At 36.9% G+C, this 144179-nt stretch overlaps 1 protein-coding gene across 3 annotated transcripts, besides 3 other annotated features; it reads left to right on the top strand.

Moving 5' to 3' along the window:
• Positions 1547-2261: an enhancer, noted in NCBI's record as "OCT4-NANOG hESC enhancer chr4:142546083-142546797 (GRCh37/hg19 assembly coordinates)". NCBI's record gives its function as "activates a minimal SCP1, AML or CMV promoter by ChIP-STARR-seq in primed H9 embryonic stem cells {active_cell/tissue: H9 hESC(primed)}" and the evidence as "EXISTENCE:reporter gene assay evidence [ECO:0000049][PMID:30033119]".
• Positions 13113-13202: an enhancer, noted in NCBI's record as "active region_21938". NCBI's record gives its function as "activates an Ori minimal core promoter by ATAC-STARR-seq in GM12878 lymphoblastoid cells {active_cell/tissue: GM12878}" and the evidence as "EXISTENCE:reporter gene assay evidence [ECO:0000049][PMID:35858748]".
• Positions 13200-110604, top strand: IL15 (interleukin 15). Of its 3 annotated transcripts, NM_172175.3 has the most exons (10): positions 13200-13365; positions 32803-32924; positions 65439-65652; positions 95995-96093; positions 97086-97183; positions 97676-97794; positions 98541-98625; positions 104557-104601; positions 106464-106601; positions 109355-110604. In NM_172175.3, the coding sequence occupies exons 6-10, from the start codon at positions 97766-97768 to the stop codon at positions 109463-109465; spliced, it is 408 nt and encodes a 135-aa protein (NP_751915.1). In that variant the 5' UTR covers positions 13200-13365; positions 32803-32924; positions 65439-65652; positions 95995-96093; positions 97086-97183; positions 97676-97765; the 3' UTR covers positions 109466-110604. The 3 variants fall into 3 exon arrangements, 2 of the variants coding, with proteins under 2 accessions (NP_751915.1, NP_000576.1); NR_037840.3 differs by lacking the exons at positions 65439-65652; positions 97676-97794 and having other exon boundaries at positions 13200-13841; positions 95983-96093; NM_000585.5 differs by lacking the exons at positions 65439-65652; positions 97676-97794 and having other exon boundaries at positions 95983-96093.
• Positions 84160-84660: an enhancer, noted in NCBI's record as "H3K4me1 hESC enhancer chr4:142628696-142629196 (GRCh37/hg19 assembly coordinates)". NCBI's record gives its function as "activates a minimal SCP1, AML or CMV promoter by ChIP-STARR-seq in primed H9 embryonic stem cells {active_cell/tissue: H9 hESC(primed)}" and the evidence as "EXISTENCE:reporter gene assay evidence [ECO:0000049][PMID:30033119]".

Below are 144179 nucleotides of genomic sequence, written 5' to 3' on the forward strand. Positions count from 1 at the left end.
TAATGCAAAGTAATTCCCAGTACCCTCAAAAGTAAAAAATATGTAATGCAGTACAAAAAGAGAGAAGAGGTTTTTTTTTGTTTTGTTTTTTGTTTTTTTGCTTTTTCTATGACCTCAGTGGAAATCTGCTTGCTTATAACTCTTGGTATCCTGTGAGGAAAAACAGATTTCTGGTAAGTAGAGGAGTGTAGCTGCCCACTGCTCCCGCCGCCTCCTTTCCTCCCCACCTACCCCCCACCCCCAAGGGATCCCAAGCTGTCAGAAATTCCTTTCTTCTTTCTAGGTCCCTCATGGGGTAAAGGTGGCAAGAGGAAGGAGAGACAGGGAGAAGTAAAAGGAAGAAATGGAACTTAGTTGACTGAGAAAAAAAAAGATCCAAGGAGAGAAAAAAAGCATAAAGAAAAAAAGCATACACACACACACACACACACACACACACACACACACACACTGGATATTTGCTATTAATTAAGCTGACCTTTAACCCTAGAGCTCTTTAAAAAAATTCTTTTAAATCTGTTACTATCATATATTAGCTGGGACAAACAGCTGATACTTCAAAAGTAGCACAAATATCAAACCAGCAAGGACTTGATGTTAGAACCAAACCTAGGCTGTTAGGGTGAAAAGGGCAAATCTTAGCTGTTGAACTACAACATGAGGTGGCTGCCATTGCTCTTTCAGTTTAGGCTTGGCTAGCAAAAAGTGGCCTTGTTGGGTACATGAAGCCCCCCATGTAGTCAAATTTTTTAATTTTTCTTTTTGATGTACTTTTTTTTCCCCCTTCCCCCTGCCTTTGTTTTGCAGCTGTGGGAATTTCAACCAATTTAGAGGCCTTGTTCCCCATAATTTGAGACTTTCCTTCAGATTTGACCAAACCTGATAGAGTTGGTCAAACCCAATGAAAGGAGGGCCGAAACAACAAAAGGCAACAATAAAAACAGGTACAGGCAAATAACAAATTTAAAGAAAATAAGCAAATGATCACACAATGTATACAATTACTGAACACTCTAAAAGTGAGGAAAAATTAAGACTCACTGATTGTCAACCTAAACCTTTAGTCATTAAGCAGAAATTTCAAGCCCAAGTCCCAACTCAGCAACTTATCTAGGAATGGGACACAGGCTGAAGACTGCTCTCTACAATCTTAGAAGCAGGAAAAAGACTCAAACTTGCCTTCCTTGGTGGAAGCAAGTGGAAACTCCAGAAAAAAAAGTTAAACTGCTCGTCTTTGTCACGGAAGCAAGGAAATTTGCCTTCCTTATTGGAAGAGAGCAAAACTCCAGAAAAGGAGGGTTGTTTGTTTGTTTGTTTGTTTTTCTGTACAGCAAAATGAACCTTAGATTTCACTCCAAATTTGAGAGATTCTCTGGAGTGGGGAAGCTCTTTCACCTCAGCAGATTGTCCTCATGGTTTGAGCAATAAAGAGCCCAAGCTGGTAACAAGCACTGAGAGAAGATTTGTGAAAAGTCAGGGCACCTCCACCCTGGGTCCCTTCCATTGATCACCAATTTGTAAACCAAAAGGTATCTGAGACAGGTCTCAAGTTAGAGATTTATTTTGCCAAAGTTAAGGATCGTGACCTGTGACGCAGTCTCAGAAGGTGCTGAGAACATGTGCGCAAGGTGGATCAGTTACAGCTTGATTTCATTCATTTTAGGGAGTCTCCCAACTTGAATAGATGACTCTCTCAACCTAGGGGATTTCAAAGAAATCTGAAAAACTAGTTTAGACCATGATGGGAAAGGGGATTGGACATGCCTCATTATACCCGCTTCCTTTTGGAGTCTAGATAAAAGTGACCAATCATTAACATTACAATAGAGATCCTAAGATTGTTTCCATGACAATGGAGAGCAGTTTAACTCCTTTCTGGAGTTATCACTTACTTCCGTTGAGGAAGGCAAATTTGAGTTTTTTTCTTGCATCTAAGATTGTAGAGAGCAGTCTTCAGCCTGTGCCCCATTCCTAGACAAGTTGCTGAGTTGGGGGTTTGGCTACTCCAACCTGACTCTGGTATAATGTCAAATGACAGATAATGGGCCCTGAAGGAAATAAAAGTATTTTATCCCAAAATATACTTACTCGACATATTTTTTAATAGCCCTGAAAAGCTATCTTTGGTGGGGGAATTTACATTTTTTAGAGAATCTTCTTACTTAAGGAGTTCTTTCCAAAGAGTCTGATACCTTTTAATGTCCAGTAAAAGACATGCACATCTATCTCTCTGACACCTGCTACTTGGAATCTTCATCTACCTGACAAGAATCTTGGCCTCCATAATCCCCTACTTATCTTAATTCAAGCTGACTTCATTTCTTTATGGAAAGCTTGAGTTTTCCAATGAATTGCCAACCAAGAAATCTTTAAATCCACCTATGACCTGGAAGCTCCCTGCTTCAAAATGTCTCATCTTTCCAGGCCAAACCTATGTATACCTCAGATTTACTGATTTATGTCTTCGCCTGTAACTTCTGTCTCCCTAAAATGTATAAAATCAAGCTGTAACCATACTGCTTTGCCCACATGTTCAGGACTTCCTGAGGTTTTATCACAGGTCATCATCCTTAACCCTGGCAAAATAAACTTCTAAATCAATTAAGACAGACCTCAGATACATTGTGGTTTACAATATAAATGTAAACAAGCATATATTTTAAAAAGAAGACCTTTCTATGTGTGGTGAGATGTGCAAATAAAATACCAAGGCTTTCAACACAACGTATATACCTCATAGTTCATTATTTTTGTATGAATGAAAGGATGTTCAAATACCATGCATGACTATTTCCAACACCTTTGCAATTTTCACTGTTTGAGCATTAAAGTAAACTTTGCAAACATAAGATTTTCCTTGCCTGCTCAATAATCTCATTTCTTATTCATGTTTCAAATAGAACAAAACTGCCAAACCTTACCTTTGAAAGCCATTTTTCAGAGAAATTGCCTTTCAATATTGTGTGAGCTTCTGAGTTTATGCAATCAATAATAAACCTTTAAATGCTTTCTTGGAATATATAACACATTTTCTTGTTGTTTTGGATAAGAACCCAAATATTATATTACATTCACCTAAAATTTCTTTGCTCTTTCAGCTGCATGAGAATGGTTACTTCTGTGGTGTATTTTATTAATATACTATTTATTGACAACTCTTTCTTACACTGGACCAATGCTGGTTTTTGATTAGTTCATATTGGGGATATATTGAAACTTAATCTTTATTGTCTCTTTTAATTTAATATGTACAGCTGAAAAACTTTAGTGTTATCCCCGTCACTTGTCAAGGTATCTGTTCTGCATTCTGCCATTACTTGGATTTTTCATTAGGTAAGAATCACCTTATTTCCCTATGCTCCAGTTCCTCTCAAAATAAATTGAAATATAGTAAGTTTCTTTGTAGGACTTTTAGGACTAAGAACTCTTCCTGGCAATGTGTTTTAGACCACTTTAATGAGTGTGACCTTAAGTTTAAATTTTCAGATTCTCCAGCTGAATTTTATATGAGGATATCTTGATTGGAATAAAAAGTAAATAAAAGTGTAAACACCTATTCATACAGCACGTTAATTAAATTGTACAGCTATTATAGAATGCTGTTTTAAAGAATATTTACTGCTATTGAGAAATGTTTATAACTCCCCAACATTAGAAGCATTATAGTAAAATTTAAGTGCATCAAATACAGCACATTCCATGGCAAAAATAACTATTTGGCTGTTCTGGCTCTTTGCCCCTAAATTAGCCTTGATAATAAAGTTTATTCCAAAAGAAAAAAAATGTGTCTTCACTAGCACTTTGTAAGTGTGTTTTCTGCAATACAAGTTCTATAAAAGATTAATTGGTGTTCTGTTAAAGGGTTCTAACGCCAATAAGTTTGAGAAATAAATCAAATAAGATCAAACAGGATTTTAAAATTACATGAGACCCCAAAACTTTTAATGTATTGGTAGTCATTTTGGACCTTAAAGAGGGTAAAACAGTTTATACTGTGATGAAACCCAGTTATGTCATCTTTTTCTTTCTTTCATCATCAGTACATTTTGTGTTCTGTCCAAGAAATATTTGCCTACTCCAAGATTGTGAAAATTTTCTCCTATGCTTTTTTTTAAGAAGTTTTATCATTTTTAGCTTTTGTATTTAGATCTCTCAACCATTTTTAGTTAACTTTAAGTATGATGTAAGCTGGGAAATTTAGAGTATTTTTTCCACCAACACATCCAGTTGTTTTTACATCATTTGTTGATAAGATTATTCTTTCATTCTCTTACTTAGGCACAATTGTCAAAATCAATTGGCCATATGTGTGTGGGTTTATTTCTGGCCTCTCTAGTCCGTTCTATTGATTTGTCTATCTTTATGCCATGAATATACTTGATTATTAAAGCTTCATATTAAGTCTTGATATCTGGTAGTACAGGTCTTACAACTTTATTCTTTTTCAAATGTATTTGCCTCTGCTAGGTTCCTCATTTGCATTTCACTTTTAGTATCCCTTCATCAAGTTGTACAAGAAAGCCTGCTGCGATTGCATTGAATCTATAGATATCTTTGGGAAGAACTGACATCTTTACAGCATTAAATTTTCTAATTCATAGACATGGTATATCTCTCCAAGAATTTATGAGGGGTTGGCAAACATTTTCCGTAAAGAGCAAAGCAGTAAGTATTTTAAGTTTTGCTAAATTATTTGGTCTCTCTTGCAACTTCTCAATTGCAAAAGCAGCCATAGCCATATGTAAACAAATGAGTATAGATGTATTCTAAAAACAAAAGCAGAGCATGAACAGCAGGCCATAGTTTACCAACCTCTAATTTATGTCATCTTCAGTTTCTCTCACCAATACCATAGTAGTCCCTCCTTATCTGTGGAGCATACATTCCAAGACCTCTGGTGGATGCCATAACTGCAGATAGTACCAAACCCTGCATATATTATGTTTCTTCTTATATATACCTATCTAAGATTAAAGCTTAATTACAAATTAGGCATAGTAAGAGCTTAACAATAATAACTAATAATAAAATAGCAAAATTACAACAATATGCTGTAATAAAAGTTATGTGAATGTGTTCTCTCTCAAAATATCTTATTGTACTGTACTCACATATTTTAAACTGTGGTTCAGCTCGAGTAACAGAAACCTTGGAAAGCAAAACCACCAATAAGGCAGAGGACTACTGTATTTTGTAGTTTCAGTGTACATGATGTCAACTTTATGCTTAAGTATTCTGTATTGGATGCTTTTGTAAATTGTAGTTTTTAAATTTTAATTTCTTATTATTAATGGCTTAAATAAGAAATTATCATTGATGTTTACATATTTATCTTGTATCCTGGGACACTACTAAATTCACTTATCATTCCAGAAATTTTTGGTAGGTTCCTCATAAATTTGTTGTCTGCAAATATAGACAGTTTACCTATTTCTTCCCAATATTAGTTATTTATTTAAATATTTATTTATTTTTGTTACTCTTCATTGTCTAGGATACCCAGTTCCAGTTGAATAGGAGTGATGAGAGGAGACATCTTTGCGTATAGCTAACTTTGGAGAAAGCATTAATCTTTCTCTAAAAATAAGGTGTTAGCTGTAGACTTTAGGTGGATGCCTTTTATCAGGTTGAGGGAGTTTCCTTCTATTTCTATTTTGCTGAAGTGTTCTATCATGGCTGAACACTAAATTTTTTCGGATGGTTTTCTTCTTTATTCAAATAATATGGAAAATTACATTGACTGACTTTCAAATGTTAAATCAGCTACACATTGCATGGAAGATCTCTAGCTGCTCTTGTTCCTTATTATACATTTTTGGATTAGATTTGCTAATATTTTGTTAAGAAGTTTTGTGCAATGTTTAGAAAAGATGTAACTATATCTGCAGATTTATTTTCTTGTAATATCTTTGGTTTTGGCAGAATAACTCTGGACTTCTACAGTAAGTTAGAAAGTGTTTTTCTCCTATGTTTCCTTAAAGAATTTGTGTATGATTGGTATTATTAATATTTTTTCTTTAATTGTTTAATGAAATTTGCCATTGAAACCATCTGGTCCTGGAGTTTCCTTTGTGGGAAGGATTTTAATTATAAATTTAATTTCTAAAATAGACATAGATCAGTTTAAACTTTTTTTATGTGAGCTTTCATAAATTGTGGCTTTCAAGTTTGTCCTTTTTTATCAAGTTGTCAAATTTATTGCCATAAGGCTGTTTTTAATATTCCTTATTATCCTTTGATGTGTACAGTATATTAGTAATGTCTGCTGCTTCAATGCTCATGCTGGTAATTTATATTTTCTCTCTTTTTTCTTAATCAATTAGCTAAAAACAATTTAGCTAAAGATTTACTAATTGTATTGATCTTTTCAAATAAGTAACTTGTTTTCTTTCCTTTTCTTCTTCCATTACAGCTCTTGTTTCCTTTAATTTACTTTGTGTATATTTTTCTTTTTCTAAAGGTAGGAGCTTATTCTATTGATTTTGATCTTTTTGTTTGTCATACGAGTATTTATAACTATAAATTTCTAAAAGCCGTTAGCTGCGTCACTCAAATATTGGTATGTTTTGTTTTCGTTATCATTCAGTTCAAAGTATTTTATAGTTTCTTCTGTGATTTCTTCTTTGATCTGTTGTTTATTTAGATAAAGACTTGTTGTTTATCTTGGAAACTTGTCAGAACATACCTTAGGAAATTGTTAAGCACTGTTCTTGCTTACATTTAGGGTATAAGGCATGCTTAGAATATAAAGTATGAGTAGAGAATAGACTCAGGATTGAATCTATGTATATACACAATCTGTATTCCCCCACAGGTTATAGCAGATTTGATTTCATTTCAGAGAGTTATTGAGATCCAAGATGGTGTCACGTCGGAGGGAGTGGCATAAATGTGAAGGAGAAAGTTTCAGTATCAGAACAGACATGATGCTACAGGTCAGGAGAGCCTTTAGTTGAGGACATCAAGCTTGACGCATAATAAAAACTTATAAATGTGACAAAGCCAAAAAGCACACAAGTCTCAAATAAATAAAATAAGTAATCACGAAGAACTGCCATAATATGACTCTGCTATATAATTAGAGAATATTTAGCAAAAAATTATAGGATGTATGTTAAATATAAACAATGCAAAAGAGAGTAGCTTATTGGTATGGCAAAATTTATTGATGTGTTAAATAGATGGTAAGTTTGTAACCTGAAACACATGTTAAAGGTAGAATAAATGAAATATATACTAGAATGAACAAGCATATTACTTATAATAGAAAAGGATAGAAAGTTGTAGTTATGATCATGCCCTTTTCATGCAGGCATTTTTAGATATAATCTTTAAGTTGGCTATTATTGGTGACATCCAACATGGTCCCATTCTAACCTATTCACATGTTTTGTGTTCATGAGGTGTAGATAAAACCCATAGTTGTTTAGGAGGCTAATTGAAAAAGAATTTTGCTCCTATGTCTGTCTGATATGGTTTGGAGTTTTGTCCCCTTTGAATCTCATGTTGAAATGTAATCCCCAGTGTTGGAGATGGGTCCTGGTGGGAAGTCATGAAAGTCAAAGGGAAACCTTGGGGTCGTGAGGGTGGTTCCCTTATGAATGGCTTGGTGCCCTCCCCATGGTAATAAGTGAGTTCTCCAGAGTTCACATGAGATCTGGTTGTCTAAAGAGCCTGGCACTTCCTCTTTCCTCTCTCTTGCTCCTGCTCTCACCATGTGACATTCCTGCTCCCACTTCACCTTCTGCCATGAGTAAAAGCTCCCTGAGGCCTCCCCAAGAGCTGAGTAGAGGCCTTTGCCATGCTTCCTGTACAGCCTGCAGAACTATGAGCCAATTAAACTTCTTTTCTTTATAAATTATCCAGTCTTAGGTATTCCTTTATGGAAATGAAAACAGACTAACACACTCTCTGGGAGAGTGTGTGTTTTGGCCCTAGGTAACTTCCGTCTGTGCATTCCATTCTTATTCAAACCTCAGCCTTGGTCCCTGTCACCACAGCATCAGCAGAGAAGGTTGACATGGCAGAGACTGAGAAACATAGGGAGGGAGATAGCTGTGTTTATGTGAAGATTATATAATTCAGGATTTGGGTAGTGAGATCCTTTCACACAATTGTACCCTACACTTTGTGTTAACCTGGTACCCCATTTTTTTACATCTCATTGTGTGTTTTAAATTCATTTAATATACCATGTTATTTGGGCATCTTTATTTGGTCTGCAAGTTTTTCTATTCTGAGACTTTTAGGGTAGTAACTGGAGGCTACCATTTCATCAAGGTAATTTCCCACACAACCATAATAACAAAATCAATGATATTTTAGCCAGTGATCAGAACCCTATATTGATACTTTAACCAGTAATTAGAACTAATTTTAATATATATTATGAAGAAATTTTAGTTGACAATTTAATGAAAAGTGATTGTAGGATTAAACACACATAAACCACAGAATGAAGTTACACAAATATACAAATTATCAAATCATTTCATGATAATGGAAAGAGCTTTTTTACATACATACATATATACACACATACATACACACATATCTATAAGTTTCTAGATTTTGATTCTAGCAAGTATTTAAACTATGAAACAAGAGGGTTTTTTTTAACCAAGATTAATATAACAAATATTTATTGAAGGCCAACTATTTGCTAGCCATAGAGTCAAAACCAATGCCAGTTTAACTTTGTTAACATAAACCTATTATTGGTATTGACTTGATTTACACTTTTTGTAAAGGTTATTATGTGTTGTAAAAAATGCGTGAATTTTAATCATAGAACAAATTCAAGGAATATGTATTTGCCATGTTTTAGCCAATATATGTGAAGAGAAGTAAAATTCCTTTTTACAATTTGTCATTAAAATAAATGCTGACAAGATCCATTACATACATTTATAATATACTCTCAGATTATAAATCTAAATAGGTTTATTAATGTTTTGTAACTAGATTTTAATTGTTAAGGTCAACATTAAATGACTGTTCAGAATAGTACTGGTAGCATATGAACTTGTCACTTTTTTCTACTTAAGCCCCTTCCGCCCTACATTAAGTACCAATGCATTTAAGATAACATGTACTTTTAAATATATTAAAAATTAAGTATGTTATTGTGATGGTTAACATTGAGTGTCAACTTGATTGAATTGAAAGAAGCAAAGTATTACCCTTCGGTGTGTCTGTGAGGGTGTTGACAAAGGAGATTAACATTTGAGTTAGTGAACAGAGAGAGGCAGACCCACCCTTAATGTGTAGGCACCATCTAAATAGCTGCCAGCACAGCTAGAATAAAGTAGGCAGAAAAACAAGCAAGGTTTATACTTGCTCAGTTTTCCAGCCTTCATCTTTCTCCCGTGCTGGATGCTTCTTGCCCTCAAACATCAGACTCGAAGTTCTTCAGCTTTTGGACTCTTGGACTTACATCAGTGGTTTGCCAGTGACTCTCAGGCCTTAGGCCACAGGCTGAAGGCTGCACTGTTGTCTTCCCTACTTCTGAGGTTTTGGGACTTAGACTGATCCACCACAGGCTTCCTTGCTCCTTAGTTTGCAGACGGCCTGTCATGGAATATTACCTTGCGATCATGAGTCAATTCTCCTTAATAAACTCCCTTTCATATATACATATATTTTATTAGTTCTGTCCCCCTAGAGAACCCTGACTAATACAGTTATTATTGTTCTTAATCTCCAGCTTGAAACTAGACATCTTTTCTCCTTGTTTGTCATGGGTACACTCTGACATTTCAGTTCAAAGTCACCCATCTCTATCAGAATCTGCCAGCTCCTAGTTCCTCTGTTTCAAACCTGCAGCAATGTTCTGCCAGCATTTTGTCAGTCACTTTATTCAAATAACTTATGTTAGTAGCAGGGCTGCAATATCTATTGCAGTTTCATTACAGAAACTTAAGATGAGAAAGCAGAAATTCAAGGAAAACTGAAAAGTTTCCTGCCTGGTGGTGACTAAAGTTACCCTGAAGCAAACAAAATTGGACTAAGACATACTGTCTGGGGGTCCACGCTTCTTTCCTTATGAATTCAGTTTTAGAAACAGTGGAGAATGGCTGCCAATTTAAAGGCACCAGAGAGTAGGAATGTGTATTCAAGCCAGACTGTCTGAGTTCAAATCCTTGCTGGGTCAGTCAATTTCCATGTGATCTTAGGCAAGCTGTATAATTCTTTGGGCCTTGGTTTTCCCATTTGTAAAATGGAGATAATAATAGTTTATATCTCATAGCTTTGCTGTGAGGATTTAATAAGTTAACATTTGTGTTTAGCACAGCACTGGAGAAATAGCAGATTGGAGGAACTACAGAAGTCCTAACTAATACTGTTGTGGTTCTGAAAAAGCAGCAACTTGAGGAGCTCTTGAAAACCTAAATAGTATTTAAGGCCAAGAGTATCTGTCTATTGTCAGGATCACCAGAAAAAAATGTGAGAAGCAACTTCGAGGTAATGCTGCATTTCAGCATGCTTTACCCCGAATGGAAATGTAGAGAACCCAGGCAGGCCATGTTTTCCAAAGAGCAGGGGATCAACTTGTTCTTGATGGGAGGTTTAAATCTTAGTAAAACCATAAATAAGGCCACAGTCATGGACTTTGAACACTAAATCAGATGAAATAACTTGTAACTTCTTCCATGTAATCACAAAAGCTAGAAAATAAATTATTAGTAATTTATTTTAAAGATGATTGCCCAATTGACATTGTTTTTGAAAAAAGATATTAAAAATTTATTAAACTATAATTTTATTGTTAATTATTTGAATTCAGGAAGATTATTATGGTCACTTCTATGAGATTTAGTTAATCTCCACTTCTTTCTACCCTGTAATTTTATTAGTTATCTTAAGACAGTTTCAAATTATTTCATCAATCTTCATCTTTGCTTTTAATTTATGCAGCAGAATTTACTTGTTCATTGGTATGAGTAATTTTCAATATTTTGCCAAACAGCCTGTGGCAACTGAAAACACAAGTTGCATACATTAGACTTTTCTTTTTGAGTGCAATGCAACAAAAACAAATTATGTTGCAAACCCAACTTCATTGAACTGCAGGCACTCATAACTAATTAAAAATACTTTTAAAACATCTGTATTTATGAAAACAAATTTGACCAACATATTTGGGAGGCAAATAGTAGAGCAAAGCATATCTTATGACTATAATAATTTTTAGTTGTACTTTACTGTTATTTATGTTTTTTATCTCCCTACTCTGACAAAATGCTTTATATATCATTTAGTCCATCTTGTTCTAGAACCTACTATAGTTGAAACCCAATAAACAGTTGTAGACCAATTTTCTTACTGTTATATACTCAGATTATGCCTTAAGTTCACCCTACAAGTAAACTTTCCGTCAATTTCATAGTGTTGTGAAAACTCTCTAGTAGCTCAGAACGTTCTTGGTGGTCTCAATATATTAAAAGTATGCAGTCAGATACTGATGGCCCTGAGTCCTGCAGACAGCTAACAAAGCTGAAGCCCACAGGCTAGTGAGCACCAGCTGAGAGCACTTTCTATAGAGTTTGTGGGCAGTCCAAGAGAGACAGGATCTGAGATGTGATGATATGTCCTCTGGCAGCAGCAATATCTGATATTGAGCTCTGCTAGGTGGTGCTGAGCGTGGACACCTGCTTCCTTCACCGGCTGCAGAGAACACAGTATCCATTAAAGGAGCTGAAAGAGGTGCTAGAGGAGTTTACATGGCAGGAGTCCAGGAAGCTCTGCAACAGTCCAAAATGAGGTTGGGACACATGATACACTTGTTCATCCCTATTCTCTATCTTCACACATATGCATATCAGTCCTTCCGTGGCTGCTATATTCTTGTGGTGAGATCCAAACCAGCTGCAGTCTTGCTCTCCCAGTGCATGCTCATTCTGCAAATCAGAGCTTCAATGTATTGCTATGAAAAATTCTGACTGGTCTTGAAATCCATTGACACCATCACAAGAAAATTCAACATGACATCGTCATGAACAGAAATGGATGATGGCTTCATATTCTTAAATATAATTTCCAACTATGGTGAAATTTTGAATGGTTGTAAAAACTGTTTTTGCATTTTTATACCTCACTTATTTTGTTAATGGAGACTATCTAGAGTTTGATGTAATTCTCATCAAAAAGTCCATCAGTAATTATTTCAAATATAAAACTGATATCAAAAAATTGAGTTAATGAAAATAAACTCAAATTTTTCATAAAAATATGAAATTATATTATACGGAACTTTATGTACATGGAAAGTGAATAATTTCTATTATTTTTCTATTTGATATTTATCATATTTATGTAATTAAAAACATAATTAAATTTTAAACTAAATTAAACTGCGCTCCAGGAAGACATCATTTTCTCTGAACCATGACTCTGAAAATTTGGAAAGCACCGTACAAGAGGGATTTTCAGTGATTCACAAGAGTGCAAGATTCTGCAAAGTACTTTCAAAACTAAGCGTGAGATCTTTGCTACTGCCTTTATGGCATGCAAATCACTCAGCCTCAACTCAGTTCCTTCCTCCAATGTAAAAATACTACAAGAACAACATCTCACGCTTCCATCAAATGGGACCATGTGTGATATTTTACACTGGACTACACAATAGGCTGGAAAAGTGATCCGCAGAGAGGCTCATTGCTCTAAGTTCACTCCCTGTACCAACTGTCTTGCACAAAGCTGCCACCCGGGTGTCTTCTTCCAACATTTCCCCTAGTTGGACTTCAAAGTTTCCTTCTTGCAGCCTGTGCGGGGACCAAGAGGCCGGTCTAGAGTAGCCGCCCAGCATCCAGATCCGACATCCTTTTCCCTTTCCTCAGGAAGACTTGGATGCGCGCCAGCCCAGCCCGGGTCTCCAGGTTCAGCTGCGGAAGCTTCCCACATGGTGCCCGTCGCTTGGGATGCGGCTATCCTTGTGCCTTCTCTGCAGGTGTCCCGGCAGGTAGAGGAGGAGACCGGTGGCTGGTGTTCCTGCAGGGCGGGGCTGGGGCTCCTCGATGTCCTTGCGCTTGCCCTGCAAGTTCTGCGCCCCAGGCCCCGGCAGGGACGGAAACAGGCCGGGAAGCAGTGACACCTGGGGCAGTCAGTCATCCAGGAGCCGCCGCCACCCGCCCCACCCCCAGTCTCCGCGGGAGGTGTTTGTCTTCGCCTATGCTCCCGGCTCTTTCTCTTTCACTTTTCTTTTCGCCAGGGGTTGGGACTCCGGGTGGCAGGCGCCCGGGGGAATCCCAGCTGACTCGCTCACTGCCTTCGAAGTCCGGCGCCCCCCGGGAGGGAACTGGGTGGCCGCACCCTCCCGGCTGCGGTGGCTGTCGCCCCCCACCCTGCAGCCAGGACTCGATGGAGGTACAGAGCTCGGCTTCTTTGCCTTGGGAGGGGAGTGGTGGTGGTTGAAAGGGCGATGGAATTTTCCCCGAAAGCCTACGCCCAGGGCCCCTCCCAGCTCCAGCGTTACCCTCCGGTCTATCCTACTGGCCGAGCTGCCCCGCCTTCTCATGGGGAAAACTTAGCCGCAACTTCAATTTTTGGTTTTTCCTTTAATGACACTTCTGAGGCTCTCCTAGCCATCCTCCCGCTTCCGGAGGAGCGCAGATCGCAGGTCCCTTTGCCCCTGGCGTGCGACTCCCTACTGCGCTGCGCTCTTACGGCGTTCCAGGCTGCTGGCTAGCGCAAGGCGGGCCGGGCACCCCGCGCTCCGCTGGGAGGGTGAGGGACGCGCGTCTGGCGGCCCCAGCCAAGCTGCGGGTTTCTGAGAAGACGCTGTCCCGCAGCCCTGAGGGCTGAGTTCTGCACCCAGTCAAGCTCAGGAAGGCCAAGAAAAGGTACCGCAGCTCCCCACTTCCTAACTGCTCCCGTCCCAAACTCATTGTGGGCCGGTGCAGATGTCTGTGCGTGCGCGTCTATCCCTACCTTTGCAAAATCAAATTATCGCCCTCTTCTTTGCTTGCACACGTCTTCTGGGAGAGAAATTTGCAGGAATGGTCAGTGCTTGGCAGTCAGGCCTGGGTCTGTATTGGTTCCAACTCTGCGCCAGCCAGTTATCTCTTAGAGAAGCGATAGTGTATCTAGAATGTCGAAGGAACTTGGAAAAAATACGAGCGAATTTCACTGAAATAAAATCATTATTCAAGGTGGCTTTTAAATGAAAATCCAGCCAATTTTTTCAAGTGTTATTAAGACCGCATGTAGCAAGGGTATATAGTTCATTTGACTTTATGTAATTCCATGCATTAAAAACTATGTTGACTTCAAAGTATGTCTAAACCAAACTAATTCTTAAATGATGCTTACAACAGATTCTTAAATAGGATGAGTCAGCAATTTCAAAACTGGAAGTAAAGTGGTGGTCACCAGCTAGTTTCCATTATATATTTTTAAACTACTATCTAATATTATGATACTGGTGGTGGCCAACTAAGTGGACGTCATCCTTATCTTGTCAGTGTGGTGAAAGAGGCCATATTAGCTAGGCTGAATTTTTGCTCAGGTATTACAGAATAAACTGGTGATTATGCATCCTGCCATGTAGAGGTTATAAGGTGAACCATTCTACTGAAAGCATCAAGATACAATACACTTTTGGAAGGCCGAGGCGAGAGGATAGCTTGAGACCAGGAGTTCCAGTTTATAGTGAGCTATATGATCTGCCACTGCACTCCAGCCTGTCAAAAAATAAATAAATGAATAAAAAAGATATAATACAGGTTAAATTTTTAAACTCCTGTTGTTTTCGTGTGAAGTAATGTGGCCAACAGAGCAAGGAAATACATGGGAAGGAACATAAAGACATATAAAGAGAAGAACTGAAAATACAGCAAAAGCCATTTAGATTTAAAAAGTGAAGAAAAAGCTAGTTTTGCTTAAAGTTAACAAGTATCATAGAGATCTTAAGGTTTGTTATGATTGTCTTAGTTTCGGGTCCTTATTCGTGTAAAATTCTCACAGAATTTTAGTCAATCAGAAAAGTCTCTCCTGCAGTATCATCTGCTTTGCAACAGTGACAGAGAAGGGTCAGTTGACCATTGGTCTGGAACTTCTGATAGGCAGGGTGTTCCCATACTTTTGGTTTCACTGTTCCTTGCTGATTTGGAGTGGCAACTCCAGAACCTGATTGGAAGCTATAGTTCTGGTTGGAATTTTCCTGCAGACTACTGGTGATTAAAATGATGCTCTTTTGTTTTAATCCATGAAATTAATGTAGCCAATGTCAACAGCTATATTGCAAGGCACAATGTTTATAAATTTCCTTGGGGGATGGAGAAAACAGTGGTTTAAGGTTTATCGAAATAGATTTTGGAAGTGGAAGGTTTTAAAGCCTACGGGATACTCCATCTCAGATTTGCTGCCTCTGATGAATTTCAGGACAGCTAGAAGAGCAGCCCTGAAATGCTGGGTACATGTGGATTTTTCTCAGGAAAATATCCGTAACTTTGATCAGCTTTTTAAATGGGTCTCTGACCCAAAAGAGTTTTAAATCTTTTGAAAATATAGACTACTGTCCTTTTCCCCTCATCTCTCCTGGAGTTTAATGTTGAGTTCTGCTCATTGTGTTAACTATTTTTCTGAAGGTTAGCTGATCATAATACAGAGTTCTGTCTTCAGACCTATAACTTAAGTTATGAGAAACAGTATGAATAATAACTAACATTGTTGAGTTCTTATTATGTATCAGACATTGTTCTAAGGATGTATTTTTTAAAAACATCGTAATAAACTTATGTGGTAGGCAATATATTTTACAGCTGAGGAAATTATCAAGGTCACAGAGCTAGAAAGTGGTAGAGTTGGAATTCCAACTGAGACAAGTTTAAGACTGGTGGTATTTATGGAGGATGGTATTATTTGCATACAAATATTTCGTACAATTTGACAGTGATAATCCCTACTTATTTTCAGGCAGCGTTGTAATGGTAGAATGCCGGTTTTAAAGTAATGTTTGTATGGTACTTGTGCAATTGACATTATTATATATTTAAAGATTATCTTTATAATCAAATAATATTCATTTGAGTGTCAAATATGTGTTTGGTATATTGGAGAAATTTCCTTTATGGTCCCTGAATGAAAACATTTGTCTAATCTGCATCACTTTCTGCTGAAAGAGCCTGACAAATAGTAGGCAAATGTGGATTGATCTAGATATCTGTCTCTGCCTATCTATGTATCCCTTCTTCCATACAACTAGAAGTCTGGGATTCATGGAGAGGTCAGAGAAGAAGAGTTTCCCATAATATCCCAACTGGAGATGATATAGTTAACTATTTGGGACATCCTCTCTTCAGAAGGCATTATGGTAGAAGGTTTGGCAAGAAGCCACTTCTTTTGCTCGATATTAGCTCTTTGATTTACTTACCCGTTGATTACAGTAACTGCATGAGACTACTGACACTGAACATTGCTTAAATACTTGCTGCTGTCCTATAGGAATGGGTTGGATGGAAAAATTCCATAGAGGAGTTGAAGGAAAAATTGTTATTTTAGTGAGTACTGGAATGCACTAACACCTATTTGATGGTAAATTTCACTAATTAAATACTATCAACTATATGTCTATATGTGTGCATATATGACTATATGTGTATATATACTGTGTATGTGCATATATGTGTGTGTATGTATATATTGTACTGTACTATTTGTTAACAGCTGTGGGCAGACAAGGTTTACTTTTTACTCAGCTTCCAGACTGTATTGAATATATAAACATAAGAAGCTAAGAAATCTTGACAGAAAGCCTGAAGGACAAATTATTGTTATTAACAGTGCCATTCCAGTAGGAACCTAATGTGAATTTGAAAGTTTCAAAGAGGAAGCCTCTGCTATGTTTCAGCCACCATACTGGCACTTCATCTGTATGTCCTCATTGAATTTGAATAACCATTGCATTTTTATCCTGAATTTACAAAGAAAAAAAAAAAAAGACATGCAGAGTTTTGCTTGCATTAGGACACAACTAGGTAAGACAGACACTCCACTGAGATTTATCTTGATTCTAATGTTAATGCTCCTTTTCGGATATCATATGCATTCTCTTCTAAGAAAACTCAGGTGTTCAGTGTACTGACAACTAAAATGCTGCTATCCTTACCTTGAAATAGACCCTGGTCACCATTTGGGGTGATTTAATGCTATTTATGAATTTGCCTATGTCAAAGAATATTGCCCTTTTTTAAACAAACAAAAAAAAAAGTTGTTTAGTGCTGGAGTCAGAAAGAGGAGAAAAAGAGGCTCTTTAATCTCAGTTTAGTTCAATAATATTATTTGTCCACATTTCACATCCAGAGCCAGGGTATTTGTATGCATTTATTTTATAGTGTTTCATCCCACTGCAGGGGCAGAAGACTCTATGTAGACCGTATAAAAATGGATTTTTAAAAAGTCTGCATGTAATACACAGTTGTTTCTTCTCTAAATGCTAATAGTTCCTCCAAGTGCTGACAGGGTGCAGACAAAATCAGGAAAGTGACAAATTATTTTGTGAAATGAGGGAATTGAAACTGAAAATGGTTGTAGAACAGGAAAATATGATGGTTGTAAGGTTGATGGCGGTGGTGGTGGGGGTAAGCTCTGCTTATCATTGTGACACACGAAAGGAGCCCAGAGAGGGTCTTTGGTCCCTTATATCACTGAATGCTACTTCTCCTTCCTGGGTATTTTGCTTATGTGCCTTCTAATAGAAATCTGACAAAGTAGTCCTTGCACACTGTTAGCACTGACCTCTAAAATTATCAAATGATTTTTTCTTAATTGAACATTTTACTGTTAAAGATTTTCTATTTTCCTGACTCATCTGCAACAAAAATAAGTACATAAAACTTGATTTTTTATTTGAAGGATTTTCGTTGTGAAAATTATTCTAGCTTATGTTATTTAAAACACTATCATTATAAAATTAATCAAAGGAACCATTAATTTTTGATAAGTGATTATTAAGCATAAAACTAAAACATATATACCCAAAGGATTATAAATCATGCTGCTGTAAAGACACATGTTTATTGCAGCACTATTCACAATAGCAAAGACTTGGAACCAACCCAAATGTCCATCAATGTTAGACTGAATTAAGAAAATGTGGCACATATACACCATAGAATACTATGCAGCCATAAAAAAGGATGAGTTCATGTCCTTTGTAGGGACGTGGATGAAGCTGGAAACCATCATTCTCAGCAAACTATTGCAAGGACAAAAAACCAAACACCGCATGTTCTCACTCATAGGTGGGAATTGAACAATGAGAACACCTGGACACAGGAAGGGGAACATCACACACCGGGGCCTGTCATGGGGTGGGGGGAGGGGGGAGGGATAGCATTAGGAGATATACCTAATGTAAATGACGAGTTAATGGGTGCAGCACACCAACATGGCGCATGTATACATATGTAACAAACCTGCACGTTGTGCACATGTACCCTAGAACTTAAAGTATAATTTAAAAAAAAAAAAGCCGCAATGTGGTTTTCGAGCTTCTAGAAACTTAGAAAGGTGCTAAGTGCTAAGGAAATTTCTTGCATCAGTGCTTTGAATGTAAATTATTTTTGTTGAAAAGTGTGAATATCGCTACGTTTTGTGGAGTTTTGAAAACAAAACCTGTATTGGAGAATAATAATAATAATAATAAATAATAACGTGCTCTTGAAAAAAAAACTAAAACAATATTGGAAATATATATCATACAACTAGATATGTCAATGCTTTGATTAAAGATGTCTCTTATATCAACTTTTCAAATTGCCCCTTTATTTGGCACCCTGGTGAGGCAAGGCACATGTTAAGATTCTGGATAGGGAGAGATAGGCATTTTTTTCCTAAAGTGGGAGAAGGGTAATTATGAAAGAGGAAGTGAGGAAGGAGAACTTGCCAGAAATCTGCCTGCTTTGGGCACACATCAGGCATATCTCTGGTAAAAGGGGCTCCTATGGAAGTAACGGATCTTGAAATTGGTTCCTTTAGAACCGTCTATGTCCACAAAGCCCTGGGAAAGTTGTAGGGTATGCCAGAGGTGCGTGTTGTTCAGTTGGGATATATAGTTCAGCCTTCTTTCCCACACCCTCCCTTTGGCTTCTGGATTACCATGGGTTACTGTGCTTAAAGCAAAGTACAGGGAGTAGGATGGGGAGCAGTAAAGAGCCTGGGCTAGCTTCTGTAGAGGTTTCCCACTGGGGACTAGTGCGAAATAAGCTCTAGTAGGGCTTGGATAGCCTCTGCAGTGCAGTCTCCTCTTCTAGCCTCAGCTGCAGTCACCTTGCCTCAGTGTCCAGACACACTTGCCATTCTTTGTCAGCCTTCATGGGTCCTGCTCAAAATGTTAACCCTCTATAACTTTTTCTGTCCCCACCTACTGCCCAGGCAGAATTATTTTCTCCCTTACATGAATTCATTTGGTGCTGTCTACATTCCCTTATAACAGCTTTAATGTCTGTAAACTCATTTTTATGTGTCTGACTCTACACTTACATTTTGAGTAAGGGCAATGTGCTCCATGTGCTTAGCAGAGGGTTGGTCAGAGTCTATTTGTATTGACTTCAGCATGAGTCAATCATCTTTCAAGTGTTTGACAGCTAAGCAAACAACTGTAAAAGAGGTAGGAAACATAAGTAATATAGCAAAACAATGTTGGAATACTGTAATAAAAATAGTATTTTAGGGAAATTAGTTTGAGGTAGAATTTATTGAAGAAAAGACAATTAGAGATAAGGAAACCAGCTAGAAATTCATCACAGTTAATTCAGGAGTGTAGTTTCATTCTCATTATCTGCTCAAGGACATAACTCTAGTAATTCATTCTTTCTCTCCATCACCATTTTTTTCTCTGTCTCTTATGGGTCTTTCCCAATACCATGTAGCCATGCTATAACTTCTGCCATTTTTAAAAAAGACTCATGTTTTTCTCCTCATGTTTCTGCTCACTTCTATATCTGCTTTTTTCTGCCCACATTTTACAGGAAAACTTACAACCTTAACTATATTCTCTGTTTCCAGTTTTCCTCTCTCCTTTCTCTCCTGAACCAGCCAGGCTGTCATCTCCACTGCTCCACTAGAAATACACTTGTCAAAGGTACCACGAACATCCCTTTTATTAAATCCAGTAGTTAGTTATTGGGTCCCTTCCTATGTACCCTTTCAGCAGGACCTGAGAGTTCTTCATGTGGCTTCCAAGCCACTCCCCTTCTCCTTATTTTCCTTTTACCATACCAGCAACAATTTCAGTCTCCTTTTACCTTACCAGCAACAATTTCAGTCTCTGTCTAGTTCCTAATTTCCCTAACATGTAAATATAGCTGTCTGAGGGCTCAGTCCTTAGGCCTGTTCTCTATCTGTACTCTCTGTCTTGGTGATCTCATCTAGTGTCATGGTTTTTAATCCCTTCTTACATTGATGATTCACAAATGTACGGGTGAATCTAGCCATGACCTCTCCCCTGAACTCCAGACTCATTTAGCAGTCTATTTAGCTGTTATTCAACCATCTCTGATTGGATGTCTAATACTCACTGGATTCCTGCCTTTACTGCCATATCTGCTTGCTCCACCTTCTTCCTCATCTTACCTGATGTCAATTTCATTCTCTTAGTTCCATAGATAATCAATCAATCTATCTTGGGTTTGTCCTTAACGTCTCTTTATGTCATATTCCACGTTGAATCTGCCACCAAATTATTTAGCTAGGCCTTCAAAATATACCCTACATCCTATCTCTTCTCACCCTTTTTTTCAGTGCTGTCACCTGGGTTCAAGTTGCTATCATGTCTCACAGTATTATTGCAAAAGTGCCTGCTGCTTGTCCCCTTATCTCCACTCCAGCCTGTTCTCAACATAGCAGCCACAGTGTTTTGGTTACCTGTCCCTGCATCTAAAGGATCAACAGCCATAAAACAAGAACAAAACAAAACAACACCCCCAGAACTTAGTGACTTGAATAACAATAATTTGTTATTTATCGTGATCTTGTAATCTGGGCTACTTTCGGCTGCTTGACTCCTCCTAGGCTGCTGGAGATGAGACATTCAAGAAAGCATCTTCCTTCACATGTCTAGAACATCAGCTTGGATAGCTGGAAAGCTCATGGCTGGCCAAGCATCCATCTCTCCGTATGTGACCCCTATACATGACTAACTTGGACTTTACATAATGTTGGCCTCAAGTAGTTGTATCATTTAACTAATTATTGACTTTCAGGATCCCCCATAGCTTATCTCGTTATGGCATCAAACTCAGACTTTAAGTCTCTAAACTGGATCTCCAGATGAGGATGATATTTCTCTGATGTAGTTTCTTGAGTGCAGCAACCTGTAGCTAAAAAGATAGGTTATCTGTGACCTTCCCCTTGTCCCAACATACAATGGTAAAACAAAAATAGGACAATTGCTTTAAAAAAATACCATTTCAAAACAAGACAATAGAAGGCATATAACAGTTGCTAGTCCATAGCAAGTCTAAATAGAGCCGGCATATATCCCAAGTTCTTGCTCTGGAAGCAATACATGTTCCGGATTAAGGTTTAAATTTGTTCCCTAGGAGTGATCCTCTGTGGCTCTTAACTTCATCTTTTGCACTTTGGGCTCCTTTTCTCATTCTTTCTTTCTTTTCTATGAGAAATAATTTTTGCTATTCTTTGCAGTGGCGTAGCCTGCTTTCTGATGTTAGAGGGTTAATAATTTAGAGACCTTTTATATACTCACTTTTGTTTAACTGCTTTTTGTTTTTAAGTTCAATGATATTTAGAATTCGGGGGGCTTCCTATGAATTTTATTGAGATTCATTCACTCCGTTAGATAAAAGACATAACCAGAAAATCCTTGAGACAAGTTCCACTTTAATTTTTTGGGAAGTCAAGGTGCCATAGAAACCCTTACCATTTTTAGAAGCCTTTTGACTAGTTGGCAAGGTCTGTGAGACATCATTTTAAATCTTTCAGAGTTCTTAATGAAGGGCCTCCATGCCACACACCTGATTTGATCTCCAACCTGAGAGCACATGTAATAGTAGAGCCTGGATTTGATCTTTGCCCTGAAACTACTTATTTCTTGGAGAATCTTTTGCTGCCTGGAAAGGCAAGAATGAGAATAGGTGTTATTTTCCAATCTAGCAAGTCTTAGGTTGAACTATTTCGTCACTGCATTTCTAGCCTTCACTAACAGGGTCCTTGCCTCTCTCCAGGTGTCTTCCCACCACTCAGTCTCATAGTAGTTTCAATGTCAATTACTAATTTCCATATAATAGACTACCCCAACACTTAGTGGTATAAAATAAGAACCATTTTATTTTCTCAAGCCTAAGAATTAGGACAAAACACAAAGAGAATGACTTGTCTCTACACTGCAATGTATGTGGCCTCAGATGGTATGACTCAATGGTCAAGGGATGTCTGAGATGGCTCAGACATTAAGTCACACATATAGAGCCTCAGTTCTGGCTGTTGTCTGGGCTCCTTGGTTCTCCTCCACTTAGTCTTTCCACATGGCTAAACTGGACTTTCTCACAGCACGGTAGTTTCAGGGTTGTCAGACTCTTCACAACTTGGCCAACTTCTATAAGAGAGGAAGTTGGAGCTGTAATCACTTAAGGCTTGGATATGGAATTTCCAGACTTTAACATTTGTTTTATTCTTTTGGGAAAAGCAAGTCAGAAGGCCACCCAGATTGAAGGGGAGACGACATAGATTCCACCTTTTGATTAGTAGAGTGTCATGCATGTTCATGGGGGGAAGGCACTGACTGATGGCAGCTGTCTTTGGAGATTATCCACCACAAAGGGTAATCCGGTTAAAATATTAATCAGGTTATGCTACTCCTCTATTCCAAACCCCACATGGTTCTCCCATCTCACTCTAATAAAAGCCAAATTCTGTTACAGTGGATATTAAGTCTCTTAAGTGATTTGTACCCCTGATGTCTGCCATCTGCTACTCTTCCCTTAGCTCACTGAGTCAGTTACACTGGCACCTTTTCTATTCACCAACCATACTACTATGTTCTTGTCTAAGAGTCTTTTACCTTGCTGTTCCTTCTTCCTAGAATGCTTTTCTCTCAGATATCACCCCCTTCCCCATACCTGCTTTGGGGTTTGTCTCAAATATCCCTGTTGCAATGAAGTAATCCTTGACTGATGTACTTCAAATTGCAGCCTCACCAGCACTCCCTGTCCCAACCCTGTTTGGGAATTCAGATTATTTTTCAGATTTTGGAAAGTAATATAGTGTGTTTACTATATATCATGTAACGACCAAGCTTATTCAGGTACTTCCTCAAAAGGGAATAAATACAGCTTACACATAGTCTAATGTTAGTTCAGCTTGTGTTTTGTTAATCAGTGAATTAAGGAGAAACTTTCAGTTTTTGGAGCTTTTTTGATTTAATATTTTCATATAAGGGACTATGGACTTGTATGTTTTATTGAATTATTTGATTATTAACATCTCCCTTCATTAGAATATGAACCACAGGAGAACATGCAGTTTTGTTATTTTATTCATTGCTATATTCCCATCACCTATTAGTGCTAGGCATATGGTAGTCTCTCAACAAATATTTGCTTGAGTATTTAAAGCAATATTTAAAACAAAAATGAATGAGGGAATGAATGGATTAATGAATGCTAAGTAGTAGGGTACTGCAAATAGAATGGAGAATAGAAAGACAAGCTAATTTCAAGGAAGATTTGATATACCAGTGTTCTATTTATTCATTGAATTGATTTTGGCACTTCAGCAGTTAATAATTTTGAGTGCCTAATATGGGCTGGGGACTTTCCTAAATACTTGACTGGTCTTGATTGAGTGGGAGGAGCAGAGCACAGCGAAGAGTCAGAGAATGCCGAAGATTTTAACCATGAGAGTCAGGAAAGATAAACATGTTAGGAACAGATATATATTACAGCTAACACATGGGGCAAGGTAGGGGAATGGATGAACTTGATTTTGGAAATATCACGATTGAGTTAAAAGTGGAATAAACTACTTAAAATGTCCTGTAAGTGATTAGAAGTACTGGATTGAAGATTGGATAAGCTATTTGTACAAGATTTGGGTTTGTGAATTAAGTAAAGAATTATTGGTTAAAACAAATGGTCAGGATATTTCCCCAGGAGGCAAATGTATATATAGATGGCTTAGGGTCACATAAGACAACTAGAGGGACTGTCACTGAGCTAAGCACCCTGAAAGAGGAGATATTCGGGAAGGCCTTCGAGGAGGAATTGACCAGCTCCCAGGTCTTCAAAAGAGAAGGCTAGGCTTTTTACACCTCCTAGACCTTGCCTTCCTGTCATACTTGCTCTGTCTGCTGCTCTCTAGAGGGATTTTAATCCCTCATATGCTTATTCTTACATAGGGATCATCTTTAAAGACTCACTTTCTCTGTGACGTTTTCCTGGCGAGACACTATCTTTACCTCCTGTCTTGCCTGACACCTTTCCTTTGTGTGTTCTCCACCTGATAGATACTTCTCTCATAGTATCTGCAGTGTTTCACTGTATTTATCTGTGTTCATATTGCCTCTCCGGCAGGTAAATGATAAAGGTCATAGATGAGAAGAATTGTGATGGTGGAGTTGGAAGGGCTGAAGTTTGAGAAACACTGCATTCTTATGTGTCTAACACCTTGTCTGGCACATAGTAGAGCTATAATAATGTTATTCTTGTTGTCAATGATCCAACATATATTCCTGAGGGGTCAAGTTAGATCAGGTTCTGAGAAAAGGAGTTTGACCATATTTGACTCATAGTATATTACTGGTGATCACATGGCTTTTGGGAAACTATTCACAGCATATTTCCTATTATCAGGGTCAGGAAGGGAAATAGAATTTTCTGGGGATGTACTTTGGGCCAGGTTACAAATAGAATCTTTAACTTCCTTATTAGGAGTATGAGTTTTAGAGAACTGAAAACAAATACGTTTGTTTAATATTTTGTGCCAGTTTTATTATAGAGGGGATAATTTTATAAATTTGCAAAGTAAATGCTTCAGTAAATGAAAGGAAATTAAAACAAGGCACATCTTATTCTCTAAATTCCTTCAAACAGAAATCCTTTCATTTTCTTTATTTTATTTGCCGAGTATTTTGAGAAGTTATTTCAGTAGGACAAAAAAGATGAGAGAAATTGTGTGAAAATAATAGTATTGCGGAAGTTTAATTTATTTAGTGTCTCTTCTCCTGAGGGTTTAAGAGAAGAAATATGGTTTCTTCTCTTGTTATGCTGTTAAAAAAATTTGCAGTTACCTCAAATATCAGATTAAAATCTGTATTTGGTATCTTTAGATTCTACTCCTGAAAAGCAAGATCCTTGTAAAGAACCTCTAAAACTGGAAAGATGTGATTATGCTGATGGCTTATTTGACTTGATATTGAGGCATTCATCTTCTAAACCTTGGCCTTTCTTAAGTCAAACCATATTACTCTGAGCCGCTGCAACTTATAAAGCATGGCTTCCAGGCTAAGGTGTTTAAACCAAAGAGGCTAACAGCACACCAAAAGTTCTAAACAATAGTGGATATTTATTGATCACTTTCTCTGTACATGGCTCCCTGCCAAGTGCTGTGAAGGATAAAAAGACGCAGCACATTTGATTCTCTTTAGGAACTTATTGTCTCGTGGAACAATTATTGTTTGCATGTAAACAGCTGAGTGTCCAGGATACTGAACTACTCTCTGCCCCTAAACACAACACACTTCCTTTCATAGCCAAATATTTTGACATGTTTCTCTCATTGGAATGCACTACTTCATCCAGTATCTCTTCCGTGCCCCCTTCTCCTGACTCGCCTGGTCCAGAAATCTCAGTCTGATAATGCCTTCTCTGGGAATATTGTCCTAAATGTCCAAAGTTGGGTTAGGTGTCTTTCATTCTTAACTTCATTCCATAAATATTTCAATAGTTAACATTTATTTTCACCCATAGTCCCAAGTACGTTAACATATGTAGCATTCTCAAACTCATGAGATACTTTCCTTCCCACTTTTCAGATAAGTAAACTGAAGCACCAGGAAGTGTGGTGACTGGTGCAGGGACTACCAGTAGGAAGTGGTGGAACTGGAGCTTGAACTCAGGTTTCTCTCTCAAGCATGCACACTTCCTATAGAGGGTGCTACCTTGCTGGTGCAATTAATAAGAATTATAAAGATTAAAAGAGAGGAGGTGAAATTTTCATTATTTATAGATGAAAGCCATACAAATTAACAAGCTACTAAAACAAATGGGAGAGCTCAGAAAAGTTGCCAGACCAAAGATTTTTAAAAATCAATAACATTTTTCAATAGTAAATAAAGCATTAGCTAACATAACACAACAGTAAAACAAACCAGCAACACAACCTTCCCCAGTAGGAGCACGCTTGCTGCAATTAAATATGGTTTATTTGAGGATTGTCTGGATGGCTCAACATCAGAAAATCTATCAAAATAATCTTAAGGATATAGGAAAAGTTAGTGTCAAGTTCTGAGAAGAATAAAAATAGATTGGATTTTCCAAAACTGACTAAAGTATATCTATGAAAAATCTATAGTAAACAACAAATTTAATACAGGGCTCAGAAAAACATTTTTTGTTTTACATTTTGGGAGACGATGAGGATGCCAGTGTTGGCACAACTATTCAGTAAAGTGATGAAGACAAAAATAATAATCACCATTCATTTGTATTGAGTGTTTACCTATGTGCCAAGCAGTATAAAAGCAAAAGTGGTGGATTAGCCATTGGTGCAAGGAGATGGTGAAACTCCCATCTTCCTACTCCTCCAAGGTAGAGGTGATAATTGAACTACAGTGAGCCAGGATGAAATGGAGTTGTCACAGAAAATTGTAACTAGGATGCTTAATTTATTGTTCTGACCCAGAATGTAGCTATTTGGACATAATGGAATGGAGCAAATTACAATATAGTAGAATTTGGGTGGTACCAATGATGGTGTAGGATAGTTAGATCTAAGCTGTGAGATGAAAAAATCCCTCAATGTCTACTAGTAACTGCGCTTTAGATATAGTCAATACATATGGAGGTGCAAGCCCCAAACATACTGTTATCATGGATTTTATGGATGAAGCAGAGCCCTTTTGAAATTGAAGTTAATATGGAGAAGCAGCACAATGCATAGCATATGCTTTGTGCTATGGTAACTGAATGAACTTCTGGTGAAGAATTAAAGGAGGGATCCAAAACACATTGCTAAATTTCAATTTAACCTCTTTATGTAAAATTGAACAATACATTTAATTTCTCTGCACTTATTATTCTCTTCTTGAAAATTAAGATAATTAGACCAGAGAAAATCCCTTTGGTGTTGAATCTGGTGGTTCAGGAAACCAACATAACATGGATGGATTCTATCATATGCTGAGATTTTCAACCTGTCATCTTTATAGATGTTACTTAGGCACTGGAAGGGACTTTAGACACCTCCAGTCTAATCTCCGTATTTTAAAGACAAGGTAACTGACACTTAAAGACATAAAGTACCTTGCTAGTGTCACATAGCTGTTTAAAGGCAGAATCAAGCCTAGGGTCCAAGTCTCTAGACCCCAGTCCATTCCATGGTTCTGGTAAGATTAGGAAAGCTCCACATTTCATCAAGAAGTTCTCAATCTCAATTTTACATGAACTATAGTTTTGGAAATTGTAATATGTTAATGATGAATAGATGGGAATGATGGTAGTCTGTATGGAGTATAATAAAAGAATAGATGAACACTTCCACCATTATTTACACAACACATCCAAAGAGATTCCACAGTGTGCGTGTGTGTATATATACACACCATATATATATATACACACACACCATCTATATATATACATATATATAAACACATATATATACACATACACAATGAAATACTATTCAGCCATAAAAATATTAAAATCACGTCTTTTGCAGCAACATGACGGAATTGGAGGCCATTATCTCAAGTGAAACAAATCAAAACAGAAAGTCAAATGTGGTATATTGTCACTTAGAAGTGGGGGCTAAGTGATGTGTACACATGGACATAGAATGTGGAATAATAGTCATTGGAGAATCCAAAAGGTTTGGAGGATGGAAAGAGGTTGAGGGATGAGAGATTACTTAATTGTACAATGTACATTATTCTGGTGATGGTTACACTAATAGCCCAGACTTTACCTCTATGCAGTATAGCCATGTAACAAAACTGCCTTTGTATGCCTTACATTTTATTTTTTTAAATGAATGTTGTGGTCCCACCACATGGACCACATTTAATGTTAGTTTCCTAGAAGTATGTTTTATAACTGAATAGAGATAATTTTCTATATTGTATTCCAACCCGGATGATATACATATATATTCGGTAAGATTTTTCAATTTTCTTTGTTCTCACTCCGTATTTATCAAAAATTAATTTTATGAATAATTTGGTCATGTAAGTTAATAATGCAGGCTTAGTTACTCAGGGATTGCTCTGGAGCAAGAAAAAAGTTACTCACTTCTACCTTCTGTACCCCTTCATCTTTCACTCTGCCACTGCCAATAAAACCCTCCAAAGAAATCCGACATCTTAGACTACAAAAAATGCAGCCATCTTGGGAAACCTGTAGCAAGTACACCCAGCAGAAAGGGTCAAAATCTTAAAGATTGTGACAAATCTGTAATCCCACAGAAGGGATGAGGCATGCCAAGTGTTTGATGTCTACAAAAACCATTTTCCTTAGACAAAAGCTGAAAGGCATAGGAGAAGTAATATAAAGCAGAAAAAATGAAAAGCAAAAATTATAAAGAAGACAAGAATGGCAATCTATTTATAATAATAGTTTTGATAACAACCATTTAGATAAGAATAGTTAATGAGGCCAGTGAAAGAGGAGATAAAGTACTAAAACGGACTATTCTCCTATTGTGAGGACAGGATCTCTGTTAGCTCTGTCTCAGATAATTTGTACAGCCCAAGTGGAGAAGGAAGAACCAGCAGTGCTATAAAAGATAAGTTCTGCTGTCCAATCTAGGGAGAAAAAAGCAACCACATTGACCACATTAGAGCTCAGGAGTCCAAACACTGCTAGTTGCCAAATAAACTTTATTAATAGAGACGACCTCCCCCTTAGCAGTTTTATAAGCACTATTGCTTTTTTATATAGACTTGAGAAGGTTAGTTTACTTGTCAGAAAGTAGGCCAGAAAGCAATGTTTTAGAAACAAGACGTTTGGGACTGCTACAGAGATCCAATGCTCAGGCTAAATCACGTGATACATTTCATGTGAAGCTAAGTATTTGGAACAAGAGATGCCAGAGGTCTAATCAGCAAGAATAATAAACAATTAGAAGAATGGCAGCCAAGCCTAGAGAAACTGTCTGGAGAAAGAGTACTGGAGGATTTGTGGTCTAATGTGCATTTGTGCTTAGTAAAAGATTAGCTGTTCCTAGATTTTTAAATTTAATTTTAAGTGTTATTCCTGAGGATTATGGTAATCGCATCTCTTTGCTTCTATAAGGGATTGGTGAGAAGCAGTAGCAATATTTGAATCCAGTTATTTGTGAGTGGGAGATGTACTATATCATTAGGTGTCATTTTCACCGAATACGTTATTATCAGCAGGTAATAAGAAATGTGCATCATTACAAATTCTCATCTGGTATTTTGTGCTCAAACAGACAAGGTATGTCTTCTGTGGCAGCACTGAGTGATCACATAGAGACTGGTGTCAAAAAATGGCTCTTATAAATTACAGGATACATTTTAATAGTTAAACAATTATCTAAAGAGGCACCACTGGAAAATTGTTTAGTAACAATTGGCTGATTTTTATGATGAAGGATAATTCAATTAAAAAAATTATTTACAGCCTCCTTTGGTTCAGAAACTGTGCCATGCTTTGGGCATTCTAAATGAATTTTGTCTTCCAGGAGTTCATCTTCTAAGCAGCTTTATGGAGAATGTCATAGTTTTTTCCCAAATTTTCTTCATATATGATTAGACAAAATATTTAAATCTGTGCTACATAATATTTTGTGGTATTTTGATTTTAATTTTATGAGTGGATAATACATTACCATGGTTTAAACTTCAAAAGTTTCAAAGCGCTTTCCAATTCCCTTCTATAGATGCAACCAGTGCTATCATTTTCTAGTGTATGTCCTTGCAAATGTTTTGTGCAGACACACAAAAATGCACGTATATATTTAACCATCCCCCTTTCTGAAAACAAATACACACTGTCGAGTTACCTTTTTCTTTTTACTTTAAAAATACACCTTGGATATATGTTCATGCTAATATTAAAAAAAACTTCCCATTCTTTTCTATGGATGTATAATATTACATTGCATGCATGTATTATAATTTACTTAAGCAGTACCCTACTGATGGACATTTAGGTTTTTTCCATTCTTTTGCTATTACAGGAAATATTCACATGAGTAATTTCAACACTGATATTCTAAAGTGAGCTAGAGTGACTGCATTCCTGTTTCCCAGCCCATATTCCATAGAACACAAGTCTCATGAGATGTTCAATATCCAAAAGGGTTCTATAGTTAAATAACTTTGATTAACTCTGGGTATTTGTTGATGTTTATAGTGCATACTGTCAAATTAAAAGAAATCTTGCAATAATCTGCTTCGATGTAATCCAAGTGTTTCCTGACCTCACATTTTCTCAAGGAATGGAATACACTATTGTTTTAGGTCAGGTTCTTGGGAAGCAGACTGAGATGGAAATATACATGCGAGAGGCTTACTGGGGCATGTTCTAAGGAACAACACCTGATGGAAGTAAGGGCAGATCAAAACAGGGTGGGCAGAGGGAGAAGTTGGACTGTGATGCAGTTGGAACAGTGGCCTCACTGGATCCAACAGGGAGCCCTCTAGAGGCAGGATGGCCCTTTGGGGATGTTACAGCTCTGGAAGGGAAGCAGGCCAGATTCCTGGAAGGGAAGCAGGCCAGATTCCTGGAAGGGAGAGCTTTCTTCCATTGAAAGCATTTATCAGGAGGGGCTCAGCTATGAGCTGTCAGCTGGAACAATGAATTTCATTGTTCACTACAACTCTGTATAGAATCTTCAAATTTTTAAAGGAAATGCTTATCAGTTCCTAGAGTGTCTTGCTGGTCAGAGCAAGTCACTTGGTCTCCAGGGACTCAGTTTCTTGCTGTATGAAATATGGATGCTGAGCTGAAAGTTCTTTAGAGTTTATAACATTCTTTGCATCTATTTCCATTTCAGTATGTGCTAATTGAATTCCAAGGTCAGACATAAGTTTTCCCCAAGACATACTTGGCCATATAGAGGCCTATGATGTGGATAGATAAGCTCTAACTTTTTAATATTTCTGCTGTGCAGTTATGGAAAAAAAGTGCATTGTTATAATGCTTTCAAGTATGTGTTACTTAACTTGGGGCAGACTCTTGGGGCGAAGGTGCATAAGAGCTGAATTAGAGCTTTTTATTAAAATATAAAAATATATTTTTAAAATATTTTGGTTACCTCTTGTTGGGTGTTTGCTGGAGAAGCTAGCTTGCTATCTTCCTAGGAACATTGGCCCATATTGATAAAATTGAAGAAATATACTGGCATAGGGTGTAAAAGAGAGAGGAGCATAACTGGCTTTAAAGCACATTCTTAGGAGCTCTTATTTATTCTCCTTTTAGAAGCTCAGGAAGCAAACAGGTATAGACAAACAGCTATAGCAATTTCTCAGGGACCTTCCATTTGGGAATCAGATGGGTCTAAATGCCCATCCTATGTCATTTATGGTACTTGTGAATTTCATTCTCATGCTCCTGCAGGATTCATCAATTGTGGTTGTTATTGATGGAAGCTTGTTTCCTGGTAGGAGTGGGGAAAGGGCTCAGGGAATGGGCCTCTCTTAAGTGTGCCTGGTAGAGTTAATGAAGGTTCATAAAGAGGATGGAAAACATATCCAAGAAAAAGAAAATGTTCTTTAAGATAAGGAAATGGGAAGTGAAATCAAATTTAAGGCGGTATTATACAAACATGATGCAGAGAAAAAAGCAAAAAGAAAAAAAAAAACAATTCTAAGATTGGTGGCTGTATGGGTGTAAGATCAACTTTTAAACTGAATGTAAGTTTTTCTAAAAAACCTTAATCTTTTTCTTCAACACAAAGCTTCATGCGGATTCTTGGATCATACTGAAATTTGATTAAGATGTTTCTTAATTTATTTTATAAAATAAAAGTTATACTACTTTACTTTTTTAAATGGCATAATAAGTTGGATTACCCTTATAAAAAAACATAGAAGTTACACTGTTTTTAGGTTTTCTAATTAAATAATCTGTTGCCATATTTATACCCCCGAATCACATATACCTTAAAATATTATACTATATTATGATGTTGTGTTTTACTACTTCGTATTTGAGTGGAGACTTTGCCACTTCACTTTTAGAATAAACGTTTACAACTTATTTTCAACACCTTCTTCAGACTTGGTCAATAACTTAATATCAAACACACAAATACACTTGACATCATGTGTGCTTTGTGATATTTTGTGATAAAGAGAAAGACAATTTACTAGAGAGCTATATGAAGCATTATAGGTTTTAAAAAATGATATATGATTTTTTTCTCCAAAATGATGTAGCTTTAGTCAGCAAGGACATGAGTTAAATTATGGGGAACTCTGAGGATTGTAGAAAAGATTTCCCCAAGAAGTTCAGTCTTGACTTATGCAGTTTTCTCCATATGAGTCTTCCTGTTTTTTTATAGCATGATCAGGTATGTAGGTAACCATAAATCTGAGGAAGGGAGGATTACTCAATACATAATTATTAATCCTCTTATCCGTACCTTTGACTCTTACAGAATCCATTCCAATATATGGCCATGTGGCTCTTTGGAGCAATGTTCCATCATGTTCCATGCTGCTGACGTCACATGGAGCACAGAAATCAATGTTAGCAGATAGCCAGCCCATACAAGATCGTGTAAGTAAAGTTTTAAAAGTTTTATCATGCAATACAGATACTTTTATATAATAGCATAACTAATAATAAGGAAAATGTGGCAAAACAGGTGAAGTTATATATACTCACAGCTTTTAAAATGAGCATCTTGGTTTAAAAAATATACCCTTTGTTATTGCATGCTTAAAGCATATATTTGAAGGCACAGAATATTGCACATAATTTTTTTTCTGAAAAGAGCCACTTAGTAAATATTATAGGCTTTGAGAGTCAAATGCTCACTGTCACAATGAGTCAACTCTGCCCTATTACCTGAAAGAAGCAATAATCGTGTAGGTGTATGGCTATGTCCCACCAGAAGTATTTACAAAAACAGGCGGCTGATGAGGGTTGGCCTCTGGGTCATAGTTTGATAGTTTGTCAATTCTAGGCATATAAAATGACAGAATTGTGCATATCACTTTCTGTATATTACTGGGTTAATTTTGAAAGAACTTGCGTGCTTAAAATTAAATAATAAGTGTAATCAAACTATCTAATTTTTGAATGAGTTTATGTAAGGATATTAGAAGATAATGTAGATTAGATTTTTTAAATGACTGAGTCTTTTAAGGAGTATTTTAGAAAAATGTAAGGTCAAGTTCAGTCTCGATAACTAAACAAAATATAGTAAGGTATAACTTGATGATGGAGATATGTTCTAAGAAATGCATTGTTACACAATTCTGTTGTGGGAACATCCTAGGCTGCACTGACACAAACTGAGATGGTATAGCCTATACATGCCTAGTCTATATGGTATAGCCAGTTGGTTCTAAGCTACAAACCTGTACAGCATGTTACTGTACTGAATACTGTAGGCAATTGTAACACAATGATAAGTATTTGTGTATCTAAACACAGAAAAGATACAGTAAAAATATAATATAAAAGATAAAAAATTATATCCTGCATAGGCCCCTTAAGATGGATAAATTTTACAATACTGGAAGCTGCTCTGGTTGATTCAATGAGTGAGTGGTGGGGGAATGTGAAAGCCTAGGACATTACTTCACACTACTGTAAACTGTATAAACACTGTACACTTAGGTCCTACAAAATTTATTAAAATATTTTTCTTCTTTTAATAATAAATTAACTTTAGATTATTATAATTTTTTAAAGTTAAGAAACAAACATTTTCTTTAACTTTTTGACTTTTGTAATAACACAACTTAAAGCACAAACATATTATACAGCTGTACAAAAATGTTTCTCTTTACATCCTTATTCTGTAAGCTTTTTTTCTGTTTTTAAAAATTTTTAATTTTTACTTTTTAAATTTTTTTATTAAAAACTAAGACATAAACTCACACATTAGCCTAGGTCTACACAGAGTCAGGATCATCAACATCACTGTCTTTCTCCTCCACGTCCTATCTCACTGGAAGGTCTCCAGGGGCAGTAACACACATGGAGCTGTTATCTCCTATGATGTCAATGCCCTCTTCTGGAATATCTCTGAAAGGTACTACCTGAGGCTGTTTTACAGTTAACTTTTAAGAAAATATAAGTAAAAGGAGTACACCATACAATAATGATAAAAAGTATAGTATAATAAATACATAAACCAGCAACATAGTTATAATCAAGTATTATGTACTGCATATAATTTTATGTTATACTTTTATATGACTGGCAGCACAGTAAGTGTGTTTCCACCAGCATCACCATAAATTGAACAATGCACTGTGTTACGACATTATGACGTCGATGTGGTTTGGATTTGTGTCTCCATTGTTGGAGGAGGGGGCCTGGTGGGAGGTAATCAGATCATGGGGCAAACTTCCCCCTTGCTGTTCTCATGATAGTGAGTTCTCACGAGATTTGGTTGTTTAAAAGTGTGTAGCACCTCCCCCTGCTCTCTTTTCCTCCTGCTCTGGCCATGTAACACATGCCTGCTTCCACTTCATCTTCTGCCATGATTTTGTTTCCTGAGGCCTCCCCAGTCATGCTTCCTGTATAACCTGCAGAACTGTGAGTCAATTAAACATTTTTTTCTTTATAAATTACCCAGTCTCAGGTAGTTTTTTATAGCAGTGCGAGAATGGACTAATACAGACATCTTTGTCACCAGCTGCTAGGAATTTTCAGCTCCACTATAATCTTATGGGACCACCTCATTGTATATGCAGTATGTCATTGACTGAAACTTCATTATGGGGCGTGTGACTTTAAAGCCACAGAAATAAATCCAAGCATCTGGCTTCTTACTGGTAAAGTGAATATATACATTTCATTTTCACTTTCAGTTATAATTTCTAATTAACACTCTCAGATAGAATTCTGTAGCATGTATACTAGATCAAGATAAACAGTAGAATAAGTAAAGGACTTTAAGGAAATTGAAACATTTTATAAGAACTCCAAGAGGAAAAAGGCAGTTTATTTTTCCATCATTTTTAGTATGAGAAAATAAAATAAATATAAATTCAAAGAAAAAACACGGAAATCATGCTCTTTGACAGTCATTATTTATAAACTGAAACTTACCCCTTAACTTCATAAACTTCCTAGAAATTATTGTTTCTTGGAATTTTTTTTTTTTTTTTGAGACAGAGTCTTGCTGTGTTGCCCAGGCTGGAGTGCAGTGGTGCGATCTCGGCTCACTGCAAGCTCCGCCTCCCGGGTTCAAGCCATTCTCCTGCCTCAGCCTCCTGAGTAGCTGGGACTACAGGCGCCTGCCACCGCGCCTGGCTAATTTTTTTTGTATTTTTAGTAGAGACGGGGTTTCACCATGGTCTCGATCTCCTGACCTTGTGATCCACCTGCCTCGGCCTCCCAAAGTGCTGGGATTACAGGCGTGAGCCACTGTCCCCGGCCTGTTTTTTGGAATTTTTATTAAGAATTCCCCAAACTCAAGAACAAGTTTCCTGGTGTCTTTTTTTTTTTTTGGAGACGGAGTCTTGCTTGTTTGCCCAGGCTGGAATGCAATGGCGTGATCTTGGCTCACTGCAACCTTTGCCCCTTGGGTTCAAGCAATTCTGCTGCCTCAGCCTCCTGAGTAGCTGTGATTACAGGCACATGCCACCATGCCCAGCTAATTTTTGTATTTTTAGTAGAGACGGAGTTTCACCATGTTGGTCAGGCTGGTCTCGAACTCCTGACCTTGTGATTTGCCCACCTCGGCCTCCCGAAGTGCTGAGATTACAGGCATGAGCCACTGCACCTGGCCAGTGTCTTATTGATACACACAGATTAGGTATTGCTACCATTGAGGGGTTAAAAAAGAAGCAGGGGGAAATTTTGAGTATTGAGTGATAATATTTGAGACATTTTTAGTAATAGCAATGTGGTTGTGAAGTGTCTTGTCACTGAGATATTGATGGAAATGAATAAACATTCTTTTTAAAAAAATTTATTCTGATCAATTCTGTGGCAAATAAGCTATGGCAGGGGAATTTTGCTTAAATGAAATCATGCTTGAAATATGCAAGAGATTTAAACAGGGATCTCCCCTAGTATATGAGTAGTAAATAAGTGTTTTGAAGTCATAAGAAGAGTGTCGTGTGCCTTCTGTTTTTCTTTTTATGAATTCTGTTTGATTCCTACATTTTTTAGGTTCAGCTTCCTTTGTTGGGATACTTAAAAACAGGTACATTTTGATTGCTTATTTCTTGGTGGCCAGTGATAGTTATTCATGTCAGGATTTAGGTGGAATTAAAGACCTCAAGTATCTCTTTCAATTTGCACAGTAAAACAGGCAAGTAAGTGTAATTTGTTCCTTGGTGAGCTCTGCTCTTACTGTAACAAGAACCCAGAAAGGCACTATTTGTATCAGTTAATCCCTTGAAGGTAGCTTTTATTTTGGATAGTCAACTGGGGAATGTAATGGGCTCCATGCTAAAGAAACTTTCACTGTGAAACATTTCTGCCAACCGAATCTCACTTGTAGTCTTTATCATGATTTCTTTGCTATAATTTTTACATTCTGAAAATAAATGCATTTATAAAGCAGAATTTGGGTATAAACTAAGTTACTAGGAACCTCACCAGTGCATGCTTTCACTCAAGGCCCCTCCTCTTTTATTTTAGCTAGGGATGCAGCTTACAAGCTTGGGTGGCCTTGAGTCACCACTTTTAACTCAATTTAGTTAAAGCTTTTAATTTTGTTTCTTATTATCTCTTTGATTATCAGGGTATTATGCGCTCATTATAGAAGAGTGAAAACTACAGAAAAGTTTAAAGTGGGGAAAATATCACCAGGTGCCGTAATTACTAGAAGGCAACTAAACACATGACTGTTAACACGGTTATTTTGTTTACGTGGTTGTTATAAAAAAGATTGAAAAGTTGCGTTCTGGTTTTGCTTGTTTACCAGGAAATTGTGACATTTCTCTGTGACATTACATAAGTAAACATTATTTTAATGTGTATATAATACTCTAAAGTAGGTTCCAACCCATCATTCCTTTCTCTAATTGTTGATTATTATAAATAGCACTTCAGTGATTATATTTTTGAATAAATTTTGTCCAAATTTATGATAATTCATTAGGTACATTTCCTAGGAAGGGAACTAAGATGTCTAAAGTATAAATATTTTAATGGTGCTCTTATCCCAAAAATGATGTACAAATTTACACTTTTGTCATCCCTACACCTTCATCATCTCTATGTGAGTCTTGGTGATACTGCATCCTCACCAGTGCTGATGTTTCACAATCCTTTCTAGTTCTATGAAGAATAGGGCAGCAGTTTATGCCAAATGTAATTCTCTTGGAAACCACAGAGAAAATTATGAGAATGGCATTGAAGGGAATCCCACAAACTAGGTCAAGCAAAACCCAGAGACAGTGAGTAACCATAAAATCCAGAACGTGTTACTGTAGATAGGCAAAAGCAACTGAAATTAGCAGAATTTGTGCAGGAAATACTGCCAGGAAGAATGAGAGTGTGGAGGAGCCACAGAGTGATAGCAGGTGTTGATGACTGTCATCAGGTAAGTATTCTAAGAAGGAAAGAGCCCTGTTTTGAGTGGGAGCTAAACTCAAATAGGGAGTCATTCCTGGGAGAATAGGAGAAAGATGTTTTTGTTCCCATAAGAGGCAGATCTCAGAAAGCACATCTTTTAAAAAGGAGAGAAATGCATTGGAAGGAAGGGGTTGTATCCCTTGGTGGCAGTATCTAGTGAGGAAGCTGGAGGAGCTCAGAGATGGTGCACGTGCCATTCCTCGTAAGATCCAATGGACTTCACAAGGTGCATCCTGACAGGCAGAGTCGGATTCCTGCCTGCACTGTGCACTTAGTGCCTGGGATTTTTCTCCTTGTATGGAGATGCGGACAAGTTAACAGCCTGTGTGGCTCATCTTTGACCAATGGGATACAAAAGTTGGCAACACATTCTTCCCCTTTTCTCTGCCTGGGTGTGACCTCTTGAAGTACAGTTTGTGTACCGCTGTGCACTTAGAAATGGCGAGCTCTGTTGCACTCCCTTATATTGGCTCCCTCCGCCCTCCATTTCTGTTTTTTGTTATTGTTGTTGTTGCTATTATTTCTTCTCCTTATTTTCACTTCTTTCTGCTTTCCTGGAATCATACCCCTCAATAAAATACTTTTTTCTGTGTCTCATGATGATGTCTTACCCGTCATACCTTTATTGTTTTTCTGATTTCTATTGGGATTTCTTTACTGTTCCATGGATTATTTAAAAATGTATTGCTTAATTTTCAAGCAATTGAAGATTCCCTAGTTGTCTTTTTCGTTTTTAGATTTCACAGCCAGATTTCTTTCAGAGAATAAAACATTGAGTACTTTTAGTCCTTTTAGTTTTGTCATGACTTGCCTTAGGCCCAACATATGGTTAATTTTGGCAAATGTTCCAAGAGGACCTAACAAAAGTAAGTTTTGCCATTGAGTACAATGCACCTTAGAGAACAGGTAGGTCAAGTTTATTGTTTTTTCCACATCTACTCTGTCCTTGTTGACTTTTTCTTTTACTGTGTATTCTATCAGCTTTTGAAAGAGATGTTTTTAAATTACCCGCAATGACGGTGAATTTGCCTATAAGCCTTAAAGCTGTGATTTTAGAAGACTATAGATTTTGGAATGTGAGACCTTCCTGGTAGTTTGACCTTTTCATAGTTAAGAAATGCACACCATCATCTTTGTAATAAGGCTACCTGCGTTAAAGTCTGCTTTGTTATTAATATAGCTACCTCAGCTTATTTCATTTAATATTGCATGATATATATTTTCTCATCCATTTACTTTCAGCCTGTTTTTGTCTCTGTGTTATGTATGTGCATCTCTTGTAAACAGCATGTAGCTGTGTTCTTTGTTACTGTTTTGAATTCAGCCTGACAATCTTAGTCTTTTACGGAGTATTTAGTTCATTTTTATTTAATGTAATTACCGATGTATTTGTGTTTGTATTCATCAACCTATTTTTTTTCTGTTTGACTCAGTTTTTATGTAGCTTTTTCTTCCTTTGTTGTTATTACTTAGCTATTTCAACATGCATCCTTTGCATATTACATTCTATCTAATGACTTGTTTTAAGAAGAGATAATTGCAGTTTGATTTAAACCCTTAAAGAAGAATAAAAACTTCAAATTGTTTCCATGAAGTGAGAATGCCACTGATATCTAAGTTTGATAAAAATTTCACAAAAAAACTATTTCCCAATTTTATTTATGAATATCAGTGCAAAACTCTTCATATTATTGGCAGAAAAAAAATCCAGCAACTCATTAAAAAAGTAATCATTAAAAAAGTAACTCATTAAAAAAATAATATCATGATCAAGTAGGGTTCATTCTAGGAATGAAAGATTGTGAACTCTATTAAAATAATTTATCATATTAATTGGTCTAAAAATCATATGTTAATTTCTATAGATGCTGAATATTTATTTGACAAAATTCAACAGCCATTGTGGATATTTTTTAAAAAGACAACTCAATAAAATAAGAGTTAAAACATTTTATAAACAAGGTGAACTGACAAACTATTTATGCTATAGGGGCAGAAATTGGGTGATCCCTTTCTTCCCCATTATAAAGGTCACAGCCTACACACCCTTATAACGAAAGACAGATTAACAAGAGAAATGCATAGCACATTTATTTGATCATAGTTTTATGTGACACAGAAGCCTTCAAAAATGAAGACTCAAAGACTCAGGGTAAACTATCCATTTTCATACTGGTCTTTTTGGAATGTTTATGGAGACTTCATTAGCTAGGCATGATTGAAGCATAAATGGCCAATGTAGAACTGTGCTTGGCAAAAACGGCATGATCTAATGTTAATAGACCTGGTAGGGAAATCTCAACAAGGCCTGTTCAGATTCTTCTTGCCCTATCTATGCAGCATTCCTTCCTCCCAGGTATGGGATATGGCCCATCTGGAATGAAGTCTTAATTTCTTTTTGGCCAACTGTTACATGGAAAGGTCGGGGAAGTTGAGAGTAATATTTTTAGGTTTTATGCCTGGCTTTGGTGAAAAGGGGTTCTGGCTCCTATGACCTGCCTTGAGGAAGAGGGCTTCTAGTTTCCGCAGCTCTCCTTGGGGAAGAATGAGGCTAGGGGAAGAATGAGGCTGAGAGGAGAGAGTAGGAGGTCAGAGAGAAACTTGCTTCTGAGACTGCTTCTGAGGCCTTCATTTTGAAATATAATTTTTTGAGCCCTGAGAATGCACACAAACAAACAGAAACACACAGCACACAAACACACAATCTTGTCTCAAAGCCATTTTGTAATGAATAACAAAACACTAGAGGCATTTCTGCTTATTCTGTTAAAAGTATAAATCAGATAAGGATGCACAATTCTCAACCCTGCTACTGATGCTGTACCAGAGATTTTAGCCAACAAAGCAGATACAAGAGACAAATGAAGTCTTAAGCTCTAAGACCTAAGCAGGTGGAAGTAAAACCTTTATGTTTCTGTGACTTAATATTTCAAAAACCCCCAAATAACCTGTGAGAGTTTCTAACCATTACTCAATTCCAGCATCTAAAATAGGAAAAACAGAGATAAATCTGACTCATTAAAAAAATTCTTTGGTGGGCAAAACACACACACACACACACACACACACACACACACACACACACACACACAAAACCAACAACAAAAAAACCCTCTGGGGAAATTCAAAAGAATGATAAACTGGGAAAAATATTTACTTCTCCAATCACCAAGCATTTTCCCCCTAATATATTAAGAACTTTTAGAAACTGGGGCGTGTGGGGAAGTACAAGCTATAGAGCTGTTGGCAAAGAACATAAATGAACAGTTTATATAAAAAGAATTGCAAATAGCATTTCAGCTCATAAAAAAGATATTCAGCCCCACATAAGACACCAGTTGTTATTTGATTTTATTTAAGAAATGAGAGAATATAAGTATATATTTCTAAATTTGCTTGCGTTTTATAAAGAAACTTTCAAGGAAGCACAAGAATGAATAGAAATGGTTGCCTACAGAGACCAGAGTGGAGGGACAACAAATAGGGTGAATGGGACAGGAATTGAAGCCTAATTCTTACATACATACTTTCTCATATTGTTTCATTTTTTAGCCATGTGAATATATTACTTTTATAGAAAAATATATAAAAATACAAATTTGCAATTCCTTTATTTAAGGTGAAAAATTTCACCTCTTTTGATTACTGTGTAAGTTGAGTTCTTTAAAGTGTTCATGTGCTATTTGTATTTTCATTTCTTAAAATTATCTGTTCAAGTTCTTTATATTTAGAGATATTTTTGTTTTGTTGTTTTTTTAACCAAACTTTATAATTCCTTAATATGTTAAGGAACCAGTACATTTTATCATTTTTATTTCACCTTTTAAAAGTCTGGTTATCCTATCATTTTGTTTATTATACATTAACTTAGAGAAATTAATAATTCTTATTTTGTCAGATCTATCAATCTTCCTGTGTTGACTTTTTAAGAAACATTACTATATTTTATTTTTGAAATGACACCCAAATGCTAAACGTTTAATAAGAATCATATCAATTTTAAGGAAATTGATTATCACTGGCTGACCTTTCACTTCAAACTGCCCTCTTTTTAATAAAAGCATAAAACATTTCAAAGGGATCATGACAGTGTATTTTATTTTATGACCTAGTATTTATTTTAATATATACTAGGTCTAGTTCCTCTTTATTCCTTTTCTATTTAAAAATTATTTTCACCAGTAGATGTTTTTGGATGAACTTACGGATCATAGTGTCAAGTTCGCTTCTTATGTCAATTCTTATATGTCAATTTCACTTCCAAATTTCTTATGAAATAATTTGGAAAAATGATATTTCTGTAATATATAGTTTCCATCTAGGAATAAAGTATGCTTCTCAGATTGTATAATTGTTCTTTTTGCCTTTCAATCTAGTTTTATTGATTTCTTTATATATTTCCATACATTACCATATTCATTCCTAACTATGGTATAATTTTGTTGCTAACGTGGATTAGGTAATTTCCCCTACATATTGATGAGACATGGAATGATGAATATAAGAGTTGTTGATATTATGATGTATATATTTTGGTTTCTGTCCATGGTTTCTGTCTCATAACTCCCATAGACCTTGTTATTTCCTAGGTGACTAAAACAATAAGTATATGTCTTTTGTTAAAGTATTTAGTCTTTTGTTCTTGGTTTCTGAAGCAGCTTCCAAACAGCTTTTAAGTAATAAAGGTGAAAGACAGCCTTTTGTCATAATGTTGGGGCTCTTTAGGGCTCAGAAGCAGGACTCAGAAAACAGAATCTCTCTCAGACTCATCCTTTTTATTTATTATTTATTTATTTATTTATTTATTTATTTATTTTTTGAGACGGAGTCTCGCTCTGTCGCCCAGGCTGGAGTGCAGTGGCACGATCTCGGCTCACTGCAAGCTCCGCCTCCCGGGTTGACGCCATTCTCCTGCCTCAGCCTCCCGAGTAGCTGGGACTACAGGCGCCCACCACTAGGTCCCCGGGCGTGGTGGCTCACGCCTGTAATCCCAGCACTTTGGAAAGCCGAGGCGGTCGGATCACGAGGTCAGGAGATCGCTCCCCACCTTTTAATTTAAAATTTTCAATTTTATAAGACAGGGTCTCACTCTCTCAGCCAGCCTGGAGGGCGGTGGCACAATCTTGGCCCAGTGCAGCCTTGACCTCCGGGACTCAGGTGATCCTCCCATCTCAACCTCCTGAGTAGCTGGAGCTACAGGTGCACACCACCCTGCCTGGCTAATTTTTTGTGTTCTTTTGTAAAGATTTAGTTTCACCATGTTACCTATGCTGGTCTCAAGCTATCTATCTATCTCAGCCTCCCAAAGTGCTGGGATTACAGGCGTGACCCACCCCACCTGGCCCTTCTGCTTCCCCCCACTTTTTTTTTTAACTTTCTCCTTTTTCTCCCCAAGGAAGGCCATAGAAACTAAAAATATACTCTCATCTTCCCCCCTTTGTGTCTTGGAGCTGGCCGTGAAGAAATTGTCTGATTGTAAGTCATAAGATCCCCATTTCTGAAGGGGTCCTGCACCATACCCAGGAAGAAGGAATGCTGCACAGAGAGGCCAAGAAAAATCTAAACAGTCCTTGCTGGGTTGCCCCACTCAGCCTATTCATATTAGGTCATACTCTCTTTGTCCAGTCATATTTTTACATGATTGTCCATGCTTCAATCATTCCTATCCAATGAATTTTCCATAAGAGGCCCAGAAAGATAGAATATGGGAGCTCCTGAACAGCTGAACTTGTGGAAGCTTGCAGAAAGGTGAAGAAGAACTCATCCACGTGCGGGTGGGTGGCACATCCCATTTACACAGGAATGGAAGTGCTTGTGCTCAGGACCCTTTAGACCTCACCCTATGCATCTCTTCATCTGACTGTTTATTTGTATTTTTAAAAATATCCTTTATAATAAAGTTGTAAATGTATTTCTCTGAATTATGTGAGCCAGCCTAACAAATTAATCAAACCCAAGGACCGGGCTGTGGGAACTCTGATTTATAACTGATCGGTTAGAAGCCCAGGCAAAATAACCTGGGGCTTGTGGGAACTGAGCCTCCAACCTGTGTGATCTGATGCTGTCTCCAGGTAGATAGTGTCAGGATGCTATTTCCAGGTAGAGAGTTGGGTGTCCACTGCAGAACTGATTGCTTGCTTGTTGGTTAGGAGAAATCCCCACAAACTTGGTCACAGAAGTTTTCTGTATTGATTGTTGTGGTGTGAGAGTAGAGAAAAAACTGTTTTTCCACCCAGCACCTATGGTTTAATTCATACCTTTTTTTTTCACTCTGTATGCCACTTACTTTAAAAAAATAAAAATGTGAGTGTCTTGTCTGGCCAGCAAGATTAAGAAATAAGTTTGTCTTCTGCTTTCCGGGGCTCTGTTTATTCAGTTATAGGAAGGAAGGGTAGAGTTGAATCAAATATTAATTCTTAAAACATCTTTTGGTTTTTTATTTCTTTTATAATGTGAGGTAATGCGGGGTGTATTTATTTTTTTCTTGGTATCCTAATGTATATAATACTTTGAAAGTTGTCGGAACCCTCTATGGATTAGACATACATGCATAGATAAATAAGCATGAACATCACTGTCGTCATCTACCATTAGTGAGCTTATTTATTTAATTCTTTCTCTTATTTTAATTTTCTGGTACAATAGGTTAATATTCTGTGAAAACCAACCTGACATTCTTAACCTTTTCATGGGACATTAAACTTTGACTACTGTCACAGTTAGTAAAGTTCCCTTTACAGAAATTTAATTTGTGCATTAAAATGTATGTATACAATTATCTTTTATTAACACATTTTACAGTTGTGATTAAATCACTGTATAATTTTATTAAAACATATGAAATGATTGATTTTGAGATAGAGATAATACATAGTGCCACATATGGCGGGAAATACACGCACATCCTTGTTCAGAAGTATTTTCTTTAGGATGGAAGGCCCTTTGAGAGAGACACTGCAGCTCTCCTGTGCCTCAGCCTACCTCCCTGGGCCAGGTGTCTCTGATGTGGTGGGTTCAGCTTCCTTTATGCCACTTGGCCACTGCCTCTTCAGTGCAAGCCTCTGACTCTCTCCTCAGCTATCTTCCATGCTCCCTGTGGGTTTTGGCAGAAACTTCTGGATTCCTTCCAGAGAAGAAGCTTAGATGAGTGAACTCAGTCTTTCTCTCTGCCTACCTAGTTTTCACCTTTGTTGTCACATTTGGTCGTTTCTTGAGTGAGACTACCCTTCATGTTGGTATCTGTCAGGAGTTTGGCTGGGTTGTTGGGGACTAAGCATGCCACCAAATCCACTCTCAATCCCCTACTGGTGTGTCAGTACTGGATGAGAATTTAGCTCACATAGGTCTTCCTCTTCCTTTTTTCTCTTTGCCTTCCCACCCACTAGCTGATATGCCAACTTGCATCACATCCTTTTTCTCCTAAGGGCAACCTCCTGTTTAGCCTCCATTGACAAATCATATTTCCATTCTCTACCATGGTAGAAACTCAATTTAGACCAACTTTCATTTTCATGATTGAAGCCTTAGGAAAGCTAGACAATAGGGATTTACAAACAGGAGATTACACTGGTTTATTCTAAGAGGAGCCTAACTTCGTGCTAAAAACGTGAATGCAAGACAGGCTGCCTAGTTTCTTGTTCTGGGCTGTCACTTACTAGATGTGTCACTTTAGGTAAATAATGTAATTTCTTTTTTCCTCAGATTTGTCATCTTAATGGCAATCTGTTACAACAACTTTATAAGAAAGGGATTATTTTATCATCATTTTATGATGATAATTTAAATGTCATTTAAAATGATGACAAAATAGTCCCTTTCTTAAAAAGTTGCTGTAACAAAAAATTAGTTAAGAACCTAAAATAGTAACTGAAAAGTAATAAATATTTGGTATCTGTTAGCTAATACCAAATATTAGGAGGCTAAATGAAAAATGTAAAGTTGGAAATGCAGGTGCCTAATTAAGTGAGACTTTGAAAGTGCCTGGAATTTAGACACACAATGTAGCAAGCAACAAGAAGCCTTGAAATAATTTGAGTGGTTGTGTGGTGAAAGTAGTGTTGACTTAAATTAGTTCATTAGGAGTATATTAAGAGTGAGACAGCGATTGTATTTACAGGACTTCAGCCTCAAGGTGATGAAGGCCTAGACTAAGTTGTTGCAAATAGCAGTGGTGATAAAAGAAAACAGAGGAGATTATCAGGGATCAGAGAGAGGTGTGGGCCCAGGGTGTTTCTGAGCCAAGGATAATGGCTGCATCATGTAGAATTTAGCAGAAATAGAGAGTTAAAAGAAGAGAATGTTGTCTGGGTAGAAAAATTTTGATTTTAGATTTATTAAGTTTGAGGCAATAATAGGCTATTCAAGTGGAAGTATCCCAGGGGACAGGGATTGGCAAACTTTTTCTGTAAAATGCCAGATGGAAAATATTTCGGTCTTTGTGGACCAGATGTGGTCTCTGTCACATCTTATTCTTTGTATTTTTTTTTTTTTAACTATTCTTTTAATATATATTTAAAATGCAAAAATGTAGGACACCAAAAAAAGCTGCAATCTAACTTGGCTCATGACAGAGCCTTGACTGAGATATTGGGTCTAGAAATCTAGATTAATGTTCACCGTGTGGATAATTTGAAAACTCTTGAGTAAGCATAGATGTACAGTATTCTAATTAAGATAGATTATTATTGTAAATTATATAAATATTTACATTGAAAGTGTTTTGCCCAGAAATAGATTTTACCTTATTTTTTCTGAGCCCTGTAAAGTTACTAAGGACTTCCGTCAACTAGATATAAAAATAGATTCAATAAAATTAATAAAATTTTTCAAATGTTGATTAGGATTTAAGAAAAATAGTTTCAGAAAATTTCTAATTTCATAATTCTGTGGAAATTAATGCAAAATAATGTTTGGCTTACTGGATGTCACAGAGGCTAAAAGTAATCTTTAGTTTATGAGAGTATCATGATACATGATAGAATAAGACAGGCTATAAGAATTGTAGCCAGCTGTGCTGGCATCAAGGAATTAGAATATTTATGCTTTAACTATGGGATTAAAGGGGGTTATAGCCTTTCAAAATTGACTTAAATAAAGGCACTATAGATAGAATTAAATAAAAACAATATGAGTTCCTTACTTCTGTCCAAATTAACCAAATGAATGGCACAAACTGAAGAAGTCTCTTAAACTAACCATAATTAATGAGTTTATTTATTCCCTTAATTCAAGTAGATCACTAGAGTTTAAGTCTATTTTCCTAATGGAATGTTATTGATTTTAAGTTTAACCAACATGTTTTGCTTTTTACAACAGATTTATAGAAATATTCAATATTTTTACTAGTACAACCTAGAAATTATTTTACTTCTTTATTTAAGATGATATGTTTCAGATAAACTTTTGAAATCTATAGAGTATTACTTTCATATATGTAAATGCAGAGTGCAGATTACAGAAATTAGTTTTAGATTCAACATTATGTCGAAGTTCCAGTACCTTTATACTTGAAGTGTTTGAGAGAAACATTGGCAAATTGGAGCTTACATAGAAAGACACATTCAGGAATATAACATATCTAAGTACTAATTCAAGTGAAAAATAGCTAAAACAACTAGTATGGAGAAGAAAGACGTTGGAGGGTCTGGGCTCATGTATGCATTGCACAATGGGGTGAGTTGTGTATATATCACAGTTGTCTTAAATATTTAAAATGGCAGAAGAAGGAGCAGACTCATTTATCTATCCATTCATCCATCCGTCTAACAATTCACCCATCATTTCATGTAGAAATAGCCTTCTATATGCTAGTCTTAATGTATATACTAGAGACAGAAAGATGAGTAATATAACCCCTACGTAAAGAAGCTCATAGACTAATGAGGAATCTCATATTTTGTGGGAACACTTATTACTTAGGTAAACCATTAGCTTTCATTTCCTCCTCTCTAAGTCCAGATAATAATAATAATACATAACTCAGAGGGTTATCTATGGGGGAAAATGAAATTGTGAAAAGTACTACAAAAATGCTATAGAATGTTAGATGACATATTATTGACTGAGGGATTTCTGGATAAGAGATTACTAACTCATGTTTTCTGAATCTCGTGATTTAAAATTTTGTAGTAAATTAGTTATGTGTTGTGTGATAAACCATATAAAATTTAGTGTCTTAAAATCACAACACTTTATTGTTTCTCATTGTTTTACTGGTTGACTGAGTGATTTTCTCCCTGGTCTTGTTTGGGCTCATTCGATATCTCCTCACTCACCTGTCTGGTGCCTCGGTGATGGCTGTTGTGTGAGCCGCTTTCATCATGCAGTTTCTTCATTAGGTAGTCCAGCTGGATTTTCTTACATGACAGCAGAAACAGTCAAAGATGTAACAACAGAATGGCAAGGCCTCTTGGGACCTAGAGTTGGAAGTCACACATTATTTTTGCCATATCCTGTTGGTCATAACTAGTTATAAAGACATAGGACATAAATCGTAGCTAGGACATAAATCATAGCTAGCCCAGATTTAAGGGGAGGGAAGAGAGACTCCACCTTTCAATGGGAGAAGTGGCAAATTCACACTGGAGAAGGGTGCATGGGATGGAAGAGACTGTTGTGGCCATCTTTGCAAACTATCTACCACATATACACATGGCAGGTTTTTATTTCCCATTTGGTAAAGTATAAGTAGTCTATTTTTCTGTGTACAGTGGCTAACAGTTGTACTTATTTTGTTGTGTGTGTTTCAATCATCATTACTAGCAAGGAATAATAGTATGAAAAGGCACAGTTTGAGTCCTTCTATATAGTTCATAGTCATTGTTGTTTGTAATCAAAGAAATATTGCAGCAACTTCTAACCAATAGGTTATGAGTGAAGGATTTGTCTGTCTGTGAAAAAATCTAGTAGTTTGAAGGTTCTTAATTCTTGTTACTTTATTATTACACTGTCTTCATTTTTTTAGCAACAAGAGGTAAATTTTTACTTTACTGCTTAATATCTGTCACTTTTATTCCTTTATAACAAGAAGATAAATATTTTAAGTCAGTTTTCCTCTTATCTAAGTATATAACCAATGGTTACAGAGCATGGAGTTGGGGTGAAGTGTGACTTTGTTTTCTTTTTATTTTAATCAAGTAGTTTCAATATCATTTCTAACTAGACAGCCTTACTTTTCAAACACCGCACCGCAAAGTATTATGTTGTTGCATTGATTTATTTCTGTTGTTTTGAAGTCTCAGTGAATTTATAATTTATATCCCACACTATCTTGAGGGTATGTGTGCTAAAGCAGAAAACACAAACTTGTCCATTTTGGTAAAATAAGGGTATTCTAAACTTTTGAGAGTTGCAAGAATCCTACTTTGAAAAATATTCAGTCTCCAGATGAACTGTAGACTTTAAATACGTAAAAGCATTATAACAAAGAAAAACATACCAGTTTATAGCCAATGACGTATGTTGATCGTAGACTCTAGCTATAGGAATGCCTTTCATTTTCTTGAAAATACAAGACAGTTTCTTATCTTTTGACTTATAGATATGTTGCCCTCTCAGGTTGAAGCGCACCCTACTATTCTTTTGATGAGTGTCTCCCTACCTGTAAGTCCCAGTTTCCATGTCACTTCCTCCACAAAGTCTTCTGGCCAGGCACCTCTCTTGCATGTTTGCATAGCACCCTCCGCTAATGCCTCCCAGTATCATGTAGCTGCTGTGAGCTTTTCTTTCTTCCTCACTAGACTATGAGCTCAATAAGGAGAGGCGTGATGCTGACTTTGACCATGTTTATACCTTCACTTCTTAGCACAGCAGTTAGAACATTGTAATGGGCAACTGATATTTGTTAAATGAATTAATTTGGGGTAGAATGTAATAAAATTTCCCACTTTAGCATTTTCATTCAGATAAAAGTACAATAGAAAATCTCATTTTTGAATCAGGACTCATAATTGTTTGGCATTGAAATAGAAAAAACATACAATGACCTATCTTTTCATTGTGTACAACAGATCAAACATTCTGCTTTGTAAGTATCTAAATAGTCTCTCATTAAATGGTTCTTTATATGATCAAGGATATGATTTTTCTTGATTTACTTTTATTTTGTAGTTCCCTAGCAAATTACTATGGGAATTAAGGTCACACAAATCAAATATCTCAATTATGCCTTTGGTATCTTACTCATCACTCTCCTACCTACTTTGACTATATCTTTCTGCTTCTTAAAATTTTCTACAGCTTCCTTTTACCCTCTGAAACAATAATGATCATATTGCCCCACTGTTCTCAGAGCGCTTGGCTATCAGATACAAGGTATTCGACTGTATCTGCCTCCGGAACACACGTGAAATAATGTATTTATTACTATCTGAAAATATATTTCAACTCACCTTCTGTAGTTTGCCACCTTTCCTTAATTTTTGTCCATTTATATCATACATATAAACTACTTTATTCATTCTGACAGCAGTAGCATAGATTTCATTCTTTTTAATTTCATTATATGGTTTGTTTCCTCCAAAAACAAACATTCTAGTTTTTTATACCATTTCTAATATTCCAGCATAATTAATGATCTGCTCTTTTCATTCAACCCATATTTGTACTTTGATATCTATGAATTATTTGGACCAGCTAAACAATGTAAGCAAATTGAACATTCACAGCATTTGATCTTTTTTGTCTGGGTCTTGATATTTAGAAAGTTCAGCTAAAGTTGATATTAAAGTGTTAAATTTGCAGAAGTTTCAGGTAACTCTTCAGTTGATCTTTACTGAAATAATGAACCACAGCCTAGAGCCCTTGTGCTTTTGTATGCTTACTAGGATTCCATAATTTTTAAGGATATATAGTTGGAAATTTTGGGAAGTGGGGATTTGGTTTTTGGTTTTTTTATTCTCAACTGAAGTGTAGCATGTATACAGATCACAGTGTAGGATGCAAATACAGATCACCAGACAGAACCTTCTGTGTGCTTTGTGGAGTCATTTGATTATTTGTGTAGTATCTCACATGAGACTTAATTTTAATTTAAACAAACCTGTAAGTCTGTTCAAAGTACAGGGAAACTGAGGTAGAAGTAATACCCTAACAATTTTGCAGAGAATTTCAGAAATATAAAATGTGTCAATACAAAAATTAGCCGGATGTGGTGGCACCTGCCTGTAATCCCAGCTACTCAGGAGGCTGAGGCAGGAGAATCGCTTGAACCAGGGAGGCGGAGATTGCAGTGAGCCAAGATCACGCCACTGCACTCCAGCCTGAGTGACAGAGAAGACTTCACCTCAAAAAAATAAAAAAAAAAGAAATAAAAAATCTCTGAAGTTTCATAAAATAAAATGTTTAAAGGTACAGTAACAGCATATTAATTTATTGCTGTATGCTAAATAGTGTGCTAGGCATATTGCACACAAGATTATGTATGCAATATGTATGCAATGTGCCTCCTAAAAATTGTTGATTATTTGTATTATTATCTCTGTTTTTCAGCAGCTCTGGAAGTTAAATAAATTACCCTATGTATTAGTTTTCTATTGCTATGTAACAAATCACCACAAACTTAGAGAATTAAAATAACACCATTACTTATATCATAGTTCTGTAGATCAGAAGGCCAAGCAGGCTGGACTGGGTGTTCTACTTGGGGTCTCTGAAGGTAGAAATCAAGGTGTCAGCCAGGCTGGGCTCTTAGCTGGCAGCTGGAAAGAATTCATTATCAAGCTCATTCAGGTTGTTGGCAGAATTAAATTCCACTTGAACCTCGAACAACATGGGTTTCAGCTGCAGGTCCACTTATACCCATTTTTTAAAAATAATTATATTGGGATTCTTTTGGATATTTGAGACAATTTGAAAAAAAAAAACCAGATGAACAGTGTAGCCTAGAAATACTGAAAAAATCAGGAAAAAGTTAAGTGTGACACTATTCTGGAGATACTAGTCTCTTTTATCATTAACTACCATAAAATATACACAAATCTATCATTAAAAGTTAAAATGTATCAGAATTTACACATATAAACACTTAGAGTTGACAGAAATGTAAACAAATATATGGAGGCATAAAATTAATTGTGGTACATACTAAACTACTGTAATAATGTTGTAACCCCCTCCTGTTGGTAATGAGGTGAACTCCAGCACTATAAGTCTCTGCATAAAATGCTCTGTGATGCTAATCAACCTGTGTGAGCAGCTCATCTCCAGTAAATTGCATACTGAAGTAAAAAGTGATCTCTTGCAGTTCTCGAGTATTTGTTATAGTGTTTAGTGTACTACCATAAACCTTGAATAACACCCTACGGCCCACAGGAAGTGTCACTAGTGATGCTGGAAGTGCTTCCAAGAAACAGAAAAGTCATGACATTACAAGAAAAAGTTGGATTGCTTGATATGTACCATAAAATGAGGACTGCCACTTTGATTGCCCATCATTTCAAGATACATGAATCCAGCCTAGGAAAAGGAAATTTCTGAAGCTGTAGCTGCAGCTACAACAGCAGGTGCAAAAACCTTGCACATTTTGTGAAATACATTTGTATCTCATATCGAAAATGTAGCTTTTATGTGGGTACAGGATTGCTATGAGAAAGTCATACCTATAGACCAAGAGACAGCATACTAGTTTCCTAGACACCATTAAAAATCATTAAATAGAAAGGATATCTGCCTGAACAGGTTTTTAATACAGACAAAAGTGTCTACTCTGGGGAAAAAAAGCCACAGAAGACATTTATTAGTAAAAAATAGAAGCCAGCACCAGGAATTAAGCTGGTCTTTTTTGTCTGGGTCTTGATATTTAGAAAGTTTTTAAGGCATATTTAGAAAGTTTTTAAGGCATATTTAGAAAGTTTTAAGGAATTAAGGCAGGAAGGGATAGGCTAACTCTACTGTTTTGTACAAATGCAGTCAGGTTTATGATCAACACCGCCCTCATCTATAAAGCTGCTAATCTAAGAGCCTTGAAGGGAAAAGATAAACACCAGCTGCCAGTCTTTTGCTTTTACAAGACAACCTGGACAATGAGAAGCCCTATTCTGCATTTGTTTTATCAGTGCTTTGTCAGGAGGTACCTTGCAAGTAAAATTCTTTTGATTTTGGACAATGCCCTTGGCCACCCAGAACTCCATGAATTCAAGATCGAAGGTGTCTAAGTTGTCTACTTGATCCCAAACACAACTTCTCTAATTCAGCCTCTAGATCAAGGGGTCATAAGGACTTTAAACTCATTACACATGGTACTTTATGGAAGGGATTGTCAGTGACATGAAAGAGAGCCCTGATAGAAAGGACATCATGAAAGTCTGGAAGGATCACACAATTGAAAATGTCGTTGTTATTGAACAAGCCATGAAGGCCATTAGCCCAAAGCAATAAATTCCTACTGGAGAAAACTGTCCAGATGTTGTGCGTGACTTCACAGGATTTATGACAGAGCCAATCAAGGAAGTTATGGATGAGATTGTAGGTATGGCAGAAAAAAAAAAAAAAGATGGGGTAAAGGATTTCAGGATATGGATCTTGGGGAAATTCAAGAGCTAATAGAAACCACACCAGAGGAATTAACAGAAGACAACTTAATGGAGATGAATGCTTTTGTGCCAGTGCCACACTATGAGGAAGAAGACATATTATAAAAGAAGCAGTGCCAGAAAACAAATTGACATTAGACAATCTGGCAGAAGGGTTATTGTTATTCAAGGCTACTTTCAACTTCTTTCATGTCATGGACCCTTCTATGATACAGGCACTGAAACTAAAGTGAACAGTGGAAGAAAGATGCTACCACATAGAAATATTTTAAAGAAATAAAGAAGCAAAAGAGTCAGAAGTTACAATGTATTTCCTCAAAGTTACACCAAGTGTGCCTGCCTCTCCTTTCTCCCCTTCCACCTCCTCCACTTCTTCTGCCTCTGCCACCTGAGACAGCAAGACCAACCTCTCCTTTTCCTCCTCAGCTTACTCAATTTGAAGACAATGAGGATGAAGACCTTTATGATGATCCACTTCCACTTAATGAATAATAATTATGTTTTCTCTTAGGATTTTCTTAATAACATTTTTTTCTCCAGCTTGCTTTATTGTAAGAATACAGTACCTACTACATATGAAATACATTCAAAATATGTGTTAATTGGCTGTGTTATCAATAAGGCTTCTGGTCAACAGTAGGCTATTAGTTTTGGGGGAGTCAAAACTTACAGGTAGATTTTTGTCTTTGCCGGGGATCAGTGCCCCAGCCCGAGTTGTTCAAGGAGCTGTACTTGCAGTTGTAGGAGTGAGGTACCAGTTTTCTTGCTGGCTGTCAACAGGGGCTGCTCACCACTCCTGGAAGCTACCTGTGCTCCTTCTCATGTGGCTCACTCACTTCAAACCAGCAATGGCATGTTGAAACCTTCTTATGATTTGAGTCTTTCTGGCTTTCCCTTCTCCTACCAGCCAGATAAAGTTCTCTGCTTTTAAGGGCTTGTATGATTAGATTAGTCACCCCTTCTATGTAAAATCTCTCTATGTTAAGGTTAACTATGCCATGTAACATGAAACAATCACAGGAGTGATACGTTGTCACATGCACAGTTAGTGTGAGATATTCTGTGGGAGAAGGGGCATAATTCTGCTTACCATATCATATTGCTCAAAACAGTAATTGGCAGAGTTAGAGGTCAAGCCTGGGTTTGGTTGAACTCCAGAGCTTTGTCTCTATACCACATTCATCAGAGGGCCTAATTTTATCTGTGGTGATATGGAAACCAGTCTTAGTCCTATATAGCCAGGCTATGTTGGTCCCATATGCTGCTATAAATATATTGCCTCAGAGGTCTCCAGCACAGTTTTACATGCACACTGGTCCTGTAAAATAGGAGATCCAGATGGTCAGAAATGCATACGTTAGGTTTTGTTATGCCCCATATATTTCTGTGATTTGCACTTGTGTTTATTAGTTTATTCTGCCCTATTTTATTACAAGCTTTGATTTCTACTTTCTACCCTTTCTCCCTTCTGCTTACCTTATGAACGTACTTAAAAAACTTGGTTAACTAAGAGTCAGGCTTATTGCAGTTTCTTTTGGAAATTCGTAGTCATATTTTTTTTTCTGCTTAATTAAATCCTTTTCAGAGGTAATTGAGTTGAGTGACCATAATGTGCTAAGGGAACTGCAAAAGATAACAAAGTCAATCAAGAGAAATCCCTTACTTGATCATACAAAGCTATCATTTAACTAGGGACCCCATGGATTTTTCTGAAGCAGAATATTTGATCTGGTGCACACAATGAAAAAAAAAAAAGCAAATGTGTGATTTCGTTGATTTTTTTTTTTTTTTTTGACAGAGTCTCACTCTGTCACTAGGCTAGAGTGCAGTGGCATGATCTCAGCTCACTGCAACCTCTGCCTCCTGGGTTCAAGTGATTCTCCTGCCTCAGCCTCCCGAGTAGCTGGGACTACAGGCACGTGCCACCACACCCGGCTAATTTTTGTATTTTTAGTAGAGACAGGGTTTCTCCGTGTTGGCCAGGATGGCCTTGATCTCTTGACCTTGTGATCCGCCTGCCCAGGCCTCCCAAAGTGTTGGGATTACAGGTGTGAGCCACCACGCCCGGCCTCATTGATTTTAAATAACATAAACAAATATATGCCGTATATTTCTTAGGTTGTTAAGTGTAACATATTTTGAGATAACTATTAATTTCTTTGTTAACAGCTTTTGAATCTTGTTTGCTTGCCTCCATTAAGAAAATGACACAGTCTTCTTTTTCCTCATGACTCACCAGGCCAGAGACAGCCTCCCAGATTACAACTAGCTCAGTGGTATTAGGAGCAGTATGGATTGTGTATGAAACAAAGTCCAACTTTTATTTACTCAATGACTAAGTAATTTGGGACAAGTCACTAGATACAGCTGGACCTCCTTATTCTCAATTATAAAAATAAGCAAGCCGTTCCACAGTTCTATTATTTTAAATGACATCTGCTATGATATACTTTGCTTAGTATCCAAGAGGCTGGAAATATTTAATTTATTTTAGTTTGACCACTAAGAAATTTGTTCTCTGGATCTCATAAAGACATGGAAACATTTTACAGGTGAATATGTGTAAATATTATAGTAAAATTAATTTGAATACTCATGGGGCTTGTCATACTTAATCAAGTTATAAGATTATTTTCCTTCTTTACACAATAAAATTATTTCTTTGGTTTCAATTTTTTGTATACTCTTGTGATCTCAAAGGTGTTCCTTTTATTCTCTTTCTTTTATTTAACCAGAAATATCTTTTATTTTGAATGCTATTTTGTCATAATTCATGCATGATTGTGCTTACTTTAAATGGGACATGATTATTTCTGCTGTCTAGGATACATGACCAAAATATTAAAAAACAGATAATTGCAGATTATGGCCAACATGGCTACACAATGTCTTAGAAAAGTTAGTTTTGCCTTTCTTTGTGAAATATATTGCATGAAACACTGATGTTATCATTTTGATGGATTCTCCCCAAAATTGATGGCCTGGTTTTTACAAGTCAAAGCATCTACATATTTTAAAGTGTTAAAGAAAATTAAATGAACAGTTAAATTAGAAATGGAGGATGAGCTATAACTTCTCTTCCTAGAAGGGAGGACATTATGAGCAACATGCACATAGGGAGTGATTTTTCTGGCAATAAAGTTTGGAAAATAGCAACCAAAACAGAACAAAACTATTCATGTTGTCATTCAGTACGTAGAGAACAAAAAGTTTCCACTATACAAGAACCTATACTACTATATATTTGCAATGATGCTTTAATGCAGGGGAAAACAGCTGTTTATCTGTTTTTCTTTTGGTTTTATTTTCTTTTTACCTTGCCATCCTGTCAGTACGTGGCTTCATAAAGCTGTAGGATTCTGATAGGGAAACTACCGATTCCATGTGCTTTGGAAGCCAATGTGCTGATTATCTAGCTTGATAGCAGTATTTTATTATAGCTGGAGGGAAAGTGTGGCTATGTTTGTGAGAGGCAGGAAGGCAAATGCCACCAATAACGTGTCCAGAAGTGAGCTATCCCCTGTGTTTTATGCACTTCATTCTACTGAATGAATATTGTATCACTGTTTTCATTTTTTTGTTTGAATATCAGAGACTTTTCCAATGGTTCTGTTTCTGTCGAACACTTGATGGAAAGCCCTGTTGTAAAGCTTCCTTCATGGAGATGGCTTTATGTCTTGGCTATAAAGTAAAGTTCCATAAATTTGATCAGAAATTGTCTTTATGGGTTGCCACCCTGTGTGCTATTAAAAGCTCAGAACCTGGGTGTTAGTTTTCACTCAGAGCTGTGCTTGCCTTTTGTATTTGGCAAGTGCAGCTCTGAGTTAAAACAAACACTTTCCTTTATTTTACCACTTTCTTCCTACAGAACATCTCTCCCACCAGCCTCCCTTTTGGGGCTCAATAGTCTTGTTCAACCCATCTTTACTGTACACTAGAGCCAAGTTCTTTGGGTGTTTTCCTAGGATATTTGCAACATCAAGGTCAAAATGTTCTTTATATTCAACAATTCACCTCTTTCATTACCCTAGGTAGAGCTCCTCAGAAGTACTTCCCACCAAGGAGTCCTCAATAAATATTAATTATACATTTTGGAGAGATTTGTATTGCAATGAACATGCTTCAGTGCCAGTTCTTCCTTACTAAAACTTTTTGTTCTCCACTTACATTTTGTGGCCATGTCATCCTGGCTTTGTATCCTTACCTGCTGACGTCTATATATTCAGCCCAGCCAATATGCATTTATATTCTCTCTGTAGTTCTGAGACTCATTAATGGTCCTCTTTTACCTTAATTGAGTACAGTCTGAGAGAGTGCCTGTCTTCCATTATTGTACATTTTTCTTCTCACAGAACACCTTTTGATTCTTGCTCTGATCTCTTATATAAGATGCGCTGTGAAACATAATTTCCTTCCTTCCTCTTTTTTTTCTAATAAGTTGGCATGTTTAATTAACCTGTGTAAAAAAAAAAAAAGAGAGAAGACTTTTTTAAAGGGTAATAGAAGTCATAGTAATATTTTGCTTTGCCTGAAAACAGCTTTCTCAGTGTCCAAAGGGATTCTAAACTATACATGTATTTCTTCACATGCATTATTTATTTAAAAATAAATAAATAAAAGGGTAAGTGGCAGTCCAGACAGGCTGCTTCACTGTGTCTTGATGCCTCATGATAGCACAGGTTCTAGAATGCCATGAGTGGGAAAACAATTTCTTTCATCTTTTCTGATAATGTTGTTTGCATGATGTAAATATTCAGTTCTAGCATGACAGTGGGTACCTGAGGGAATTTAAAGTGAAATAACAGGATTGTTAACAAATTTTCATTCCCATATAATTTATGTTTCATATATTTCTACTGGAAAACTAAGAAAAAATTTTTTCCCAAAGGCAATTATTTTGCAAGGCCTTTTTACCCTATTATAAGACTTTCTTTTCAGTTAATAACCCAAAGTGTCTCTTCAGATGCTTAAGTCAAGTCGTTAATTGGCTTGACTAAGTGGTTGTTGGTGCAGAAAGCTTATTCTCTCCGTTGGTTGTATATAACTCACAGACATTAAATGACCCACTTTGTTGTTCCTAAGGCAAAGAATCATTATTTTCTTTCGGCAGTATACTGTGGACTTTTAATTCACAAACTTATAGCTCAGGTTGAAGTAATTTCTGCTGAGAAGTGATTTTTCTAAACAATTGTTTAATGGTTTTGATTTGGAGTAAACATTAGATGCAACTTTTGAGCTAGTATACTCTACTGTAGAGATCATTAATGTAACCTTTTGTTTTTGTAGCGTGCCTGTCTCCCTTCAAAAATTGTTTATTCTAAACTGTGATCTTTTTTCTAAAGATTTGTTTAAAGTTAACAAGGTAAGTATAACCATTAAGTTCACATATAAATGATTAATACACAAATATTCAGCTTTGTTCTCTGCATAAATATCTACCTCTCCTTAAATTAAAATTTGTAATTGTTGAAAGAAAATTTGAATAGTAGGAAAATTTTACTTAATGATGTCTAACTGTGAATTTGCTTTGCTGAGTGGGAAATAGTGATCATTGAATCTCATAAATAACTTTACCTAGAGTTACATAAACCTTTTGACCAAAATTATTTAAAGAATAAAGTACTAGCTAGAATATATCTGTCAGAAAGTCACTACTACTTACTTCTGCATGTCCATAACACACATAAGTAATATATACAGTCACATTAAAAAATGTGCCAACTCTATAAGAACGGAGACTTTTTTCTCTTTAGTTCTCTCAGTGGCACATGAACACATGTACATACATGTGTACACATACACACACAATGGAAAGCCAACACTGAAACCTTCTCTGGGGAGTTGGGGAACGATGAGAGACAATGTGGTATAATAAAAACAATAGGGGGAGGCCGAGGCGGGTGGTTCACGAGGTCAGGAGTTGGAGACCGTCCTGGCTAACACAGTGAAACCCGGTCTCTACTAAAAATACAAAAAAAATTAGCCGGGTGTGGTGGCGGGCGCCTGTAGTCCCAGCTACTTGGAAGGCCCGGGAATGGCATGAACCCGGGAGGCAGAGTCTGCAGTGAGCCGAGATCACGCCACTGCACTCCAACCTGGGCGACAAAGCGAGATTCCATCTCAAAAGAAAAAACAAACAAACAAACAAAAAACAATAGGGGCTGGGTGCGGTGGCTCACGCCTGTAATCTCAACACTTTGGGAGGCTGAGGCAGGCGGATCACGAGGTCAAGTGATCAAGACCATCCTAGCCAACATGGTGAAACCCCGTTTCTACTAAAAATACAAAAATTAGCCCGGCGTGGTGGCAGGTGCCTGTAGTCCCAGCTACTCGGGAGGCTGAGGCAGGAGAATCACTTGAACCGGGTAGGTGGAAGTTACAGTGAGCCAAGATCATGCCACTGCACTCCAGCCTGGCGACAGAGCGAGACTCCATTTCAAAAACAAACAAAAAACAATAGGCTGGGCGCGGTGGCTCATGCCTGTAATCCTAGCACTTTGGAAGGGCAAGGTGGGTGGATTGCCTGAACTCAGGAGTTTGAGACCCGCCTGCGCAACACGGTGAAACCCTGTCTCTACTAAAATACAAAAAATTAGCCTGGCATGGCGGTGTGCACCTGTAGTCCCAGATACTCGGAAGGCTGAGGCAGGAAAATTGCTTGACCCTGGGAGGCGGGGGTTGCAGTGAGCCGAGATCGCGCCACTGCACTCCAGCCTGGGTGACAGAGTGAGATTCCGTCTCTAAAAAAAAAAAAAAGAAAAAAGAAAAAAAAACAATAGTGGACTGTTTCTCCTCTTGTTTGTTATAGTAACTGCACTGTGCGAACCTGGAACAAGTCATGTAATAACTTTTGGCTCACTTTTATCTTGTCCATATATTAGGAAAACATTCTCAAGTGTAATTTCACATTATTATTAGAATAACAGTTATTTGAAGATGGAGATGATGTTAAAGATACAGAAAAGAGCTTTAGGTCGGGGAGAGAGCAGTACAGATGTTCTGGGGAAAAATGGCATTGCTCACATCTACTTTTATCTACAGCAAGGATTCTAAAGGGATTTATAACCCAAACATATTGCGAATGGATTTGTAGAGAGATTAATAACTAGCTTTAGTAGACAGGCTGAAATGTAGACACAATATGAATACTTGATACATAGCAGGGTTTTCTTCGCCAAAAATACACTTATGGAAGCAACAGTAACAGAGAGTGCTACAATGCAGGTGAAAGACCCTGTTGGGGATATGTGTTGGAGAAGCTGGGAGATTTCATGCTATGACCTCAACTAATTACGACCCAGCCTGTACCCAGACAGCTAAAAATTAACACAGAAGTTTAGCATGTAATCAACTATAAATTCTCACTCTTCAGTACTCAGTAGTCTTTTTTTTCTGTTAAAAGATTGACCACTGATGACCAGGAATTGTAAATGAATTTATTCAAGTAGAAGGGCTATTTATCAGATTAGGATCTTAGTTTATCTAATAGGTAAACGACTGGTCTGAGTTTTTATACTAGCTGATGTTAAAAAGTGATGTGTAAATTTTTTTTCTCTTCAGTTATGTATTTAATTACTGACTAATCCCTGTCAAGTATAATTGTTAGGCAGCATCACTGTCTAAGAATCTAAAGTGATATCCCATTGCCGAGCAAATCATATCAGATTCCTCCGTTTGGCTTTGAAGGACACATGCAATCTGGCTTCAACCTGCCTATCCACATGTATTTCCTTTGACTTCCTTCAATACTTTTCATTCAGTGGCACCTCTTAGGTTTTCTCATACTTGCTATTATTATTTATGCTAGGTCTATATTAGCTTGGAATATCCTCCTTCTTTCTATTCAAACTTTATCCACTCTTCAAAACTAACCTCAATTACCACCCATTCCAAGGCCTTCTCCATTTGCAGCAGTGTTGATTCAGTATTATTTATTATTTATTTTTTCATTTATTCACAATAACTCAACAAATATTGAGTGTCTTCTATGTTACAGATGCTGTCCTCACCTAAACATGAATTTTTATTGCATGTAGAGTCATAACCAAGTAGTATACTGAGTTTGTAGTTTAATATTTATTGTATCTCCTCTATAAAACTGAGCTTACAGTGGCAGTGATTATGTCTTTTTTTTTTTTCTTTAACAAAGAGGTCATGAAATAGTGTAAGTCAAAACCAAGTAGGGAATTACAAGGCTGATTTGTATTTCCTCTTGGCTACTACTTAGTCATTCGATGATTCAAATCAATGGACATTTATTAAACTTCTGTCATGTACGTTGCGATGTTATACACTATAGGAGATACATAGACAATCACTTAATAGAGTCAGTATTCCAAAAGAGAGAGTCTCTATTTGAGGTCCTAGGACCCCCCTAGAGAATTCAATGTTTTAACTTCAGAGGATTTTATCTAAAGTTTGGATATGTGCTTATATGCATTTTTCTGAGGAGAGGGTGCATAGTTTTTAGATGTTAAAGATGTAATTGATAATTTTTTGAAAAGGTTGAAAAGCTCATGATCTCAGTATGTATGAAACAAGTACACAACTAAAGAACAAGAGTCATAAAAGAGCAACAAACCCTAAGCTGTGTTTAGAAAGAGGTAAAATGATATCTGACTGTGGTCATTTAAGGAAAAACTTCCTGAAAGAGATGACTTTTGGAATATATGCCATGCATTTTTTGGCCTCAGCTCCCTCATGGAAAAAAAGGTAGATTATAAAATCTCTGCTATTTTTTCCGAGATACAAATTTATTTCTTGATTCAATCACCAAGTGCTCTTCAGAATGCCAGTGACATCATAGGTACTCAGAAAACATCTGTTAATTGGTAAATCTGAAATTAAACTTCAGAAATTTATAGCTACAAATATATCTATTGAGTTGAAATTTTAGAATATTATTGCATTAGCTTCCTAATGTTCCATGAATGAAAAGATTTATCAGATGTTTATATACCATTAATCACAATCTTCCACTTGGCAGATCAGAATGTTTAATTCATTATTTCTCCTTCATTTCTTCATAACATTTAAAAATATCTTTGTATTTTGTTATTCTTACTGTTACAGCCATTGGGGTCGCCTCATTAGTCTTTATGATTTGTAGGGGCAGGAACTCTCTTAAACCTGTTTGATATTATTTAGAACCTAGCACATCCCCCTAATCAAAAAGGGGCACAGTAGGCTGGGCGCAGTGGCTCACGTCTATAATCCCAGCATTTTGAGAGGTCGAGACGGGCAGATTACAAGGTCAGGTGTTCGAGACCAGCCTGGCCAACATGGCGAAACCCCGTCTCTGCTAAAAATAAAAAAATTAGCCAGGCATGGTGGTGGTCACCTATAATCCCAGCTACTCAGGAGGCTGAGGGAGGAGAATCGCTTGAGCCCCATAGGCAGTGGTTGCAGTAAGCCGAGATCATGCCATTGCACTCCAGCCTGGGCAACAAGAGCAAGAGTTCATCTCAAAAATAAATAAATAAATAAATAAATAAATAAATAAATAAATAAAAGGTGGGAGGGACACAGTAAATATTGAATCATAAATGAAAGGCTGCATATCAAGGTGCATCAAAATAATAAATTTCCTATTTCATTATCGTCCAGAATTTAAAGAGCATGAGCCCAGAAGTGAGACCACATGTTCAAATCCTGACACTGCCTACTCCTCTGTGAGTCACCTTTGACGAGTTCCTTAAATTCGTCATTCTCAGCTTTCTTGTCTGTGGAGTGTGGTAATGACAGTGCCTACCTCATACGGTTATTGTGAGCGTCAAATTTAGTGCTTGGCAAAGTGCCTAACACATCATAGGCAAGAGAGAATCCAGGTTCGTAGGGCCTCAAGCTTTTACAGTGTCTGAGCTCTCTTTAAGAAAATGAATTTCAAACTATGAATTCAAAATTAGCTAATTAGAACATTTTAAAGGTATGTCTGTAGAGTGGGAAATTATAGGCAACAAAGGTCTGAAAAATACCCCAGTTATCATCAAATATTATTGTTACTAGTAATTTCCTGGTTCATTATAATACTTTATTTTCTACACATTTTTAGATGCATACACTCAGATTTCCTTTTTCAAATAATAATTTTAAATATTTTCTATAAAGAGAATAGAAAGAAAATTCATTCTTTAGCAAAGGGGATTGAAATTTATTAATTTTTTATTGTTGCTGGTTTAGGAAGTATTTATTTACTTAATTCATAACATATTACTGGAAATGCCACATTCTGACTTCCTCCCTGGCTTTTTGCCCAGGAAGTTCATTGTTTGGAAGGAAGCCTTAGAGAAGTTCAGGTTTTGGGTCTCACTTGGCATGGTCTCAGACAGGCCAGTGCCTTGGCAGTGGCTCCATCCTGGCAGCCTCCTCTTGATTCCCCATCTTCATCCTTGTAAGCAGGGCAGGTCTTTCTGTGAGAGATGAGGGGAGGAAGTAGAAAGTAGCCAAGAGCCTGGGAGATAGTGGTGACAAAGCTTTGCTTTTACATTATTAGGGTCACAGGTAAGGTCCAAAATCTCCCTGAAGTCCACTGGGGTTAGGTTGTCATTGAAGTGTAGATAGATTTAAGGAAATGCTGGCAGCCTGCCTGCTGACAGCATCTGCTGCAAACTCAGGATGATTTTTAGGAGGTAGAAGGTGAGGACAGGCTAGGACCACTCTCCACACCTCCACTAAAGGCCTGAGGCTATTACTTCCTCAATATAGGCAGTGCAGGTGAGGAGCTCTGAAGCCTCAACTCCATTAATTCCATGGTAAAGCTGCTTCTGACTTGTAAGTGCTCAGTAAATTAGCACTTACCCGAATTGTTTTACTCTTTCATTGGCAAATTATTTTTCATTAAAACCCTAGGAATTTTGCAGTGAATGCCTTTTTAAATTTTATTTTATTTTTAAAAAATTTTTGCAATAATTGTGTTTCTCCTCTTTATTCCAAACAGGACAGAATTCTAAATAACCCAGCCTTTTACTAAAGTGAATTTGAAATGAGTTGTGATAGAGCAAGTTTGTTTAATACCTCATGATCATGTTAAGATCTAATCATATTGAGAAAAAAATGCCATATTCATTTCATTCTTAAATATCATTTCTAGTGGATACCGTTCTGTGTCCCTAGATCCTTTCAGAGATGAAGAATTTGTTATCCCAGTTGTTGGGAGTGCTGCTTGCTACTTGTCAAGACGACAGTTCTCTCTGGGACAAGTTCTTTTTGTGCAAGATCACAGCCACTCCCTAAGGGCAGCTTACACCCAGCGTTTCTTTAATAGGAGTGGAGTAGGGTTGTTTACAAAGGCCCTGGTCTAGTGCACCCCCTGAAGGATCATCCTAGCTTCAGAGTTCCACAAAGTCTGCCTAGTGACAGAATAGTGACCTTACTTCTCCACCCTCTGACCAATTTACGTATCCTCCCTTCCCTGACATGTAGTGACCCTGAAAACTTTTTCCAGTATACCTTGTGTACATAAACCAGTCTCAGAGTCTCATTCTTAGAGACCACTACCTGAAGCATTTTCAAAATTTTCAAGAGGCAATAATGTGTTAAATAACAGCTTCTCTGGGGATGAGGGAGGAGATCGCTTTAAAAACGTGATCCAATTCCAGAAATGTTCAAGTTGAAAAAAATCTTACATTCAAGAAAGTGTGCTATCAGAGTATACAAGAGTGCTATAATTGCTGTATGTTAGCTGTGACCAATAACCTGAAGCAATTAGAAGCCTTTCACTGAAGCCACTATCTATAGAAAGGTTAAAGATTGTTGTTCTTTCCTTTTCTCAGTGGAATTTTCTCTTTATATGCTCTTTTGGCTTGATCTCTTTGGAACTCATGGTTTTAGACCATTGCATTATATATCTCTAGTTCTGCCATCTCTTGAGCTTCTAATTTACATATTCATCTGTCTGCCAGAGTCCTTTTGTTGATATCCCACCAGCCTCCCAAACTTAACATGTACAACACTGAGTTAACTTTCCCTCAGATCAGTCCTGTCTTGTTTACAGTTTCAACTAGTGGCCCCACTGTGTCCGGAATTGATGGGTTCTTGGTCTCACTGACTTCAAGAATGAAGCCGCGGACCCTCGCGGTGAGTGTTACAGCTCTTAAGGTGGCGCATCTGGAGTTTGTTCCTTCTGATGTTCGGATGTGTTCGGAGTTTCTTCCTTCTGGTGGGTTCGTGGTCTCGCTGGCTCAGGAGTGAAGCTACAGACCTTCGCGGTGAGTGTTACAGCTCTTAAGGTGGCGCATCTGGAGTTGTTCGTTCCTCCCGGTGGGCTCATGGGCTCACTGGCTTCAGGAGTGAAGCTGCAGACCTTCGCGGTGAGTGTTACAGCTCATAAAAGCAGTGTGGACCCAAAGAGTGAGCAGTAACAAGATTAATTGCAAAGAGCAAAAGAACAAAGCTTCCACAGTGTGGAAGGGGACCTGAGCAGGTTGCCACTGCTGGCTCCGGCAGCCTGCTTTTATTCTCTTATCTGGCCCCACCCACATCCTGCTGATTGGTAGAGCTGAGTGGTCTGTTTTGACAGGGCGCTGATTGGTGCGTTTACAATCCCTGAGCTAGAGACAAAGGTTCTCCACGTCCCCACCAGATTAGCTAGATGCAGTGTCCACACAAAGGTTCTCCAAGGCCCCACCAGAATAGCTAGATACAGTGTTGATTGGTGCATTCACAAACCCTGAGCTAGGCACAGGGTGCTGATTGGTGTATTTACAAACCTTGAGCTAGATACAGAGTGCCGATTGGTGTATTTACAATCCCTGAGCTAGACATAAAGGTTCTCCAAGGCCCCACCAGAGTAGCTAGATAGTGTCGATTGGTGCATTCACAAACACTGAGCTAGACACAGGGTGCTGATTGGTGTGTTTACAAACCTTGAGCTAGATACAGAGTGCCGATTGGTGTATTTACAATCCCTGAGCTAGACATAAAGCTTCTCCAAGGCCCCACCAGACTCAGGAGCTCAGCTGGCTTCACCCAGTGGATCCCACACTGGGGCTGCAGGTGGAGCTGCCTGCCAGTCCTGCTCCGTGCGCCTACACTCCTCAGCCCTTGGGTGGTCGATGGGACTGGGCGCCGTGGAGCAGGGGGCGGTGCTCATCGGGGAGGCTCGGGCCTCACAGGAGCCCATGGAGGGGGTGGGAGGCTCAGGCATGGCAGGCTGCAGGTCCCGAGCCCTGCCCTGCAGGAAGGCAGCTAAGGCCCGGCGAGAAATCGAGCACAGCGCTGGTGGGCTGGCACTGCTGGGGGATCCAGTACACCCTCTGCAGCCGCTGGCCCCGGTGCTAAGTCCCTCATTGCCCGGGGCCAGCACGGCCAGCCGTCTGCTCCGACTGCGTGGCCCACCAAGCCCATGCCCACACGGAACTCCAGCTGGCCCGCAAGCGCCGCACGCAGGCCCGGTTCCCGCTCGCACCTCTCCCTCCACACCTCCCTGCAAGCTGAGGGAGCTGGCTCTGGCCTTGGCCAGCGCAGAAAGGGGCTCCCACAGTGCATCGGTGGGCTGAAGGGCTCCTCAAGTGCCGCCAAAGTGGGAGCCCAGGCAGAGGAGTCGCCGAGAGCGAGCGAGGGCTGTGAGGACTGACAGCAGGCTGTCACCTCTCACCACTACCCTGACATTTCAAATAATAAAACCTATTAGTCATCCTAGATTCTTTCTTCTCCCTTGTCCTGCATATCCAGACAGCCAACAAGACCTGATAATTTTCCTATGAAGTATTATTCCAATCAGTTTCCTCTTTGCAACTCCTATTGCTACTTTCTCGATTTAGGTTCTTATGCGGACTACTACAATAATAATTGACTTGTTTTCCTACCCTAAGCCTTGCTTCCTTTAAGCCCTCTGCATAGTGGTCCAGATACTCTACATCAAATACAAATTCGATCATGCCATTACATGCATGAACACAATGAACAGCAACTTCTCCTGTCAAGAAAGACTCTCCATGACATACTCCTATTTTTTTCATTTTCCATATTACCGCCACTCCCTTTATCCAACTTTATGTGCTAGTAAAATTGAACTGCTTGGAGTTTACTGGTGTGCTTCATGTTTCATGCCTCTGTGCCATTGCCCATTATTTCCACTCTGCCAGGAAAGCGCTTTTCTTCTGTATTAGATTAACTTTAATCATTCCTTTAAGATGATTTATTTTTATCATCTCTAGGATGTTTCTTGCATCTAAAAATCCTATAATACTGTATTAATCAATTTTCATACTGATATAAAGATACTACCTGAGACTGGGTAATTTATAAACATAAGAGGTTTAGTTGACTTGCAGTTCTGGGGAAGCAGGCACCTTCTTCACAAAGTGGCAGGAGCGATAGAACATGCAGGAGAAACTGCCAATTTTAAACCATCATATCTCATGAGAATTCCATCACTATCATGAGAACAGCATGGGGGAAATTGCCCCTATGATCCAATCACCTCACACCAGATTCCTCCCTCAACATGTGGGGATTACAATTCAAGATGAGATTTGAGTGGGGACACAAAGCCAAACATTATCATTCTGCCCATAGCACTGCCCAAATCTCATGTCCTTTTCCATTTTGAAACCAATCACACCTTCCCAACACTCCCCCAATGTGTGAACTCATTCTGGAATTAACCCAAAAGTCCAAGTCCAAAGTCTCATCTGAGACAAGATAAGTCCCTTCTGCCTATGAGCCTGTAAAATCAAAAACAAGTTAGTTATTTCCAAGATAAAATGGGGGTTCAGGCATTGGGTAAATGTTCCCATTCCAAATGGGAGAATTTGGACAAAACGAAGGGGCCACAGGTTCCATGCAAGTCCAAAATCCAACAGGGCAATCATTAACTCTTAAAGCTCCAAAATGATCTCCTTTGACTCCATGTCTCATATCCTGGGCAGGCTAATGCAAAGGGTGGGCTCCCAAGACCTTGGGCATCCCTACTGGGTCTGCAGCATACAGTCCCTTTAGCTGCTTTCATGGGCTGGCATTCAGTACCCATGGGTTTTCCAGGATCATATTGCAAGCTGTCAGTGGATCTATCTTTCTAGGTCTGGAGGTCAGTGGCTGTCTTCTGACAGCTCCATTAGGCAGTGCCTCAGTGAAGACTCTGTGTGGGGGCTCCAACCCCACAATTCCCCTCCACCCTGCTCCAGCAGAGGTTCTCCAGGGGCTTTGCCCCTGCAGCAGACTTCTGTGTTGATGTCTAGGCATTTCCATACATCCTCTAAAATCTAGGCAGATGCTCCCAAAGCTCAATTCTTGTCTTCTGTGCACCTGCAGGCCAAACACCATGTGGAAACCACCAAGGCTTGGGACTTGCACCCTCTAAAGCACGGCCCAAGCTGTGCCTTGGTCCCTTTTAGCCACAGCTGGAGCTGGAGTGGCTGGAACACAGGGTGCCATGTCCCGAGGCTGCACAAAGGAGTTGGGCCCTGGGCCTGGCCCACAAAACTGTTTTTATTTTCCTAGGCCTCCAGGCCTGTAATGGGTGTGGCTGCCTTGAAGATCTCTGAAATGCCTGGAGACATTTCCTGCATTGTCTTGGCAATTAACTTTTGGCTGTTTGTTACTTAGGCAAATTTCTGCAGGCTTGAATTTCTCCACAGAAAGTGGGTTTTTCTTTTCTACCAAATGGTCAGGCTGCAGATTTTCCAAACTTTTATGCTTTGTTTCCCCTTTAAACATAAGTTCAATTTCAAACTATCTCTGTGAGAGCACATAAATACACTTTCAGGAAAAGCCAGGTCACCTCTTAATGCTTTGCTGTTTAGAAATTTCTTCTGCCGGATACCCTAAATCAACTCTCTCAAGTTCAAAGTTGCACAGATCTTTAGGTCCGGGGAAAAATGCCACCAGTGTCTAAAGTGACCTTTACTCCAGTTCCCAACAAGTTCTTCATCTCCATCGAAGATCATCTCAGCTTGGACTTCATTGTCCATATCACTATCAGCATTTTGGTCAAAATTATACAACAAGTCTCTAGGAAGTTCCAAACTTTTTCACATCTGCCTGTCTTCTTCTGAGCCTCCAAACTGTTCCAACGTCTGCCTATTACCCAGTTCAAAAGTCACTTCCACATTTTCAAATTATCTTTGTAGCAGTACCCCCATCTGCCAATTATCTGTATTAGTCCATTTTCACACTTCTACAAAGGTACTACCTGAGCGCCACTGCACTTCAGCCTCAGCCAGGGGAACAGAGCAAGACTCCGTCTCAAAAAAAAAAAAAAAAAAAAAAAAAAGATACTACCTGTGGCTGGGTAGTTTATAAATCAAAGAGGTTTAACTGACTCACATTTCTACGTGGCTGGGGAGGCCTCAGGAAACTTACAATCATGGCAGAAGGCAAAGGGGAAGCAGGCACCCTCTTCGCAAGGTGGCAATAGAGACAATGCAGGAGAAACTGCCACTTTTAAACTATCAGATCTTGTGAGAGCTCCCTCACTATCCCGAGAACAGCATGAGGGATACTGCCTTCATGGTCCAATCACCCCCCACTGGGTCCCTCCCTCGACACATGGGCATTACAGTTCGAGATGAAATTTGGGTGGGAACACAGAGCCAAATCATATCAAATACTATGTGTTGCTTATCTATAAATTCCTAAAGGACAGGAACCATGCTCATTCACTTTTGTAACCATAGTGCCTGACACATACGGGATATTCAGTAAATATCTGCTGAACAGAACTGAATAATTAACACTAATAGGTCCCTAAATCTCTTTGCACTTACTGACTTATTTCTTATTTGGTATATTATCAATTTTTCCATGATTGTTTCTTTAAAAATTAATGAATTTATGATTTATTTATACAGTAAATATTTATTGAGTGGTAATTGTATGAAAGATACTTCTAGATAGTGGGAAAACAAGAATAACAAATCAGTATTAAATGATTTAGATACACATTTGTTGGATAAATAAGACAATTTCATTAGTCATTTGAAACAAAAAAAATTAGTGAGCCCATACTCTGTTCCAGGCACTACTCTGGAAGGAAGAAAATTCTGGGAGGAGAGGAAGGAGGTAGCACATATAGACTATTTTTAAGAGTTTTTTGATTGTACTGAAGACAGAAAGCTTAGGCAGTAGTTGGAAGAATTGGTGAGGTCAAGAGTTTTTCTATATGAGAGAAATAATTGTATATAGGTATTACTGATATGAATGATCCAGCAGTGTCAGAAAAACTGGTGATGTGGGAGACAGTGGGTTCAATTAATGGAACAATGGTGTTGAGAAAGTTTAAAAAGGCAAGTATTTACTGCACCAATGGATGGTTTTACCTTAGGTAGTGGCACAGTTTATCTATGGTTGTAAAGGGAAAACAGAGCAGATGGACACAGATACAAGGAGATGGAAGATGTGGAAGTCCTCTGGTGAGTCCTGTTTTCTAGGTGAAATAAGCAAGTGATCATCCACACGTGAACGTGGAGAGTATTGGTTTAAGGAAAAAAGAGAAGCAGAGCGATAGTCACCTGAGAAAATTACTGGACTATTAAATGTAATAAAATAGCTGGGCATTATTAAGGGTTGGTTCTCTTGAGGTTAGAGATCATGAATTGAAAGTGAGCTTCACCATTCAATATATGGTATTTCTCCAGGTACAGTCTGATGCAGGGGTAAGGTCACAGCAGGCAGAGAGGTGAGCTTAACCAGGTCAGATACTTTATCAAGTAATTTCAATGAAGGAAAAAAGAGGCAGTGCTGTTGAATCTGGTTGCAAGGGAGGTGGTACATGCTTATATTTAAGATCATGGAAGGCCTGCAATAGAAATAACTGGAGAAGCCCAGGGCTCAATTCTTAGACCGTCTTTTTCCTCCTTCCTTTGCTAGGTGATCTCATCCAGCCTTGAGGCCCTGCAAATCATCAATAGGCAGGTGTATTTCAAATTTATAACTCCAGCCTGGACCTCTATCCTGAAATACAGCCCCCTTCTCAACATCTTGATAAAATTGGATATCTAAGAGGCATGAGACTTTCAAAAAACTCTGGACTTTTCCCACAGACCTGGTACTTCCATGGTTTCACCCATCTTAATAGATGGCAGCCCTGCTCTTTTGGTATCTCAAGCCAAAACCTTCAGAGCCATCCTTTAGGCTTCCATTTCAAATGTAATATCTAATTAATCAGCAAATCCTACACCATCAGAATATACCCCTCTCTCCATGTCCATTACTATTTACTTTGGATTACTGTAGCACCTTCCAATTTGTCTCCCTGTGCCCATGCTTGTCCACACAAATAGTTCCTCAATATGGTAGCCCTGGTGTGCTTTTTAAAATTTAACCCAATTTATCTTCTCCCCACTCTCAACATGCTTTAAATGGGTTTCCCAATTAAGTCCCAGGTTCTTACCTGATGGCAGCCACCCCTATCTAATTTTAACTTTATACTCTTTGGCCAACTTCTCCCAATCCTTCTAAGCCTCTTCTCCCTAGTCTCTCTTCTGCTCTGCTTCTATGATACCTTTTTTTTTTTTTTTTTTTTTTTTTTTTAAGATTCCACATATGAGTGAGATTATGTAGTACTTGTCTTTCTGTGTCTGGCTTATTTCACTTAACATGATGTCCTACAAGTTCACATGTTCTCATAAATGACAACACTTCATTCTTTTTATGACTAAATAGCATTCCATTGTGAATATATATCACATTGTATTTATCCATTCATTTAGTTGGAGACTTAAGGTTGTTTCCACATTTTGGGTCTTGGAAATAGTGCTGCGATAAACATGGGATTTCAGATATCTCTTTGATATATTTATTTCATTTTCTTTGGATGTATACCCATTAGTTGGATTGCTGGATCCTATGGTAGTTCTGTTTTTAATTGTTTGAGGAACCTCTATACTGTTTTCTCTAATGGCTGTGCTAGTTAACAATCTAACCAACAGTGCATAAGTTGTGGCCTCTCTTCACACCCTTACTAACACTTGTTTTGTCTTTTTGATAATTAGAGACTTTTGCCCATTTTTCAAGTTGTATTGTTTCTTCAAATTTGAGTTGTTTAAATTCACTATATATTCAGGATATATACACTATATATTCAGATGGGTAGTTTGTAAATATTAATATTTTCTCCTTTTCTGTATGTTATCTCTTCACTCTGTTAATAGTTTCCTTTGCTGTTCAAAAGCTTTTTCATTTGATATAATCTCATTTTCCTATTTTTGCTTTTGCTGCCTATGATTTTGAAGTTATTTAAAAATTATCTTTGCCAAGCCAAATGTCATGAAACATTTCCCCTATATTTTCTTCTGGTAGTTTCACAGTTTTAGGCTTTACATTTAAGTATTTAATTCATTTTGATTTGACTTTTGCATATAGTCTAGTCTTATTTTTCTGCATGTGATGATGCAATTTTCCAGCACCATTTATTGAAAGACTGTCTTTTACCCAATATATATTCTTGGCACCCTTGTTGAATATCCGCTGTAGGCATGTGAACTTATTTCTGGGTTTTCTACGCTGTTAAATTGGTCTATGAGTCTGTTTTTTATGCCAGTATCATGCTGTTTTGGTTACTAGAGCTTTGTAGCATATTTCAGGTAGTATGAAGAACCTCCTACAATATTCTTTTTGCTCTGAATTCCTTTGGCTATTTGGGGTGTTTAGTAGTTCCACATGAATTTTAGAATTTCTTTTATATTTATGTGAAAAATATCATTGGTATTTTGATACGTATTCCATTAAATCTGTAGGTTGCTTTGGATAGTATGGTCATTTTAACAATATGAATTCTTCTACTTCATGAACACTGGATAGCTTTCCATTTTTTCAGTGTCTTCACATTCGTTCAGAAAAGGTTTATAGGTCTTAGTGTATGGAATTTTATTACTTTCTATTTTTATTTCAATAGATTTTTGGTAACTGGTTTTTGGTTACAATGATAAGTTCATTAGTAAGGTGTAAGGTGGTATCTCATTGTGGTTTTAATTTGCATTTCCCTGATGATTAGTGATGTTGAGCATTTTTTCATATGTTTGCTGGCCATTTGTATATCTTCTTTTGGGAATTATTTATTTTTGTCCTTTGCCCACTTTTTGATGTGATTATTTGTTTTTTTCTTGCTGATTTATTTGAGGTCCTTGTACGTTATGAATATTAGTCTTTTGTCAGTACATAGTTTGCAAATATTTTCTCCCAATTTGTGGGTTGTCCATTTACTCTGCTGATTATTTCTCTTGCTGTGCAGAAGCTTTTTAGTTTAATGAGGTTCCATTTATTTATTTTTGTTTTTGTCGCATTTGCTTTTGGGGTCTTAGTCATAAATTCTTTGCCTAAGCCAATGTCTAGAAGTTTTCCCAATGTTGTCTTCCAGAATTTGTATGCTTTCAGCTCTTAGATTTAAGTCTTTGATCCATCTTGAGTTGATTTTTGTATAAGGCGAGAGATGAGGATCCAGTTTCATCCCTCTATATGTGGTTTGTCAGTTTTCCCAGCACTATTTATTGAGTAGGATGTTCTTTCCCCAATTTATGTTTTTGTAAACTTTGACAAAGATCAGATTGCTGTAACTATTTGGCTTTATTTCTGGGTTCTCTAGTCTGTTCCATTGGTCTACATGCCTATTTTCATTCCAGTACTATGCTGTTTTGGTAACTATATCCTCGAAGTGTGATTTGAAGTCAGATAATGTGATGCCTCCAGATTTGTTCTTTTTGCTTAGTCTTGCTTTTGCTATGTGGGTTCCTTTTTGGTTCCATATGAATTTTAGGATTGTTTTTTCTAGTTCCGTGAAGAATAATGATGGTATTTTGATGGGAATTGCATTGAATGACCAGATTGCTTTTGGCAATATGGTCATTTTCACAATATTGATTCTACCCATCCATGAGCATGGGACCTGTTTCCGTTTGTTTGTGTCATCTATATTTCTTTCAGCAGTGTTTTGTAGTTTTCCTTGTAGAGGTCTTTCACCTCCTTAGTTAGGTATATTCCTTTATTTTTTTTTCAGCTATTATAAAAGGGGTCGAATGACAATTCAATCGATGTCTTCTTTACCAATTTGGATGCCCTTTATTTCTTTCTCTTGTCTGATTGCTCTGGTCAGGACTTCCAGTACTATGTTAAATAGAAATGGTGAAAGTGAGCATCCTTGTCTTGTTCCAGTTCTCAGGGGGAATGCTCTCAATGCTTTTCCATTCAGTATTATGTTGCCTGTGGGTTTGTCATATATAGCTTTTATTACTTTGAAGTAAGTCCTTTTTATGCCTATTTTGTTCAGGGTTTTAATTATAAAGGGATGCTGGATTATATCAAATGCTTTTTCTGTGTCTATTGAGATGATCATATGGTTTTTGTTTTCAACTATGTTTATGTGATGTATCATATTTATTGACTTGCATGTGTTAAACCATCCCTGCAACTCTGGTATGAAATTCACTTGATCATGATGTATTATCTTTTTGATATGCTGTTCAATTTGGTTAGCTAGTATTTTATGAAGGATTTTTGTATCTATGTTTAACAGGGATATTGTTCTGTGGTTTTCTTTTTTTGTTTTGTTCTTTCTGGGTTTTGGTATTAGGGTGATACTGGCGTTATAGAATGATTTAGGGAGGATTCTCTCTTTATCTTTTGGAATAGTTTTAGTAGGATTGGTACCAATTCTTCTTTGAATGTCTGATAGAATTCAGCTGTGAATCCATCTGGTCCTGGACTTTTTTTTTTGTTGGCAGCTTTTTTTATTACTGATTCAACCTGGCTGTTAGTTATTGGTCTGCTCAGGGTTTCTATTTCTCCCTGATTTAATCTAGGAGGGTTGTATATTTTCAGGAATTTATCAATTTCCTGTAGGTTTTCTTGTTTGTATGCATAAAGTTGTCCATAGTAGCCCTGAATGATCTTTTGTATTTCTGTGGTATTGGTTGTAATATCTCTTGTTTCATTTCTAATTGAGCTTAATTGAATCGTCTCTCTTCTTGGTTAATCGTACTAATGGTCTATCCATTTTGTTTATTTTTTCAAAGAACCAGCTTTTTGTTTCATTTATCTTTTGTATTTTTTTCTTTCATTTTCATTTAGTTCTGCTCGGATCTTTGTTATTTTTTTTCTTCTGCTATGTTTGGGTTTAGTTTGTTCCTGTCTCTTAAGTTCCTTGAGGTGTGATATTAGGTTGTTTATTTGTGCTTTTTCACTTTTTCATGTAGGCATTTAATGCTATTAACTTTCTTCTTAGCACTGCTTTTGCTGTATCCCAGAGGTTTTGATAAGTTGTGCCACTATTATCATTCCTTTCAAAGGATTTTAAAATTTCCATCTTGATTTTATTGTTAAGCCAAAAATCATTCAAGAGCAGATTATTAAATTTCCATGTATTTATAAAGTCCTGAGGGTTCCTTTTGGAATTGATTTCCAGTTTTATTCTACTGTGGTCTGAGAAGATACTTGATATGATTTTGATTTTCTTAAATTTAATGAGAATGATTTTGTGGTTTATCATATGGTCTATCTTGTAGAATGCTCCATGTGCTGATGAGAAGAATGTATATTCTGTGGTTGTTGGGAAGAACTTTCTGTAAATATCTGCTAAGTCCATTTGTTCTATGGTATAGCTTAAGTCCATTATTTCTTTGTTGACTTTCTAACTTCATGATCGACCTAGCGCTGTCAGAGGAGTATTGAAGTCCCCCACTATTATTATATTGCTGTATATCTCATTTCTTAGGTTTAGTAGGTATTGTTTTATAAATTTGGGAGCTCCATTGTTAGGTGCATATAAATTTAGGATTGTAGCATCTTTCTGTTGGACTAATCTTTTATCAGTATATAATGTCCTTCTTTGTCTTGTTTTACTGTTGTTGCTTTAAAGTCTGTTTTGTCTGATGTAAAAATAGCTACTCTTGTTTTTTGTTTCCACTTGCATGGAATATCTTTTTCCACCTGTTTCCCTTAAGTTTATTTGAGTCCTTATGTGTTAGGTGCATCTCTTGAAGACAACAGATATTTGGTTAGTGGCTGTTTTATCCATTCTGCTATTCTGTATGTTTTAAGTGGAGCCATTTACATTCATCATTAATATTGAGATGTGAAGTACTGTTCTATTCATCATGTTAGTTGTTTCCTAGATACTTTCTTTTTTATTGTGTTATTGTTTTATATACCCTATGAGATTTATTTATTTATTTTGAGATGGAGTTACCCTCTTGTCGCACAGGCTGAGGTGCAATGGTGTGGTCTCGGCTCACTGCAATCCCCATCTCCCGGGTTCAGGCGATTCTCCTGCCTCAGTCTCCTGAGTAGCTGGGATTACAAGCACCCACCACCATGCCTGGCTAATTTTTGTATTTTTAGTACAGATAGGGTGTCACCATGTTGGCCAGGCCAGTCTCGAGCTCCTGACCTCAGGTGATCCATCTGCCTCAGCCCCTCAAAGTGCTGGGATTATAGGAGTGAGCCACTGTGCCTGGCTGAGATTTATTCTTTAAGGAGGTTCTATTTTGGTGTATATTGAACTTTTGTTTTAAGATTTAGAACTTCTTTTAGGATTTCTTGTAGTGCTGGGTTGGTAGGGGCAAATTCCCTCAGTGTTTGTTTGTCTGAAAAATACTTTCCCTCTCCTTCATTTATGAAGCTTAGTTTTGCTGGATAAAAAAAGTCTTAGCTGACAACTTTTTTGTTTAAGAAGGTTTAAATATAGGGCCCCAATCCCTTCTGGCTTGCAAGGTTTCTGATGAGAGATCTGCTGTTAATCTGATAGGTTTGACTTTATAGGTTGCCTGATGCTTTTTTCTCACAGTTCTTAAGATTCTTTCCTTTGTCTTGACTTTAGATAGCTTGATGATGATGTGCCTTAGTGATGGTCTTTGTGCAATTAATTTCCCAGGAGTTTTTAAAGCTTCTTGTATTTGCAGGTCTAGATCTCTAACAAGGCCAAGAAAGTTTTCCTCAATTATTCCCTCACATAAGTTTTTCAAACTTTTATACTTCTGTTCTCCATCCAGAGCACGATTTATTCTTAGGTTTGACCATTTTACATAATCCCATATTTCTTGGAGACTTTGTTCATTAAAGAAAAATTGTTTTTGTCTTTGTCTGATTGGGTTAATTTGAAAGCCTTGTCTTTGAGCTCTGAAATTCATTCTTCTATTTGTTCTAGTCTATTGTTGAAACTTTCCACTGCATTTTGTATTTCCATGGCATGTCTTTCATTTCGAGAAGTTCTGATTTTTTTAATGATATCTATTTCTCTAGAAAAATTTTCATCCATATTCTGGATTATTTTTGAAATTTCTTTAAGTTGCTTTTCACCTTCTCTGGTATCTCCTTGACTAGCTGAATAGTCAACCTTCTGAATTCTTTATCTGGCATTTCAGAGATTTCTTGGTTTGGATCCATTGCTGGGAGCTAATGTGATCTTTTGGGGGTGTTATAGAACCTTGTTTTGTCATATTACCAGAATTACTTTCCTAGTTCCTTCTCATTTGGGTAGACTATTTCTTTAAATTGTTCTTGAATTTATTTTTGATGGGACTGAGGTTTTTTTTTTTTATTTTTTCCCTCTTAAGGATCTGACTTTAATGTTTATATTTTATTTTAGCCTAATTTAATTCTTGGTGCTTTTAGGGTGAAGACTTTGTATGAGTTCCTTAGTTATAGAGAGACGTTGTGTGTTGGTTTTTCCAAATGTTGTTTGTAGTAGTTATGTACTTGTTGTGTGGGCAAGTTCACTGTCTCCTATGGAGTTGGAATGGCAGGGATCTCTTGAAGTTTGTCTCATTCTCTTGTGATGTATACTTTATTTATTTAACTTTACTCCAGTATTTTATTTACTGAGTTGATGATTCAGGCTTCAGTCCAATAGGAGAGGTAGCCCTTGGTAGTCACTGGTTGTAGCTAAGGCAGGTGGGTACATGTAATCCTCAGTGGTGGGCAGGGATCCCAGCCTTGATGAAGGTGGCTAAGGGAGTTCTCAATTAGATGTCCTGAGGTTGTACCAGGATGAAGGGTGTGAGCTACCTCAGTTCCCCTGCCAGGCCAACAGAAAAGTTATCCACCTCATAGCCTCACTCCTGTACCAGTGTTCTGGCTATTCAGATCATACGGGCACCTCTTTTCATGTGTAGGAATGTTGATGCTCCAAGTAGCGGGGAATTGTGACCTTGCCTCTTATGCAGGCCTGAATATGGAGAGTACTCCCCCTGTTGGGCTGCAATCACCATGAATGGTTCCAGGAAGGCTGTCTATAGACGCATATACACTGCATTCTTGTGATAGAAACTCCAGTTGTGTCCGCAGTGATGTACCAGGGTTGAACAAGGATCTCTTCTCCAAGACCCTTCATGATCACAGAGGCTGCCTGCCTGTTGGGGTAGAGGTGCTGACTTTCTCTATTGTGCCCAGCTCTGCACTTGGGTCACTGCTGAAAGAAACATTCCACCAGTGGAAAGATCTGGGACTCAAGCCTGCTGTTCACACTCTTTTGTTCCATGGGGTGTTCTCTTGATATGGTGTTCTCTCCCTTCCCCTAAAAATGGGACTTCTTGAGAGCTGTACTGCAGTGATTACTATTGATCTTCTGGGTCTAGCCACCCAGTAGGGCTACCAGACTCTGGGCTGGTGATGGAGAATGTCTGCAAAGGATCCAGTGATGTGACCTTTTTTCAAGTCTCCCAGCAATGGATACCAGCACCTGCTTTGAATGGAGGTGGCAGGGGAGTGACGTAGACTGAGATTCCTTGGTTGTCAATAGGCTTAGTGTGCTGGCTTTCTTGAATGCTGGTTATACTAATAGTGAACTTGTCATGTGGACAGACTCAGGACCCCTGGATAGCCAGGGTATTGCAGGCAGTGGTGTAAGCTGAGATCCCACAGCTGTTTTCTCCTTCCTGAGAGCAGTGATATTCTGCTGAGAGGTATTGTGATGGCCTGAGTTGGCTGGCCTCCAGCCAGGAGGTGGCGCTTGCAAGACAGCATCAGCTGCAGTAGCAGCAGTGGGATTTGAGCTTGCTTTAAGTTGCCCAGGGGAATTATTCTGGTTTCTTAGGTGATGGACAGGGCTGTAGAGCTCCCAAAAGTTTATGTTATTTGTGTTCATCTACTAGGATGAGTGGAGAAATATCACCAGGTGAGGGCAGGGTTAGGTGGGTCTGAGCTCAGACTCCCCTTGGGTGGGGCCTGCCGCAGCCACTGTAAGAGGCATGGGGTGGTTTGCAGGCCACTAGGGTAATGATCCAGAGGTGAGTATAACTGCCTCTGCTATGCAGAAGATTTCACAAAGGGAGTGGGGAGTAGCCGGCAGCAGTAAGCCTCATCCAGCTCCTTGCAGTTGGCAAGGCCAATCTCACTCCTGAAGTGTCCTGCTATCAGCACCAGGTTTAGGTCCACATAACATATGCACAGAACTCAGACCTGCCTGAGGCCATAAGCTTCCCTGCAGAAATAGCAAGCATGACTTTTGGGTCACATCCCTCCTCCTCTCGTCTGCCCTCAAGGCTGGTCAGCAGTGCTCTTCCCACTCGCCACCAAGTTCTGTTGATGGGTGTACATCCCTACTCAAAATTATATCACAAATTCAGCTGGGAGCTTCTTTTACCCTGTGACCCCTCCCTGAGCTCATTGGCTAACTTTCTTGAGGGCTCCTGTGAGATATAGTCAGGAATGGCTTTCCTTGGTTCATACTAGAGACTCAGAATACCTGCAAGGCACTTCCTGCGACTGCTTCTACTTTTATTTTCACGAGGCTCCCTAAATTTGTTCCAGCTCTTGGTAGCATTAAGGCCTTCTCCTGTGGCCTGGATTTTCAGATTCCTTAGTGGGGATATGTGCTCAAAGGTAGAATCTCCCCGTCTCATACTCTGGGAACTTTTATTTTTTTTCCTATCTCATGGAGTAGGCTGCAGCCTATCACTTCTTTCAAAAGGTCTGTGGATTTTTCCAGTTTTCCCAGTGGGAGAGGCATGCTAACACTGCCTCCTATCTGCTATCTTGAAAAAAAAAAAAAAAAAAGGTGTATAGATCATTCACTTCCTTGGTTAAGTTTATTTCTAGGTATTCGATTTTTTTAATTTTTTGTAGCCATTGTAAATAGGATCCCTTTTTGATTTCCATTTTAGCTAATTCATTATTGGTGTATAGAAATGCTGGTGATTTTTAAATGTTGTTTTTCTGTCCTGCAACTTTACTGAATTTGTTAATTTTAAAAGTTTTTTGATGAATTCTTTAGGGTTTTTAATATATAAAGTTTTATCATCTGCAAACTGGGACAATTTGACTTCCTCCTTTCCAATTTGGATGCCTTTTATTTATCTGGCCTAATTGTCCTGGGTAAGATTTCCAGTACTATGTTGAATAGAAGTCATGGATAGGCATCCTTGTCTTGTCTTTAATCTTAGAAGAAAAGCTTTCAGCAATTCCCCCTTCAGTATGATGTTAGCTGTTGTTTTGTCATATATGACCTACTGAGATACATTCCTTCTATGTCTAATTTTTTGAGAGTTCTTCACATGAAGGAATGTTGAAGTTTTTCAAATGCTTTTCTGCATATTATCATCTGGATTTTGTTTTTCTTCCTGTTAATGTGTTGTACCATATTTATTGATTAGCTTGTTATACCATGCTTACCATGCTTGCATCTCTGGGATGAATCCCACTTAATCATACTAAATGATTTTTTTAATATGCTGTTGGATTCAGTTTGCTACTGTCTTGTTAAGAATCTTGTGTCTATATTCCTCATCAATATTGACCTATAGTTTTATGTTTTTGTTGTATCCTTGTCTGGTTTTGGAATCGGATTAATGCAGGCATTATAAAATAAGTTTAAAAGTATTCTCCCATCTTCAATTTTCTTCAGTAGTTTGAGGAGAATTGGTGTTAGTACTTTATATATTTGGTGGAATTCAGCAGTGAAGCTTTCAGGTCCTGGTCTTTTCTTTGATGATGGAAGACTTATTAGTGATAATAATAAATAATAATTTATATTAATTGTTATTAATTTCTTTACTCATTATCAGTCTGTTCAGATTTTCTATTTCTTGGTGGATTTTCTATTTTAATTTTGATAGGTCATATGTGTCCAGAAATTTATTCATTTCTTCCATGTCATCAATTATTTTGGTGTATACTTATTCATAATAGTCTCTCATGATCCTTTGTATTTTTGTAGTATCAGTTGTTATGTCTCATTTTTCATCTCTTATTTTATTTATTTGAATCTCTCACTTGTTTTTTACCATAGGTAAAGGTTTGTTGATTTTTATCTTTTTAAAAAGCCAAATCTTTGTTTTGGTTTTTATATGAATTCATTTTTTTGTCTGTATTTTATTTGTTTATGTTTTGAATTGTATTATTTCTGTCCTTCCTTCTACCAATTTTGGGTTTAGTTTGTTCTTATTATTTTTAGTTCCTTGAGGTGAATCATTGGATTGTCTACTAGAAATCTTTCTTCTTTTTTGGTGTAGGCATTTACTATTTTAAACTTCCCTCTCAGAGTTTCTTTCACTATGTCGCATAGGTTTTGATATGATGTGTTTCCATTCTTGTTTGTCTGAGGGAAATTTTTTTTCACTTTTACTTCCCTCATTGACCCATTGGTTATTTAAGAAAAAGTTGTTTAATTTCTATGTATTTTTAAATTTTCTGAAGTTTTTATTTTAGTATTGATTTCTAGTTTTATTGCATTATGGTTAGGAAAGATACTTGATATGATCTCTATCTTCTTAAAAATTTTAAGACTTGTTTTGTGGCCTAACATGTGATCTATCCTAAAAAATGTTCCATATGCAGGTGAGAAGAATGTGTACTCTGTCGGATGCAGTGTTCTATAAATGTCTGTTAGGGCCATTTGGTCTATGGTATAATTTAAGTCCAATGTTTCTTTGTTGATTTTTTGTCTAGATGATCTGTTCATTGTTGAAAGTGGTATATTGAAGCCCTCTACTATTATTGTATTGCCCTCTGTTTCTCCTGTTAGGTCTAATAATATTTGCTTTAGATATCTGGGTGCTCTGGTGTTGGGTGCATAAATATTTATAATTGTTACATCCTCTTATTGAATTGATTTCTTTATTTTTATATAATGACCTTCTTTACCTCTTTTTACAGTTTTTGACTTGATGCCTATTTTATCTGATATAAGTATGGCTATTTCTGCTTGCTTTTTGTTTCTGTTTGCATGGAATATCTTCTTCTATCCCTCCACTTTCAGTCTGTGTTATGCTTGTTGGCAGCATATAGTTGGTTCCTTTTAAAAATTCATTCAGCCACTCTCTATCTTTTAACTGGAGAATTTAGTCCACTTATATTCAAGGTTATTATTGATAGATAATAACTTACTCCTAACATTAAAAAAATTACTTTCTGGTTATGGTTATTTCGTAAATGTTTTGTTCCTTTCTTCCTCTTTTATTGTTTATCTCTGTGGTTTGGTGGTTTTATGTGTTACTAAGCTTGGTTTCTTTTCTCCTTCTTGTTTGTATATGTGTTATATCTTTCTTTGTGGTTATTATAAGGATAAAGGGTACTGATGGTTTATTTAAATCTGATAGCAACTTAATTTTGTTCACATAAAAATACTCCAGATGTTTTCTCTTTTCTTTACTATTTATATATTTGTTTCCTTAATTTACTTCTTTACCCATTATGTAGCTGTTGTAATTTTTGACCGTTTTGATTTAAACCTTCATACTAGAGGATTAAAAGATTTGCATAACATTACAGCGCTAGGATATTCTGAGTTTGATTTATGAATTTACCTATACTGGTGAGCTTTATATTTTCACACGTTTTTATTATAGTAATAATGAGCCTTTCATTTCCAATTGTACCACTCCTTTAAGCATTTCTTGTAAGATCAGTTAAGTGGTGATGAATCCCGTCAGTGTTTGTTTGTCTGGGAATGTCTTCATTTCTCCTTCATTTTTGAAGGATAGCTTTGCTGAATATAGTGTTCTTGGCTGATTTTTTTTTTTTTAATTTTCAGCACTTTGAATATGTCATGCCATTCTCTCCTAGTCTGCTGAAAAATCTGATAGTCTAATAGAGATCCTTTTGTATGTGAGTTAATACATTTGTCTTGCAGCTTTTAGAATTCTTTGTCTTTGACTGCTGACAGTTTGATAATCATGTGCCTCAGAAAGGATCTTTTGGGGTTCAATTTAATTAGGGACTTTTCAGCTTCCTGAATCTAGATGTTTGTATCTCTGAATACTTGGGAAGCCTAAAGCTATTATTTCTTAAATACATTTCCTATGCCTTTAAAAAAATTTCTTCTTCCTCTGGCATTCCTATAATGTGAATATTTGTTTGCCTAATTGTATCCCATGTATTCTGTAGGCTTTCTTCATTCTCTTTTGTTCTTATTTCTGTGTTTTTCCTCTGACTGGGTTATTTCAAACGCCTGTTTTCTAGTTCAGAAATTCCTTCATGAAAGATCTAGTCTATTGTTAAAAATTTCACTTGTATTTTTTAAATTTTCATTTATCAAATTTTTCAGCTCCCAGATTTCTGTTTGGTTCTTTTAAAATTATATTTATATATTATGCATTTCTCATTCCAATTATTGATTGTTTGTCTGTGTTCTATTGTATCTCACTGAGCTTTTTAAAGATCATAATTTTTAATTATTTTTTAGGCATTTCATAAGTATCATTTTACTTGGGGTCTTCTACTAGGATTTATTGTGTTCCTTTGGGGGTATCATGTTTTCTTGCTTTTATTATATTTCCTTTGTCTCTGCATTGATACTTGTTCATATAGTAGAATAGTTTTTGTTTCCAATTTTATGGAGTAGCTTTTTCAGGGAGAGACATTTCCTGTAGATAAATCCTAGGGTATAAGTTCAGCATGGTGAATGGCTTTGATTCTGGGTGGACTCAGTAGCACGGTATCTGTGCAGTTTCTTTGGCTGTAATACTCATCAGTGGTGTCTGTGATTGACTCAGTGGTCTACGCTGTGAGAGCTTTTGAGGTAGTGGCATAGTTTTCTTGGGGTGGGAGCACTGGGTTGGTTTTCAGGTTGGGCATGTGGGGGCACAGAGAGCTGACAAGCTGTCTGGCTACCTCTCCAGAGAGTCAGTGGCTACTGCTGTGCTGGCTGTTGGGCCAGGCTTGAGCTTACAGAGATGCTGCCAGCAAGGTGGCTGTGTGGCTTTCTTTTCAGTGAGGCAGGGCAGCCACCAAACTAGATGAGCACAGCAATGCCAAGCATCCCTGTGGCAGTCTGTTGGAGAGGCAGAGCTGCTGCAGGACTGGATGTCGGGCTGCATGTGAATGTTTGTGGGTGCAGCAAGGCCATGCAGCTCTGCAGTGGCCTTTCATGGGAGTAGGTTGCCACATGACCACTTGCCAGGCTGGGTGCAGGCACATACATGCTCAGAGTGCTTGCTGGCTGTGAAGCACAGGTATGTGTTGGTAACATGGCTAGTGGCTGTTTGGAAGCTTCCCTGCTGTGCATATCTGCCTGTTCCCTGAGATAGTGGTGTGCCATGTGAGTTTGGACACTGGGGTCTTGGTCATTATGACATGCCTATGCTCTAGGTAGCTGAGTTTGTGGTGGTGCAAGCATTCATGTGAACATAGTGGAATGAGAGCAGGGCCTCAGGGATGGAGACAGTCAGTTGCTATTGGCTCCTACTAGTGGGTCTGGTTTTAAGAAGCCATTGAGCTCTATCATCTTAGGCCTTAAGGGTGGGAGGTGTTCAAGGTGGGCTCCTACTGTGAGGCAGTGCAGCTGTACAAACTTCTGGCTAATCTCCAAACTGGATTCAAAACCTATAAGGACCAGGAGACTCTCCTGCAGCAAGGATTTCTGGCATGTGTGGTAATAATTGGGACTGCTGGGGATTTAGAGCTTACCTTTACCCCATAAGAAGAAGTCTCCCTGACTCTGAGCTAATTCTGGTGAAGATGACATTGTGGCAGAAGTGGATTACTTGCTCTCCTCTCTATGGTGCTATTCTCGCCTTCTGTGCTTCACAGGGATGTTGCCACTGCCAGGGTGCTCTCCAGCATACTTCCTCAGTCACTCCAGTCAAATTATAGATGTTTATTCACTGTTTTGATCCCTTTTAGTTGGGGGAACAAGCACCAGGTAACTATAGTCAGTCATCTTTCTAACTTCACTTGGACAGGTATTTTAATTATGTGCAATTTCCAGATTGACTTCCTCTTTTATTCAGGATTACTTTAAATGATAATTTTATGTTTATAAGTGGATGGGATTTTTTATTTGCTATTCTTTTATTATTAATTTGTAATTCAATATTATTCAATATTGAAAATTTTCAATATTATTCAATATTGAAAATTTTCAATATTATTCAATATTGAAAATTTTCAATATTGAAAAATTTCAATATTATTGAAATTTTCAGAATTCAATATTCAATTTAATAGTTCAATACTATTAATTTTTTGGTTTTGTGATCATATAATGTAACAAGTATGAATTCAGATTTGTGTAATGTTTGAGACTTTATTTTAGATCTAGGACATAAACACTTTAGGTCTAGGTCATAGATGACCTTTTACAAATATTCTGTATGTTTATTTTTAATGCGCTATCACTGTGGTGTAGGATGTCATGTATCTAATCTGTTTAATCAAATGTACATATATACTACATAAAAAGGTTGTTCATTGTGTTTTTAAAATTTGCCCTAGGCATTGGTTTGCTGGAGCCAGCTCTAATTGGCTCATTAGGGCCAATGGTTAAATAGTTAGGAATTTTATGAGCCAGCTTTTAAGCCATTGGTATTTTGAAGTCAGTATAGTGAGGTTTTTATACAACAAAAATTGGGAAATGCTACAAAACAACGATTTTTTTTTTGAGAGCTAGTTTACTGGCATATCAATGCTAGCCTTACTGATTTCTGTATATGTTTAAATTTCTAAAAACTATGTTAAAATATTTGATAACTTATTTTTCATATTCATTTTTCTCTATATAATTTGAAGCTATACTGTTAGGTACATAAACATTCATAACTATTATATCTTCTGAGAGGGTTTTATTTATTTATTTTCTCAACTTTTATTTTAGGTTCAGGGTGTATATGTGCAGGTTGGTTACATGGGTGAATTGTGTGTTGCTGAGGTTTGGTGTATGAATGATGCCATCACCCAGGTAGTGAGCACAGTAATCAATGAGTAGTTTTTCAACCCTTGTTCTCCTCCCACCCTCCCCCCACACTAACTCAGTGTCCAGTTTCTGTTTACCCCAACTTATAAGTGAGAAGATGCAGTATTTGATTTTCAACAGAAAATCACTAAAAATCATTATTTTGCCTATGATAATGGCTTCCAGCTGCATCCAAGCTGCTGCAAAGGATATGATTTCCTTCTTTTTATGACTGCATAGTATTCCAAGGTGTATATATACCACATTTTAAAAAATTCAGTCTACTGTTAATGTGGAATTACTGCAGGGCCTCAGCAATGGAGACAGTTATTGGCCCCTGGGGCAGGATACCCTCTATTAGTGGGTCTGGTATCAAGAAACCATTGAGCTGTATAATCTTAGGTCTTAGGGGTGGGAGGTGTTCAAGAGCCAGTGTTAATGGACATTCTCAGAGAGTTTTAACTTTTATCCATGTGCATTATCCATTATATTGTTTAGTACTTCTCACTTGAGTTCTACTTTTTCTCTATTCTTGTTACTACAGTCATATTTACTTGGCATATCTTTTTTTTGTAATTTTTAAGCATTTCGTATCATTTTATTTTTGTTTCATTTCTTATAAACTCATTTTAAAATTTATCTCTGTGTCTACTTTTTAACTAATGTTAGTATCCATCTCTTAGTAAGGAAATATAGTTTATTTACATCTTTGCTTGCATGAGTGAATGATTACTGGTATGTTTAGACTTACTACTGCCACATTGTTTTTTCTGTATATTTTTACTGCACTTTCTTTTTTTTCTTCTCTCTTTCTGCCTGTCCCCACTACCTCTACTACTATTACAACCTTCTGTTAGATTCTTTGAGTTTTGTTTGTTCATTTTATTTTATTTTGGTTTGGAAATTATACATGTCTGGCTTGGGTTTTTTTTTCATAGTTAAATTTTCTCTTGACTTTTTGCAATTAATTAGCATAAGTGTATTTCAAATTATCACAAATAAAATAATCATCAGAGTATGAGTTTACTTCCTCCTCTTCCTTTTCCTACACCATTTCCCCCAGGGAGAGTATCCATGATTTTCCTTGCACATTGCTACTTGTAAAAGTACATGGCTAAATCACTAGTTTCCTAGCATTGCGACTGATGATACAGTGACTGAAAAGGAGGATGAGATAATTTTTTATAATTACAAATATTTTCTATATCATGGTTGTGGTAGTAATTTCATGAGTGTATAGTGTCATCAGAACTGTATACTGTATGCTTAAAACAAGTGTATATTTTATTATCTTAAAATTGTATCTCAATAAAGTTTATTTAAAAGTATGGTACAGAATGTCAGACAGAGCAAGAAATAATTAGCAGGATGTAGAGAAAGCCCATTGCAAGTTACATCTTATGAAATTATACTGGCATGGTTTTTCCAGAAATACTTAGCAGTTTGGAACTTGAAATTGGCGAGATGAATGTAGCAGAAAGATGAAATGTGGGGTAAAATTAGTGTGCTATTTAGGATAGTATTTATTACAGTGACTGGCTGGGCCACCTTCTGGTTAGGGAAGCTAGTGCAGCTAAGATGCTGATAGTTGTGAGAATAAGGACAATCTGTTTATAATATAAACAAATTAAAAATCAAATCCAGTAATTATGTCATATGTGCTTTTTATATGCTTAGCATGCTTATAGGTGTTGTAGGTACAGTAACTAGTAAGATACACAAGGTTTCTGACCACAAGAATTTCACATTTTTGCAAAATGAATGATGTCAAAAATGTACTTTAATGAATTGCCATTAGTTATTTAGACTCAAATATAAATGTTACTAATTCTGCATACTTATATCCCACATCTTTTTTGAATAACTTTTTAATTTATCTGGAATGCATTTTTTACTTAATTATTTCATAGACATTCTGTGGGTCTTATATTTTCTAAGATGTGCTATGAAAGAATGTTTTTGCCCTCCTTTTCAAATACTAATAGCTTTCTAGGTTCAAACTCATTCTCACTTAGAACCTTGAAGATGAATTCTCTTGTCTTGTAAGTACCATGATCAGATTCATTCTGATTTTTGTCCTTAAATAGCTTTCTATTAGCATGTGTTTCATTATCCTGGAATTAGGAAATTCAATTTAAAATTGCTGTGTTTTTCAATTATCCCTTTTATGCCCTGTCAATGTGAAAGCTTGTGTTCTACTTCAGCTCTGTAAACTTTTCTTTTATGACTGTTTTGATTGTTTCATTCTGTCTGTTGTCTCTTTGCTGTCTGTTTATGGAACTCCTTTTGGATACTATGTTGGAATTTCTACACCTATCTATCTGATAATTTCCAACTTTTTCTTCTTCTGTACTATGGTTTGGGATAATTTCTTCACCTTAGTGAGTGTTTGAATGAAGTGCTTTTGAAAACTGACTAGAGGAACAGATATCATTGATTGTTTCCGGACAGTAGGTTAAATATATTTTTGCTGCCCTGAGGAAGCTGTCCATTGTTCCTGCCCTGGAGAATTATACTAGCTGGGATTTTTCAAAAACATTTATACCAAACATTTTCAAAAACATTTGCACCAAGTGACAATAGCCCATGAACATAGTGCTACAGAAAACTATGATCAGAGAGTGGTAAGAGATCTACCATATATCCCCTCCAGCTACATAAATGAATATCCCTTGTTTACCTTAAACAATAAGCTACCTGAGGTGTTTCTATATTTATTTTATATATTTCTATAAATAAATATATTGTTTAAATATATATTAAATATTGTTTAAATATATATTTCTATATATAAATATATTGTTTAAATATAGTGTTTCTATATTTACCCACTATCTGTTTAATTAATGCTTTTTGATAGTGATTGAAACTAAGATGTCCAAATCTTACTGCTACCTCTGTCCCTGGCAGCTCAAAAAATATTTATATAGATTATTGTTTGCTTTGGAAACATTTCAATATAATTAACCAATTTGTCTTATTTTAAGCATTCCAAAGAACTTAAAGGTGTTTCATTAAAAAAGATACATATATTTATATACCTTTGTATGAAGTAGTTACCTAATCATTTTTTTTTGTTTTGATAAGCTGAAATTTATAGGCCTTATAAACATATTGTGTAGCCTTATAAGAGAATTAATACCAACCTCAGGTCTTATATTTGTATGAATGAATTTTTAAAAATCATTATAGTAACCCAAGTTATTATAGTTTGTATTGGGGCTTATTTAGCCTTGATATTGAATACAGATTAAGTTTGAGGACATTTCTTATTTGAAAATCTCATATTGGTGTCAATTTAAAACAGTTTGAAAGCAATTGCTGAAAATGTCTTAGTGCGATTAATGATAGGAAGATTGGAGATGTTTAAAGATATCACTTTCTCAGCTGTACTTAAATTAGGACTGAAGAGATCTGTAGCGGTCAAAAGCTGGCAAACCAACTGTTTATTTATCAAAACCGACTAGTTATTTATCAAAGCAGGTGGTTGGTGATTCAAATCCATCAACCACCTGTTTTTATAAATAAAGTTGTATTGGAACACAGCCATACCCATTTGTTTATGTGTTGTCTATAGCTGCTCTTACACTACAGTGGATGAGTTAATCACTGGCAACAAAGTCTACAAGACTTGCAAAGCATAAAACATTATCTGGCCCTCTACACAAAGTGTTAACCAGTTGCTGCTTTAAACAACGGTGACAGTTTTGTGGAGTCTTACTGACCACTACTTTCATACTGTTAGGAAAATGGCTCACAGTCATCTGAAAACACACTATACTTGGTTGCATATGGCCTTGCTTGGGTTCTGCCTTCTGCCTCAATGCTGTTTTTCTCCTTTCACTCATGCCTAGAATATATCCAACCTTCAAGGTATGATTCACGTAACACTACCTTTATGAAGTCCTATCATAAAGAAATGAAGTAAAATTTCCTGGACAAATCTCCCAATCGCTCCCTTACATATAGTTTGAAATCCCTTGCCCCTCTCTTCCTTGTACTTGCTTGGTATACACATAACATGTTTAAATCCAGTTCTGTACCTATTCCAGGCTTTCTTTCCCTTTCAGCTTACTGTGGCTGGAGAAAACACATACCACCCTAATGACTAATCTCACTCCACAACCATTCACAACATTGATCCTTCAAAAGGTCAGGCTCTCATACTATTCTCCCAGTTACCTAAATGGCTATTTTGTGTGTCCTCTTCCCTCTCCTCCTCCTCCTGTCCCCATCCTCCTCCTGTCCCCATCCTCCTCCAATCTTCACTTTCTGCTCATGTCTTTTTATTTTAATTCACTGAGAAAATGGAAGTAATAGTAGAAAACTTACACCTACCTACCAGCCCCATCCCCCTTATAACTCAGCATTCCTTCCCGTGACAGTAGATGACTCAGCCCTCGCCCCCTCTTGGAGGTGAGCTAACATCCTCATCTTCACTTGCTTATTAGAGAACATTACTCTGGCACTTCCCACCCCCTCCAAAATCCTTAATTCCCCCTCTCTAATAAGTCAGTCCCATCAGCATGCAAACATGTTGTTATTTCCACCACTTACCACCTGCAACAACCCCCTTTCCTTCCTCCCTTTTGGAGCAGGATTCTTAAAAACATTGCCTGCACTAGCATCTTAAAAACCTTTTCTTGCTACTTTCTTGTCAGCCATCCCAGGCAGGCTTCTGCCTCCATCTAACCCCTAAAAGTGCTATTGTCAGAGTCATCTGACATGACCTCCGGGTTGCCAAGCCCACTGGTCAGTGCTGAAACTGTGTCTTGCTTGGCCTGTCAGTGCATTTGATGTGTCCATCATTCCCTTTTGCTGGATATACTTCCCTTGACTGACTTCTAGAATATGATACTCTTCATTTTCCCCTTATTCAGTAGTCATTCCTTTTGATTTTTCTTTCCTGGTCCTTCTTTTATAATCCTTGACCTAATTAATACTGAAGTATCCCATGCTCAGGTTTTGGTCCTTTTCTCTACCTACATCACTCCCTCATGAGCACTCTGATGAGTTGCATATCTATTTCCAGTTCAGACACATTCCTGAACTCGAGATTTATGTATCCAATGGCATATTTGATATTTCCTTGTGCATATCTAATGAGCCTTTCAAACTCAGCATGTCCAGAACTGAAACTCCTGACCTGTCCCCTCTCCTCAAGGCATCAGCTGTGTCCAAGGCTTGCTTTTTTCAGTTGATGTCAGCTCCATCTTCTCAGGTGTTCAGAGGAAAAGACTCAGAGTCATTCTCATTCTCTTTTTCCTCCTGTACCCTGCAATCTGTCTGGAAATTATATTAGTCCTATCATAAAAAATGATTCCAGACTCTAACCACATGTATCTATCTCCACTGCTACCCCAAGCAGATTCAGGTCCTCCTCTCCTCCACCTTTCTGACCTCATCTCAGACTACTCTTGCCCTTGCTCATTCCACTGGCTTCTTTTCTGTCCCTTAGACTCATAGCCACACAGTTGCCTCTGCCCTAGCTATTCCCTCTGCTTCAAATAGTCTTCACTGAGATACCACCGGGGCTCACACCCTTTCTATCTTTACCCTGACTACCCAAAATTTCAACCTCACCCTTCTTACCTTGTTTCCTTTTTCCTAGATAATTTTTCACTCTCTAATAAAATACATAATTATAATAACTTATTTGTGCATTTTCTATATGGTTCATCTTTCTTTCTGAAATCAAGATTGTGTTCTGCCATCATTGATGTATTCCAAGGTCATAAAAAATGCCTAGCCCATAATAAATATTCAGTGAATATTTACTAAATGAATCAAGGAAAGTGATGTTGTCTTATAGTCTCTATATTCTATTCAGTCTCGGCTTGTCTTTTCTAGTGGTTTGAATGAATGGATGATGCATTTAACCCAGAAAACCAATACTTGTAAATCTTTTATTCTTGTATGTTTAATTAATTTTAAATGTGTGATTAGACAAGTTAATAAGCAGAACAAAACATCAAGTATGTTAGATCATCTTTCCTCACTGGGAAGAACTATAATATTGGTATAGAATGTAAGATGTTTACAGTTATTTTCACAAGCAATGATTTGCTTGGGAAATAGCAATGGTGTGAGCCCCGACAGTATCTGGGTGAAGAATATTTGAAGCAGAAGGAAAATCTAGAGCAGAGGCAACTGTGTGACTACGAGTCTAAGGGACAGTTTTCACTCCAGAATGAAAACTATAGAGATGCCTGCCTGCGTTAACTTGCTCACCTCACTATGTATTTTCCCTGGGCAGTACCATCCTGCTAGGATTTCAGTGCTGCCATGAGTCAGCAGTCACCTTGCAGTGAGATCCAATCACAAGATTCCAAACAATTCCTACCCTGTGAGCTCCTTGAGGACAGGGCTGGGATTTAGTCTCTTTTATTTCACAGGCCCAGAGTTCTAGGATGGCAGAATGGTTTCGGGTGCCAGGCCCCACCTGGTTGCTCTCCATGGGCATACTGCCCAGGGCTGCCTTGGGACTTGGCTCCCTACATTTTGGTGCAGCAGTCTTCAGCCACCCCAACTATGGCTTAAGTGGCCCCAGCTGCAGCTTGACCCACTGCTTCACAAGATACAGGTGGTAAGCCTTGGTGAAATTCATGTAGTGTTAAGCCTGCAGTCTCACAGAATACAAGAGCTGAGGGGGCATGGCTTCCTCCACTTTGATTTCAAAAGATGATGCTGACTTATTTGGGGCACAGGCAGAGACTTTGCACAGGGGTAGAACCACCACAGAGAGCCCCCAACAGGGCGGTGCCTCATGGAGCCAAGGAAATGGGGTTGCCACCAAAATCCTAGAATTATGGTTAACAGTGTAGAGCTGCAGTCTGGAAAAGCTTCAGGCATGAGACTCCAACCCATGACAGCTGAAGAATAGGCTGAGCCTAGGAAAGCTATGGGAGCTGAGCTGCCTGAGGCCTTAGGGGTCCAACCCCCACCCAGTGTGCCCAGGATGCAGAATATGGAGTGAAAGGAAATTATTCTCCAACTTTAAGATTTAATATTGTTCTCCCTGTTGGGTTTTGGACTTGTTTCAGATGAGTTATCCCTCTTTTCTTGCCTATTTCCCCATTTTAGAATGGGAATGTCTCTTCTATACCTTCGCACATTGTATTTTGGAAGCAGATAGCTTATTTTGATTTCACAGGCTCGTGGTTGCAGAACATTTGCCTTCAGGATGAAGTCACACCCATATTTGATTTAGATAAGTATTACCTAGATAACTCGATTAACTAGATTTAGATAAGTATTAACTAACAGTATTAAGAGTTAATACTGGAGTGACTTTTGAGCCTACTAGGATGGAATGAATATATTTTGCATTGTATGAAGGATGTGAATTTGGCAGAGAGGGGAGGGTAGGTGCAGAATGCTATGGTTTGAATGCCTCCACCAAAACTCATGTTGACATTTAATTGTGAATGTGACAGTTTTAAGAAGTGGGATCTTTAACAGGTAATTAGGTATCTCTTTAGGCACTTTCATTAGACAGGGCCCTCATGAATGGATTAATGCAGTTATGGAGGGAGTGAGTTTGTTATTGCATGAGTGGGCTCCTTATTAAAGGGTGATTTTGGCTCAGTTTCCTCTCTGTCTCATGTGCTTGCTTTCACTTCTACCCTTCTGCCACAGGATGACCCTTAGCAGATGTCAGTGCCATGCACTTGTACTTCCCAGCCTCCAGAACTGTGAGCCAAATGAGCTTGTGTCCCTTGTAAATTAAGTTTGTGGTGTTCTCTTATAGCAGCAGAAAATGGATTCAGGCAGCAAGCAGAGCTATAAAATACTTCTTTTTTTTTTTTTTTGAGATGGAGTTTCACTTTTGTTGCCCAGGCTGTAGTGCAAAGGCATGATCTCGGCTCACCACAACCTCTTTCTCCCGGGTTCAAGCAATTGTCTGGCCTCAGCCTCCCGAGTAGCTGGGATTACAGGCATGCACTATCACACCCGGCTGATTTTGTATTTTTTTGTAAAGACGGGGTTTCACCATGTTGGTCAGGCTGATCTCAAACTCCCGACATCAGGTGATCCTCCTGCCTCGGCCTCCCAAACTGCTGGGATTACAGGCACGAGCCACCATGCCCGGCCAATACTTCTTTTCATCTACACTGGCTTCCATTATCATGATTTTGTTAGATACTTTTGAGGACATTTTCTATTGCATTCCTCCATGTTTGGCAACCACACTCTATGGTGGAGTCTTCTGGCTAAGCACTTAGTCTTCTTTTACTTATACCAGCAGGATGTAGTTGAGCAGGGTAGTGAAAATCCATTGTGACATTGTAAAGCCTCACTGCTATAAGAGGCCAGGAATGAAATTTTCATTGTTTACAAAAGTAGCTTCGTAAGGCCTAATTAAGAATTATATCACCCATGGCATTGCTCAATCCCAAGTCAATATTTTTTTTTTTTGAAAAATGTGGATTCAAGGATACCACAACTAAAAGGGATGTAGGGAATTTAAGAGGCTTTGGATGAAATGATGAAGATTACGGTAAAGTTTTATAAAAAATTTGAAGCACTGAGATAATATAGACAAAGGGAATAATTATAAAATGAGAGTGATAAGGAAGGTTTGCTTTAAATAAACCAATCAATGAGTGATTTAGATCATATGTAACAGGAATATTAGATTTGATATGTTCTTGTGGACAAAAAGGTATTTCTATTGGATACACCTTTGTATCTTGCTTAATACCTAAATAAGTGTTAGCTTTTTCTTTCTATGAGTTATAGACAATACATTTTAAAGCAGCCATTTTTTATATTTCAGAAACATCTGAAAAGTATAATAATTTAATTCTTTGTGTTTATGGAACTTAATTCAGTGAATATTTATGTCATGGGTTGTGGCAGATTTTGGTTTTTTGTGGAAGAGGTCACCATGTATATACTATTTTGAAGGGCAGAAAATAGTTGTTTCTATTTTTGTATATTTTGGTTATAAACTGCTTTTAATGGCATGGAGTTGAATTTAGGGATGTTTAATCTTCATATTCTTCACTTGATTTGAGTGAGAAAAAATAAAATTTTCTTGGTTATAAAATTCTCAAATGATTAACAATGGTTTCTTTAAAAGACTGAAGATACATATTCAGTGGCTGTAGAAATGGCTACTGCTATTGTAAACTGGATTAACAATCAGTACTTCTACAAATCTAAGTATTTGTTTGTTTTTACTTTTTACTAGTATGACTCTGGAATTTTTCAATTCAGGGAAATAATAGAATAGAAAAGCTTTGCTAAGGCATTGTAATCAGACAGAACTGGCCTCAAATCCTGGCTGTCATGTACTTGCTATGGGCCTAGAGTAGCTTACCTAAATGCTACTAACCTTCCTCCATACCATTATTGTAAAGATTAAAGGTGATGCATCTGTTAAGTAACTAATAGAGTGCTTATTAAAAGGTAGGTGTTCAATAAGTATTAATTCCCTCCCTTTCTTTTTCTTACTAGTGCACTTGTGTTTTTAATGGATCATACTTTACCCTAGATTGTATTGTAGGAGGCATTGTGGATGGATGGCTGCTGGAAACCCCTTGCCATAGCCAGCTCTTCTTCAATACTTAAGGATTTACCGTGGCTTTGAGTAATGAGAATTTCGGTAAGAAAAAAAATAGATGAAAATATCCTATGGAATTTCCCTTAAAGGTCGTCTGAATCTCAGAGTCTTTGCAATAAGTTACATGGTTATTCTCCAAAGATCTTGAGATATCACAGATGTCTGTTCACATTTGGATTGTTCTTATTTTGAAAATAAATAGGTTTTTAAAAACTCTATTGACCATCTTGATAGGCTCTTCTTGTCATTATAAATGTGTTATTTCACTTATCCCACTCTTTTGTGTTCTCTAAATGTCTTTGTACTCACTAAATTGTGTAGTCTTAGAGGGCAGGGTGTGGGTATCATTCATCTTTTTGAAAGGAAGCATGAACAATTAGTGGTTAAGGTGGCAGTTAACACTGCTTTCTGAAACTTTAAAAGCTTCGACAACACAAAAGAGGCAGGTGAAAGTACCAAAACTCTGGTAAGTTGTAGGATAAATGATTTTCCTAAATCACCAAGAAAGATTATTAGTCACTCTCAAGATGGAATACAGTATCTGTAATTGGTTCCATTTTATCCAATTTTTCACCAAATAATATTAATATAATTCATTTTCATAATTTACATGAAGTTAATATAACTATTGCATCTCTGTTAGTAATGCATGTTATTAACCTGTGCTGTATAAAATATTTTGACCTATTAAAAAAGAAAGAAGGATGAGGAGGAGGTCAAAGATAATATAAAAACTTTAAGTGGTGACATTGGTATGTATGTAAATTAACAAATATGTCAACTTTGTTAAATTATCTTTGACATGCATCTGCAGAAATATCTGTTAAGGAACTTTGTGCATAAGAGACAGAGTTGGAGGTGGGAGAGAAAGTGAAAAAAGATAAATTATAGTTTTATTATTTTTGATAAGGGGCATTAATTATGAAATTATGACAAACTTACATCTTTAGACCTAAAAATATGTTGACATGTTATTTTAAACCTCACTTTTTAACTAAAAAATTTAACCATTTGTCTATGATTATATTTTTCAGAAACCACATTTGAGAAGTATTTCCATCCAGTGCTACTTGTGTTTACTTCTAAACAGTCATTTTCTAACTGAAGCTGGCATTCATGTCTTCATTTTGGGGTAATTTTATCTTTAGGCATAAATAACATTATGTTCATGGTCATGATGATTGTCCTTGGATATATTTTCCATTAAATTAGTTTACGTTCAGTTTGCTTATATCTCTAGGTACTCAGTATCTGGGGGATAGAAGGCAGACTACAGAGATTTAGAGAGGTTTGGTAAACACCTAACTGAGCATTTTTCTACATTGTGGTAATAGTCCAAACAAGCATTATAGCCCTCAAATAAATTGGGCCTTTTGATATTTAACTGAACTTGGAAGTATACCACTTATTGATAGACTACATATTTTTCATGGCAATTAAAAGTAGATATTTAGAATTTGCTTATGTTACTTTTTTATCTGTCCCTGACACTGACTCCTCCTATCCCTTGATCTTTATCCTAGTTCAGTTTAAAACATTTCTTTCTTTATTTAAGCCTTTTGTTGTTTCCTTCTAATAAAATTCATATGTTTCCATGACTATTAACTTTTTTCTTCTCTCTTAGATGCAGCTAATATACCCAGTTGGCCCAAAGCACCTAACCTATAGTTATATAATCTGACTCTCAGTTCAGTTTTACTCTACTAATGCCTTCATGGTATTGGGAACCATAGATTTGTGCAGGTAATTCTTCATCATAAGACAGATTAGTGTTGACTATCATGCTTCTGTGTAAGATCCATCAGGAAGTGAGTGATTATTTTTCCTCAAGCTCTAAGCATCATTCCAATGTTACTTGGTCAGTATAAGTGTATTTTGTCTGGATATTAAATTTTAATTTTTATGAAATTTGTGAAAGTGAGTAAGTATATGATCATTCAGCCTACACTGGAATGAAGTCTGTACTGTTTATGGAGAAAGCTGCTGCAAGCATAGTAAGAGTGTGAGCAACATGAAAGGGGCATGTTTAATGTAGTGTAAAAAAAATTTACTATCAAAATCATTACATGAAAATGATTATTACTCATTTTAAGAATTTTACCTATTTATTAGACTTCAAAGTCTCTGTAAATCTCTACTTAAAGGAAACTAGTAATTCATTCAAAATCATTTATTGAGCATTGCCACACATCTGGCACTGCTTCTATTTCATTGTGATAAATTGAGCCAGTTTATTTATAAAGTATGCCTACAGTTAGGCTTTTCTCTAATCCGGGTTGGTGAAGCCTCAAGTTATCATAAAATGCCAAAATTGTACTATATGCTCAATGTTTATGTTCAGTTACAAGGCTGTTGAATGCACAGAAGCAAGGATAACACTGATTTTTTCACTGGTCAGAATAAAAATTATTGATTGCTCTTTTGCTTATAGTATTCATCAAGATGAATAGGCTCCTTCAAAATGCTTTGCTCTATGGTTTTTCTTTCAGCTGTTTCAGTGCAGGGCTTCCTAAAACAGAAGCCAACTGGGTGAATGTAATAAGTGATTTGAAAAAAATTGAAGATCTTATTCAAGTGAGTACTCATTTTTCCATAAAATGCCTGGTATAACTGCTATGGAGTTTGTCTCTCTCTGTGTTTTTCTGTCTGTCTTAAGGAAACCACACTTGAAACAATAATATTTTTGTAGAAATTTATGATCTTATAAAGCTCAAAAAGAAGTCTTTTCCTTACTGTTTTAGAATCTAATTATCTTTAAAACGTAATTTATAAGCGGCCCAGACGGATGAGTTCTAGTCTGCACAGGTGAGGTATTCTCTTCCTCTATCTGGAGAAGCCAGATATCTTGGTGGCACCTGCAGGGAGAATGGCTTGACCCAGGGAACAGCTGTTGTTGCTTGTGGACTAAAGGCCCTCTTCTCCCACCTCAAGAAAACAGGTGGCCTGACCTAAGGAAGTGATTTTTGCCATAGCAGGTAATACCAGCTTCAGTGGAAGTCTCGATGGCACCAAGCATACCAAAATAGCACCACAAAGTTCTGAAAACTAAATTGTCATTGGAATCACAGCATTAAAAAATAGGTTAGAACTTGCATGCTAAATCCAAACAACCTGACTGCATGTTAAAATAGAAGATTTAAATAGGACCAGAGTGTCCTAACATAATAGACATGAAGCCAAGATACAATTGGAAATCACCCATTGTAACAAGAAATAGGAAAGTTACAACTTAAATGAGAAAATATAGTCAACAGATTACAAAATTGAAGTGGATCAGATGTTGGAATTCTCTGACATAGATTTGAAAGCAGACATTATAAAAAGTGCTTGAAAAAGCAATTACAAATGCCCTTGAAGCAAATGAAAAACTAAATGCCTTAACAAAGAAATAGAAGATATGAAAGGAACCATATAGAAATTATATAACTGAAAATATAACTGAAATATAAAGCAAACTGTAAAGGCTCATTAGCAGAATGAATGACAGAGGAATGATAGTTAATTTGACAACAGAATACTAGAGAGACAGTTGACTTAAGAAAAAAAAAGCATCACTGATCTTGACGACAGTAACAAAAGATTCAGCATTCCTATGGTTAGTATCACAGGAGAGTATGAGAATACACCAAGTAAAAGAGAGAGATTGGTTGAATTCATAACAAAACACCACCCATCTATACTATCTATAAGCAGTTCACTTCTAGTACAATGACATACATAGGTTGAAATTTAAAAAGACAGAAAAAGATATAGCATACTATAATGGGTTGAATAGTGTCCCCCCAAATTTCACATCCTCTTGGAACCTTAAAATGTGATCTTATTTTGAAATAATATCTTTGCAAATATAATTAATGAAATTAAGATGAGATCATACTAGAGTAGGGGGGGCCCTAAATCCAATGACAAGTGTCTTTATTAGAAAAGGAAAGGACACAGAGTAACTCACTGGGAAGAAAGCCATGTGAAGACAGAGGAAGAGATCAGAGTGATGCGGCTATAAGCCAAGGAAGGCCAGAGATTGCCAGGATCCACCAGAACCTTGGGGAAGTCAAGAAAGCATTCTTCTCTAGACCCCTCAGAAGGAACATGGCCCTACCAACACCTTGACTTTGGACTTCCAGTCTCCAGAACTGTAAATGAATAGATTTCTGTTGTTTTAAACCACCCACCTTGTGGTAGTTTATTACAGCAGCTCTAGACTGATACACATGCATACATTAATTATAAAAAGCAGAAGTGGCTATATTAACATCAAAGTTAATGTTATTAACATAAAGTAGACTTCACAGAAAATAAAGTTGCTATAATCCAGAGGGATATTACAAAATGATAAAAAATAAATCTGTGAGGAAAACATAATGTTCTTAAATGTATACACATCAAACAACGAAGACTCAAAATTTGTGAAACAAAAAATAATAGGGATAAAAGAGAAATAGACAAATCCACAATTATTCTTGAGGACTTCACTGCCTCCTCCTCAGTAACTAATGGAAGTACTAGACAGAAAATCAGAAAGGGCATAAAAATACAATATAACCAACCAACAGGATCTAATTTAATACATAGAGCACTACACCCAACAACAGCAGAATATACTTTCTTTTATCAAGACTAAATATATACTGAGCCATAAAAGAAACTTTAAAAATTTTTTCAGAACTTAAATCATGCAGAATTTGTTCTCAAACCACAATGGAATCAAACCAGAAATCAAGAAATTAAATACAACGGGCAAATCTCCAAATGCTTGGAAATTAAATACTATACCTCTATATAATCCATGGGTCAAAGAGTAAATCTCAAAGGATATTCATAATACATAGAATGAAAAAAAATGAAATACAGCATATCAAGATATATGTGATGTGGCTAAAGCAATACTGACAGGACATTTTTTAAAATCAAATGAATACATTAGAAAAAAAGGAGAATTATCAAATCAAAAATCTAAGTTACTGCTTCAAGAAACTAGAAGAAGTAGAGCAAAACAAATTCAATACAAGCAGAACAAAGAAAATATTTAAATATAAGAGCCAAAATTAATGAAGTTGAAATCAAGAAAACAATAGAAAAAATTAATGAAACATAAAACTGGTTATTTGGAAAATCAATACAATTGATCTTTAATTGACAGAAATAAGAGAGAAGACACAAATCTCAGGAATGAAATTTGGGGCTGTCACTACAGAATCTGCAGTCATTAGAAGGATAATAAGAAAAACTATGAACAATTTTATGCTCACAAATCTGATAACTTAGAGGAAATGGACCAATTCTTCAGAAACCACAAACTACCAAAACATAATGAAGATGAAATAGACAATCCAAACACTCATATAATCACTAAATACATTGAATTCATCATACACAAGCTCCCAAAAAGGGACCTTCAAGCCTGCTGGTTACACTGAATCATTCTATCAAATATTTACAGAAGCATTAACAACAATTGTACAGTCTCTTCTAGAAAATAGAAGAGGAAGGAACATTTTCCAGTTGATTTTAGGAGGCCAGTATTACTGTGATGCTAAAACCAAATAAAGATATTACTAAAAAAGACAACTACAAAAATATCTCCCATTAACTTAGATATTAAAATGCTCTATAAAATATTAACAAATCAAATTCAGCAATGTATAAAAAGAATTATACACCATGACCGAGTGAGATTTATTTCAGGTACACAAGTCTTGCTCAATTATTTGAAAGTCAAGCAATGTAATCTACCCTATCAACAGGCTAAAGAAGAAAATCATATGTAGAAAAGGTATCTGATAAAATGCAACACCTCTCATGGCCTGTGTCCCTCCCTATGCCTCCTGGATTTATATGTTGAAGTACTAATTGCCAGTATATCAAAATGTGACTGTATTTTGAGATAGGGTCAGTTAAAATGAGGTCATGAGGGCAGGTCCTACTGCAATATGACTGGTATCTTTAGAAAAACAGATAAGGGTATAGATACACAGAGATAGAAAACCATGTGAAGACACTGGGAGAAAATGGCCACCTATAAGCCAAGGAGGGAGGACTCCAAAGAAACCAACACTGCTGGTACCCTGATTTCAGACCTCTAGCCTCCTGAATTGTGAGAAAATAAAGTTCTATTATTTAAGTCACCAAGTCTGTGGTACTTTTTATAGCAGCCCTAGCAGACTGATATAAACACCTATTGAAGATAAAATTTCTTAGAAAGTAGGTGTGGAGAACTGCCTCAACTTGGTACAAAACATGTTCAAAAAGTCTAGAGCTACCATACTTAATGGTGAGTACAAGACTGAATGTTTTTCTGCTAGGACTGGAAACTAAGCAGGGATATCTTCTCTCACCACTTTTACTCAACATAATTGTCTGAGTTTTCTGTTGCTTATAACAGAGTACTTGAAATGCATAATTTATAAAGAAAGGAATTTATGTCTTATGGTTATGAGACTGAAAAGTTCAAGGTTGAGGAGCCACATCTGGTGAGGGCCTTCCTGCTGGTGGGGGCTCTCTGGAGTCCAGAGGTGACAAAAAGCATCACATGGCGAGGGGCTGAATGTACTCATGTGCTAGCTCAGGTCTCTCTTCCTCTTCTTATAAAACTACCGGTTCCCTTTCCGTAATAACACATTGATACTCTAATCCATTCATGAGGGCAGAGCCATTGTGATCCAATTACCTCTTAAAGCCCCACCTCTCAATACTGCCACATTGGGGATTAAGTTTCAATCTGAATTTTGGAGGGGACATTCAAACCACAGCAATAATATTGGAAGTTTAGCCAAATTATGAAGCAGGAGAGAAAAAATGTATGAGAAAAAAATAAATAAAAGGCACACAGATTGGAAAGGAAAATTATACATCACCCCAAGTTTTTTGGAGAGAAAGTAGTAAAAATGGGTATATTTTGTTTAGAAAGTAATGCAAATTAAAACCACAATGACATATTATTACATGCAGCTATAAGCGTATACAGAATAAAAAATAGTGATGATGCTAAGTAAATATAAATGAACAAGGGTGATAATGCTGGCAAGGATGTGGAGAAACTGGATCATTCATACATTGCTGGTGATGATGTAAAATGATACAGGCACTGTATAAAATAGTTTGGCAGCATCCTATGAAACAAAACATGCATTTGCCTTACAATCCAACAATTGTGCTCTTAGACATTCATCCTTGATAAATGAAAACTACGTGCACACAAAAATATGTACATGAATGTTCACAGAGATTTTTTCATGACTGCCAAAAACTGGAAACAGATGTGCTTCAGTTGGTAAAATCTGTGATATATCATGTCAGGGAATACTACAGAGCAATAAAAAGGAACAAACTAGTGATACCCACAAGTTAGGTGGATCTCCAGGGTATTATGATGAGTGAAAAAAGCCAGTCTTCATAAAGAAACTGTGGTACATTTATAAAATAGAATATTATCCAGTGATAAAAAGAAATAAGCTATCAAGCCATGAAAAGAAATGGAGAAACCTTCAAAGTCATATTGTTGAGTGAAAGATGGGGACGCCAATCTGAAAAGGCTTCACACTGTATGATCCCAACTATGACATTTTGAAAAAGGCAAAGCTATGGAGACAATAAAAAGATCAGTGGTTGCTAGGGGTTTGGAGGGAAGGAGAAATGGCTAGGCAGAGCACAGGCTACTTTTAAAGCAGTGAAAATATTAATATATGATGATGGGTGGCATTATACATTTGTCAAAACCTGTAAAACATACAACACAAATAATGAGCCCTAATATTCTGTACACTTAAGATCATAATAGTGATTCACCAACTATAACAAACACACCACACTAATGCAAGATATTAACAATAGGGAAACTGGGGTGGAGAACAAAGGGGTGTATAAGTCTCTGTACTTTCTGCTAGTTTTTCTGTAAACCTAAATGGCTCATAAAAATGTCTATCAATTCTTTTAAAAGCTAATTTCAGAAGGTTACATATGATATGAGTCCGTTTACATAATATTCTTGAAATGACAAAATTATAGGCATGGAGAGCAGAGAAGTGGTTGCCAGAATTTAGAGAGATTGGGTGATGATGAGGTATGTATGGGGAGAAAGGTGACTTTGGTTATGAAAGAATAGCAGCAGAATCCTTGTGGTGATGAAACTATTTTGTGTCTTAACTGTGGTGGTGGTGATGTGAATCTATGCAAATGATAAAATTGCATAAAACTTCACACATATGCAAGCACACACACTGTGGCACATAAAACTTGTGAAATCTGAACAAGGTGAGTGCATTGTATTAATGTCAATTTTCTGATTGTAATACTGTACTGTGGTTATGGAAGACATTACCACTGGGAGAAGCTTGTTGAAGGGTACACAGGATCTCTCTGTATTTACTCTTACAGTTTCATATGAATTTTAAATTATCTCAAAATAAAAAAAGAATTAAAAACAATTTAATGTTTTCAGTAGGTTGTTCTCATAATATTTAAAGCAGGGCATAGTTTTTAATATTGTCTAATTTTGTTTCCTTTCAGTCTATGCATATTGATGCTACTTTATATACGGAAAGTGATGTTCACGTGAGTATACTTTTTTTCAAAATTGCTATTTGTCTTGTTATTAAAGTTTTTAAAAGTATATTTTTGTAACAACTAAAATATGGTAGTTTTAAAATCTAACTTTTGGTGTGTTTCTATAATATATGGTCAATGAGTTTTATTAGTGATTATTGAGATGGGACTTGGGGACAGATAGCTACATCAATGCTATTTTTGTAATGGTGCCAAATCAAAATATTAAAAGAGTCTTTTCCATCAATGTCAAACAAGATACATTATACGTTTTTGTGATGCAGTTGCATCATGGTGCAATTAGATGCAAAAATCAGATTAACTGTTTCAATTTAAGAGTAGCCAATATATCAGTTATTTCCAATGCTGTAATGTATCACCATCTGCAATCATATTTTCCATAAATTGCTTAAAATCATTCATGTTCTGCATTTTACATGATTCTCTACATTTGTCAGAAAAAGATTCTAATTATTCTCTATGTGAGAAAGGAAACATAACCCATGAAACTTATTAGAACTGAAAAATGGTCTTGAACTTGTTTCATTAATACCCTGACATTTCCTAAGGAATGTAGGATTTGTCATGTTGGTGGTGGTTCTTCCCTTCAGTATTGTTACTAAAACCAAGAAATGAATCCCCAACTTCACGTCAGGGAAAACAAACTCTATGTCCTCTCTCCATTATTCCTCAATTAGAACTTCTCTTACATAGATGACTTTCTAAGCATTGGAAAGAAACCATAGTCAGAAACTAGAAAAAAGAGATATTCACTAACCAATTGGGTCATGCTGCTGCACAAAGAAATTGTCTCCCTCCTCTGGCTTCAGCATGGATTCTGTTTTTCTTTGCATTTTTTGTAAAATGGAAAGTAGTCAATTAGCCACCAAATTCAGCATCCTGAAATTGCTTTTTTGCAAGAAGATAACTTTGCAACCCATGGGTTAGAGAAACAACCTTAGATTTTAGATTTTAGATTTTAGAAGTTTAGATTTTAAAACTGACTCCACCACTTTTTACTTGTGTTACCTTGGAGATTGCTAAACATTTCTGAAGCTCATTTTTATTATTGCTGATATGGTGACAGTATTTGTCTTTCAATCCTAAGCAGTGACTGTTGGGTTTAAGGAATATTACCAGTGCTGGGCACATGGGTGTATTCCTTCATTTTTTTTATCCATTCAGTAAGCATTTGTGAAGTGTCTGCAGGCTCCCAGGTACTGTGCAAGGTATCGAGGACACAAAGTCAAATAATGGTCAAATCCCTAGATATTCCTTGTTTCCTTTCTTTAAGTTATTGTTAAAGTAAATGTTGTGGAAAACATATTTTTGTGGCACCTAAGAGAGCCTTTTCTGATTTGATCTGCCTGTAAGTGGACACTAGTCCTGCTTTGATTTTTCTAATAAATTTCTTGGAATTACTTCTCTCCCTCTGGAACTTTGGAACTTGAAAGAACAGTATAATTAGCAGCTACCACTATTTAAAATGTTAACAACACAATTTGATTCTAAAAATTCTTACAAATAAACTGTCTATATTGATGTTTTCAGACTCTAAGGCCAGTATTATTACCCTTTCCACAGGGGAAATGTGCTCGGTGAGAAAAACTGGCCACTATTTCTGCATTTTCTAGTTTCATGTTCTTCTGTACAATATTGCCATCCTTCTTGATTGTGTTTTGTTGGTTTGTTTTGGTTTTTATTTTAAAGCCAAAAGAAAAAAAATTAAGCTGCCTCCTATGTAAAATTTCTTAAGGATATTGTGTATCTTTATAAAATATTTGGATTGACTTTTTGAAAATCAAAATTACATCAGTATGAAAATTAATAATCAGAAAAAAGTAATTGTTCTTTATAACTTTTATTTTTAGCCCAGTTGCAAAGTAACAGCAATGAAGTGCTTTCTCTTGGAGTTACAAGTTATTTCACTTGAGTCCGGAGATGCAAGTATTCATGATACAGTAGAAAATCTGATCATCCTAGCAAACAACAGTTTGTCTTCTAATGGGGTGAGTTTTCCAACAGTTGCTTAGAGTTGCATCTTATGTTTTGGGCCTGATTTGGAGAAGTCATTCATGGACAAGCAGATCCTCCTAAGGGGCAATCAGGAGAAGGAGTCCTGTTCCAGTGGAGTGGTGTGCAAAAGTGGCACCATCTCCAGCATGCACACAATGCTAAACTGTTCAATGATTGATTCAGTAGACAAACATTTACAGAATAATGCCAGGTAGTGTGCTTCAGTGCTAGAATTATAGTTGCAAACCAGACAGACAGGTCACTGACCTCAAGGTGTTTATTGTCAGGTGCAGTGGATAGACATTAATCTAATTACATACTCAAATGTCTAACATCAATAATAGTAACTCACATTTATTGAGTTATTACTGTATGCCAGACACTATTCTTTGAGCTTTAAATTGATAATTCATTTAATCCTCATGATAAATCTGTGAGATAGTTATCTTTATTTCTGTTTGAATGTTGAAGAAATTGTAGCACTGAGAGCCTGGATCACTCGCTTCAGTTCATACAGCTAGTAAAATGGGGAGCCACAACTCTTACCCGAGCAGTCTGTCTGCAGAGTCTGTTATCTCATGAGAAGATAAATGCTTTAAAAAGATAACAATGAAAATATTAATGATTCGAGTATAATCTGGGACATCCCAGGCAACTTGAGCAGTAGAGGGTTCCAGGAGAGCAAATTCTAGGTACTCGTATGATAGGCTGGGGAATCAGCTGTGCAATGGCCCTGAAGTGCAAAGAATTAGGGCTTTCATGGCAAAACACCAGTGGCCAAAGCAAGGTAGAGAGAAAGCAGTTTTGCAACAAAGAGGCATAATCAAATTAGTTCATTTCATAAATACTTTTTAGCCCTCAGGAGACAGTATGAAAAAATACCCATAATCCCTGCTGTTAAAGAGGGAGGAAACAGAAATAAACCAAGCACTCAGCAAATGAGTAATAAGTTAGTTATTTATGAAGTCCAGTGGTGAAAAAGGACACAGGGTAGGGGCACTGGGGCTCCAGTTAGGGTAGGCTGAGCTAATAAGCTGCCATTTGACAAAGATGTGAGAGAATGAGCCTTAAGGGTATCTAGGGACATATGTTTAGGCAGAGACAACTGAAAGTGCAAAGGCCCTAAGCTTGTGTGGGTGGACACCTTGACTTTTCTCTAAAAATACAAGACTGCTTTAGGTCTTTGCTTCAGTGTCACCTTCTCAGTGATTTACCTATTTACAGTTGCAATCCCTTCCCTATCTGAGCACTCCCTGTCCCCTTCTCTGCGTGTCCCATATCTGGAATATGATATATTTTATGTAATGGGTATTGTCTGTTTTTCCCTACTAGAATGTCAGCTTAAAATGGACAAGTGTTTTTGTTTTTTATTAGTACTATATCCAAATTCCCAGAACAGTGTCTCATATATATTAAATACTTTACATATGTATGAAATGAATTTATTAAGGTTTATAATACTCTTATGATGTTATCTCCATCTTATTGGTGGAAAGAGTGAGCCACGCAACAGGTAACTCATGGCAAAATAAATGATGAGCTCTTTAATGTGAATGTTGATAGTCATCCTCATCATGACAGAGTGTGACATACGTGCTGGAATGCGTGGGCAGGACTGCACAGTCAGAAGACCTGGATGGGAAGAATTTCAGTTGATTATGTCAGTTGAGATGAGTCAATATCTCTGTCTTCCTATCTGACATGATTATTTTCAGGATCAAATAGGACAGCATTATATGAAATATGACAGTGCTTGGCATAGAGGATGTGCTTGATAAATGTCGCTGATTCTGAATTCCAAATAGTTAATGGATATAAAATCTAATTTTTATTTTTGCTGGCACAGCCTTCATGGTTCAGATGATCTCTAAAAAGTTTATTCTTAATTGCTACATTTGGAACATTCTAGTTATCCATGAGACTGTGTTTGAAGTACAACAATTTGTGGTATTCACCTAAATGGCTCAGTTCAACCAATGGGTGATTACAGTGTGTCAGGCCCTGTGCTAAATGCTAGGGAAACAAACATACTGGCTCTGACCTTCTGGCAGAGAGCTTAGAGAATAGTATTACAGTATAAAAAGAGTAAAACTTCATAATATGAATAGAATACATGACATATTGTGAGAGAGGTCTAAATAAGGGGTTCTGAGATGTAAAGATGGGACATTGAGTCCAGCCCTAGGAGCCCAGGGGTTCAGAGAAGCCTCCCTAAAAGAGTACCTGAATAATCTTAAGTGCGAGTAGCAGCAGCTAAAATAGGAATGAATGTAACAGAGAGAAAAGCAAAGGCAGAGAGGCATCTAATAGTATGCTGTGCATGGCAAGGAAAGCCAGATGCTCACTCAGTGTTTCTAGGGCATAACATTGAGGCAAGGGGGATATGTGAAATAAATAGGTAAGGAACAGCTCATGAAGAGCCTGTGTGCTATGCAGGGAGGCATGGTCTTTATGCTAGAAGCAGATGATAGGAAACCATTGAAGGGCTCAAAGCAGGAACTCCGTGGTCTGATAGACACAGCTTATTTTTCTCAATGTCCTTAACCCATTATTGGAAAAATAAACATATATCAAATCTCCCTGTTCTCTTTCCTCGTAGTTCTTCCTAATATGCTATTTATTTGCTAAAGCTTTCATATCTCAAGACCTCACCATATGGTTCAAACGATATGATATTCCCATTCCCATGAATGTATATTTAATTTAATTATAAATTGCCAATTTAATCTCTCTCTATATTTTGCAGAATGTAACAGAATCTGGATGCAAAGAATGTGAGGAACTGGAGGAAAAAAATATTAAAGAATTTTTGCAGAGTTTTGTACATATTGTCCAAATGTTCATCAACACTTCTTGATTGCAATTGATTCTTTTTAAAGTGTTTCTGTTATTAACAAACATCACTCTGCTGCTTAGACATAACAAAACACTCGGCATTTCAAATGTGCTGTCAAAACAAGTTTTTCTGTCAAGAAGATGATCAGACCTTGGATCAGATGAACTCTTAGAAATGAAGGCAGAAAAATGTCATTGAGTAATATAGTGACTATGAACTTCTCTCAGACTTACTTTACTCATTTTTTTAATTTATTATTGAAATTGTACATATTTGTGGAATAATGTAAAATGTTGAATAAAAATATGTACAAGTGTTGTTTTTTAAGTTGCACTGATATTTTACCTCTTATTGCAAAATAGCATTTGTTTAAGGGTGATAGTCAAATTATGTATTGGTGGGGCTGGGTACCAATGCTGCAGGTCAACAGCTATGCTGGTAGGCTCCTGCCAGTGTGGAACCACTGACTACTGGCTCTCATTGACTTCCTTACTAAGCATAGCAAACAGAGGAAGAATTTGTTATCAGTAAGAAAAAGAAGAACTATATGTGAATCCTCTTCTTTATACTGTAATTTAGTTATTGATGTATAAAGCAACTGTTATGAAATAAAGAAATTGCAATAACTGGCATATAATGTCCATCAGTAAATCTTGGTGGTGGTGGCAATAATAAACTTCTACTGATAGGTAGAATGGTGTGCAAGCTTGTCCAATCACGGATTGCAGGCCACATGCGGCCCAGGACAACTTTGAATGTGGCCCAACACAAATTCATAAACTTTCATACATCTCGTTTTTAGCTCATCAGCTATCATTAGCGGTAGTGTATTTAAAGTGTGGCCCAAGACAATTCTTCTTATTCCAATGTGGCCCAGGGAAATCAAAAGATTGGATGCCCCTGGTATAGAAAACTAATAGTGACAGTGTTCATATTTCATGCTTTCCCAAATACAGGTATTTTATTTTCACATTCTTTTTGCCATGTTTATATAATAATAAAGAAAAACCCTGTTGATTTGTTGGAGCCATTGTTATCTGACAGAAAATAATTGTTTATATTTTTTGCACTACACTGTCTAAAATTAGCAAGCTCTCTTCTAATGGAACTGTAAGAAAGATGAAATATTTTTGTTTTATTATAAATTTATTTCACCTTAATTCTGGTAATACTCACTGAGTGACTGTGGGGTGGGAAATGATCTCTTAAGAATTTGATTTCTTTCTATTCCATAGTACAAACTCGTTCTCTGTTGAAACATTCTTCTATCACCCCAGTGCCCTATCCATGTACATGTGTTCTTATTGCTCTAGTCAAACGGTGCTTATAAATATCTTTCAGAAAGTTTAGGAGAAATCTGTATCCTATTTGACTTCCAATAATCATGTATTGGCTGTCAGCTTCTTACCTACTCTCAGTCCAGAGAAATAGTATTTGGCAGCCACTCTTTAAAGTTTATGGGTTGTGGATTGTGGCGGTTGATTTATTTTTTTTATTTCAATTGGGATAGAATTTTTTAATATACCTGTATTTTTGTTTTGTTTTATGTAGCTTTTCTATTAGGGAGAGTAGGAAAAGTGCACCATTTTCTTCTCTAAATTTCCAGTCCAGTCTTTAGGGGAATGTTAGTCTTCCTGAGATGGGGGAAGGAAAATCATAATGCCAGTCACTTTGCAAATAATATTTTATAGTGATAAATGGTTCATTTTGGTTACATAGGCATACAAGTGGGCTTAAAACTTGGAATTTACCAGGGCTCAAAATTAAAATTCTTACATTAGTTACTCGATATGGATCGCTTCAGTTGATCTTAGAAAACTCAAGGCATAGATCTGCAACCACTTTAAAATACTATTAGTTAACTGAAGAAACAAAATAATAGTGTAAAACAATCTAAATTTTATTTTTCATGCTTATACTCTTTACAAAATCAGTCTTTCAGATTTTGGATTCAAAATCTGCCTGTTTGAACTATCTTCCTTAATTAACCCACTCAGTGTCATTTGCCTAGAGGATACTGTGTTTATGTCTCATTTACTGCCTTAATTGCTGAAAATATCGTCCATGTAGAACATATAATAAAGAAAGCACAGAAACGTATACTTAGAAACTCAAATAGTAAAGGTAAGCGTAACAATATGATATACAGTTCAAAGTTATATTGATGAATTTTGTTTTTATCTTTTCTTAATTTCAGGAAAGTAAAAGACATATGAAAGAATATTATCTCTACATTCTCCCTGGCGATGAACAAAAAGGGCTAGAAGGCAGAGGACATGGAAATGTAAACAGAACCAATATATAATTGTTGAGCCCAGGCCGGGCACGGTGGCTCACGCCTGTGATCCCAGCACTTTGGGAGGCCGAGGCGGGCGGATCACGAGGTCAGGAGATCGAGACCATCCTGGCTAACACGGTGAAACCCCATCTCTACTAAAAATACAAAAAATTAGCCTGGTGTGGTGGCAGGCACCTGTAGTCCCAGCTACTCGGGAGGCTGAGGCAGGAGAATGGCATGAACCCAGGAAGTGGAGCTTGAGTGAGCTGAGATCGCGCCACTGCACTCCAGACTGGGGGAAAGAGCAAGACTCTGTCTCAAAATAAAATAAAATAAAATAATTGTTGAGCCCAGAGAATTTTAAAGCCTAATCACAAAGCTAGTATTATATACTCTCATTTTTTTAATCTTAGAAGGGTAAGTCACAGAATGACTTTTTTCTTTTGCTACTGTTGTTGTGAGAGAGGATCACGTGTTTTGATGTGCTACTGTTTATGACCATCAAATTCAATAACTCATAAGGTCAACCAACATATACAATATGAAAATCAAGTAGTGTGGCTGTTCCTTCCCTTCTCCCCCAACTTAGCACAAAAATACTAGAGAATGCATTTTAGTTCCTTCATCTTTGTTATGTCAGACTTAGCTTAAGCTCTTTGCATTCCTTGTGAGCCATGGTTAAATGTATGCATGCCATATATAAATATTTTGCACAGAGAAAATCTCATTTCCATAGAGGTTTGGTTCAATGTTTCTGAATGTGTCTGATGACTGAATTGTGTCCTTAGTAAGAAATTGGTTATGCAAGGTAAACTTTAGCTTCATTAAACAGTGTCCTAATTGTAATTGTATAATCTATCAGATGACACACAGAAGAAAAATTAATGAATTATTAATAAAGGCTAATGATTTTATTCTATATTTTACTTCTTCAATGCTGTACTTCAAAATGACAATTAGAGGAATTGAAAAGGAAATTGTTAGACAAGTAGAATTGAAAATTCTACAAGTAATTTATACAAAGTTGTCAACACTTTCAGAATATGGTCATCAGAGAATCCAGAGTCACCCAACAGGTGATTTGTCTTCATCATCATCCTCACTTTTTTTTTCATTAACAAATTCTCTCCTTTAGTCATATTGAAAGCATCATTCTTGAAAACCTATTATATGTGAACATTATGTTAGATGCTACAGTTCTAGCTGTGAATAGAAAGCCATAGTCTCAGCCTTCACAGAGATTGCATTTCAGCAGAAGAGCCATATTATCAAAGTAATAACTTGAGGACTTATTCACTTACCATCATTTCTAATGAACACCACCAGAAGAACATATAATTGGAGGATCTGATTCATTCAAGGTATCAGAATTTCTTTGAGAAAGTGATATCTGAGGCCAACTACGAATTATGATTAGGACTTATCTGGGGTGAAGTGGGAAGAGTCCACCAGCAAAACAGCTTACCAAAACCTTCAGTCAGGAAGGATCATGGCATTTTCATAGAGTGGAAGGAATGACAGTACAGCAAGGCTAAAGGAAAGAACTAAAGAGGAAGCTGGTAAGAAAAGTATCAACTGGTTAGGGTCTAGTAAGAATTTGCTGTCTGACCAAAAGAAATGAGACTTACTCTGAAATGCATAAAATATATAGAATGTATTATTTTACCATCAAGAAAAGAGGTGAAGTCAAAATTCCCTTACCACTAAATCCCAAGTTAATAAAATAATTTCTAATAACAACATCTTACATGGGCCTCATCATTGCAGTCATTTAATGAATTCTTTTCAACTTAATGGACATAAACTTCAGCAAGTAATTATCTGCTCGCTGTCCAAAACAACAAGCCTTTTTGTAGTGTATATAGTTTGAGAGGCTGAAGTCAGGACAATTAACATATGAATCCATAACTGGGGAGGAGAGCTGAGGAGGATGATGGAATAGCTCTCTTCAGGGATTGCCTCTGCCCACAGAAAGATCAATTTGAACAACTATCCATGCATGAAAATACCTTCAAAATAGCTAAGGAAACCAGGTGAGAGTTTACAGTGCCTGATTATAGCATAATAATAAGAAAAGATGCATTGAAGAGAGTAGAAAGGATGGTTTTATATTATTTGCATTACCCACCCACCCTCACCAATCCCAGACACATGGCACAGAGAGATAGCATCTGCTTGTGAGAAAGGGAAAGAAATGAGCATAGAATTTTGCCTTGATACCTAATATCAGAGTCAATCCAAACAAGACTATCCCAATACATATTATAATCAAACTGTTAAAGATCAAAGACAAAGTGAGTATCCTGAAAGCAGGAGAAAAGGAAGAAATAACATGTAAGGAAGTTTCAGTACACCTAGCAGCAGACTTCTCAGCATAAAACTTACAGGTCAGGAGGAAGTGGGATGATTCAAAATACTGAAAGAAAAATATTATTAACCAAGAATATTGTACCCAGAAAAGCTGCCCTTCAGAAATGAAGATGGTATAAAAACTCCCAACCAAAGAAAAGCTAAATGAGTTAACCACCACCAGACCTGTCTTACAAGAAATGCTAAAATGAGTTCATCAAGCTGAAAGAAAAGGATACTAATGAGTAACACAAAGCATCTGAAAGTATAAAACTTACTGGTAAAAGTAAGTACACAGTCAAATTTAGCATACTCTAATACTATAATGTGGTGTGCAAATCATTTGTATCTTTAGTATGAAGGTTAAAAGATAAAAGTAGTAAAAATAATAACTACAATATTAACTAAGGGATATGGAATATAAAAAGATGTAAACTGTAATATCAAAAATTCAAAATCGAAGGGGACGGAGTGAAAGTGTAGAGGTTTATTTTTTTGGTGATCAAAGGTAAGTTGTTAGCTTAAAATAACCTTTACAAGATTTTTTGGTCTGCCTTTTGGAAACCACAAGACAAAAACCTATAATAGATAAATAAAAAATAGAATTGAATCAAAACATACTACTAGCAAAAAAAATCACTTAATCGCAAAGAAAGTAAGAGAGGAAGAAAAGATCTACAAAAAGAAAGACAATTAACAAAATGGAAATAATAAGTCCTAATCCACCAGTAATTACCTTGAATGTGATTTGATTAAATTCTACAATAAAAAGACACAGAATGGATAAGTGATACAAAACCAAAACCCAATTATATGCTACCTAAAAGAGATTCACTTCACCTATAAGGACACACAGTGAAGAGATCTAAAAAAATATTCTTCACAAATGGAAACTAAAAGAAAGCAAAAGTAATTATACTTACATCAGATAAAATAGACATTAAGACAAAAACTGTAAAAAGTGCCAAGAAAGTCACTATATAATGATAAAGGATTCAGCAAGAGGATATAACAATTGTAAATATATATGCACCCAACATCAGAGCAACTAAATATATAAAGCGAATATTAATAGCTTTGAAGGAAGAGATAGACTACAATACAGCAATAATAAGGGACTTCAACACTTTACTTTCAGCATGAATGGAGCATCCAGACAGAAAATCTAAAAGGAAACATTGGATTTAAACCACACTCTAGACCAACTGGACCTATCAGACATAAAAAAGAACATCCCACCCAACAGTTGCAGAATACACATTCTTCTTAACTGAAGATAGAACATTCTCCAAAATAGATTAGATAATATGTTAGGCCATAAAACAAGTCTTGTCAAATTTAACAAGGTTGATATAATATCAAGTATCTTTTCTGATCACAATGGTATAAAACAAGAAATCAATAACAAGAAATTTGAAAAATTTACAAATTCACAGAAATTAAACAACATGTTCCTGAACAACCAATGAGTCAATAAAAAAATTAAAAATGTCTTAAGACAAATAGAAATGGAAACTTCTGAGGCACAGCAAAAGCATTTCTAAGAGAGAAGTTTTTATCAATAAATATCGATATCAAAAAAAGATATTTCAAATAAACTATGTTGCACCTTAAGAAACTAGAGAAACAAGAACTAACCCAAAATGACTCAAAGGAAGGAAATAATAAAGGTAGAGGAGAAATTAAAAATAATAGAGACTAGAAATAACAGAAGAAAAGATCAACAAAATAAAGAGTTGATTTTTTAAAAAGATACACAAATTCAACAAGCCTTTCACTAGACCAAGGGAAAAAGAGAGAACACTCACAATCAGAGATGAAAAAGGAGACATTACAACTGATACCACAGAAATAAAAAGGATCATAGGACATTATTATGAACAATTACCAACAGATTGGGTAATCTAGAAGAAATGGATAAATTCTTGGACATATACTACCTAGCAAGACTATGTTATGAAGAAAGGAAATCTCAACAGATCAATAATGAGTAAGGAGATTGAAACACTCATAAAAAGCCTCCCATAACAGAAAAGTCCAGGACCTGGTCGCTTCACTGCTGAATTCTGCCAAACATTGAAACAAGAACTAACACCAAACTCTTCAAAAATATTGAAGGAGAGAGAATCCTTCCAAACTCATTTTATAAAGTAAGCATTACCTTGATTCCAAAACCAGATAAAAACAGAACAACAACAACAACAACAAAAAATTAGGCCAATATCTCTGATGAATATAGATGCAAAATCCTCAACAAAATACCAGCACATTAAAAAGATTCATCATGATCAAGTGGGATTCATTCTAAGGATGAAAGGATGGTTCAACTTAAGCAAATCCATAAACATGATACATCACATTAATGGAATGAAGGACAAAAACCATATGATTTCCATTGATGCAGAAAAAACATTTGACAAAATTCAACATTCCTTCACTTAAAAAAATTCTCAAAAAATTAGATATGAAAGGAATGTACCACAACACAATAAACACCATACATGAAAAATTTACATCTGCTATTATACTAAAAGGGGGAAGTTGAAATGTTTTTCTCTAAGGTTAGAAACAAGAAAAGGACTCCCGACCTGCCTCTTCTATCCAACATAATACTGGAAATTCTAGCCAGAGCAATTAGGCCAGAAAAAGAGATAAAAGACATCCAAATTGAAAAGGAAGAAGTTAAATTATCTGTTCTTGTAGAAGGTGTAATTTTATATGTAGAAAGCCCTAAAGACTCCACCAAAACACTATTAAAACTAATAAACAAATTCAGTAAAATTGCACGATACAAAATCAACATGCAAAAACAATTAACATTTTTATGCATGAAAGCAAACTATCTGAAAAAGAAATCAAGCAAACAGTCTCATTTATAATAGCTAAAAAGTAAAAATGAAATGCTTAGAAATAACCTTAACCAAAGAAATGAAAGTGCTACACTAAAAGATAGAAAACATTGATGAAAGAAATTGAAGACAACAAAAATAAATGGAAAGATATCTCAGGTTCACAGAGTGAAAGAATTGATACAGTTAAAATGTCTATACTATCCAAAGTGATCTACAGATTTAATGCAATCTCTATCAAAATAGAAATATTATTCTTCTCAGAAACAGAAAAAAAATCCCCAAATTCATAAGGAATCGCAAAAGACCTTGAATAGCCAAAGAAGTCTTGTGCAAAAAGAACAAAGTTGGAGGCATTACACTACCTGCCTTCAAAATGCACTAAAAAGCTATAATAGTACCAAATACAATAACCAATAACAGTACAGCTTTTTGACAGTACCAAAACAGCATGGTATAGTTAAAAAAAAAAAAAAAAACGGACACAGAAATCAATGGAGCAGAAGAATCAAGAGCAATAGTGCCACAAACACACAATGGGAAAGGATGGTTTCTTCAATAAATGGTGTTGAGAAAATGAATACCCACACGCAAAAAATAAACTAGACTTTTATCCCACACCACATCAAAAAATCAACCCAAAATGGATTACAGACTACAGACTTAAAAGTGAGAACCAAAACTATGAAACTGCCAAAATATAGAGTGAAAACTCCATGACATTTGGTCTGGGAAATGATTTTCTGGATATGATCTCAAAAAGAACAGGCAACAAAAGAAAAAGTAGACAAATGGGATTTAAAAGCTGTACAGCAAAACAACAGAGTTTGAGGAAACCTACAAAATAGGAGAAATTGTTTGCAAACTATACGTCTGATAAGGGAATAATACCCAAAATATATAGGAAACTCAACTCATTCACAAGAAATTAAGTAACCCAATTAATAAATGAACAAAAGACCTGAACAGATATCTATTTCTTTTCTTTGTTTTTTTGTTTTTGTTTTTGTTTTTTTTTGACAGAGTTTTGTTCTTGTTGACAAGGCTGGAGTGCAATGGTGTGATCTCAGCTCATGGCAACCTCTGCCTCCTGGGTTCAAGCAATTCTCCTGCCTCAGCCTCCTGAATAGCTATGATTACAGGCATGCGCCACCATGCCCGACTAATTTTTGTATTTTTAGTAGAGATGGGGTTCCTCCATGTTGGTCAGGCTGGTCTTGAGTTCCTGACCTCAGTTGATCCGCCCACCTTGGCCTCTGAAAGTACTGGGATTACAGGTGTGAGCCACCGTGCCCGGCCAGTGATCTATTTCTTAAAGGAAGACATACAAGTGACCAAGAGATATATGAAAAAAAATGCTCAACATCACTAATCAAAACCTCAACGAGTTATACCCTCACACCTGTTAGAATGAGTATTATTTTTTTAAAAGTTAACAAAAGTTGCAAAGATGTAAAGAAAAGGGAACCCTGCCACTCTGTAAGTGAGAATGTAAATTAGTTGTAACCATTACGTAAAACTTTATGGAGGTTTCTCAGAAAATTAAAAATAGAACTACCATTTGATACAACAATCCCACTGCTTTGAATATATACCCAAAGGAAATAAAATCAGTGAAAGAAATGTCTGCACTCTGATGCCTATCACAGCATTATTCACAATAGCCAAGATACGGAATCAGTCCATCAACAGATGAACGGATAAAGAAATGTGGTGTACATACAAAATGCAACACTAGCCATAATAAAGAATTTCTTGTCATTCACTACAACATGGATGAACATGGAAGACATTAGGTTAAGTGAAATAATCCAGGCACATAAAGGCAAATACTGCATGATTTCACTCATATGTGGGATATTAATAAGTTGATCTCAAGAAGTAGTGAATACAGTGGTGGTTACCAGAGGCTGGGATATTTATGCAGGGAGGGAGGGTTAGGGAGATGTTGGTCAAACGATATATATTTATAGTTAGGTGGGAGGGATAATTTCAAGACATTTATTGTACCGTATGGTGACTATGGTTAATGGCAACATATTGTACTCTTGACAAATGCTAAGAATGGATATTAGGTGTTCCCATCACAGAAATGATACCCAAGTAAGATGGTGTATTTGTTAATTACCTAGATGTATCCATTCTACAATGTGTATATATTTCAAAACATCATATTGTACACAATAAATACATAAAATTTAATATATCAATTTAAATAAATTTTTGAAAATAAATAAATCCAGCATTGAAATCTGAAGACTGATAGAATTTATCTGTCATCAAAATCTTAACATAGGGATGGCTTCTTGAAAAAAAGGACTTTCTAGATTACTTTTCAGTGATAACAAGTTTTTTGTTTTTGTTTTGTTTTGTTTTTTAATTAATTAATTTATTTTTTGAGATGGAGTCTTGCTCTGTCGCCCAGGCTGGAGTGCAGTGATGCGATCTCGGCTCACTGCAACCTCCACCTCCTGGTTTCACGCCATTCTCCTGCCTCAGGCTCCGGAGTAGCTGAGACTACAGGTGCCCGCCACCACGCCCGGCTAATTTTTTTGTATTTTTAGTAGAGACGGGGTTTCACCACGTCAGCCAGGATGGTCTCGATCTCCTGACCTTGTGATCTGCCCGCCTTGGCCTCCCAAAGTGCTGGGATTACAGGCGTAAGCCACCCGGCCCAGCGTGGTTTTTTTAATTGACAAATAAAATTATATACATTTATCATGTGCAACATGACATTCCAAAACACATCTATCAGAATGACCAAACCAAACCAACCAACATGTACATTTCCTGACATAGTTGTGGTGAGAACACAAAATGTACTCTATTACTATTTTTCAAGAATATAATACAGCATTATGGTCTCCATGTTTTAAGATCTAGCCCTTGAATTTGTTTTTACTATTTAATTGAAATTTTGTAACCTTTGACCAACATCTCCCCAATCTGCTCCCCCACCACTACCTTATCTCCTGATGATCACCATTTTACTTTCTACTTCTTAAGATCAACTTTTTTAGATTACATATATGAATGAGATCATAAAGTATTTGTTTTTACATCCTGGCTTATTTCACATAACATAATGTCTTCCAGGTTCACCCATGTTGTTGCAAATGACAAGATCTTCCTTTTTTATGGCTGAATAATGTTCCATTGTGTAGATATACCATATTTTCCTTATCCATTTCTCTGTTGATGGACTGTTAGGTTGATTCTATATCTTGGCTGTTGTGAATAATACTGCAATAAACATAGGGGTGCAGATATCTCTTTGACATGCTCAGTTCATTTCCTTTGACTATATACCTCCAAATGGGATGGCTGGATCATGTGGTAGTTCTATTTTTTTTTTTTTGGCAGGAACCTCCAAAAAGTTTTCCATAGTGGATATACTAATTTACATTCCCACCAACAATGCATATTCCTTTTTCTCTGCATCCTCTCCAATTCTTGTTATCTTTTCTTTTTCATTTTGGTTTAATTTGCATTTCTCTGAGTATTAGTGATGTTGGATATTTTCTTATATATCTGTTGTACATTTATGTTTTCCTTTTACAAATATCTATGCAGGTATTTACCCATTTTATAATCAAGCTATGTGTTTACTTGCTATTGAGTTGTCTGAGTTTTTACATATTTTTCATATTACTTCCTTATCGTATATGTGGCTTGCAAATATTTCTTCTTTACTCTGGTGATTTTTTTTTTTTTAGCTCATTTCATCCCATTTGTCTGTTTTTGCTTTTGTTGCTACTGGGATCATAGCCAGAAATTATTGCCCAGACCAACAGCATAGAGCTTTTATCCACTGTTTTTTTTTTGTAGTACTTTTATAGCTTCAAGCTTTACATTTAAGTCTTTAATTGGTTTTGAGTTGATTTTTGTATACAGTGTGAGATAAGCATCGTCTGCATGTAGATATATGGTTTTCTCAACATGACTTACTGAAGAAACTGTATTTTCTCCATTGTGTGTTCTTAACTCCTTTGTCAAAATTCAGTTAGTATAAATATGTGGATTTATTTCTGGGCTCTTTACTTTGTTTCACTTACATGTGTGTTTGTTTCTATGCAAGTATTACATTGTTTTAATTACTATAGCTTTGTAGCATATTTTGAAGTCAGGTAATATGATGCCTTCAGCTTTGTTCTTCTTGCTCAAGATTTCTTCGACTGTTTGAGATTTTCAGTGGAAACTTTTTGTATAACGGGGGCTAATTATTCTCTGTAAGAAAAATGAGTTAGAGGAAGGCACAGGAGCATGCTGATAGTGCTCTGCTGAGTGATGACAGGGTACAGTTAAAACATGGGAAATGAATAGAGGCAAGGTAGATGTGGCTGGGTAGAGAGAGAAAGCTTTTGAGGCACAATTATACTATATACAATCAGGGACTCAGAAAGTTAGGCTATACATTAGCTTAGAAGAGATAAAAGTTGATATGTTTAAGGGGAGGATAAGAAAAGCAAATTTTTGAATAAGTGACAGCTAAGAGCCGAAAGGTAAGGCTAGAATGTCACAGTGTTTGTTGTGCATGACAGGCACCATCTTTTCAAGAGTTTTAAAGATTATGATCATCAGCCACATTCAGTTTTTAACAAAGTCAAAGCCCTCAATGTGTCTATGAATTCTGCTAAGGACACACCAGGTTGATGGTAATTACAATAGTCATCTTAAACATTTATGGTTCTTTAAAGTTCACAAAGTACTTTTCGCTACATTATTTTAATTGGTAAGGGTTTCTGTCCCTCATGGGTAAAGACAAGAAGATATGCATCCTGGAAAACCTTTTTATATATATCACTGGCATATTAAACTAATTTAAAAAAAGACACTACCTGAAATTTTATCCGAGCTGTGTTGTGTATTTTTCTATGCCTTATTGCCTTTTATATTTCTTTTCAAATGAGCATGAGCATAATACTTACGGTGGAAAATTATTTGTTGTTCAAGAAATCAAAATAAAGTTTATCATGTATTTTTATTTCATATTTTGATTATTTTTTCTTCACACAATTATATACTGGTGTTTTGTTTGCTTTGCCCAGATGGCAAATGCACCATTAAGTTTATCCAGCCTGAATTAATTATCTTTTTATAGTAGAAGAAAATCCTTTCCTTTTGACAAGTAAGATGTTTGTGCTGTATTTATGAATAAATAAAGACAGCTGTTATACACAGCATTATTAATAGCAATGCTTTAAACATCTCATCTGAAAAGAAATCCACTCTTATAAATATAACGTAAGCTCTTGGTGTTCTAGACTTTATTAGATGAATGAAAACCACAGACTTGTTATCCATGCTACAGCATAATAAGAAAAATATCATGCTTTCTATGAGACACTCAATTCAAAATAGCGAACATAAGGCAGTACTCTTTTAAATGGTTATTGTCTTTGCTGGTCATTTGTTTCTGATTCTTCAATACTTCACATGTTAAGAATCTGGAGACCAGCAACACTTCTCTACATGGAAACAGACAGTTAACATGCAGCCACAGACTTCATCTAAATGGCCACAATGATGCTAATCCCTGTTTTCTACTGAATGGGTTTTTGATAGATGATCTGGCCATTGTAAAAGGGATTTTTTTTTCTTTAGTAAGAGAGAGTATGTTTGCAACGCAGAGGTACCCTTTTCCCTCACAGACAGGTCTTGGTAACTCTAAGCCAGTAAAGGTAAGATGAAGTATAACTCCTTGTCATCATGATGAGATTACAGTTCTCTGGAGTATGTCATTGGGCTTCAGATGTTCCCTATTTGAAGGAACTTGGTTTCTCATAAGGCCACTGTTTCTCAGCAGTGCCAACTTGTTTCTAAGAATTTATTTTTCTTTTTAGTCATCTTTATTTTTACTTAAAATAGCAAAGATAAAATATGTTCAAAGGAAAACATATTTACAAGTTCTGGCACCAAGGTCCAGCAGCAGAATTCCCAGGTGCAGGCTTCAAGGAAATGCATTGTTTGTATGGAATTTAGAAACAGTAATGAAACTGACTAAATGTCTGTCTGCCTTTATGATGACTACGTCAACAATTACTATGTGTAAACAATACCCATGGTAAAACACTCTTCTCTAAAAAAATTTCTTTGGTCTAAATTTTAAACAATTTCTGAGGTTTCGGTTGTTCTTCATAGCACACATATAATCTTCTAACTAGCGCATATTTATTATGTTTCCTTTAAAAAGCATTGTACTCTACATGGATGTTATTTTACAGACCTTGGTTACGCAGGTAGCCCATCAACTCCAGTGGACTCAGTTGACAGTGATTTCTAGAGTTCAGACTTCTTCACACCAGCTTTGGGCGCAGATGGCACTATTTTGACTCCTCTGGTTCTACATAGTCTTGTGTTTAAACAGGTTGAAATAAGCAATGATAGCCTAATGATGGTAAGGATGAAGAAACTATGTTACCTCAATTTTCTTTTTCTCTGTTACTGCTTGGGATTTTGATTTATGTTTCACATGTGAAATGGTGAGAAAGAGAGGGCAAACTTTGAGATGCAATGGTTTAGCATACTCAAACTTTATTTTACCCAAAAAATAGTTTATTGAATGTAATTAGTACCTTTGACTTTGAAATTTATTCTTTTTAAATTGTTGCTTGCTTTAAAATTAAAAAAGAATATAAAATGTTACATCAGTAGTACAATTTAGTAGTTATCTAAATTGCATCTTTTGCAGATGTTTTAGTGTTACTAAATTTATTTACTAGTTACTGATAAGTTATTTACATAAAATATTATTTTATCAGATTGCTACTAAAGGATAAAATTCTAAACTGTTATGTTGTTATAATTTAAATAGTTGTGTTTTCTGTCCTCCATAAACTTGTAAGAACTTACTATTTTTGTACTAGTTTCGTAAAACTAAATAGTACAACTGGTTCATAATTATTCTGAATTTTGTAAAGAAATTTACATGGGGAATCCATATCAACATGCAGCTATATTGATGGTGAGGAAAAGATAAGGGAAGAGGGAAGTGTTAGCAAAATTAAGAATCATAAATTCCTGGACACATACATCCTCCCAAGACTGAACTAGGAAGAAATTGAATCCCTGAACAGACCAATAACAAGATCCAAAATTGAATCAGTAATTAATAGCTTACCAACCAAAAAAGCCCAGGACCAGACAAATTCACAGTTGAATTCTGCCAGATGTACAAATCTGGCAGAACCAAAAAAGAGCTGATACCATTCCTACTGAAGCTATTCTAAAAAACTGATGGATTCTTCCCCAAATCATTCTATGAGGACAGCATCATCCTGATACCAAAACCTGGCAGAGACACAGCAAAAAAAAAGAAACCTTCAGGCCAGTATCCTTAATGAACATGGGTGCAAAAATCCTCAACAAAATACTAGCAAACCAAATCTAGCAGCACATCTAAAAGCTAGTCCATCACGATCAAGTAGGCTTTATCCCTGGGATGCAAGGTTGGTTCAACATAAGCAAATCAATAAATATGCTTCATCACATAAAAAGAAGTAAAGACAAAACCACGTGATTATCTCAGTAGATGCAGAAAAAGCTTTCGGTAAAATTCCACATCCCTTCATGTTAAAAACCCTCAATAAACTAGGCATTGAAGGAACATACCTCAAAATAAAAAGAGCCATCTATGACAAACCCACAGCCAACATCACACTGAATAGGCAAAAGATAAAATCATTTCCCATGAAAACTGGAACAAGACAATGATATCCACTCTCACCACTCTTATTCAACATAGTATTGGAAGTCCTGGCCAGAGCAAACATGCAAGGAAAAGAAATAAAAGGAATCCAAATGGGAAGAAGGAAAGTAAAATATCCCTGTTTGCAGATGACATGATTCTATATCTAGAAAACCCCATAGTCTCTGCCCAAAAGCTCCTGTAACTGGTAAGCAACTTCAACAAAGCATCAGGATACAAAATTAATGTACAAAAATCTGCGCATTCTTACATGCTAACAGTACCCAAGCCAACAGCCAAATCAGGAATGCAGTCCCATTCACAATTGCCATGAAAAGAATAAAATACTTAGGAATACTAGCTAGGAGGTGAAAGATCTCTACAATGAGAATTACAAAACATTGCTCAAAGAAATCAGAGATGACATAAACAAATGAGAGAACATTCTATGCTCATGAATAGGAAGAATGAATATCCTTAAAATGACCATAGTGCCCAAAGCAATTTAGAGACTCAGTGCTATTCCTATCAAACTACCAATGACATTCTTCACAGAGCTGAAAAAAAAATTCTATAATTCATACAGAACCAAAAAAGAACCTGAATAGCCAAGGCAATCCTAAGCAAAAAGAACAAAGCTGGAGTAATCACATTGCCTGACTTCAAACTGTACTACAAGGCTACAGTAACCAAAACATCCTGGTACTGGTGCAAAAGCAGACACGTAGACAAATAGAACAGAATAGAGAGCCCGGAAATAGAGCCACACACCTACAACCATCTGATCTTTGACAAAGCTGACAAAAGCAAGAATGGAGAAAGGATTCTCTATTCAATAAATGGTGCTGGGGTAACTGGCTAGCCATACGCAGAAGATTGAAACTGGACCCCTTCCTTATACCATATACAAAATTTAACTCAAGATGGATTAAAGACTTAAATGTAAAACCTAAAACTATAACAGCCTTCCAAGGCAACCTAGGAAATATTAATACCATTTTGGACATAGGAACTGGCAACAATTTCATGATGAAAATGCCAAAAGCAATTGCAACAAAGGCAAAAAATTGGACTAATGGAATCTAATTAAATTAAACAGCTTCTGCACAGAAACAAACAAACAAACAAACAAATTAACAACAACAAAAAGACCTATCAACAAAGAGGAAACCTACAGAATGAGAGAAAATATTTGGAAAATATACATCAGACAAATATCTAATATCCAGAATCTACAAGGAACTTAAACAAGTTTATAAGAAAAAAAAAACCAAATAATCCCATTAAAAAGTGAGCAAAGGACATGAAGAAACACTTTTCAAAAGAAGACATACATGCTGCCAACAAGCATATCAAAAAATGCTCAACATTAGTAATCTTAGAGAAATGCAAATCAAAAGCACAATGAGATACTATCTCACGCCAGTAAAAATGGCTATTATTAAAAAGTCAAAAAGTAACACATGCTGGCAAAGTTGTAGAGAAAAGGGAACACTTATACACTGTTCGTGGGAGTTCAACCGTTGTGGAAAGCAGCCGTATGATGAATCCTCAAAGAGCTAAAAGCAGAACTACCATTCAACCCAGCTGTTCTACTACTGACCCTCAGGGAGTTTCTAACCCTCTATATACCTAGAGGAATAGAAATCATTCTACCATAAAGATACATGCACACGTATGTTCATTGCAGAACTATTCACAATATCAAAGACATGCGATGGGCAACCTAAATGCCCATCAACAGTATACCGGTTAAAGAAAATTTGATATATATACACCATGGAATATGCAGCCATAAAAAAGAATAAGATCATGTCCTTTGCAGGAACCTGGATGGAGCTGGAGGCCATCTTCATTAACAAACTAAAGCAGGAACAAAAAGCCAAATACCGCATGTTCTCACTGATAAGTGAGCTAAATAATAAGAACACATGGACAGTAAGAAGGGAACAACAGACACAGAGGCCTCAAGTATGAGGGTGGAGGATGGGAGATGAGAGGTTCAGGAAAAAAAAAAATACTGTTGGGTTCTAATCTTAGTACCTGGGTGACAAAGTAATCTGTACACCAGACCCCTGAGTCACATGTTTACCTATATAACAAACTTCACATGTACCCCTGAACCTATAATAAAAGTTAAGATATTTAAAATTTTAAAAAATTATAGAAATAAAAATAAATTAAAAAAATATATCAACAAGATTTTTAAATAATGGAAAAGAGAAAGACACTACTGAAGACCAAGTAAGATTAGACCAAAGCGCTAACAGACTTGGGCAAGACCAAGACTTTATTAAAGAAGAGAAGACGAGTTGATAATTTAATCTATTTTTCTATCACTAATTGTCCACAACTGCTTCCAGGTGACTTGAGAATTAATCTAGTTAGGAAAAAAATGAATCTCTTCCCAATAAAGATAGACCTCCCTTCAAAGTCGAAGGAGAGGGAAAAGGGGGCAAAGGAAGCAGTCAGTATTGATGATGTTACAATGTTAAAAATTTTACTAAATGGTGAAAAGGGTTGAGAATGTGGGAATTTTATTCAAAATCCAAATTTTTTTTATTTTCCTTTTGCTTCAGACTTTACAGTTCATAAAGTAAAAATTGAAATATACAGGTTTACAACTAGCTGAATAGTTACAGTTATTGAAATAGTCTTTGAAAACATAGTTGAAATTATATCTCAACGTCCCTAAGAATGAGGTATCCAAACATTATTTTAGAAAAATATTTTTGTCAATGAGGAAAATATTGGAATTGGGACTGAAACTCCAAATAACTGTTGATAAAATCCATTGAGAAGTAATAAGTGGAGAAATAAACAGAGAGAAAATTTCTAGGGAAATGTATTATGTCCACGTAAGTCCATATAGTGTATCCACATAAAAAATGTTCTGCTATTTTCGGCCGGGTGCTGTGGCTCACGCCTGTAAACCCAGCACTTTGGGAGGCCGAGGCGGGCGGATCATGAAGTCAGGAGTTTGAGACCATCCTGGCTAACATGGTGAAACCCCGTCTCTACTAAAAAAAAATACAAAAAATTAGCTGGGCATGGTGGTGGGCACCTGTAGTCCCAGCTACTTGGGAGGCTGAGGCAGGAGAATGGCGTGAACCCAGGAGGCGGAGCTTGCAGTGAGCCAAGATCACACCACTGCACTCCAGCCTGGGCCACAGAGCGAGACTCTGCCTCAAAAAAAAAGAAAAAAAAAAAGTTCTGCTATTTTCTAGGGATGCATATATGGCTGAGCTTGTATAATTATAGTCATGTTTGGTTAACAATGGGGATATTTTCTTTTTTTATTATTATACTTTAAGTTCTGGGGTACATGTGCATAACGTGCAGGTTTGTTACATAGGTATATATGTGCTATGTTGGTTTGCTTCACCCATCAACTCTTCATTTACCTTAGGTATTTCTCCTAATGCTATCCCTCCCCCAGCTCCCAACCCCCTGACAGGCCCAGAGTGTGATGTTTCCCTCCCTCTGTCCATGTGTTCTCATTGTTCAACTCCCACTTATGAGTGAGAACATGCGGTGTTTGGTTTTCTGTCCTTGTGATAGTTTGCTGAGAATGATGGTTTCCAGCTTCATCCATGTCCCTTCAAAGGACAAGAACTCATCCTTTTTATGGCTGCATACTATTCCATGGTGTATATGTGCCACATTTTCTTAATCCAGTCTATTATTGATGGACATTTGGGTTGGTTCCAAGTCTTTGCTATTGTGAATAGTGCTGCAATAGACATACATGTGCATGTGTTTTATAGTAGCATGATTTATAATCCTTTGGGTATATACCCAGTAATGGGATCACTGAGTCAAATGGTATTTCTATTTCTAGATCCTTGAGGAATCGCCACACTGTCTTCCACAATGGTTGAAATAATTTACACTCCCACCAACAGTGTAAACTCATTCCTATTTCACCACATCCTCTCCAGCATCTGTTGTTTCCTAACTTTTTAATGATTGCCATTCTAACTGGTGTGAGATGGTATCTCATTGTGGTTTTGATTTGCATTTCTCTAATGACCAGTGATGAGTTTTTTTCATGTTTGTTGGCTGCATACATGTCTTCGGTTGAGAAGTGTCTGTTCATATCCTTTGCCCACTTTTTAATGGTTTTTTTTTCTTGTAAATTTGTTTAAATTCTTTGTAGATTCTGGATATTAGCCCTTTGTCAGATGGGTAGATTGCGAAAATTTTCTCCCATTCTGTAGGTTGCCTGTTCACTCTGCTGATAGTTTCTTTTGCTGTGCAGAAACTCTTTAGTTTAATTAGATCCCATTTGTCTATTTTGGCTTTTGTTGCCATTGCTTTTGGTGTTTTAGTCATGAAGTCTTTGCCCATGCCTATGTACTAAATGGTATTGCCTAGGTTTTCTTCTATGGTTTTTATGGTTTTAGGTCTTACATTTAAGTCCTTAATCCATCTTGAGTTAATTTTTGTATAAGGTGTAAGGAAGGGATGCAGTTTCAGCTTTCTACATATGCCTAGCCAGTTTTCCCAGCACCATTTATTAAATAGGGAATCATTTCCAACAATGGGGATACTTTCTAAGAAATGCATCCTCAGACAGTTTTGTCCTTGTGCTTACATTATAGAGGGTACTTACACAAATCTTGATGGTATAGCTTACTAACCACCTGGGCTACATAGTATAGCCTGTCTCTCCTAGGCTACAAACTTGTACAGCATGTTACTATACTGAACACTGTAGGCAACTGTAACACAATGGTAAGGATTTGTGTATCTAAATATATCTAAAAATAGAAAAGATGTAGTAAAAATATGGCATACAAGATTTTAAAATGGTACACTTTTATAGGGTAGCTCCATTGTAATCTAATGGAGCCACCACCGTGTATGTGGTTCATCTTTGACCGTAATGTTATGTGATGCATGACTGGACTCTACGGTGCTGCTGATGGAAAGAGTTCACTTTTTTTCTTTCACTATGGTTTTTCACTTTCCAAACTTTTTATACAGATTTTGTATTTCTCCACTACCTTAATCACCTCTCAAAGGCATTTTTAACCTGGAGTCTACAGATAACTAGTTTGTCCACACATAGGTTTCAGGGAGTTTGTAACCCTCAGAAAATAAATAAAAGTTTGTGTAACAATGTGCTTACTTTATTTAAGAGAAGGTTCATAGTTTTAATCAGACTTTTAAGAGTGTTCCATGAATCAAAAAAGGTTTAAGAATGCCTCTTTAAGAATTCTTCACTTTTCCTGTTAAGTCAAAGGGTTAGGCAGTGTTGTACCTTGTAAATTGTGTATATGTACTTTATGGTGCATCTTAGGGTCTTGTTAAAATGCAGATTCTGACTCAGTAGCTCCCAGGAGACATGATGCTATTGATCCAGGTGTCACACTGTGAGCGTCATAGGCGTAAAACTCTTAAAGTTTAACGTTAGAGAGCTTTTGCCTCTGAACTGTTCCAGTAAGCCACAACCATTACTGGAAGGATACCATCCAGAGAGACATGGGACTAGATGTTGTCTTAGTTATCTGATCCTGGGCAAGTCACTCTAAGCTTATTTTCTTGAGTCTAAAAATGCAGTAATTATATTATTGACTAGCAGAATTGTTATAAGTTAGATGTCAACTGCGGTTCTTGGTATAGAGTAGCTACTAAACTTTTTTCCCAATTTCATTCTCTGCAGCACTTTCTGGTTTTCTTTGCCTCTAGTGAGGTGATTACTTAGGAGTTACAATCAGCATAACTGGCGATAGCCTCAGGTTTAAAATGAGTACAGTAAGACGTATGCCAAGAGTTTCCTTAGGAAAGTTGTTACCACTTAATATCTCCTGCTTCCAAGCAGAATTCGAGTTCCAGCCTTTTCTACCCATCAAATTTCACCAGGAGTCTGCCAATACAAGTTGACTGTTTACTGCTCTTTTTGATTTAGCTGCTGGTTGCTTTGGGTAATGCTGCCTTTAAGCCAATATGAGCACTGCACTCTCTCACTTTGATTCCAACTTCAACACTTATTTGCACCAGTTATATTAGTTGTCATCTTCTATAGTGAATACTGCAATATTCCCATATTTCTATTTTCTATCCCCAACTAATTTTCAAGCAATTCTGTCTGCCAGATTTCACTTACCTCACTACAACAAAACTTCAATGTTTATCTAATTACCACTGCTGAATGTAACTGCTTAAATTATTTATATTAATTATTGATTTGATGTATGACCTTTGTTACTCATCTTCTCACTTTGTCCTCAGATTTTCAAGAATCAAATATGTATAGGTTGCATTGCATCACAACACTCAAGTGTCACATGGAGCTGGGGGCTTAAATGCTTTGGAGCATGTCACGGTTATTCCTTCTTGTAGTCTAGGTCACTGCTGTTGCTAATGAATTATTTTATGTTCTCATCATTAAGCTACAAAGGCAGAACAATTTGGTCACAACTTTATTTTATTAGAAAAGTAACAAGGTCATGATTAACATGGAACTTATATTAATGTGACTGACTATCAGAGTCTCATCATTGAGAAAGACTCGAAGCAGATGGTAGTAAACAAATGTGGTGGAAAACAAAGGTACTAATTGATAATTTTTCAGTTCTCGAAGTTGCCGCTTGTATGAATAGATCACGGAATAAAAATGGAGAGAAAAAAAGACTGTTGTGTTATACTTGAAGACTATTAGGCTCAAGGTTACCAGCCAAGCGTAATTCTTGTTTAATTCTCCCATTATCACCTCATCTTGTTTATGACAGGGACAACTTTAATAGAATGTCACTTGAAATCACCGAAATACACACAAGTGCTGTAATTTACATTAGCTACAAAATGAATATCCTTTCCACAGGGACCCTTGAGTTAGCAAGTGCATCAGGGACAATGTATGTTGCCTCTGAACTCTCTCTGGACGCCATAGCCATTACTTGGCAGATACTATGTAAGAGGAAGATGACTTTTTTTTTGGAGACATCAATTAGAGTGTTCTCCTTTCCCTTTCTGAAGGGAGTTCTGGGTGCTGATCCAGGAAATAAAATGTTTCTGGTTTCTGACACTATAGTCTGTCTGTCTGAAAAGGAAGGATTAGACTTATCTATTCAACTGCTAAGTTTTAGTTCTGCCTACAGAGTGTTCTGATGTCTGACGAGGCCTATGGCTGCCTTCTGGAGTAGTGTATCCCCATGAGAATAGCTCCCCAAATGCTTAACTACTCAGTGATAATTGAATAAATCTGCATTACACCGGACCTGATGTATTGGCAGCTACAGACAAGAAAGTACAACAGAATTAAAGTCATTGATAGGACTTCAAAACGACATTTTGAAGAACAAATCTCTAGGAATGCAACTCCTTATAGAAAAATTATACTATTTTTAGTAGCTCAATTATTACTTTGATAAAGCAAGAATAGCCGGGTGCAGTGGCTCACGCCTGTAATCCCAGCACTTTGGGAGGCCGAGGCAGGTGGATCACGAGGTCAGGAGATCGAGACCATCCTGGCTAACAGGGTGAAACCCCGTCTCCACTAAAAATACAAAAAAATAGCTGGGCGTGGTGGCGGGCGCCTGTAGTCCCAGCTACTGGGGAGGCTGAGGCAGGAGAATGGCGTGAACCCGGGAGGCGGAGCTTGCAGTGAGCGGAGATCGCGCCACTGTACTCCAGCATGGGCGACAGAGCAAGACTCTGTCAAAACAAAAAAAAACAAAAAAAAAAACAAAAAAAAAACAAAAAAAACAAAGAAAGATAAAGCAAGAATATAAATGTTGACTGTGCCATTCAACGACAAGAATGAATCTGATGATTGCTAATTAGCCATAAGTTGGGACTGTGGAATGGTCTTTAATTTTGGAAGTAACTGAGGTTTATGGAAACCATTGTTGGGAAGACTAAGTGGATTTGCTGCGTGGCCAGCAAATTTCCACAACAAATTTACTGTCTATAGGTAACCTGCCATTGAGAACGCTTTGCAAAATGCGTAACTACAGCAGAGTTTCAGTATGACGGAATTTTCCACTTTTCAAGGCTAAATTGGCCAGAGCTCAGGGGGGACAGGGTTGCGGAGAAAGGAGGTAGAGTCACACTTCAAGGGCCCGCCTGATAAAGGGACTGAGGACTCTGACAGTGGGCAGGCTTGTAATGGGCCCTGCCCCATTTTTTTCTACTCCTGTTAGGCATCATACCCTGATCTTGGCTACCTCTTTTATATGATTCCCTTTGTATACTGCAGTGGTTCTCAAATTTTAGCATGCATTCATTTCACTTGGAGGGATTATTAGAACACAGATTGCTGGATCACAAGCCCAGAAATTCTGCTTTAGAGTGTCTGAAGTGGGGAAAGGAACAGTAATTTGCATTTCTAACAAAATGATGTTGATACTGCTACTGAGAGTTACTATTCTATGTCTCCTCTGGAATACTTTCCTTTTGAACACTCCTTACTTTGTTGTCATATCTGCCCTGCTCGATATTCTTCCTCCTTGCCCAGTTAGAGCTTCCACTTCAAGAGAACAAAACCCCAATCTCTCCAAGGTCATATGTATTAAGAAGCAGGTTAAGAATTTGAACTAATGTCTCTCTCTAACCCAATAGAGCACTGAATGGAAGTGCACCTTAGATCTATTCTTGGGAGTGTTATAGGAGCTGACTCTTGAAAGGAGCCTGGTAGAGGTTAAAGAATGTTTCTTGAAGGAGGTGAGAAGGTGAAACCAAAAATTTAAAGGATGAGTAGAAGTTTACTCAAAAAAAGTACATGGAAAAGGATACTCCAATACCTTTACTCTGACCACTGAATTTTTTGCTGTTGCCACTTTGTCCTCATTACTTTCACCTCTTGGGTGCTGTCTCTCTGCCCCTGTGACTGTCTCAATCATGCTCCCTCTCACAGAACAGTGGTAGAAGTCAACCACCCTGTTCAGTGCATAAATCTCTCATTCTGGACTCAGATTGGAGTAAAGTTTTTTATTTATTTATTTATTTATTTATTTTACCTTAAGTGCTGCACAGATTGTTCTCTCTTAAAGCAAGGGCAAAATTATTTTTCATTTTCTTCCCATCATCACTTTTCTCAAGGGCTAATAATTTGATCTTTTCTGTACAGCTGTTTCCCTAAATAACTTAAGAACAAAATTGTTACTCCAGATGATTTTGCTTTAATGTCTTAGCAATCACACACTGGAAAATTAATCAAAGAGAAAGGATGATTGGTATTTGAAAAGGAAGGCAGAGTCCACAAAGAGACTAGTTTTGAACAATCTGCCATGGAATTCTGCTGCTTCACTCCACCTGGAGGTTGCTATACCCTGGGAAGAATTATCAAAATGCATAACCCCTAGCTTTTCTGGTAGTCTTTAAAGGTGACTTGGAATCTTTTGTGTTTGCGACATTTTTAGACATTTCTGAGAGATCCTGATGACTTTCTGAGGTCACTTTGTGGTTCCATAAAATACTCATCTTAGCCCAGTGTTTCTTATCAATGGGACAGGTCTTCTGTCGTCACAGGCTTCACCACACCAGCCTGTTTTTCACATTTGTGTAACTCCCTGGTCCCTGCAACCATTTTATTGCACAACTGCTGAAAGGCCAAAACCTAGCTGCAATTGCCACTTCTTCCAGAGCAGTTTCTGAGAAAGATATATGTACAAAAGAAGAAAGTAGACAGAGATACTTGCATAAACATAAATAGCTATCACTGGCTTGGGTTTTGGCTCCTCTAAGCCTCAGCAGGGAATCCTTGTGAGCTATGCTGGATGATAGCACTATGGTTCCTCTTGTCTTTTATCCTGCAAGCATAGTCTTTGAATCTCAATGCTCAGCTCCAAGGCCAACAGGATAAGAAAACACATTAGTGGGGAAAAACAAAGAATGGAGCATTTGTTTAATCCTTAGATAGAGGAAATTTTATTTCACTACCCTGCCCAAGCATTCTTAGGGTTGCTTATATTACCAACTCCAGGAGAAGAGGAATGCCCCAAGAGAAAAGGAGAGTCAACCCCACCCGTCACACATACACACACACATACACACACACACACACACACACACACACACACACACACACACATACTGACTCAGACCTCTAATCCCTTCCCCATTACATAAACCTACTAGTCCTTTTTAGCATAAGGATCCAACAGAACATCTTTGAGCCTAACCATGCTGCATCTTGGGGGTTACAGGGTGTTTCTGTGAGTCTCGGAACAGGCCCTTAGAGTCCAACTTGCACAGCTCTAATCAGTGGTCCTGGAGGGGGTCTTGTTTGGGGATGATATTACCTGGAAATGGTAAAATTTAAAAAGAGGCACCCTTGACCTCCCCTTAGCCCCCAGCAATGAGCTCCATAGAAAAAATCATGGAAGAATTAAAAAGACTTGGATTATGAAAACAAGTTCAAAAAAATTTCTTATTGTCTTTGAAATCAAATAATCACTTCCTCAATCTGTGTTCTGAAACTTTTCATCAAATGACCACACTTTAATTTTCCAGCCTCATGTCTCTCTATTTTACTAAAACTTTCTCCTCTCCTACTCATCAGCTATGCCAGTCATATCTTTTTTGCAAAGCCAAATGCCATTTTCCCCAGTAAGGCTAGGGGTAAGCCACACCTTCTCCAAAAACCTTTTTACCATGGCTCTCTAGGTCATTCAAGTCTGTTCCACTCTTTCCAGTCCTCAGCAAAAATCTATGCATGATGCCATGTTAGAATATTATCTTGCAAGTGTAATCAAGTTATTTCAAGTAGGGATGATTTGTTTCCCAAAATAGGCATCAAGTTTGCAGCAAATTTGTCTCAGGAGAAATCTGTTTTCTTTTTTGCCTTCCCAGGGCACTAGTAAATCATATATTCATTCCACTTGCAAATGTTTGTGACTAGAGGAATAGATGAATGAATCTATGGATCTCCAAAAGCAGATCGTTTGAAGGTAATAGCGAATAATGTAGGATCAAAAAGGGAAAGGTAAAGCCAGATAGCATTTATTTTAGAAGAAACCCATTTTTGAGAGACCATAATAATTCCTAATAAGAGGCAGCCCCAAATAAGCCTACTGAGCCAGTTATTGAGTTGTAGGGAAGTGGTTCCTGCACAATCCAGGTACCTATATTGTTCCCTGACTTCTGACAGAGATGTGCCTCTCATTATAATTGACCAAATCGATTGTTTCTTTCATTAATGTTTTTGCTTAACTTATATAAACCTTATGTGTTCTTATAGAAAAATTGGATAATTCAGATTTTAATAATAAAAAAATTAAAATCACATACAGTGCTACCACTTAGAGGTAATCACTGTGAACTGTTTTTAATAACCTTCCATTCTTTTGTATGTGCATTTTAAAAGAGTTTATATTGTATATACTACTTAGTAAATTTTTACCTTACTTATCGTGAACCTCATTTTAATGGCCATATAGCAGTCTATCATATTAATATAATACAGTTTCTAAGTCTTTTTTTCTATTGTTGCACCTTAGTCATTTTATACTTCCATTGTTATAAACTCTTTTCAATGAGTATCCTCAAGATAAATCATTTTATTTATGTCCAATTAATCCTGTAAGATAGTTGCCTCTCAATCAAAGGATATGGATATTTTTAAGGACACATTATTGTTGAGTGGGTCTTTTATCCCCTCTCACATTTCCACTTCACCCACAGGAAAGACTGAACACACCCCAAGCCTCTACATTTAGGGAAGTGTTGGGGGAGATACATCTGACTTTTCTACATCCCATTCTCTATCCTATTCTGGGAGAAAGAGTGGCTAATTGAAGTGGCCACAGAGCACTTTAGCAGGGCTTCTGTTCATTAGTAGTTAAGGTCTTTAATTTAAAAGTTGGATCTAAGTGCATCCTGGCCTCCTGCCTTGTCTTATACATCTGGTGTTCTGTATTTCAGTCTGACCTGACCTGACTCAGAAGGATAGCCTTCTATCTAGCTTTCTCCAGACTAGCCATACTCCTGGCCTTCTTTGTTCTGGTTGTGACTGAGTACATGGATAAGTTGAAAGTACAAATCTGTCTCTTGGCTCCAGGTTCTTGTGGTTGGGTGGATAAGCCAACTCACATTCAAAGATTAGAGAATAGGATCTAAGAAGTCTTACCCAAGATTCCTGGCCTATTCTCAGCCTGGTTCCAGTGTGTCAGTGTTTATGTAGGAGGATGGAGGCAGGAAGGATATTAAGCACTGGCCAATATTAAATAGACCAGCACTTTACCTTTACTTTTTCATCATTTCTTTTGTGCATCCTCTCCTATCAGTTCCTGAAACCTAGAGTAGAGTACTTCCTTCAAAAAGGGCTGTGAACATGAAAATGACTCAGAGGATATTATCAAGTACATTTGTCATGTCTTGACAGGAAGTGTTTTAATGTCCATGCCGTAGTGGTGGTCAAATCTATCAAATGTTTTATTTATGGTTCCAGCCCCTGACATCTTACTTGGACAGGTTTTTCTCAGCCTAAATTTAAATTTAAATCCATGTATTTTTCCTCCAGGTAGGTTTTTGATTTCATTTTGGGTTTTGAAATTGTTTGACTCATTACCTTGGTTTGAGGTATGAAACAGGGGATCTCAGTTAATTATTTCCGCCAAAGGTAAATAAATTGTATTTTATTATGTGATTATTTTTCTACATATATACTTAGCTACCTTCCTGGACTCTCTCTATCCTCTTTTGGTCTTTTGATCTGCCTGTCATTCTTAATTATTTGAGCAGATTAAGAGCATTCTGCTGTTATTAGCAATACTAACAAGTAAATATGTGGAAAAATAATATTAAATATTAGATTGGGATGAAAATTTAAGGGAAAAGTGTTATTCTGCATAAAACGGTGAATTAGGGTTTTGCAAAGTTTTTTGGAAGAGTTTAATATAACTGATGAAAGAGTGTGTCAGTGATAAGAAGCTTTAATACTGAATGGAGAAAAGGTAAAGGAGAGTTAGAGAAGAAAGCAAACTTCAGGAAAGCTCGTGCATTTGCTCTCTGGAAAAGGGTCCCTTGGTGGAAGATTTGACCTGTTCATTGCCAAGAATGGCTATATTCCTCTCATAGAGACACATACACCAGCCTCTCAGAGCCTGAAGTTGACCAGCCATTTGAATTTTACTTGCTCCCTTTGCTCTGATTTGCTGCTCAACAATTAAGTCCCAAAATAAAAGCTGGATTCTTACTTACCTTGCCTACAGGGAGAGAAGGTGCTTGCCTGAGGATGTCTGGCCTATTGGCAGTTAGAAATCTTGTAAATTCTTAAACCGTATCCTCCTGTCAGCTTGTTTATGCCGGTGTCACTGAGATTTGTGTCTATGCATACAGAAGAAGCACAAGGACACTAGCATAGTTTTTCTCTGAGCAGAGCTAACAGCATTTATGTAAGAATCAGACATCGGCCTTTGTCTCAAGCGAGCCAAACAATCTAGATACCTAAAATCACAGTTTCTCTACACATCTGTAGATTAGAGTTTATTTTCACTTTTTTTTATATTTTAAAGGTGAAAAGGACAGGATATCTGGGACCTGCATTTAATAATGTCAAATGATTTTAAAGAAGATTTAAGGTACAAGCTTATATATATTTATTATTTATCTCCAAGAAAGCATACTTGTTAGAAATGTATTAACCTCTCTTAGAAAGAAATTCCAAGAAAACTTATGTGATTATGACTATATGCATTGCAGCAACTGCAAGAGCTCCCCACATTTAAGTAAAAATGAGTGGACCACTCAGACAAAGAAAAATTGGAGTTGATATGTGAAAAAATTCTGTTTAATTTGTTTTTCAAATCTTGAAAAACCAACAAGTGGATTTAATTGCTTAGCAGTTCTCCACCCAACAAGTGGGAGGAACTGAGAAAAAAGGAAATTTATTGCAAATCTGTTCCTTTTCTTCTTGAAACAATCTAGTTTAAAGTGATGGCTCAATGAGTATTTGACTTCTCTCAAAATACTTTTCTCAAGTTTATACTTTGCTAAAGTATCTTATTTCTTGATATTTCAGCTCTAGGCATTATCTACAGACTCTCTTCTCTTGCAGATGAGAATTTTACACTTACATTTACCCTGGTTCCCACCATATGCTTTGCCTCATGTCAATATATCAAAATCAAAATTTCTGGTTACGTTGATACTCAACATTTAATTATTGTGACTAAGTAAATTCTGTTTACTGCCAAGCCAATTGTGCAATTTATTCTGCTAAAGACCATGCTGTTGTTTTTTGTTTTAATAGGAATTACCTCAAATAACATCAGTAACAGTGGAATGACCAGTACAACTCGGAAGTCATATTATTTTATATGACATTTTGCATGATGTGTTAGTATTTTGAGGTCATCAAGGATAAGTGATTTTACAATTAAAAGGAAGCCTTAGCAATATACATATGTACATTACAAAACTGCTGAAAATCCTATAAAATGCCTTTCTTTAGAGCAAGAAGTTGCTGATTTAGTGACTGCAAGAACTGCTACAACCTCTACTGTCTTAAATATTTTGGGAAACTAAGTGCAGAAGACATCTCCTCTGACATTAAAACATTTGTTGATGGAGAAGACTATCCCTGTATCACAGTTTTAATTTTGATGAAATCAGCCACTCACAAAATAAAAACAAGCTAGATAACCTAAAAGGAAATATTTTAAACCCATCAAATACTTAAAGTCTTAAAGTAACATAATGAATTAAAGTATGAGAAATGCCCAGTCCTCTTAGGAGATACAGAAACCATGGATGTTTTCATCTTTGGTAAAGTAGCAGGGAGAAGAGGAAACTTCCATAGACACAGCAGGAAGAAAACAGGTGAACTTTTAAGGATTTTTAAAGGCTGAGTACAGGCTGGTATAAGAGTTTAGAGACCTTGAGGGTCCTGTAGACAAGCAGAACCTACGCTGCCTGCCAACTTTTTAACACAGGCCTTCACTGAACACTCACCAGAAAGATAGCTGGCAAGGAAGGAGAACTGAGACCCTTTCACAGTGCAAGTGCTGCCAACCTGCTGTAGTCTGAGGGCAGAGCAAAGAACTAAGAGAAACTCCCCTGGCTGGGTGCAGTGGCTCACACCTGTAATCCTAGCACTTTGGGAGGCTGAGGAGGGTGGATCATGAGGTCAAGAGATCGAGACCATCCCTGCCAACATGGTGAAACCCCGTCTCTACTAAAAATACAAAAATTAGCTGGGTGGTGGCAGGTTCCTGTAGTCCCAGCTACTCAGGAGGCTGAAGCAGGAGAACCACTTGAACCCGGGGGGCAGAGATTGCAGTGAGCCGAGATCGTGCCACTGCACTCCAACCTGGGTGATGGAGCACTCCATCTCAAGAAAAATAAAAAAGGAGAACCCCTCCCATATCCCAGGCCTTATGCTGAACATTAGACAGCAACAATCTATGACTGGGGATGAGGCAGGACCCTTCTGAGGCATACACGTATGGGTCCTGCCTAAGTATAAGGACAGGAAGGAGAACTGAGAAAGAAACTTCACGGGAACTCCAAGCTTTACCTTGATCCTAAGTGACAGGAGTCAGCCATCAAAGGAGGACCAGAAGAGCTGAAAGAAACCACCCACATAAGTGCAGAGGTACTGAGATAAGGAAAACAATACTGAGGAAATCCCTTACAGGCAACCAGGCTGACACTGCAGACCAGGAAATGGCTTTCTACCACCTGAACAAATACTGCTTGGAGAATTGGATATTCATATAGGAAAACAAATGTTACATCATAATGAAAAGTAATGTGAGATGGATTATAGACTTAGAATTAAAGCTAAAACTGTACAACTTCTAGAACAGCTGTCCTCAACCATTTTGCCACTAGGGATCGGTTTTGTGAAAGACAATTTGTCCACAGATGTTGGGGCCAGGTGATGGAGGATGGATGGAGCATGCAACCTAGATCCCTTGCATGCACAGTTCACAATAGGGTTCATGACCTTTGAGAATCTAATGCTGAGGCTTCTCTGACAGAAGGTGGAGCTCGGACACTAATCCGAGTGATGGGGAGTGGCTGTAAATACACATGAAGCTGGGATTACAGGCGTGAGCCACCGAGGCCAAGGTGAGCAGGTCACCTGAGGCCAGGAGTTCAAGACCAGCCTGGCCAACATGGTGAAAACCCGTCTCTACTATAAATATAAAAAATGAGCTGGGTGTGGTGGCGGGTGCCTATAATTCCAGCTACTCGGGAGACTGAGGCAGGAGAATTGCTTGAGCTGGGATGGCGGAGGCTGCAGTGAGCCGGGATCGCACTGCTGCACTCCAGCCTGGGCAACAAGAGTGAAACTCTGTCTCAAAAAAAAAAAAAAAAAAAAAAAAAACCAAAAACATGAAGCTTTTCTTGCTCTCCCACTGCTCACCTCCTGCTCTGTGGTCTGGTTCCTAATAGGCCCTGGTCTAGTACCGGAGTGAGTTGGGGACCCTTTTCTGGGAGATAACATAGGAGAATCTTCACTATGTTGGTTTAGGCAAAGATTTCTTAGAGCAGAGTCAGATGACATTAACCAGAAAAGAAAATCATTGATAAACTGAACTTCATCAAAACTAAAACTTCCACTCACAAAATTTCACCATTAAGAAAAGAAATAGATGAGGCTCCAACTGGAGAAAATAGTCTTAACACAAATATTTGACAATTACAACTCAATAATAAAAAGACAACCCAGTGGGCAAAGACTTGACAGATATTTGAGAAGATACATAAATGGCCAATTCACATATTAAAAGGTGCTGAACATCATTAGCCATCAGAAAAATTCAAATCAAAACCATTGCAAGAACCTACTGTACACCATCTAGAATAGTTACAATGACAAAGATTTATAACACCAAATGTTGGAAGATACATGGAGCAACCAGAATTCTTATTTATTGATTTGGGGTGCATCAAATAGTAGAACAACTTTGGGAAAGATTTTGGCAATTTCTTATGAAGTTAACCATATACTTACCATACAACTCAGCAATTTTCCTTTTAGATACAAGGACTTTTAGATTTATTTTATTCTTTTATTTAACTTTTAGGATCGGGGCACATGCATAGGTTTGTGATACAGGTAAACTTGTGTCACAGGGCTTTGTTGTGCAGATTATTTCATCACCCAAGTACTAAGCCTAGTACCTTGTTTTTTTCGGATCCTCTCCCTCCTCCTGCCCTTCATCCTCAAATAGGCCCCAATGTTTGTTGTTCTCATCTTTGTGTCCATATGTCCTCATCATTTAGTTCCCGCTTATAAGTGGGAACATGCAGTATTTGGTTTCCTGTTCCTGTGCTAGTTTGCTAAGGATGATGGCCTCCGGCTTCCTCCATGTTCTTACAAAGGACATGATCTCATTCTTTTTTATGGCTGCATAGTATTCCATGGTATATATGTACCACATTTTCTTTATCTGGTCTACGATTAATGGGCATTTAGGTTGATTTCATGTTTTTCATATTGTGAATAGTGCTGCAATGAACATACACATGCATGTGTCTTTATGGAAGAACAATTTAAAGAAAAGGTCAATATCACTGGTTATTAGAGAAATGCAAATCAAAACCACAATAAGATGCCATCTCACACCAGTCTGAATGACTATTACCAAAAAGTCAAAAAAACAACAGATGCTGGCAAGGTTGAGAAGGAAAGGGAATGCTTATACATTATTGGAGGGAGTATAAATTAGTTCAACCATTGTGGAAAGTAGTGTGGTGGTTCCTCAAAGAGTTAAAAACAGAACTACCATTTGACCCAGCAATCCCATTACTGGGTATACCCATACAATGATTTTTTATGGCAACTTTATTTACAATAACCCCAAATTAGAAACATCCTAGGTGTTCACCGACAAGAGAATGGACTAACAAAATGTGATATAGTCATACAATTAAATACTCATCAGTAATAAAAAGGAAAACATAAAGGTGGGTGAATTTTGAAATTTCCTATTGGAAGACTCACCAAAACCACCATGCTAAGTGAAAGTAAACAGAACCAACAAACTACTTATGTAATATTCCATTTATATGGATTTCTAGAATAAGCATGACACATCTAGGATGTTTGCTTTAGGTGGGCTTTTAACTGAGAAAGGGTATGAGGAAAATTTCTGTGGTGATAAAAATATTCTCGCCCGAGCATGGTGGCTCACGCCTATAATCCAAGCACTTTGGGAGGCTGAAGCGGGCAGATCACTTGAGGTCAGGAGTTCAATACCAGCCTGGCCAACACGGTGAAACACCGTCTCTACTAAAATTACAAAAATTAGCCGGGCATGGTGGTAGGCACCTGTAATCCCAGCTACTAGGGAGGCTGAGGCAGGAGAGTTGCTTGAACCTGAGAGGCTGAGGTTGTAGTGAACAGAGATTGCACCACTGCACTCCAGCCTGGGCCACAGAGCGAGACTCCATCTCAAAGAAAAAAAAGAGAAAAAGAAAAAACAAAATTCTGAAATATGACAGAGATCAAGATTATACTAATGTATGTATTTGTTAAAATTTTTGACATATACACTTTAGATTTCTGTATTTCACAGTATGTAAATTATATTCAACAAAAATATGTTTTAAAGTTTTCTAGTTTTATTTTTTATCAAATAGTCATGACCTGACATGTTTCCTCCTCCATGGCATTAACTTAATGTAGCCAGATTTCAGTTATCTTTGAAAGAATTTTTAAAGAATCTCTTTTTTCCACCAAAGACTTGGGAGATTTAAATAATTCATGTTTTCAGATATGATCCCTAAATTTAAATTGAACTAAACAAACTCAGTGAATGCAATTCATTCACTAGCAGGTGTAAAGCAGTAAAGCAGCTGTTTAGCAGGAAAGTGTCTGAACATTACAAGAAGCCTGACTAACAGATTCATTATCACAGCGGAGCATGATTTTACAGTACTGTAAATGTGTCAAACTGGTTAAGCCACGGGACTTAAACCCTGTTTTGTTATGGTGCCTTAAACAATGAGAATATTCCAAAATATTTAGTCAATATATAATTATTATGAACTCACAGAGACATAACCCTACTCAGAGGTGCTTTCCAAACACCCTAGAATATTGAGACTAATTTGTTAACAAACATATTCTATGTCTTTTATATAAATGAGCATTGAACTTGGAAGTTCTTAGAACTAGGCTTTTACTTAAGTGATATGCTTTTTGCATAAAACCTTCCAAGCTAATTTTAAACTTTAAATGAAAGAATAATTATTACAGGTGTTTAAAATATTGGTTGAATTTTTATTCAAAAATACTTCCAAATTACATTATTTTTAAAATTTACCCTCAAAAGTTGATGATTTACTACCATTGAGAAATTTAAGAATTCTATTTGTAAGCCCTTATATTTTTCAAACAACTGCACCTTTAATTTAGTTGAAAAATATTAAAGGAGAACTTTCAAAGTAACTAACACTATGATGGGTGCAGGAAGATAATGTGAAAAATATGCAACTCCTGCTCACTCTCATAGATTTCTTTCTGACTATAGGCCCCCCCGAGCTTTCTTTTCTTATAGCATTTACTTTAGAAAACTATTAATGACAAATTCTTTCTCTGCCACTTTGGAATGAATGTAAATCTCCTTAAAAAGCCTACTGCCAGGTTTACAACCCAGGGCATGTATT

This window comes from Homo sapiens, chromosome 4, assembly GCF_000001405.40.
Source record: "Homo sapiens chromosome 4, GRCh38.p14 Primary Assembly".
Classification (NCBI taxonomy): domain Eukaryota; kingdom Metazoa; phylum Chordata; class Mammalia; order Primates; family Hominidae; genus Homo; species Homo sapiens.

What these genes read in the sequence shown, in the direction of transcription:
- IL15 (NM_000585.5), top strand. An exon ending in ATTCATGTCTTCATTTTGGG is followed by an intron (nt 97,184 to 98,540) that starts GTAATTTTATCT and finishes TTTTTCTTTCAG; the next exon opens with CTGTTTCAGTGCAGGGCTTC. An exon ending in ACAGTTTGTCTTCTAATGGG is followed by an intron (nt 106,602 to 109,354) that starts GTGAGTTTTCCA and finishes TATATTTTGCAG; the next exon opens with AATGTAACAGAATCTGGATG.